The sequence below is a fragment of the Balaenoptera musculus genome, chromosome 3, assembly GCF_009873245.2.
Source record: "Balaenoptera musculus isolate JJ_BM4_2016_0621 chromosome 3, mBalMus1.pri.v3, whole genome shotgun sequence".
Taxonomy (NCBI): domain Eukaryota; kingdom Metazoa; phylum Chordata; class Mammalia; order Artiodactyla; family Balaenopteridae; genus Balaenoptera; species Balaenoptera musculus.
This window is the reverse complement of record NC_045787.1, coordinates 591,984-724,325: the sequence shown is the minus strand read 5'-3', so window position 1 is coordinate 724,325 and position 132,342 is coordinate 591,984. Positions and strand designations below refer to the sequence as shown.

The following is a 132,342-nucleotide window of genomic DNA, read 5'->3' as shown; positions in this document are numbered from 1 at the left end:
CTGAGCACTTTCCTGGGGGCTGGGGGTCTCGCTCCTAGAGAACTGCCGCCGGGGCTGGGCCGCATCCACAGTGAGAGGCGGTCACTGAGCCTGGGACAGGGCGGGGCGGCTGCCTCCTCCCTGGCGGGGCCAAGTGGAGTGGGGTCCCTGGGGGAAAGGGTGGAGGGACACAGCAGAGCAGACCCTGCCCGTGGGGGGCTCCCCCAGTGCAGCCAGCTGCACCCAGAGGGAGGCCCTGTGGCCCACGTGAGCAGGCCCGAGAATGGCAGGTCCTCTGCCACGTGGAAGCCCCCGCCCTCCCCCGCCGCAGGGGGTGGGGTGGGCTGGCTTCCGCTCCCCTCAGGGCCACCAGCGCCCTCCTCGGTCGGCCGCCCTGGCTGGGGGCTCCTTTGGATCTGCGGCTGGAGGGGAAGAGGGTCCCCCGAAAGAGGGGGCAGTTCTCAGAGGAAGGGAGATGGTCCCAGGCCACCTGCGCTGGACCGCGAGCTCCCTCCATCGGGTGCTAAGGCCGCTGGTCCCCAGTTCCTTTCGGAGTGACATTCCCACAGTTCACTGTCAGCGTGAACATCGACGAAGCAGACAAAACTACACTTCTCTGCGCAGCCTGTCGGGCGCCAAGACCCCCTGCCCTTTAACAGCCCAGGAAGCACCAGGGTTTCGGTTAATTCCAAGCACCACCCCTGATGAATACAGCCTATTCAGGCTGCCCTGTGTCTTCACTGTGATGACCTTCCCCACCCAGGAGGGACCCAGCGATCGCCTTCCAAATCTGGATGCGGTGCTGGGATGAAGTGGGCAGCCGGGGGCAGGGGTGGGCAGAGCGTGGGCGAGAGCCCAGCCTCCCTCAGTCCCAGTCGCCTCTCTCAGGTACACGGGAGGCTAGCTTAAGGCCCTGGGTGGGGGACAGGGCGGGGGGTGGGCGAGGGTCACTCCCAGACAAGTCTGTCCTGGCTGGACCAGGTCACACACTCAGGACGCGCCGCTGACAGTAATGTCTGGATCGGCCAGCAGGGGGCACAAACACTCAGAGAAACGGAGAGACGCACACTGCATGCGCATGCAGAGGGACACAGGCACACACGTGCACACACAAACACACACACGCACACTAGCAGGGCCCCCGAGACTCCCCTGAGATTAAGGTTTGCAAATCAGCTGCTGAAAGCCCTACAGATGGGAGGTGAAGACGTAATCCACGCCACCGTCCATCCCTAGCCCCCCCGCTTCGTGGGACCCGTGGGAGTGAAGCTGTCTGGAAACGGGCACTTACCAGGCTCTGTCTGCCCCGAGCTCACAGCCCCGAGAACAGCCGCGTGGAGGCTGAGACAGTGGGCAGGAGGACCAGCCCCTCGAGGGTCACTTTGCTGCATGTTCCTTGGCCACCCTGGGGCTTTCACACAACTTCTCAGTGCCGCTCCTCCGGGGAAAGAGAAAAGGCTTAGGCAGAAGTTCCAAAGTCTCATTCAAGTTGAAAACATGTTCATTCTTTAGCAAGTAGCACTGGAGATCATCCTGAAATGACATCCAGCTTCTGTCTGTCTGTCTGTCTTTCAGACCCACTGCCGGGAAGGAACTGGGGGCGCTCCAGGGGCGGGACAGTTGCCCAGCAGAGGGAAGGGTCACAGCAGAGGGCCCTGGGAGGCAGGAGGAGGAAGGACACCCCCGAGGGCCTGAGTCAGGAGGCGGTGGGCTCTGCAGCTGCGGGGCGGGAATGGCCAGAAGAGCGGTATATGGCGCCCGGCCTGGCCCAACCTCTCAGGCGGGATGGCTCAGACCCATGCGGGGTCGGCATGTGCCAGCCTGGGGGCAGTGGGCCGAGGCCCCTCCCAGGCAGGCTGAGCCCCTGACAGGTCCGTGCGCGCCCCGCACAGACAGACCCTGTGTCCCCAGGCCTGGAAGCAACGGCCTGACTTTGGATTTTAACAGTTGAGCTGAGTCGGCATTTGTGGACGTCCCCTCCTGCAGGGCCTTGAGGCCGGTTGAGACCTGCTCCTGTCCTGGCTGCCCCTGAGGCCGGGGCGCGGCTGTGCCGGGCATCGGGGTCCACGGTCACACGGGGTCCTCCAGGCAGCCGTTTGGGCCGGTCCTCGGTCTGTGGCCCGTGGCCTCCCGCACATGCCTGCAGGCTCCTTCCCACGCTGCATGCTCCTGCTCTCAGGGGCGGGACATTGGGGCCTCTGCCACGCAGGCCCTGCGGGCCGTTTCTGCTCTGGGCTCACTCTGCCTGGAATTTGCCTGAGATCAGCGCCAGCGCCCATGCGGGCCCGTGAGAACCCCGGGAGCCGCCTCAGTCGGTGGCTGGGGAGGCCCTGCTGCCCCCGCCCTCATTCTGAGAGGCCCCAGCTCCTGGGTGGGGCTCCAGGGCAGATCCGCCAGTGCCTCCCTCTCCGTGCCCCCCCGCCCCAAGGCAAAGGCCCTCCTGCTCTGTGTCTGGGCAGGGCCCAGGCTGGGGGGCAGTTGGAAGGGGCCGGTGGGCCCTGCAGTAGCACTCAGGACCAGGAGGCGGCGGGGGTGGTGGTGAGCAGGAGGGGCCCTGGCCCCGGGGCGGGGGGCGGGGGGAATGGGGAAGCTGGGCAGGGGCTCTGGGCACAGGCGGGGGAGGGGCTGACAGTGGCGGGACACTGCCTTCACTCTGAGAAACTTGGGGTGCATGTGGCCGTCTACTTGAATGCATATGTGAGACACTGAAGATGCAGACAACGGCCAGACCAGCCGTGAAAGCAGAGCTCGGCCCCGCGGCCTGCGGCGGCCGCCCTGGAAGCCACCCACCACCTACGACGAGCCCAGCGTCCCTGATTCTACCGTCTCCAGCTCAGGACCAGCCCCAGGGGGCCAGGCGCTCCCCTCACCAACCTCGTGGGACGCCCCCTTCCAGCCCCACCCCCCGGCCTCCCCGGGCCGCAGCCCCTGTCAGGGCACCTGCACCCCTCTCTGCTGGGACGCTCTCCCCCACCGCCCGCCTGGGAGTGACGTGGCAGGGCCAACCCCCTGCCCCGCGAGCTCGGAGGGCAAGCCACCCACTGTCTGCTGGGTGGTCTGCACTTGAGTCCACGGTCAGCCTCGTGCCACTTTGGAAGGTGACCCTGCTGACGGGGGCTCTGGGCTCACACAGGTTTTCTCGTCCCTGGGGAGGTCTGTTCCCTCCACACAGAGGCATGGTCTCCAGGGAAAGGCCGGGGGAAGCTGAGCCGCGGAGAGGGGCTTCCAGGGCCCCCCGTCCTCTGCAGATGCGGTCCTGCCGGGGGTCCAGCTGGGTGGACCTCAAGGAGCGGGCCTCCCTCCCAGCCCCGCAGGAGCGCCCCCTCACTCGGCTGGCTCTGCAGCTCTGGAACTGGGTGAGGGTTACCTGGCGCCAAAGCACTCCTCCCCTCGTGCTTTCAATGCCTTCTTCTCGCAGTCTCTGCCCACCCCGGCTGCTTCGAGGGCCGCGGGTGGGGCTCGGAGTCATGGTCGCCGGCTGGATGCACCTCCATCACGCACCTTTGCCACCCGGGTGGCATCCTTGGCATCTGGCCGCAGCCTCCCGAGTTTGCACCTCTGCTCCTGTGCCCATGGGCTGGCCTCCAGGTCCGTGACGGCCGCCAAGCTCACCAAGAGTCCCTCGGGGGTGGGGGACACAAGTGGCCGCCCTGGCCTCCCAGACCCTCAGGCAGGGCCGTTTGGGGGACCACAGCCTCTCACCCACACGCGCGTGGGCTTCTGGTCAGTGCTGGCCTCCTCGCCCCGCCTCCTGCAACCCCAGTGCTCACGGGCCCCTCGGCGTGACAGTCACAGCGCAGAGCACCCCCCCCCCAAAGAAGAAGCTGAGCCCGTCTCCCGAGAGCGTCCGAAGCGTCTGCGAAGCCTGCTGCCCGCCTGATGTTGGAGGGCAGGCGTCAGCTCCTGAGGGACAGACAGACCGTGGCCGCTGACAAGCTGGGGGGCGCGGGGAGCCAGGTGGACAGCCGCAGCATGCAGTGGACCGTGGGTGCATCGGCAACAAGCGTGGGTGACGGTGAGGCCAGGGGACCCCACCAGCCCTGGGTGTGCAGGGAGCAGGGGAGGTGGCCTCAGTGGGTGATGGGCTGGGGCCAGACGCCAGCAGGGATATGGGGACAGGAGTGCCGGGGCCCTGGCCATGGTGATGAGATGGCCGCCCATGCTGCAGGGACCCCCATGGAGCCCCCGGGGGACAGGACATGCTGGTGCCCGCTCAGCCCCGCCTACCTGCCCTATCAGCCTTGAGAACACAGGGCACGGGGGGCCCTGCCTTCCTTGAGTCTCTCCTGGTCAGCAAGCCCTTCCAAGCCCTCTGGCCCTGGCCTCCTGAGCATGCCCCCCGCCCTGGCACCACCCAGGCCAGCACCCCAGTGAGCTCCAGGGCTGAGTTCTCGCCCGGGGTCCGGCAGGCATCTCGCACCCAGCAGCTCAGCCCTGCACCTCCCCCGGCTTTCGAAGGCCCTGCCCCCTCGGAGGCTTTCCAGAACAAAGCAGGAGCCAGCCCAGGCCACGCGCGAAGACGGCGCTCCTGCCTGCGGGGGCCTCGCCCGTCACACAGTCGTGAGGACCTCCGTCCTCCAGCCCTGGCGTTGGGCGGGGATGCCTGGCCGCCTGTCGGAGAGTGAGTCCTCCTGAGAACCAGGAACCACCGTCCAGCAAACCTGCGGCCCCATCTCGCAACGGTGACCCCTGCCCCACGAGACCAAGGGAACCACACCAGCCAGCTGGTCTGTGCCGGGTCGGCTGGCCAGGGCCCCGGCCAGGCCACAGGGTGGGGCGCCTGGGCTCCGCCGGCTGGTGAAGCCACGTGGAGACTGGGGGTTACTTGCAGGCACCTCCTCTGCCCACACAGGCTCTGCTCTCCCGCTGACGCCCGCCGTTCTGTCCCCGAGACTGTGACTTTCCCTTAAAGCTCCGTGCAGCTGACTGTCTTGGGCGTCTCCCCTCTCCGGAACCTTCTGGAGGGTCAGCTGGCTCTTCTCAAAGGCCCTTTAAAATTGAAACACATTCTACCTTCAACCATTTAGTCTCTGCTTTTTTTTTTTTTTTTTTTTTTTTTTTTTTTTTTTTAGTCTCTGCTTTTGTCAACATCCCACACGGCTCAGAAAAGATTTCGAAGAAGAAAGAAGATTTCAAAGAACAATTCTTCTCAGGTGGCTTCCAAAGAGTTACCCACCAGGGCCCCCGAGTTCATAGAAACGTCCCAGGGGACCAGCGGAGGTCTACATCTGCGGCCAAGTGGGAGCGTCTACAGCTGCCATGCCACGTCCACAGGGATGGCCTGGGACACTTGAAATGGCCAGTGGCTTTTATAGCCCTCTCTGTTCACAGATGGATTCGAGGTGACAAACAGATACACACCAGATACAATTTAAAGATTGGGGCAGAACATGACAGAAAGCCAACTATTTTGAACACAGTATGATTTTGGTTCTTATTTCTGTTTCAAATGTGACCTAGTTCCCTTAAGTTTAAAAAATCAGCAAACGTAAAGCCACATTCACAAAAGTGTCATTTATCTACCAATGATGTCACCAGAAAATGCACCCACGGTGAGTTAATGAGCAGCAGGCCTCAGAGAGGCTGCGAAGTGGCCCGTCCCCCGTAGGGTGGTCTTTCAGGCGCGCCGCCTGGCCCCCTCCTGCTCGGCTGCGCCCCGCGGTTGCAGGCTCCGGCTGACCTCAGTGGTCACGGTGCCGGGACCCTTGATGGGATGACAAGCGTGGCTCTGTAACCTCACAACCACCCGGCGCTCTAGAATTTGGAGGAAGCTGGGCACCCGCTGCCTCTGGCCGGTGCGGATTTAGGCCCAGGAGGCCTGGCTCTGGAGCGCCTGCCGCAGGCGCTGCGTGCTGGAATGGCTGCTTGATGAGTGGACGGAGGGATGGGTGGGAGAAGCAGGCTGAGAGCACCGGCTGTGTTCTGTCTCAGACCTTCTCCGGGAGCAGGCTGGCCGCGGCGTGGGGACACTCTGAGGCTCAGACCGTCCATCTGCGGGCAGCGCCCAGGCCACCCAGCGTGGGAGGCGGAGCCACCGGCGTCTGAAGTCCCTTGAGGCTTGAGGATCACAGGCTCCAAAGCACCACGTGACCCCCAAGCTACGGGAGGCGCCCCGGGGAGGCTCAGGGCCAGGGTCACCCCGGGTCCCCCTCGCTCCAGCGGGCTGAGACGCCCAGCCCAGGAAACCTGACCTCCCAAGGGACCGAGGGGCTGGAGGAGCCCAAGGGATCCAGTCACCATGCTGGGCCAGGCGGTGGGTCAGGTGGCCCAAGTTTCCGTGTCTGCACATCCAAAGTGGGGCAGGTCTTGTTGCAGGGAGGGGCCCACAGCCGAGGGCTGACCCGGAGACCTGGGAGCAACGTGGCCACGGTGGACTGGGGTTTCCGGAGGGGGAGGCCAAACAGGTCCACCAGGGGGGTTCTGAGCACACTGACCCTGGGGTCCCCCGAGACCGATCCTAGAGCCAGGACAGGCCCAGTTGAGGCTGACCGGACCCTGCGGCTGAATGAACCCAGGTAGGGACCAGGGCCATCTCCCATTGTACTGGTTGCAGAGTAGCAAGCAGGCGGACCCCACACCCAGGCACGGGGTCCCCCATACCCCTACCCCACAGCTCACTGGCCAGACCCTCATCACCTAAACCAGCAGAAGCAAGGGGGTGGGGCTATAGAGATGGACTCAGAGCCCCGGCACCTGCTGGAGTCCTTCCAGAGGGACGGGTGCCTGGGCAAACCCGGGCTTCCCCAGCAGGGCAGGGTGACGGGAGGGGACGGCCGTGGAGACGGAGGGCAAGGAGGCCGCCCCCACTGCCACAACCTGCCCCTCCTGTGTGGTCTCCCCACCCCTGGATTTGGCTCCCATCAAGCCCCGCTCAGTGACAACGCCAGCAGCCTCAGGGCCAGCCCAGCACCCCTTGGACCAGTCCTGGCATCTCCCCCCGTGGACACCTGGGCCACAGTCCTCCTCTTGTGCGCCCGGCTCCTTACCTTCCTCTCCCTCCCTGTTCTCATCTAAACTCCTCAAGGGCGGTCACACTACCCTCCCTCAGCACACGATTCAAGGCAGAGATGTGGAACTTAAGCCAAACAGCCATGAGGGTCCAGGGCAAACAACAGCCATTTTGACACTTTCCAGAAGAAAAGAAGAATGAAAATTAACATTTACTGAGTGCCAGTTGCACTATAAGGGGGAGTTCCAGGCATTTATTCTTGTATCCATCATCCCTCCACCCACCATCCATCTACCATCTATCCCTCCATCCATCCACCATCCATCATCCATCACCCATCATCCACCCATCCACCGTCCGTCATCCATCCATCCACCCATCCACCGTCCATCATCCGTCCTTCCATCCTTCATCCCTCGCTCCATCCATCCATCCATCATCCATCCACCCCTTCACCCCACCACCCATCATCCCTGCATCCGCTCATCCCTCCATTCATCCACTATCCATCCACTCATCATTCCACATTCGTTTCTGAATGTCAGAGGCACTGCACACCATCCTGGGAGCTGGAGCAAAGCAGGAAATAATACAGAAGTGTCTACGGGGAGAACCAAAGGCCATAGGCAGCTGCGTCGTCCAAGAGGGGTGTGGTGGGCTGGTGGGTACCATCCAGTGGGTACTGGGATGGTGCAGAGCCTAAGGAGGACATTCTAAAAGTCGGGAGGGTGAAACCGAAAAAAAACCAACTCCCCCGTGGGTTGTCATACGGACCCTGGGGGGCACCTGCTGTGGCCCTGCATGTATGGGGTCCACCTCTGCTTACCCAGAAAGGCTGGGGCACCCCTTCTTGGCACAGTGAGGACCCTCCAGCCAGGAATCATCTTTCAGAGGCAGGGGGGGCGGCTTTCCTGACCCCTCCTGAGGCCCCCATCAACCCCTCAGTCTTTAGCATGAATCACTTCCAGTTGGTGTCAGAGCCCAGCACCCTCCATCACACCCACACCCCAGCCTCACCCCTAACCCCCTCACTGCACCCCTCCCTTGGGCTCCTGATGGCCAGCCACAGAGGGCTGGGCTGGGCAGCTGGGACAGAAAGCGGCCCCTGTGCTCCAGGGCCCCGGGGAGCGTCCCAAACTCCAGGGCTGGGATGGGGTGGCCGCTGTGGGTCTCTGCGCTCCCTGCTGAGGGGAAGGGAGTGCTGAGGCTGGATGGGCTGCTCAGCAGATGTCCCTGCCCGGGGCTGGGGACACCAAGCCCCCCCAAGTAGGGGCTTTGTGTCCTGCAGCCGGCCGGGCCCCCATTTCCCGAGGGCAGTGCCGTCCCCATAACACACCCAACCCTGAACCCGTCCCCCTCCAGGAAATGTCTCAGAGCTGCTAACGGGGGCCAAGCCTTCCACCGAATCACAGGCAGCAGTGGGCCCAATGGGTGCTTCATCTTCTGCAGACAAGGTGGGCGTGGCCCTCGCAGCCTGGAGCCCTAAAGGAAGCCTGTCTCCATCTGAAACCAAAACCGGGAGGCGTGAGGGAGTGACCGTGACGCGTCCACCTTGGGGGAGCGGGTCTTCCTCACAACAGCACACTCGACAGCTTGGGACACGCAAACCCCGGCTCTGAGCCCAGAGCGTCACACGACACTCTACAGAGTTAGGACACACCAGGCGGCCTGACATCTCACCTGGTCCTGGCGGCCTGTAAGGTGACCCCGTTCACTGGAAGCTCGCTGCGCCGTGCAGTTAATTCCCAGGACCTGAGTCACCTCACCCTCGAGCCAGCCCTGAGGGCGAGGCCTCACTGTTATCCCCCCTCGTGAGCCAGGAAGCCAAGGCTTTGAGAGCGTACGCGCTCCTTAGCTGCCGCCCAAAACTACGACTGTCACCTTCCCCCACGCGTCACCGTCTGCTGGCTCATCTGGCCGTGGCGCCAGGCTGCAGGTGCGTCCAGAACTGCTCCCGGCTCTCCTCCTCCAGGGCCAGCGGGCCGGCCAGGCACGTTCCCGTCATGGTGACACCGGGAAACAAGCCAGCCTGGCCAACACAGCACCACTGGGGCAGGAAGCCCCCCACCGTGAGGGGCCGTCATCTGAAAGCTCCCAGGGAGCCCGTGACAGAGCGGGATGGAAATCAGCCACTCCGGCCACAGAGCGGGCAGGACAGTGGGGGGACCCAGCCCAGACTGGCCGCCTGGCTCTGCCTGGAGCACCAGGGCGCCTCGGCCCGCAGTTCCAGGCGGCCCTGAAGGAGCCCCTCCTGGCGTCCTGTCCAGAGCAAACGGGAGTGTCCCCTTGCGGCCTGAGGAGGGAGGCGGGTGTCCCTGTGGGAGCCGCACTGCGCGGTCCCTTACCAGTGTCTTCGGGCTGGGCCCCCTGCCAGGCCCAGGAAGGCCACGCCCCCTCAGGCCCTCGCAGGGCTGCAGAACGAGAGCCTCAGGCTGGAGCAGGGCCCAGCGCGCGCCTTCCTTCCCGCTCACATGGGGGCTGCGCGTGACCCGCCTGGCAGGGGCCTCGGTCCTGGATGGGGAGACCCTGCCTTGGGCCGGTGGGGGGCCTGGCACGTGAGGCCTGGACGTCACGCCTGTGCCCCCAGCCCCTCCTGGCGGTCGTTGCCTGCCCCACTCACTTGACTTTTTTAACTTGCAGACTTTATTTTTTAGAGCAGTTTTAGGGTTACAGACAAATTTGTTGGAAAGGACAGAGGCTGCAGCTCCCCACCGGGATTTCGGAGCGTCGTCCGTTAGTTCATTACACTTGACAGCCGACCTTGACTCATTATTGGCGCGGCCGTCATAATGCAATCTTCACTCCCTTGTGAACTTGCCTGAGCGTTCACGAGAGCAGAAGAGGCTCCCAGATCTGGGCTCAGACAGCAGGACGGAGGGGCCGCTGTGCGGACGGGGGCGGTGGGAGGGCCCGCGGCCTCGCTGCCCCCCCAGGGCCTGGGCCCCAGCGTGCGGGGCGCGCGATAGAAAGACGGCCGAGGAGCAGAGAGAGCGCCCACTTCAGGGGACCCAGCAGCAGAGCAGGAGGACCAGGCGCCCCGTCCTCTCCCCGCCCTCACGGGGGGACCGTGCGCCCCACAGAGGTGGGTCGGTCCGGTCTGAGCCCCGGGAAGCTCCGCCTTCAGCGGGTGTGAGAGAGCATCCGGCTTGTGTCCACGGAGGGAGGGGCTTGGGCCTGTTAAATGAAAGGGTCCCTCGCAGGTGAGACCCTCTGACGACTGGGTTTTGTTCCCGACGACACAGGTGGGCTGGACCGCGTGGCGCTCGGGGCCGAGCCAGGGCGGGGCGGGCGTCGGGTCAAGCCGCCTGCCTCCGCAGGCTCAGACCCCCCGCAGTAAAGAGCTGCAGGGGACTGCCTGCGACGGCCCAGCTCCCGCGGGGGCGCCGGGTCCACGCACAGAGCCCCGGCCGCGAGGCCTCCTCGCCGCCGCCACGGGGGGACCGGCCCGGGGTTGCGACCGCAGGGCTCAGACCCTGGACGTGGGGCCTGGGCCCCAGCAGCCTCTGCGGCCCCGTCTGACCTCACGGCTGCCTGTGGGGTCAGGTGCAGGTCCACGCTGAAGGCTTCCCACACCCCAGACTCGCGCTGCCTGGGGGGCTCGGGGCTGCTCCTGGGCCCAGGCGGCAGGTCTGCTGTCAGCCTCCAGGCGGCTGGGGCCCCAGCAGGCGCCAGCTCACAGGGCCTTCCCCCTCGTGTTTAACAGGCACTGTCACAGGTGAAACAAAATTGAAAGCCGGGGTCGCTGGTGAGATGACGAGATACACGTGGGCGGAGGTCGTCTGAGCCCCAGACCTCAGAAGCCGCCACACCCCCGCCCGCCCTCCAAGCGGCGTCTCCTGGGGAGGCTCAGCCCGAGCTCCAGCCGGTCCCTGCCGTGCCCACGGGCTGCCCGGGGGCTAAGGGGGCTGGCCTCACACACCGAGGGGCGATCCCCCCCCGACGGCGCTGTACACCCCTCGCCTCCTCTCTCCCCGTCCCTGTCCTCTCTTCACCTCTGAAGGAAAGTCAGCCCCACGAGGGCCCAGAGGGGTCCCAAGGCCTAAGCACGCCCTGTGCTGTACAGGCTAGGAGGGCATCGGTCACGCAGGGCCCGCCCGGCTCAGGGGACAGCGGGAGGGCCAGCAGGCCCTGCCCCTCCCCGTCTGTCTCTGTCTCTGTCTCTCCATCTGTTTCCCTCCTCGGTGTCTGTGTCTGTCTCTTCCTCCTCTGCCCCGCCCCTGGGGTCCAACCTCTGCTCACTCCCCCACTCTCTGCCCGGGAGCCTGCTCCTGGGGTGGGGGGGGGGATGTTACCTGGGGACACTCACCTTCCTGAGGTCCTCCAGGACCTGCTGACGGCGGGGGTCGGGGTGCGGTGCAGCCTCCAGGTTTGTGATGAGCCCCGCAGGGTCTCCCAGCAGGCGGCCTGCTGAGTGAGGTAGCGGAGCCCAGACCCCTGTAGTAGCTGCTCAGGCCTCTGACCGTGGGCCTCCCTAAGCTGCCTGGAGGAGCTCCCTGGACACGGAATGAAGCCCCGAGGCGCCCCGTGTGTGTGCGTGTGCGTGTGTGCGTGTGCACGCACACGCGTGTAGTGGGGTAGTCCTCCCTGGGAGGCTGACAGAGGGCCCTGGGCTGTCCGCACCCGCTAGAGACAGTCCTGCCGTCACCCGAGCTGTCGGCTCCTCTGCTCTGGTCACAGCGGTCCAGGACAGCCCAGGACAGCCACTGCTATCAGAGGGGTCTGTGCGGTCCGAGCCCCTGGAGTGACCGCCAGGTGGTCAGGCCAGCAGCAGGGGCAGAGGGGGCTCCTGTTTGGACGACTGGTGGCACACTGACCCTCACGGACGCCCAGAGCCCCTCCACACACACGCACGCAGTCCCACGCAGACATGCCTGCCGCTCACCATCTTCTGTGCGCAAACGACTCTGAAGCTGTGTGTTTTGGGTCCCCCTGAAGAGCCCGTGCTTTGCCATGACTGCAGCCTGGAGGCCTGGCTTCTGGAAGTTAGACTGTGTGCGTACAAGTGCTTCCCTAAGATGCTTTTACGGCCAGGATGGGCACTTCTAATGTCTGCTTTGCAATTTTCCATTTCCATTTTCCTGCTGGTCCCATTCCTCAGAACCTGGGGAACTCCGCCAGGAAATGGTGAATCGTACTGCCTATACGTTAGACCTCAGTTAGTAAATCAATGAATACACACAGACATAAAAAACAAATTTTTAAAATTAGAGGCTATAAACTGGTTGTTAGCTGATGAGATTAAAATTATAATTATAGTTTACGTATAAAACAGTGACATTGAGAGGATGCCCAGAAAAGATCGACCTCAGCAATGAGGCCAAAGCTATTTTCAGAGGAAAATTCTAGTCTTCAATGTTCTCTTTATTTGCCAAGACACAATGCAGATCAGGTTTCTTAAACTGAGTATTCGGACCAAGACGGCAGAAGGAAAGTGTGCAAAGGCAGAGGTGATGAGAACGGCAGCAGGATGTCGTGCACTGGACGAGGGGCAGGCAGGGTGATGGCCAGTTGGTCCCATCTGTACATGCTCCATCCCCGGTCACTCCGCCCTCCAGCCTTCACCTCTCCACTCACCACGCACAAGAGAACTTCCGTGGACCAGGCTGCATTTCTCTGTTTTGAACATTTTAAAGAAGAAACAGATATTTTCCATCTCCCCTCTCTCGCTGCTGTAGAGCCGGGATCTGGAGCCACGTGGGCTTCCACGGGTCAGGTCCCAGCCACGCCACAGGACAGGCAGGACCCGCCCACATGGTGCCGAGGACCTGGGGGATGCAGTGAGCCCGTTCGCCTGAGGTCCACTAGCCGAGGTCGGCGTGGCCTGAGTCTTCCGGATTTCCAGCCACGCACTGAAGGACTGGGTGGGCGGAGAGGGAGCCTGTCTGGACCAAGCAACTTTGGGCGTCGTGGACGGAAGTCTGGGGATGCAGGCTGTCCTCGGGCAGAGGCCGGGAGGGCCCCTCACCTGATGCGCCCTGGACAGAGGGAAGAGAAGGCAGCTTCGTTCCAGGCCTCCACATTCCAGCCTGTCCAGGATGCCTCCGGTCTTAGGGGTGGTGTCCCGGGGCTGAGCGGAGCTCAGTGGTCCTTTCCCAGATCGGGGGGCTTCTGATGACTGGTGATGACCACCAGTGCTCTTCCCATTTCAGTTCTGACCAGACAAGGAGCTCTAGCGAGCATGTTATTTATTTCCCTGGAATTTCTAGAAAATTCCAAAACAAGGACAAAAGGGGGGAAGAAAACAGAAGAGGTAAAAGCAATGAAGAAAGACAAAGCTATCATTCTTTACAGGTAAAAAGATTCCCAGCAAAACCACAGAGGAAACTAGAAAAACAAGTGAATAATAGAATTCAGAGCTCTGGGAGATAGCAGGCTACAAAATAAATACACAACGGCCAATAATGTTTGTCTTGTTTCTGTTTTTACTAATAGATTTCAGCATAGTTGCAAGATCCATTACAGTAGCAACAAAAAATGTGAATACATATGACTTAAATTTATGAGAAGGATGTGTAGAACCTGGGTAGAAAGGTTAGACACCATGAAGACAGTTCTCAGCAAATTTATTTTTAGACTAAATGCCTTTTCAACCAAAACATGAAGGTACTTGGGGGAAAACTTTCCACAATGATTCAAACATTCATGTTGGGGGAAAAAGAAAAAATCAATGGGCAAAAATGGCCTAGAAAATACTGATGAACGGGGTGGGGGAGGGGCAGGACCGCCCTCCCGTGAATCACGGAAAACCTGGGGTCTGTGGGGGCCCCCCTCCTGCCAGGAGGGCTCCAGAGCACCCACAAGAGCCCAAGAAGGTTGTGCAGGAATGAGATCGGGGTGGCCAGGTGTGCCTGCCGTTGGGAGAGCTTGGGGCCTGGTCATCCCCTCTGCTGCCACGTGAATGGGTACAAGAAAGGAGGCGTCACCGTCCACTGCCCTCGGTCTCTCCTCCTGTGCTCCAGGTGCCTCTAACCCTAACCTCTCATCCTTCCTTGTTAGCAGAGCCCCAAACATTGGCAGGTACATGTCCCAGTCTTCCTAATGGGCAGCTGTGGCCACATGACTACGTTCCGGATAACGGGTTAAGCAAAGGTGCTGTGTGCGACTTCTGGGTCATGCTCTTGGGAAGGGTGCTAGTTGCCCTTCCACTGTTTCCTCCCCCCATTGCTGGAATACAAGTGTGATGGCTGGACCGGGAGCAGCCATCATGGATCATGAGGTGAGTGAGTAGAAGCCATACACAGCTGACCACCGACCTCCTTCAAGTCATTGCTTGAATGTCACCTCCTCCTGGTGCCACCCCAGACACCCCATTTAAAATTTCATCCCCCAGACCCCTTCTTTGTTTGCCTCTTAATCAGAGCTCTTATTGCTGCCTCTCCTCTAGAATGCAGGCTTCAAAGAAGCAGGGATTCCTGCCTCCTTATGGCACTGCTAGGCACCAATACATATTCGCTGAATGAATGAATGAATGAATGAATGAATTGCTACCAAGTAAGTGTGAGGTGGTGGCAGACTAACCTGAGACGTGGAGGGAAAGCAAACTGGAGCACCCCTGGGGCCTCCTGCAGGCGTCCGCGAGCAGAGGGGCTGGTTCCCGCCCGGGGCCTTCCTGGCTCCCCAGCCCCACCTCCGCCCTCCCGGGGGCTTCTACCAGGTAGAATTCTGAGGGAGGCCATCGGCCTGATGTCCTGGGACTGAATGGCTGGACCCTGGTGGTCAAGAGGCCAGAGGTCGGGGGTGGAAATGCCCACCAAATGTCCAGGGCTCCCTCCCTCGGGACCCTCCCTGTGGGAGGCCTCCACCCTCACTCACCCCTGGAATCTTGGGTCCTGGCCTTCAGTGGGCATCCTCAGTGGTCCCCAGGCCACTGCCTGGCGCTGGGGTGGTCAACCTTCCCAGACCAAAGCTAGATCTCCTATATCCCTGGCCTGTCCCTCCCCAGACCAGGCCCTGGTGCGCTGAGCCCTGGCGCCTGGGGTGGGGTCTCCAAGGTCTTGTAAGGAGACCCCGAGGCTGCGCTCTTCTGAAGGGACCATTGTGGCTCCCGGATCAAGGTTTCCGTGTCTCACGGCGGGCAGGGGACCTCGGCGAAGGTGGGCACCGCCTCCGCCCGCTGCCCGACGGCTTTCCCTGGTGCCCTCGCCCCCGCCGCGCTCCCTGCTGCCCCGCCCGGCCCCCGGCGCCCCCAGGGCCCACACCGCCCCCGCCCACCCCCGGGTCCCTGACGGCTCAGGGTCCATCCGGCCTCCTCCCGCGGCGCCCGCCCAGCCCCGCCCCGCCCGGCCCCGCCCCCCACCCGGGGCCCCGCCCGCGTCCCCGCCCGCGTCCCCGCCCGCGTCCCCGCCCGCGTCCCCGCAGGCTTCGCCGCGCCCGGACCCGGAGGCTGGGGCTGGCGCTGGGGCCACCATGTCCCAGCGCTTCGTGGTGACCCCTGCGGCGGGCGGGGCGGGGGACGCGGGGCCCAGACCCGGGGGCGGCGGCAGCCGGAGCTCCAGCTCCTGCCGGGGGCCTGACTCGCACCCCGCAGCCTCCCCGGAGCCGCCGGGGATGGACGCGCTGCCCATCCTGCGCTACAGCCGCGAGCCGAGCCGCTACGGTAGGTGCGGGCGGTCCCCTCGGGGCGCGGCGTCCTCCGCGTCGGGCGGCGGGTGGGTCTCAGGCGGTGGCCGGTGGTCGGGCGGCAGGGCTGCCCAGGCGCTGGCCTTGGGGTCGCCGCGGGTCGCTGCGTGGTGTCGAGCTGGGGTCCACCTGGTGTTGATCTGTACCGCACGTCCTCCGCGCTCTCCCCGGGGACCTTGGTGTTAACGCACCCCATCAGCGGTCTCCTTGTCGTGGGGCTTGGAAAGGAATTTGAGTCCTGGGCCGTTGTCTGCGGGGACTGGCTGGTGACAGCCCCTGGCGCCCTCTGACCTCATTGCTCCTGGAGCTCAGGGCCCAGGTCAAGTCACATTCCGGTGTGTGTGGGGAGGGGGCTTGGAGACCACCGAGGAAATGGCCGGTTCCTCCTGTCTGGTCGATGTGCTTGTGTGACTGCACAGCCCTCCCGTCAGCCCCTCGCTGTGTCCTTCCCCGGTGCCCCCACCCCTGCCTTTAACCACTGAACTTCTACCTGAGACTCACCTTCGGTCCCAGGACCCTGAGGAGGGTGATGGGCGTGGGGCACATGCCTCCATCTGACCTGCTCCGCGCTCTAGGTCAGGGCGGACTGGACACTAGTCACCGCCGCTGGTTCTCAGGTCACCCTCTTGGCCCCGGGAGCCATTTCTTGGGCTCCAGGAGGGGTGCGCGTGGCACCTGATGAGTGAGCTGTGGTCTCAACCCCGGAACCGCAGTGGACCCTCCCCACGGCACCCCTCAAACAGCCGCCACGGAGGGCGCGCCCCAGACGGGCTGGGCTGTCCCGCTCCGGCGGACCCAGGCGCCCTGTGAGCGGGGCAGCGTGAGTCAGAGCCCTGCGTTACTTCTGGGGTGCCTGCGGCATGCGGTCTGTGCTGAGGGAAGTAAGTGCCTCGACAAAGGGAGCGCGAGTCCCGGCGAGAGTGGCCGGCAGCCGTGAGAGGCGCCAGGTCTCCTGGACCCTGAGGGGGCCGGTCCAGGCTCCCCCAGGACCCCCCAGCCTGGGCTTACTGGCCCCCCACCCTCCTCCCCACAGGAGCCAGGACCTCCGCGGGCCGCAGCCTTGCCTCTTGGCTGGACTCCCGGCGGGCACCGCCCTGCTTGGGGCTGCTCTCCCCGCCAGCAGGGCCTGGCTCAGGCCGACCCTCCAGCCCTCCTCGCACCTCATTGCCCTTTCTGGCCCCGCTGCTTTGCCCGCCCTCGGTGCCCGGTGCCCTGGCCTGAGCCCCCGGGACGCCCTCCGCCGGGCTCCTGCTGTCTTCATCCTCACGCTGACGTGTACGGAGGGCATCACCCCGAGTCCTTGACGTTGCAGGTGGGAGAAAGGGGAGCCCCCCACCCTAGGACTCCCCCCACACCCACACACCTCTTCTCCTGGGGCGGCTGTCGGAGCTCAGGCTTCCCTCCCCCCTGCCCCTCCCTCCCCTGCTCACGCTCAGGGCTGGGGGACCCAGGCAGGGTCTGGGCCACCCCACCCGCTCCCCGGTCCGGCCCTCGGGTGTGGACACTGTGCTGAGCCCGCGGCCACTGCCCGGCTGCCCGGCCAAGGACAGCTGGGCCCCAGTGCTGCAGGAGTTACAGGGCACAGTGCCAGCCGAGGACCAATCAAGTGATTTTCTGTCGTTCCCACTATGTGAGAACAAAGGACCTATTATTTGACGCTGCTATTAAGACAACGTGGGCTAAGTTTAAAAAAGCGAATGCGGGTTGTTGGCACACCTTGGGCCAGAGCCCGGAAGTGGAGTGGAGGCACCTGTCCTGAACTGCCCTTCACCTGCAGGTGTGTGATGGGTGACGGGGCGGGGGGTTTCTCACCCTCGGGAGACACCCAGCCCCTCGGCGCGCAGGCTGAGGCTGTGTCAGTAGCCCTCCCCGGCCTCTTGGCCTCTCAGGACCCGGAGGGGGCCTCCAGCGGGTCTGGTCACCAACTCGGCCGAGCGCGCAGGGCTGGAGGGGGGTGGGCAGGTGAGGTGACCGCACAGCCTCACCCCAGGAGCGGCCCAGCCTCGGGGGATGAGCAGTGTCACGAATGGTCTGGGAGGACCTGGGAGCGAGTGTGGGGAACCCGTCCGCCCCCTTCCCGGGGAAGGGGTGCTGGGCAGAGACGCCAGTGCAGTTCCTTCGGTGGGATCGACAGGGGTTCCAGATCCCCCTCCCTTCTCCCATGTGCCCCCACCCGGAGGGCCACACCTCCCAGAGGTCAGCTTGGCTCCCCAGGAGCCAGATTCCCCTCGGCCACCTCCAGGTCTGTGTGGCCTGGGGCAGGCCGCACCTGAAACAGACTCTGAGTGGAAGGCTCTGGAAGCGAGGGCCGAGGCCCCGCGCTGTGGCTCAGAGCCAGTGGACAGCAGCGCGCCTCTTCCTGGGGGCCGTCTGGGCGGGGGTCTCTGCCTGGGCTGAGCGGGCCTGCGGGAGGCTGTCTGCGCCGCACTGGCCAAGGGGACACGAGGACCAGCAAGCCTGTCCCTCTGGGCGGCAGGCGCTGAGGCACCCGGTCTGGTCAGGCGCCGCCCTCGCCCGTCAGCCCACAGCTGCCCAGGGAGGAGGGCGGTGTGGACGCAGCAGGCCCTCCGCCAGGGCTCCCAGCAGTGTCCGCGGCCTGGGCACGGGCCTTAGGAGCCTCTGTCCGGCCGGGTCCGGGCCCCACGTCCCAGTCCCAATGTCAGCAGGGCAGGTCTGCAGGCCTGGGGTGGGGGGTGGACCGGGGCCTGAGGCTGAGGGGCTCCAGGGAGCTCAGCCGCTGCCTCCTCACCCTCTGTGGGCCTGCCCTGCATCTGGGCTCTTGGAGAGGTGGGGTGAGGGGTTGCTGGCCAGGGGCCCTCCCCCGCCCCCACCCGGCGTCTCCCACCCCCATCCTGCCCTGGTACAGGCCGGTTTCCACCGGATCGGATTTGGGTTGGCCCCTCTGGTCCTTCTGAAGCCGGGGCTGTTATGCTGGTGGGGCCGGAGTCCTGCAGACCCGCAGGGTTATGCCTGGAGGACTGGAGTGCAGGCCTCTCGCTCTGAACTGGAGGGAGTGTGCTTCGTGGTGTCTTTGTGTGTCTGTGTGTGCGTACTGTCTGTGTGTCTGTATGTGTGTCCTTGTGTGTCTGTGTGTGTGTGTATGTTTGGCTGTTCGTTGATCAGGGGGTGAAGAGTTGACCCCTGAGCCTTGGGAACTGCTCCGGCTGGAGAACAACTGAGGACCTGACGCCTCCAGCGCAGGGCCCAAACTTGGAGGGTAAAGCTCCTTCATGAGTTGGGACCCGGGGGACCCGGTGACATGAAGGGGACGAGGCCCAGAGCCGACCTCAGGCTCCGCCCGCTGTCCCCCCTCTGCCAGGCGCCAGAAGGGAGGCCCTGGCCCCGACACTTCTGTCCGTGGGGAGCTGCTGCCCTGTCACCCTCTGTGACGGGCCCTGTGCCGGGCGTGGACCCGGGGAGAGCCCACCTCCCACCCTGACGGTGCGTGTGTGCCTTCACACGGCTGCACGTGTGGGCCACGCCTTCATCCAGGGCGTCGGCCGTAGTCTCTGCTCGAGGTGCGTTTCAGGGACGCGTCCTGTTTCTCTGGCTGCGTCGGAGCTTCCCTTCGGGAGCCAGGCTTGTGAGCTGCTGCCGGGAGCCGTCTGGGCGGTGGCGGCCCAGCCCCGCCAGGCACGCTCCATCCCCCGTGGCTTCAGTGTTTCCGGGAGCGTGGCCGCGTTAATGTGTAAGCGCCGACGCCCAGGGGCAGCGCTGCCCGGAGCAGAAGCAGGGCTCGCGGGCTTGTGGCTCAGCGGCTGAAGGGCTCCCGCCCAGGGATCCCTACCGTGGTTTAAACCACCCCAAGGCGCGCCCCTCACTTCTCTTCTTGGCTACCCAACGTTCAGCTCAGGTCTCTTCTGGGGAGGAGGGGGTGAGGCGTCATGGGTTTTGAGGCACCAGCTCCCTTTACGCATCAAACTTTTCTTTAAATAGAAGCTTTAACACCCAAATGAGAGAGTCAGGGCCCAGTGTCACAGGCAGCGGGGCAGGGCCTCGGCCCCTGACGCCTGGGTGAGCCTGGCTCCCAGCATCCACACTGCCCGTCCTGCACGTGGCCAGTGCACACCGGAAACAAACCGAGGGTGTCGTGTTCGGGCGGCTACCGCAATGTCCTTCACCCACCGGAGGCTGCGAGGACAGGCCAGCTCCACAGAGGGGGGCCCCTGCAGCTGCCCCGCTGCCAGGACTGCCTTCCTGCTGCCCTGCTGCCCTGTGCTACCCGCCTGGCCCCAGCTGCCCTGCCCTCGCCTCCTCCCACCCGGCCTCTGTCCCCATGAGCAGGGCTGTGCCTGCAAACATGGGCTCAGGCTGGCGTTCTGGATGTGTGTCCACAGTGCTGGCTACCGGACCAATATGTTGGGGGTGGGGGGTGGACGGTAAAAAGGTAACTACAAACACAGGGTTGAAAAATGCAACTGTCAAAAGACAGCCCACACTTGGGAGGAAACATTTGTAACTCACGTGTCTGATAAGGGATTAGTATCCAGAATATATAAAGAGCTCCCACAACTCAACAACAACAAATCCAACTGGTTAGAAAATGGGCAAAGGTCTCGAATAGACGTTTCTCCACAGAAGATATACGAATGGCCAGTAAGCATGTGGAGAGATGCTCGACATCACTGGTCACCAGGGAAACACAAATGAAAACCACAACCAGATGCCACTTTTTACCCATTTGAATGGCTGTTATAAAAAAATAGAAAATAGCAAGCGTTGCCGAGGATGTGGAGAAATAGCAACGCTTGTGCGCTGCGGATGGGAATAGAAGATGATGCAGCCCCTGTGGAGAACAATTTGGCGATTCCTCCAAAAATTAAACATAGGATTACCACCTGACTTAGAGGCTCCACTCCTGGGGATGCACCCAAAGGAACCGAAAGCGGGGGCTTGGACAGACACCTGTACACCGTGTTCACAGCAGCCCTGTGGAAACAGCCCAGGTGTCTGTCGATGGATGCGTGCGTGCATCCACAGAATGCGGTCTCTACGTGCGGTGGGATGTGGTTCAGCCTTAAACAGGAGGGACATTCTGACGCCTGCTACAACATGGGTGAACCTTGAGGACATTATGCTCAGTGAAATAAGCCAGACTCAAAAGGACAGATCCTGTAGGCTTTTGCGTAGGTGAGGTCCCCCGAGCAGCCAAATCCGTAGAGACAGAGAGTAGGATGGTGGGGGCCAGGGGCTGGGGCAGAGGGAGCGGGAGTCAGTGTTTAATGAGGACAGAGGGTCTGTTTGGGAAGATGAGAAAGTTCTAGAGATGATGGTGGTGATGGTTGCACGACCACGTGAATGTACTTACTGCCGCTGAGCTGTGTGCTTTTAAATGGCTGAAAATGTTGTTTTATGCCATATATATTTTACCACAATACAAAAAAATACCCAAAAAATGCAAACAGGAGAGAAGGGCTGGGCTGAGAGGACAACTAAATTCTCCCCCAGGCCCTGTTCCTCCCACAGAACCCTGGTCTCTTGTCTTCCGGGAGAGGCCAGATTGATTAAATCAATTCACACCATGCAGGCTCTCCCAGGAGTGGTCCTTTTTAATCTAAGTAACTCTCTGCAGGGTGCGAGTTCAGGCCTCTTACCAGCGTGTGTTTGTCCAGGGACCTTCCTGTTTCAAGTGACCTCCTGTGTGGCCCTTCCTGGTCCTGGCAGGGGAGGGGGGCGGCAGGTCAGGACGACCCGGGCCACACTGCCACCCCTGACCGGCTCCCCGTGGGCCTCGGTCACCCAGCGGGACCGGGAGGGCGTCCCGTCAGGCGCCTCCCCCCACCCACCCCGGATGCCCGGGGGTCTCTGCAGACTGGCCCCCGTTAGCCCCAGGGCCGCCCTCAGCAGGCGGCACAGACCGGAGTCCCTCCTCCCTCTCCTGCTGGCCGCTCCCAACCACAGACAGGGCCGGCGGCCAGATCCCCGGTCGAGGGAAGGGCGGGTGCTGGGGGCTGGGGGCTCTGGGGCTCTCGGCCTCTGGGTGCTTTCTCGCGGCCTCAGCTGTTGTCGGTCCTCTGCTCAGCGACGGGGAGGCGCTGCTGCCCGCTCGGGGTGCAGGGAACCTCCCCGCTCAGAGTCGGCCTGGGGGGCTCCGGTCCCAGCTTCGTGCCCTGGAGGGGCCTGTGCGCCACACGCGAGGTGAGACCCAGCAGGCGGGCGGTGCCCTGGGTTGACTTGTGTGCTGTCTTGACCACGGGCAGGGAGCGTGCATGCGTGCGCACGTGTGTCTGTGTGCTCCTGTGTCTCTGTGTGCACGAGTGTCCGTGTGTGCACGTGTGTGTGTGGCGGCGAGGCCCCTGCGAGGGGCTCAGAGCCCATTGGTCCAGGCAGCCTTCCCCTCCCGCCATCCAGCCGCCCTCCGACCTCTGTGGGGCTGGCCGGTCCTTTCGGGCGGCCTCTGAGGGAGGCAGGTGTGTGGCGCCGGCCTCCCTGCCTCCCTGCCTGCAGCTCAGGGAGCCGGCGGGGCCCTCGGGTGGGAGAGCGGGGCGGGACCCCAGAAGAGGCGGGGGGTTTCACACTCCACACGGCTCAGAGCACCTCCAGCTTTTTTGGGGAGGGACGCTTGGGGCGTCCCGGAGCTCTGTGGATGGGCTCACCTCCGGGGCTGTGGGGACGGCCGCCTTCCAGGGGGGCTGCCGGGGGTGCTGGAGGCTCCTGGGGCAGGCGGGTCACACACCAGGCCTCCCTCGGGGGAACTGGCGTCTCCTGATGCACAGGACCGCACCCTCCTCGGCCCCTGCTGGCCTCCCCCTGCGCTCAGGGCCCGGCACCCACGCTGCGGTGGGGACAGGTGGGTAAAGTCCGTTTTCTTCTCTGGTTGTCCAGCTGCGTTTGTCTGCCCTGAGCTCCACACACGCTGCCCAGAGAGCGGGGGCCCCCAGGAGAGTGGGGGGGTGTGGAGGGATGGGCCCCGTGGGGTGGCACCACATGGCCAGTGGTCCGGGGCGGGTCAGCGGGCAGCTCACTGCCAGGTTTTCTGGGCAGTAAGTTCAGCCTGGAGGAGGGGGGCAGAGAGAGAGACAGAGACAGAGAGATGCAGACGGAGAAGGAGGGGGTTGGGGAGAAGGGGGGAGGGGAGGGAGGGGGGAGAGCACGCCTTCCTCCTCCGTTAGGAAGGTCACCGGGGTTTGCAGCCCTGGGCCGCTCCGGCCCGTGGAGCGTGTAGGGACCGGTCAGTCCAGGTCTGTGTGGGGTGGCCCCGTCCACCGGGAGGGTGGCCGGCCCCGCAGGGCCCAGAGGCTGAGCAGCATGACTGTGGCCGAGTGTGGCTGGGGTGAGGCTCAGCCCCGAGGCCCCGGGACCACGACAGAGGCCGTGCCCAGCTCCCGGGTCTGCAGGGCGTGGCCGTCGCTCCAGGTAGTGACCACAGCCCTTGACCCCCGAGAGCTTCCGACTCACCTCACGGGATGGGACTTGGGTCTCCGAGTTACAGTGACTTCGACACAGTGAACGTTCGTTTTTCTCTCACCGCGTGGCGCGGGAGGCCATGCTGGCGTGCATTCGTCCGTTCATCCCTGTGAGCCCTGTACCCTGGGCGGAGGTGTCCTACAGAACGTCTGTGCTGTCCCTACGGCGGCCATTGGCCACAGGTGCCCCTTGACCGCTTGAAATGCGGCCAGTGCAACCCAGGAGCTGGATTTAACTTTTTAAATGTTTAATTAATTTAAATTTAAGCTTAACTGACCACGTGTGCTTAGCGGCTGCTGAGTCGGACAGCCCAGGAGCTGGGCACACAGCAAAGGAGAAAACAGAAGCCCGGGGCCTCGGGGCTTTCGTCCAGGAGATGACAGGTGGTGGACCAGGGGCAGCTGTGACACCGTGACATCGTGACACTGTGATGCTGTGACACCGTGACGACCGTGCTGCGGACTGGCTTGCGTCCCCAACGTTCTTCTCTTGGAGCCCCGACCCCCAGGACCTCAGAATGTGACTGTCTTTGGAGACGGGCCTTTAAACAGGCAATTAAGGTAGATGAGGTCACTAGAGTGGCCCTCGTCGCGCCTGTCCCTACAAGAAGAGGAGCTCAGGACACAGACACGCACAGACGGACGACCACGTGAGGGCACAGGTGCTTGTTGCAGCCTCCGTCCCCGTCAGGCGGGCCCCTCTCGGCTCAGCCTCCTCGCCGACCCTGCTCTGTGCCCCCGGCTCTGCTCTGCCCTGAGCCCCCCGCCGGCCACCTGAGCCCTCCCCCGGGCCGGGCTCCTGTTCTCGTTGCCTGGAAACCCGAGCGCTCCTTCCCCCTGGATTAGACTGAGCAGAGCAGGCGGTACCGCGCTCACGAGCAAAGGCCGTGCCGGGCACACTGGGCAGCCGCTGAGCCCTCGTCCCCTGTTACCAGAGGCCACCTCCCTGGGGGGGGGCGGGACGGGCCGTGAAGCCGGCGGGTGAGGCCAGCGGCCCACCCCCATCCCGCCCACCTGTGTCCGCTGGCCTGGGGTGTTGGTGCGCCGAGGGGCCAGACACAGATGTTCCCGTGTTCAGAGAGCGGTCAGCGTTTGCCCCCGGGACCTCAGGGGCCGCTGGGCCACAGCACGGGCCGCGGCTCCCCTACCTGGGCAGGGGCTGCGGGTGCTGAGCGCCTGGTGCTGCGCCCGAGCAGACGGTGCAAGGCGAGACCCCGCCTCCCGTGCACAAGGTCCCTGTGGTGGCCTGCAGGGCGCGGGCACCTGCTGCACTGCACGCCCTCCGCGGGGTCCCGACCTTCACACCTGCCGGCTCCTCGCCGCCCTGCAGGGTTTCGCCGTCCGACGCGCGTAGTGCCTGCAGGCCCTCACGGCCGCCCCTGGCGAGAGCAGTGTTGCCACGGGCCTGCTGAGGGGGGCTGCCTCGGGGCGCCGACCGCTGCAGGGAAGCCCCGATCACCTCGGGCTGAAACGCTGGGCGGGAGGGGTCTGTGCCCGCCGCCTACGATGAATTGAGACGAGGATGCGCCGGGGGCCGGGGCGCGTCTGTGGCCAGAGGTCTTAGCTGCGCACTTCCTGGGCCTGGTGGCCGGAGGCGTGGGCGTTCAGGGGGTCCTGGAAACGCGCTTTAGGGGCAGATTGTGAGGGCCTCAGAACGTGGGGGGCTGGGACGACGGGGAGGGGCGCTCATGGATGCACGTAAGACAAGCAGACCCGCGGTGGGGGACTCAGGTCGCAGATGCGGAGTCTGGCTGCCCAGGGGTCCAGCGCGGCCTCTCCGCCCGTCTGGGACCACGTGTCAGAGCAACCTTGTCTGCTGGGCGGGCCAGGCCTCACTGTCCCAAGTCTCTGCCGGGCTGTGCCCCCCACGGGGGCGGCCGGGGGCTAAGGGTGCTGCCTTGTGCATTGCCCACCCTGCGTGTACAGCCCTCGGCTCCTGCTCTGGGCGTGTGTTTGGGGTCCGGTTCTGAGGCTATTAGTGGGCCGAATGGTGGTCCCAAAAGATGTGTCCTTGCCCTGACCCCTGGTACCTGTGATGGGACCTTACCGGGAAAAGGGTCTTTGCAGGTATGATTAAGGGTCTGGAGATGAGGTCATCCTGGGTTACCCGAGGGCCCTGAATCCAAGACACGTGTCCTTAAGAGACACAGAGGGGAAGAGACAGGCCCCTAGAAGAGAGGCCACGTGAAGACGGAGGCAGAGGCTGGAGGGACGCGGCCACGAGCCCAGGACTGCCTGGAGCCTCAGAAGCTGGGCGAGGCTGGAAGGACCCTCCCCCAGAGCCTCCGGAGGGCGCGGCCGGCGACACCTCGCCATCACACTTCCAGCCCCAGAGCCGGGAGCGGACGTTTCTGAGTTAAGCCACCGGCTCGTGGTTCCAGGTCACAGCAGCTGCAGGACCCTCACACGGGCTCTTAGTGGTGCCAACGGGGGCCAGGTGGGTTTGCCTCAAGGTGTCTCGAGCTCCCTGGGCCCTGGGGAGGGGGTGGGTGCAGAGGAGACGAGGCACAATGCCCGCGCCTGCCTCGCCAGACTTGCGAGGGCGTCCCCGTCGTGTGGCATCGTTGTGGCCACCATCCGGGGGTCTTGCGTGTGCTGCTGCTCTGGGCACCTGGTTTGGCCTGGGGGCAGCACCACCGTCTGCATCTACAGAGCTGGAGGGGGAGCCAGGGGCAGCAGGGCCCAGCCTGGACCCGCAGCCCGTCCTGGAGCGCCCACCCTGCAGCCCAGGAGCCCTGCACGTCCTCCCCGAGAACCACGGACCCGCCTTCCCTAGGGCTCACAGGGCTTCCTGAGGCAGCCCCAGTGTTACCCCAAAACTGGGTCCGCCTCTTGGTGGGTGTTGAGCCAAAAGGCACAACCAAGCCAGAGAGCGGGAGAGGAAGGATGTGTTACTACTTGGGGCAAGTAAGGAGAACTCCCGGGATCTTCCCCAAAGCAGCGTCTCCCCGAAAAGCAAGATTGGGGAAGGTTTAAGTGAACGGTACACGCATATCCAGGAAGGGGCTTGAGCAGAGGAGAGGTCAGCACAGAATTGGGGCAGGTGGACGGAGTCCGAGCTTTAGGTGACTGCAGTCGGGAGGGTCAGCGTCATGACTGTGTCCTCCCCCTGGGCGGGGGCCTTAGTTCCTGCAGGACCACTCAGAGACCGGAGCAGATTGTGGCGTACGTCCCTCGAGGAGCAACTAGGGATGAACTGAACTGTCGTTTCCTGAACTCTTGTTCTTGACTGCTTTTCCTTTGTTCCTACGTTCCTTCACTTCCCTAAAGATCACTGATTACCGAGACCTGCCCAAGGGCAGGCACTGTGGCCAGGCTTCAGTGACAAAGTGGCTTAGGCCAAAAAACGGCTTCTCTGATGTCAAGGAAGCCGTGCCTGGTTCTCTGTCTTCAGGGACCCCCACACTGTCTGCTTACACCAGGAGGAGGGGGCTGGACCCTGCTCCCAAGCGGCCCTGGAACCAGTGGGAGGGGATCGTTGTGTCCTGGAGCCGGTGAGCTGGACGGTGAGAGAGCGAGACTGAGGGGTGACCCGAGGAGGTCACAGAGGCTGCGACCTGGCGAGGGGCGGGGTGCCCTTCAGCCTCGCCACCCCCAGTGCCACTCGGTGATCAACAGCCTTCAAAGCAGCCCTGCAGGAGGGACCCCCACCAACTCCCCGTGACCAAAGCCCCCTCCCACGCAGACCCTTGTTCAGACCCAGGGGTCCATCCCCAGCACCTCGGCTGAGCGCCCCTCATGGTGTCCACGGGGACATGGCACTGAGCACAGGCCGTGAGCGTTCTCGCATCAGCTGCTGCGTTTGCAGGGACAAAGTTGTCCCCTTGAATTCAGCGGGGCCATGTCCATCCCTGGGCCGCCTGTGTCCTGTCACCGCGGGCCCTCCTGTCACCGCGGTGACCGCGGGCCCTCCTGTCACCGCGGTGACCGCGGGCTGCGTGAAGTTGGCTCACATTTGGCAACAGACTCGCTTTGCCCGGAAGCTGGTCGTGACCCAGAACCTGTGGGGCGAGTGTCTAACCCGCCCGCTGCTGGGGCAGCACGGGGCGGCTCCAGGGTTGCCAGTGATGATGTCAGGAGCAGACGGGACGACGGTCCTGGGGATGCGGGCGGCGCCTGCCCCAGGCTGAGGCCACCGCAGCGGCCTCGGGCGCGGAGCGCATGCGTGTGAGGAGCTGGGGAAGGACCCGCAGGGCCGGCCGTCTGCCCAAGCGGGGAGGTGGTGCATGGGTGGCCAGTGGGTGCCTCGTTCTCACTCACTTTCGTTTGAAGGCAAAGGGTGCTCGCGGGGCTTGCTGATGGTAGTTCCACCACGTGCGGTGGTGCCGACTGGCGCCTCTCGTGGGTGACGGGCTGCTTGTGGGCGAGCCCTCCCCACCGGAAGGCCCTCGAATCGGTGCAACCCCCCAGAGGGAGCGGCCCCGCCGCCAGCAGCTTCCAGTCCTCGGAGGGGCCCTGCGTTGTCCAGGTAAAGCCTGGTTGACCCCGGGGGGCACCTTCACTGGCTTCAGAGGCCGGGAGGGTGTGGGGCCCGGCAGAGGCCACTGAAGGCCCGAGGGGGCCGGGCAGGACTGGGTGACCCGAGCACAGGGGCTGAGGGTGGCAGGAGGACCTCGGGCTGGCTGAGGCCCCAGAGCCGCCCAGCACCGTGGGGTTGCCCCGTGGAGAACAGCGCCGTGGCTTCTCCCCGGAGCGGCGTCTGCCCGGCTTCGTAAGCTTCAACCTGGTGATTATCCCCAACCTGAAGGCAGGTCGCGAAGTGGGGGTGGGAAACGTCCCTGATCTCGGAAACGGGGCCGGGGGGATGGATTGCCTACCGTGTGCGGGGCGCTGATCTGGGTGCCGGGGGCACAGCTCAGATGTCGGTGCCCGGCCCTCTCCCCGCTCCGCCGTCCTGACTGTGGGTCCCAATGGTGCTCTGGAGTGAGAAGGGGGCCTCGGCTGCAAGGGCCACTTCCAGGAAGATGTGCCCTAGGCTGCCGAGTGCAAAGGCCCTGGGGCAGTGCCGGCTCCAGGACGGGGCTGCGGATGTGAGTGAAGACCTCCTGCTGAGCTTGCGGGGTGAGGGGGTCGGCCCCGCCAATCACTTGTTTGGCAGAAAATCCCAGGCGGGCGAGGGGGGAGAGCGTCCCAGCCGAGAGCGGGACAGGTGCCCTGACAGGGGCCATGGCCCAGGGAGGCCGAGGGGGGCTAGAAGGGGGCGTCCCACGAGGTTGGTGAGGGGAGCGCTGACCCTCTGTGGTTGGTCCTGAGCTGGCAGGAGACGACGCTGACTGGTCCTGACCATCGGGGCCCATCGCTGCTGAGGCTGCGGTTTGGCTTCTGGGCTGGCGGCTGCAGAGGTCGTGGGCCGAGGAACCGTGGTCACCTGTGGTCTGGCTGCTGTGCACTCGGTGTCTCCGGGGCAGGTGACGGGGCTGCCTGCGGAGCGGGACTCGAATGTTTCGGTTGTTGGCACGTGTTTAGGTTTCCAGCGGGGAACACGTGGCCCCGCCTGTGTGGGGTGGACAGCCCTGCAGTACAGGTAGAGTGAGCTCAAGGGGGGACCCAGGGGAGATGGAACCTCGTGATGACCAGGGGAGAGTTGCCAGCCGGGCGGTGGGGCTCACCGAGAGGCACTTAGTCCAGAGCAAAGTCCCTGCAGCTGCAGGCACCCGGGCGTGACTTGAAGGGTGAGGCCTGGGCCTGGGGACGCGGGTATCAGCCTCCGCGGCAGACCCGCCAAACAGCAACGGGAGAGAGCCAGGCTGGCCGCCAGCTTGGAGAATTCGCACCGCCCGACCCGTGAGCTGGCCAGGAGGCCCATGTCGACCGCTTTCTCTTTCACTCTCTGGGCCTTGATCGCCTCTCTCCCAGATCCCTGGCCTCCTTGCGATTGGAGGGTGCGATTCTGTTCTGAGGAAAAGTCCCCACGGATGCTGAGTCATGAGTCACCCGTGGCGTAAGCGGCAGAGCAGCTCGGTCCCCAGACAGGCCCCTGGGAGGGTGTGAGGAGCTGCTTTCACCCGGCCAGGCGCGGTCACAGCCCCGGCCACAGCTGCGGTCACGGCCGCGGTCACAGCCAAGACCGCGGTCACGGCCGCGGTCACAGCCACACAGCCAGGCCCTCGGCGTCTCGGGGAGGCCTGCGGGTCTGGAGAGGGATTCTTCCTTTTCCCCTGCAGGTTCGCCGAGGTGGTGGAAACACACCCCAGACACAGGTGCCCTTTGCCCTCGTCCTCCCTCCAGTCCTGGGGCTGGGCAGGGCGGGCACTGGAGGCCGTCCAGCTCTGCCGGTGCCCATTCTGTTGTCCAGACCCCGCTGTTCCTCTCTCCAGGCCCCCCTCCTGGCCGCCCCCGGCTCACCGCTGCCCCAGGGGTCCCACACCTGCCCCAGGGGCACAACCCCACACCCTGATGTCCAGCTGTGATGCTTGGCCTGCCTTCCCCACCCCCTCAGGGACCCACTCTTCTCCTGGCTCTGGGCAGCAGTGCACGTCCAGCGGGGCCAGGAGGGACGCCTGCGGTGAGCGGGAGACCAGGCCAGTGCTGGCACTCCTGTTGAGCACATTCACATTGTTGTGCAGCCATCACCACCATCCTCTCCAGAACTTTCTCATCTTCCTAAACCAATACTGTGCACCCGTTAAACACTAACTCCCCCTCCCCCTCCCCCGGCCCCTGGCCCCCACCATCCTCCTCCTGTCTCCAGGAATCTGACTCCTCTGGGTTCCTTACGTGAGTGGAATCCTACAGGATTTGTCCTTTTGTGACTGGTGTATCTCACTGAGCACAATGTCCTCAGGGCCCATCCATGTTGGAGCCTGTGTCGGAATTTCCTTCCTTTTTAAGGCTGAATAACGTTCCATTGTATGAATGGACCACCTTGTGTTTATCCTTCATCTGCTGATGGACACTTGGGCTGCTTCCCCCTCTTGGCTATTGTGAATATGCTGCTGTGAACATGGGTGGACATACATCTCCTCGAGACCCTGCTTTCAGTTCTTTTGGATCGGTACCCAGGAGTGGAATTGCTGGGCCACACGGTAGCTCTCTGTTTAATTTTTGGAGGAACCTCCATTCTGTTTTCCACGGCGGCTGCACCATTTCATGTTCCCTCCAGGAGTGTGCAAGGGCTCCCATTTCTCAACATCCTCGCCTGTTAGTCTGTTTGCTTGATAATAGCCACCCTAACGGGCGTTGAGGTTTTCTAACACGCTGGGAACGTGTGCTGCCCCAGATCAGGGAGCTGGGGCTGCCTGGGGACCAGCGCTGTGGTTCGCTCAGAGCAGCGGCACCCGCACGTTCGGCTGGCTCTGGCGGGCTGTCCGGAGAACAGCCGCGGTGCCCAGCCGAGCCGCTCTCCCTGCTGCGCACGCGCACCTGAAGTGGGGGGAGGGGCGACTGCCTCCGCCTGCCTGTCACGTGGTCGCTGCCTCGCGGTCTGGACGTAGCTCGGCTCACCGGGGGTACCCGGGGAGGTGACTAGGGTGGCAGCCGAGCCCCCAGTCTCTGACTTCTTTGAGGCTCCACCAAAGAGGAAGCCTGACAGCCCAATCGGAAGCAGGAGCCTCTCCAGGAGGTCCTTCTAGCCTCCTGCCCGCCCCCGCTCTCTGGGGGATGCCACTGTGTAGACACTGGTCAGCGATGACCCCCGGCGCAGCTGGGACTTCCTGCCTGTGCTCTGCTCCCAGGAGGCACTTACTGGTCCGCCCCCCGACCCTGCCCTCGCCCCCGACCCCCACCCACGGCCCCCGGCCCCACCCCCCCTCCCGACCTCGACCCCCGACCCCCGACCCCCAACCCCGGCTGCAAGGTCCCGTCCCCTACGAAAGAGATGAAAATACGCCCCTAACTGCTGGACTCCTCTGGCCTAATCGTCCCCCCAGGGGGCCTGCGGGCCAAGTCCCCAGGCTACTGGAGAATCTTCCACTCAGGTCTGAAGAGCTGGAGGCCGAGGCCGCCACACCTCAGGGGCAGGGCCAGCTTTGTCCATCTGCACCTCCACCCTCACCCGGGCAGGGCGGGCAGGCCGGGCAGGCCCAGCCCGTGGCACGGGCACTGTTACGTTCAAGCTCCAGACACGCACAAATAATTCTTAGGGCGAGCAACGTGTGGGACACACGTACCAAAAAACCAGTATTGACTGGAAATTTGAATTTGACCGAGCGCTGTGTGTTTACTGGCAACCCCCATCGGTGCCCTGTGACCATGGACGTCGTCCTAGAGCGATTCAGAGAGGGCTGCAGCCACCCCTGACCCCGCCTCCCCAGGAGACCCTCCGAGACCCGCAGGTTGGTCAGGCCCGGTGCGCACGAGGCCCGGGTGCGCCCTGCGCGAGCGGACTCTCTGTGTCTCCCAGTTCCGTGCAGCTCCTGTGCTCAAGCCCTGCCGGCGTCACAGCCAAATGCTCGGGGGCTCCTCCTCCCGATACCAGACCCCGGGCCGGGGAGCCTGACGTGGGGCTGGGAGCTCTCACTCCTGTGGGAGCACCTCTGCGGCGTAATTATTCTCCAGTTTGCAGGTCCCCCTGCCCTGGGGTATGGGATCTGGTCATATCGCTAGTGCGCCCTTTCCGCCGTCTCACTGGGTTTCTTCCTTACGTCCTTGGATGTGGAGTATCGTTTTGGGTAGACCCAATCTTCTTTACTGACGTTGTTCAGCGGTCAGTTGTGATTTTGGTGTGCTCGTAGCTTGGGTTCTTCCGCTGCACCATCTTGTCTCTGACCCTAGAGTGATTTTAGGACATGTGGTGCCCCCAGGCCCTGGCGGGAAGGAGGCTGGGACCTCGCGGGAGGGGCCTGAATGGGCGGAGGAGCCGCGCAGGGGTGGGGGCGTCGGGACAACCTCAGGGAGTGGGGAGATGCCCGAGGGGTAGTCCGGAGAGTGGACCGCGTCTCTGGGAAGAGATGGGAAAGAGGAGAAATCAGGTCGGCGCAGCAGGCTGAGTGGACGGTGCTGGCACACCATTCGTCCCTAAATCTCCACGGCGAGGTGAGAGAGGGCAGGGACGGTCCCCGACCCGGAGCAGGAGCGGAGACCCTGGGCTGGCCGCCTCTGCTGTCCTCAGGGCCCAGGGTGACCACCGACGAGCGGGTTGGCCATCTGGGGCTGTGTGTGTCCCGAGGCTGGCGAAAGGGGTCGTGAGTTTCCAGAACCTTCCACGTGTGGAGCCGACACTGGCCTCCTCCTCAGCCCTGCAGCAGGGCTCCAGCGCTGAGGGCGGCGTCCAGGCCCCGGGCATGCAGGTGACCATTGGGCGGGTAACGGGACAGCCGGTAAGGGTCGGGGAGGACCGCGTGGACAGGGGCTCCGAGTCACACCTGGTCCTGCTGCCCCAGCCTGTTTCCGTGGGAGCTGCCTTGTCCTCGGGTCTCCCTGGGCTGCTGTCCTCCATGCCAGGCCCTGCTGGTCACCCCTGGCTCCTCTCAGATCCTGCCAAGAGGCCGGGGGTCTGGGGAGGAGTTCCAGAAGGCCGCAGTCCCACCTCCCATCCTTACTTACTCCTGGTCCCTCCCCTTCCCGCCGACCCCCCAGCTCGTCTCAGGGTGTCTCCCCCCGACACCCCGGCCCCCAGACCACCCTCCCTGGACAGATGCCTGCCAGGCCCCTGGCCCCCGCCATCTGGCTCCCTGGCCTGCACCCCTCAGACTGGCCTGGGGGTTCCCCTTGGTGAGAGGAAGCAGTGACCAGGGCCCTTCTGAGCTCCGCCTCCCCCATGCCAGGCTGGGCCGTGTCCCCTCCTGGCCCCCTCCCCTGTCGCCCCTGGTGGCCCTCGTCCTCTGCCTCCCCCCCTCCCCAGGCGGCCTGGAAGCCCAGGGTTCTCTACTGGTGCCCGTCCAGGTGTGTCCGAGGCTGCAGGTCCAGGGACGGGCAGAAGCCTCTCCCCTTCTTCCTGCTGTCAACGCGAGGGCACCAGGCAGAAGTCTGGGCAGGTTTGGGGGGGTGGGAGCCCTGAGCCGAGCCCCTCCCTCCCTCACTTCCCGCCAACCTCCGCTATCCTGCCCCTTGAAGTTTCCCCTGACGCCACAGAGGTCCCTCAGACCGGCGCTCACTGAGGGGGCACCTCCTCGCGGCCAGCCTCCCCCGGGGGCCCCGCGGGTCTCCTGGCGGGAGCAAGTGCCGTGGCCTCTGGAGGGTTCTGGAGCTGCCAAAGCTGGCCACCTTGATGGGGCAGCAGAAGGTCACCAGACTAGACGTGTGTAGACCAAACAGGTGCAATTTTCGGTGATTTTCACCCTATTTTCTGAACCACATCGAGAAATAAAGTCATGGAGGTAACATCAAAGGCTTCCTGGGCTTTTTAACTTTCCTCTTCAGGGGAAAATAGCATCGGGTGCCCTGGACTGCCCTGGCGTGGACGTCCCTCCCACGTGGGCTGACCCCCGCCTGCAGGCTCGCGGCCCAGGAGTCGGGTGACAGGGAGCAGCACAGATTCCCAGCCTCTGACGACAGCCAGACGTCTTTTCCTTCTGAATCACCTGGTTTCGGGGCAGAGGAATAATGCAGCGCCGTGGAAGCGGGGCTGTCTGGCATTTGTGAATGTAATCCCAGCCGGGATCTTTTATTTCCTTCCAATTTAATCATGTCACTTACACCCCACCAGAGTCAGGCTGTAACTTTCCCCCAAGACAATGACTCCTGGGTGCTCTCATGTTTATTCCGTGGCAGTTTTGGAGGCCCTGGCCCGGCCCTGGATCGAGGCCAGTGGCATTTGGGGCGGAGGCGGCCAATGCCGGCGGGCACCTGGAGGCCACCCCCTCCCCACCGCTGGGGACCCTGGAGGTGAATCCATAATGTCTCCTTACCATCCGTATCAAATTCTTAAAACTACTGCAACAAATGATACAAACTGGTAGCTTAAAGCAATACAAATGTGCCCTCGCACAGTCTGGAAGCTACGAGTCCTAAATCAAGGTGTGCGCTCCCTCCGGAGACTCCGGGAGGACCTTTCCCGCCTGGTCCAGCTCCCAGGGCTCCAGGTGTCTCTGGCTTGTGGCTGCATCTCTCTGCCCTCTGCCTCTGTTGACGCTTGACCTCCTGCCCTGTACCTCTCCTCTGGTGTCTTCACATCTCTCTTACAGCCACCAATTGTGCTGGATTAGGGCCACCCTAACCCCTACCACCTAACCTTAACTCACTTGCCTCTTCAATGACCCTATTCCCAATATGGCCAAGTTCACAGATGTTGGGTGTTAGGGCATCAGCGCATCTTTGGGGGACCCAGTTGGACCCACCACACTGCCTTTGTCATTTTTGCAGGCTCTGCCGTGCTGACCACCTTTTCTCACACGTTTTGCTAGGCTGTATTTTCATTATCATTTAATTCAAGATATTATCTGCTTCAACTGTGGCTTCTTCTCCAGCACATGGGTTTCTTGGAATGAGTTGCTGAGCTGCAGGCACCTGGGGGTCCCCATTACTTCTCAGGCTGATTTTCTGCACGTGCCTCTGGGGTCCAAGATGCGGCTCTGTTATTTCACTCTTTGAAATCAGTTGAGATTTGCTCTGTGGTGCAGACCATGATCCGTTTTGCTTACTGTTTTAGTGAATTTGGGGAGAATGGGGGTCTGCGGTTGCTGGGTGCGTGTTCTGGAATCTGTCAGTTAGGTCAGTCTTGTTACCTGCGTGGTTCAAATCTTTATCTCTACAGCTTTGGGAGTTTTTTTGGTCCACTTGTCCCATCGTTAGAGAGGCATCTCAGGCTCTCTGTCGGAGTGAAGTGTCTCCTCGTTTCCTCTGTCACCCTGCCGTGTGGGGCTCTGTCACGAGTGCAGGGGTCGGGGGTTCCCCTCCCAGTGGGTCTCCCTCCACCGCCTTCTTTGGTGTCAAGTACGTAGTTTTTACTCCTGTGCTGTCTCCCGTTAGCTGGTCAGTCACACGTCCTCCCGTTCTCGGTGGTGTTGCTTGTTCGGGGAAATTAGCACTTTGCACACGGCCCAGGAACCCAGGACTCCCCCCACCTCTTGGGCGCCATTGCTTGTGTTTAACCCACCGATGTATTGAAGGTTTTGCGCGTTTAAGCACTGACCCCATGGCCATTGCTGGCTTCTGCGGTCTACGTTCTGGCCCATTTCCCTATGTCCTTATGCTTCGGTTATCCTGTGTTTTCTGTGCTTCTGTTGAGAACCTTATTCTAGCTGCCTTCAGCTTGGGAAGAACTCTCTGAGGTTTTGCTTGTCTGGAGATGTCTTTATTTTGCCTTCCTTTTTTAAAATTGAAGTATAGCTGATTTACAATGTTGTGTTAGTTTCAGGTGTACAGCTCACCCACATGTGAACACACACACACACACACACACACACATATATATTTTCTTTTTCAGATTCTTTTCCCTTGTGGGTTATTACAAAATACTGAGTATAGTTCCCTGTGTTGTACAGTAGGTCCTTGTCATTTATCTATTTGCTATATAGTAGTGAGTACATGTTAAATCCCAAACTCCTAATTTATCCCTCTCCCCCCTTCCCCTTTGGTAACCATAAGTTTGTTTTCTGTGTCTGGGGGTCTGTTTCTGCTTTGTAAATAAGTTCATTTGTATCTTTTTTTTTTAGATTCCACATATAAGCAATATCATATGATATTTTTCTTTCTCTGACTTACTTCAGTTAGTATGACAATCTCTAGGTCTATCCATGTTGCTACAAATGGCATTATTTCACTCTTTTTTATGGCTGAGTAGTATTCCATTGTGTATATGTGCCACATCTCCTTTATCCACTCCTCTGTCGATGGACACTTAGGCTGCTTCCATGTCCTGGCCATTGTAATTAGTGCTGCAGTGAACATTGGGGTGCAGGCATCTTTCCTTCTCAACTACTGCATTTGCTGGCATGGGCACCTGGCGGGCAGCTGCTTTCCCTGGGCACCTTAAACACTCTTCCTGTCCCCTCTGGCCTCGTCCCTCCTCTGACTGCCTCCCAAGCTGAAGTTGCACGTCTTTTCTGGTTCTGCTTTTTTGACGTGCATCCCCTTTCTCCTCGGGAGCCAAGTGTAGCTGTCAGACGGTCTCATCCCTGATGTTATTTTTCCTCTGTGCTCAGCACTCCTTTGTATCACACAGTTTGGCCCCTGGACTTTGGGAGGATCGTGCTCTTGCATTGGGCACAGGTTGACTTGGCGGATTCTGAGTGACCTTGGTCTTCAGTGGCAATCAGAGCTTATTTTTAAAACGTATTTTTAACTCATTGCCCTGAGAAAATAGAAATTAGTGGCTTGCAGCATTTACACACAAAAAGCTGTTCTCTGTAAATGCGGGATGTAAGTTATTCTTATTAGCGCAGCCCTCTCTGCTCTCACAGATTCAAGCCAAATATTTAAGGTTTAAATGAGGTAAACTGAGAGATAGTTATCTAACTCAGAAACTGTTAATCAAACATACTTGCCTTCTCCATGTCCTGGCTACTGTAAATAGTGCTGCAATGAACATTGTGGTACATGTCTCTTTTTGAATTACGGTTTTCTCAGGGTATAGGCCCAGTAGTAGGATTGCTGGGTCATATGGTAATTCTATTTTTAGTTTTTTGAGGAACCTCCATACTGTTCTCCATAGTGGCTGTATCAATTTACATTCCCACCGACAGTGCAAGAGGGTTCCCTTTTCTCCACACCCTCTCCAGCATTTGTTTGTAGATATTTTGATGATGGCCATTCTGACCAGCATGAGGTGATCCCTCATTGTAGTTTTGATTTGCATTTCTCTAGTAATTAGTGATGTTGAGCATCTTTTCATGTGCCTCTTGACCTTCTGTATGTCTTCCTTGGTGAAATGTCTATTTAGGTCTTCCGCCCATTTTTTAACTGGATTGTTTGTTTTTTTGGTATTGAGCTCCATGAGCTGTTTGTATATTTTGGAGATTAATCCTATGTCTGTTGTTTCATTTGCAAATATTTTCTCCCATTCTGAGGGTTGTCTTTTTGTCTTGTTTATGGTTTCCTTTGCTGTCCATCGACAGATGAATGGATAAAGAAGATGTGGCACATATATACAATGGAATATTACTCAGCCATAAAAAGAAACTAAATTGAGTTATTTGTAATGAGGTGGATGGACCTAGAGACTGTCAATACAGAGTGAAGTAAGTCAGAAAGAGAAAAACAAATACTGTATGCTAACGCATATATATGGAATGTAAAAAAAAAAAAAAAGGACTGATGAACCTAGTTGCAGGGCAGGAATAAACAGGTAGACATAGACAATGGACTTGAAGACAGGGGATGGGAGGGGAAGCAGGGGCGAAGTGAGAGTAGCATGGACATATGTACACTACCGCATGTAAAATGGTTAGCTGGTGGGAAGCAGCCGCATAGCACAGGGAGATCAGCTCGGTGCTTTGTGACCACCTAGAGGGGTGGGATAGGGAGGGTGGGAAGGAGACGCAAGAGGGAGGGGATATGGGGACATGTGTATGCATATGGCCGATTTGCTTTGTTGTGCAACAGAAACTAACACAGTATTGTGAAGCAACTATACTCCAACAAAGATCTATTAAAAAAACAAAAGACACACTTCCCTTCTCTCTCTCTCTTCATGGAGCAGAAGAAAGCCAAGAAAAGGAGGTGGATTTGGTTCAGTTTGCCAAGCAGATTTGAAGTTTAAAGCCTGGGGTGGCGGTTCAGCCTGCTTGGGAAACGGTTGGCAGAATCGGCTGCAGCCAGGTCTGTGTGTCCGCGGCCCCCAGACACGCACACGCGCGTCCCTCAGAGGCTCCTGTGCGGAGGTCTCAGCCCAGAGCCATGCGGGGCCCCAGCCTGTGGGCGGCAGGTCCTCTCCCTGGGCCTCAGGACCGTTGGTGTGACCTTGGGACAGGTCCCGGTCACTTTATCTGTGCTGTGGGTAATAATAGGATAGAAATCACTGCCCTGGGCGCTGGAGGGTGACCTGCTTATCTCTGGGCTTCAGCAGCTGTTTAATTTAAAAGATTGTAAAGTATTTTTGTCTCAGTGAGTCTGGCGCATGCCACCAAATGTGGCAGGTCCAGGGAAGCACCCAGCAGAGGGTCAGCCCTTCCCCTCCAGCCATGGAGGTGCCGCCTGTCTCCTCCCGGGGCCGGGGCGGCGGGGGTGGTGTGCATGTGTGTGCACCTCTGTGTGATTCCTTACACAAAGGGGAACATAGTTCAGATGCTCGTGTTTCTTACTTAGATACATACCCCGGGCAGTGTTCCCCACCACTCTATGCAGGGGAAAGCATGCACTAAAGCAGATAGTCAAGAGGTGGAAGCAACCCAGGTGTCCATCGATGGATGATGGACAAACACAATGTGGTCCATTCAGACCATGGACTACGCTTCCGCCTTCAGAGGAAGGACATTCGGACGCAAGCTGCAATGGGAAGAACCGTGAGGGCTCTGCTGAGCTGGCCGGGAAGGGACGGGCACCACGCCTGTCCCCTGTATAAGGACCAGGGGGAATCAGGTCCAGAGAGACGGAGACCAGGGTGGCGGGTCCCTGGGGCTGGGGAGGGGGCGGGGAGCTAGGGTTTAATGAGTTTCGGTTTTGCAAGATGATGAAAAAGTCCCAGAGACGGAGGCGGTGATGGCCGCACACCCACGTGGTGGAAGGTGGAACCGAGGCACAGAGCTTATGTGAGTGAGCACGGATCTGAATCTGGCCGGGTGTTTGTGCGGGCCCCAGCCGCTAGGAATGGGGGGCTTTTGTGGAGACAACGGGGCGACCTGATGGGCCTCAGCCTGGGTGTGGCTCCTTGGGGAGCCCCCTCTCCGGGACGGTGGCTCTGTGTGACGGGGGCTCTCGCGCTTGCTGCTCTGACTCTGGCTGGGCTTCTGTTTGACGTTTAGGCCACCAGGGCACCAGAGTGACCCCACGTAGTGGCCTACGGGATTAATTATGGTTGCCAGTGTGAGTGTTCCTGATGCCACTGGGCTGTCACTCAATTACAGTTAAAATGGTTAACTTTATGTTATGGGTATTTTACCGCAATTAAACAAAATTCATTTTTTTAAAAAGGGAAAGAAAAACTGAAAGGAGTAGACGGTTTGATGCGTTTCTGGGCCTGCTGTTAAAGGCAGGCCTGGCAGCAGCCGTGGCCTGGGCCACAGCCCGAGGTCCCCGCTGACCTAGGGTGACGCTTGGCGGGTTCGAGGCTGCGCCCCAAAACCTCGGCTGGTCCTTACCAGGCCTGCGCGGGGGTCAGAGGTGGACGCTGTGTCTGCCCGGTGACGGACTCCAGGCTGACCCAGTGGCCCAGTGGCCCTCCCCCATGGGGGCTCGGGGAGAGGGGAGCCACGTGGCTGCCGTTCCTGAGAGACAGAGTAGGGACGCTGGGACCAGAGGAGCCAGGACGGCGCAGCCCCACCCCGGCCACAGGGCTGTAGTGCCCGACGCTCAGCCTTCCTGAGACCCCTCAGGAGCTTGTAGGAGTGGGGCGCGAGGTGGGGGCCCCGCCCAGGACTGCCGCGGGGACCCAGAGGGTGTCCCCCGCTGAGCACGGTGAGCCCAGAAAGGGTGGGAAATAACGGAGGCTGCGGCTGGGCTGGGGTGGCAGGGGTCTCACCTCTGAGACAGCACCAGGCAGGGCAGTCCCCTGAGGAGGCTTAGAGGCCCTACTCAGCTGCCCCGGGGTTGGGAGTCTGGGGCACAGACCCCCCAGGTGACCAGCGACATGCCTCGAGCAGACGCTGGCCAGAGGAAGGCAGACGTCCCCCCAGCCCGCGTCTTCCGTTTTCCCCGTCCACACAGCGCTCAGCGCAGCCGGCGGCCTCCTGTGCAGCCCCCAGGCCACAGCCCGTCCGGGGAGATGCCTGCAGTCTGCTCCCCTCGGGCCTGGGCCCCAAGCTGGCACCACAGGGCCTCCCCACGCCGCTGCCCCCTCCATCCGCCTGCTGCCCGGGGCCTCCTTCCCCCAGGGACCACTCCTCGTGCCCTGTGCTTGGTCCACCTCCGTCCTCCAGCCTGGGGACTCGCCTCCCAGACCAGATGGACCTGCTGGTTCGCGCTGTGTGTCCAGCCTCGGCTGCAGTGCTGGGGGATGGAGCGTTGAGCTGATGAGGGAACTGGTCAGTGACGGAGCCCACGCTTCCCCCAGAGCCTTGTGACCCCCACCCTCTCACGGCCCCCGTCAGGGACACCGCTGCCCCGGCCCCTCCCAGGCTGCGTGTGCACGTAGCTGTCCTTCCCTAGGAGAGCTTGCACTGGCTTCCGAGGACACCCGTGGATGTGCGGCAGGGTTCACCCCTCGGGGCCAGGCGAGGTCCTGACGGCAGCGGGCTCACGTCCAGGGAAGGCACAGCCCCGTCCCAGCCCCCGTAGGCTGTGTGACATCTAGCAAGTCACACAGCCTCTCTGGGCCCCACAGAACGAGTGTCTTTATTGTGCCCGCGGTTGGTTGTCTTTTTTCTTTCTCCGTGATTAGTTGAGGTCACCCGCACGAAGACTCAGAGCAGCCCCTGACCCAATGAGTATCAGGGAAAAGCCCTGCTGGGGGCTTGTGGGCCCTTGGGGCCTGGACGCCGGCCTCCACCCTCCCCAGGAGGCTGTGAGCTACTTGAGGGGAACAGGCGCCGTGCTCTGACTGTTTTGGTGAACTCGGCGCCCGCCCCCGTCAGGGCCTCCTGCCGGCTGGGCTAAGCAGACCGTCGTCTGGGGACCGAGGCACCTCTGCTGGGGGTGTGCCAGCCAGACGGGGCTCCGACGCCGGGCAGACGGCTGTGATTTAGCAGGTGTTTGCTTGCTGCTCTTTCCTTGTTGACAGGAGGTCGGGACAGAAGGTGCCGGAAGATGAGGGATGCGGACCTGCCGTGATGCAGGGGTGTGGTGACAGCACTCCAGGAGGGTGGCAGCCGCGTTCTTCCCTGCGAGTTGCAGACGGGGCTGGATGCCACGGGTCGGTTTGAGCCTGATTCTGACTCAGAACACCCCTCGGAGCCCTTCTGTCTTTCTCCTGTGAGGGATGCACCCAGCATGCCACGCCCTGAGCGTTCTGTGCCCAGGGATGCCCGCGCAGCCCCATCCAGGTCAGAGCGGGGCCCGGTCTGCACTCCAGATGCGCCTGCCTGCCTGGGAGCTGCCATTCTGGCACCTGGCCATGCGCTGGTCTTCCTGCCCTGGAGCGCCTGGTGGGCAGGGTGGTGCGGCCTCCTCTCGTCCCAAGGCCGCGCGCATCCCACCCGATGCACGCGCCCTCCCGTTTGCCCGTCGCTGTTGATGGGCATGTGCGTTGTTCACAGCAGGGCCGACCCGATGGTGCTGCTGGGACCGTCCTGGGGTGTCTCTGGTGCACACACGTTGCTGGCTGGTGACGGAGCCGGTTTTACATGCCCGGCGTGTCAGGAAGTCCCCCCGTCCCGCCCTGGCCCACACCGGGCCTTCCTGCGGTGGTGGGTGGACCCTGTCCCTGGAGGGGCTGCCTCACCTCCACTGTGGAGTCCACGCCCCCTCTTCTTTTCTCAGTGGTCCTTATACTGTCCGGACAGGCCTGGGTCGGTAACACGGCTGGCAGCTGCCTTGGGCTCTGGGGCCCACTTTCCTGCCCCTGATGGCGTCCCTGAGGAGCAGTGGCTGACGCTGGTGAAGACCACGTCGCTTCCTTTCATGGAGCGTTCCAGGCCACGAAGGAGTCCCCAGCCATCACCTTTGTGTACTTCTGTGTTCACGAAGGAGTCCCCAGCCACCACCTTTGTGTACTTCTGTGTTCACGAAGGAGTCCCCAGCCATCACTTCTGTGTACTTCTGTGTTCACGAAGGAGTCCCCAGCCACCACCTTTGTGTACTTCTGTGGTCACGAAGGAGTCCCCAGCCACCACCTTTGTGTACTTCTGTGTTCACGAAGGAGTCCCCTGCCATCACTTCTGTGTACTTCTGTGGTCACGAAGGAGTCCCCAGCCACCACCTTTGTGTACTTCTGTGTTTCGCAGCCCTGACTTCAGGCTGTGCTGCTGCAGGCCTCGGGCCTCCCCGATGGCCTCACGGGATGACCAGCCCAGGGGCCGCCCCACAGGGAGCCCTGAGAGCCAGCCAGGTGGCCAGGCTCCCTGCAGCCCCAGAGAGACGCACGGCACTCTGAGGGGTGAAAGGGGAGCCTGGCCACCACATCAGCAGAAAGGGCCCACGTCGACCCCAGTGCCACGTGGTGGAACCTGACGGCTTTCAGTGGGACCGCAAGGCTGGGAACCACCTGCACGTGTGCCAGGCTGGGGTGGACAGGATTTTGGAGGGAAGACGGAGCAGCAAAGGGGAGCCATTGGGCCTGAAGGGAGGTCAGAAGCATTAGAGCTTGAAGCTGGAAGCTCCCGTCCCCGCAGCCCCTGCCCCGTCCTGGCACAGGAAGCCGGGGCCGGCCCATCCTGCCCATCCTGGAAGTCCCTGGGGAAGTCCAGAGGGGGTGGCTGTGTCCCTTCCCTGCACCCTGAGATGTGGCCTCCTGGGGAAGGGTGGGAGGACCCCTGCCGGCGCCCTGAGCCATCTCGGGCCTGGGGGTGTGTGGCAGGGGAGCCCAGGGGGCTGGGGGCTGGCGCGGAGATGGCAGGGTGGGTGAGATACGCGGCCTGGACCCCTGATGCCCTGAGAGTCCCGGCTGTTCCTGAGGCTGGGACTGGCTGCCGGGGCCCTGGCGCACTTGACCATGGGTGAGACGGGCAGCGTGGTAGCTGTACGTGGACAGGAGTGGACGGGAGACAGTTTCACACGCGCGCATTGCCAAGCAGAGGCGTGCGCCTGCTCCCAGCGTTTCCGTGGAGCTGACGGCCCTCGGGGGTTCTGGGGAGCACCGTGGGGTGCTGGCGAGGGCCCTGGGCGTCTGGGCTCCGGCTGTGGCCCCCAGGACAGGGTTGGGGAAGGCGGCGGCGGTGACCGTGGGTCTGGCCTTTGCATCCCCGGATCCCAGTTGCTTGAAAAACGCTGTGCTGTCAGTGGTGCTTCCTTCAGCCTCCCTGGTGAGACTTAAAATGTCCTGCGAATCAGAGAACGAGTTCTTGAAGCTCGCCTAGAAGGCCTTCGCCTCCAGCACGTATGGTCTCAGGTGAGGAGGAGCATTTGTACTTTCCCAGGTTGAATTTTCACATGCCAGACTTTGGTTGCACAAAAACGGGTCAGGGCCCTCCTTGCTGGACCAGGTATAAAATGCGGCTGCACCCTCTTCCGGACCGTCCAGCAGGCAGGAAGGTCCGCCGCGCTCTTCTCTGACAACGGGGAGCCACCACTTCCTTTCTTCGAGAATTAAAACAATAGGGGCTCTGAGCACCGAGGCTGCAGGGTTCCCGGGAGCTGGGCCTGCCTCTCTCCCTGCCCCTCCCACGACTGATCGGACCCCGACTCTCTTCCCTGTAAACCAGGCCGAGGCTCGCCAGCTGCCCAGCCGCACCGGGAAGAACCCCCAGAAATGGTCGGCGTCTTCGGGGTTTCAGCTCAGTTCATTCTGAGTGCTGTTGTCTGGGGTCAACCTGTAGCCGGCGACTCACCCAAGTCCTCTCTGGCCTGTCCTGGGCCGTGTCCCACCTCCTCCCAGACCTGCTCTCTCTTTCCTGGTGGGAAGACCCCAGTCTCCGGCAGGAGACTCCCCGAGACCAGTCATGCCCAGAGCGGCCTTCTTTGGCCCTGGCTGGTGATCGAGTTTGTCCGGTTGTCTGCACATTCCATGGGGTGACTGCCGAGAGTCCTGCTGGGTCCGGCCGGGTCGGCTTGCTGTTTCGCTTAGCTGGCCTGCTCTCCTTCCCTGCGGTTTTTGGAAAGCTCTTTGCAAAATCCTCAGGTTACAGGGAAAGGTTTCTCAGGGTGGGGGCTTCTCTCTTTTGTCAAGGGGCTCTGGGTCCTCCTGGTGGAACTCGGGCAGGAACCGGCTTCCCAGAGCTGTGCCCCCCAACCCCTACCCCCCCACCCCACCCATCCCCCACGCCCATCCCCCATCCCCTACCCCACCCCCATCCCCCATCCCCCACCCCTACCCCACCCATCCCCCCCACCCCATCCCCCATCCCCCTACCCCCCATCCCCCACCCATCCCCTACCCCCATCCCCCACTCCATCCCCCTACCCCACCCCATCCCCCATCCCCCACCCCTACCCCACCCATTCCCCTACCCCATCCCCCACTCCATTCCTCTACCCCACCCCCATCCCCTCATGCCCCCATCCCCCTACCCCACCCCCATCCCCCCATCCCCCTACCCCACCCCATCCCCCATCCCCCTACCTCACCCCTATGAGATGCCCCAGACGGCCCGGTGGGGTCTCCCAGAGGGTGGGCCTTACGACTGGATCCCTGCCCTCTAGTGCTCAGGCCCTGTGCTTTCTGAACTGTGTATTCTCTTAACGTCACTTCCTTTCCTCCGCCCAGCAAGGTCTCTGGGGGGGAGGGGAGTTTGCTGGTGGGGGTCCCACCCGCATGTCTTCAGATGCCACCCGACAGGGACTTTTCGGGGAGGTGCTGCCCGCTCCTGTGTGTGCACCCCGATCCCGGAGGCAGAGGGGCAGGGTGGGCGAGCCTGGGGCATCCTGGCACCAAGAGTGGGCCACCCAGCCACCAGGCACATGACGTCCTGAGCTGGGGACAGGCAGAGCGGGGCCAGCTGGTGGCAGGAGGACATGCAGGGTGTGGAGACCGAGTTTCAAGATACGGCTGCGTGTCACTTAGAAACAAGGAGCTTCTGTTTGTTTGTTTTGTTGTTTTAATTGAAGTCCAGTTGATTTACAGACTTGTGTGAACTTCAGGTGTACAGCAAAGTGATTCAGTTACACATATCTATATTCTTTTTCAGATTCTTTTCCATTAAAGTTTATTACAAGATATTGAGTGTATTTCCTTGTGCTATACAGTAGGTCCTTGTCATTTATCTATTTTACGTGTAGTGAAAGAAGGAACTTTATTTACCTAGAATTATAAAATTATTTTATTTTGAAAAATTCCAAACCTACAGAAAAGCACAAGAATAGTGCGAGAACCCGCACTCACCCCAGTGATGTCCTTGACATCTGCCCTTGCCTTCCTGTCCACCCCTTCAGCCCTTTCACCTGCTGAGGGCTGGGTTTCGTTTGCTTCTCAGGTGACAATGACGTGATTCAGGAGCCAGGCCATTGTTATGCAGAACCCAGAGCCAGTTAGGTCCTGGGTAGGCGGCCTGGCCGCAGAGCCGCAGGGCTTCTGCGTGGGTGGGCCTTGGGTAAGCACTGCCAGAGCCCGGGGTCGGGGGCCTGGACTTGGGGCCACAGAGGGGGTCACAGTGGGGAGCTGGATGCAGGGTCACCTACAAAGGCTTCTGCAAGCTCAGCGCTGACTGCCACCCCAAGTTACTGCCACCTGTGGGGGGCAGTGGGGGTTGAGGTTTCATCGGCAGAGCCCCGAGGGCAGGGGGGCTGCCAGCCTCCTCACAGACCGGGGGTCTCAGCTCCGTCCAGCTGTGTTGGTGACCACGGGAGCGCATCAGCAAGTCCAGCCCCTTCGTTTTGCAGATGAGGAGACCGAGGCCAGAGGCCAAGGGTCGTCGGCAGGGGCTGGGAGGGCATCTCCTTTCCTGTTCAGAGCCTGGGTTTGGTCCTCCGACTTCGCCGCCCAAGGTTCAGCTGCAGCCTCGTCTTTCCGGGCTGGGCCTTGCTGTCCGGGAGGGTGTGCGGGCCCGGGTCGCGTGCGCAGAGGGCCCCACGTCCAGGGAAGAGGCCACAGCCCCGCTCTGAGCCACCGCATGGGGGGCAGACACGGGGTCCTTGTGGGTGACGTCAGGGAGAGGGTCTGTGCTCCGCCACCCCCTTCAGCACCACATCCGTCGTGTTGCCGGGCGACACTCCCATCTTCCCCAGGGAGCTGGTCCCTCCCGGGAAGGACATCTGGAAACGCTCCTGTCCTTTGGGGGCGGCCCTTTCCCCACCTTCCACGCTGCTGACCTGGAGAGCCGCTGACGCCACCCAGCACCATCGCAGCGCTGATCTCTGCCGTCTGACACTGCTGCCCCTTCCACGGGCCTGCAGATCTCCCCTCAGCCCAAGGGGGTCTGTGACTGTGGCCCAGGCCAGGGGCACCCCGGCCTCAGGAGGCTGGTGCTGCTGCTGCTGGGTGGGGCTGTTGACAGGGGAGCATTCCCGGGGGTCCCAGGCCCTCCTTCTGCCAGGAGCCCGGGACAGAGGTGGGAGCCTGGGCCACCCTGCCTGCTTCTCTTGTCTTCTCTTGGAAGTGGCTTTTCGGATTTTGGTTTTCTGTGCGTTGGTTGTTGACGAGAACACAGTGCAGGGGAATGCGGATCCCTGCGATCCCTGCCCAGAGATATGCGTGGCCTCCCCTGCCTTCAGGCCCATAGAAACTCACATGCACTTTCAAACAGGATCAGAGTGTCTGATTATTCTGCTGCAGTATGTCGTGACCATTTTTGCCCACACCACCTATATTTATGCCTTATTTTTGTAAAACTGTTTTGGGGTGATTCATTGCACCTAAATGCTACAACTTTTTGGGCTAATTTCTCTTTGATGGACGTTTGGACACAGATTTCCTGTGTCTTTAAGAAACTACCAGGTGATGGCAGGTTACAAGGCAGGTGGCATCCTGGTGAGTGCCTAGCTCGGGTCTGGAGTCCCACCTTGTGCCTTCCCTGATCTGGCCTGCAAGCTTCCCTTCCCCGGGGGCCTCCCCAGACAGAACCTAGTGGGGTGGGGGCAGGGGAGGTCTCCCCCGAGCCGGCAGGGATGGGCCTGGGGTCCCCGGTGGGCGGGGTCCTGTCGCAGAGCCCTGGTGACTTGTGGCTACACGGTTGTGTCCGTTGTGGACCGGGCGCCCTGCTAACCGTGGCTCCCTTCAGCTGGAAGCGCTTCCCTAAACGAAGCGCTCGGTGAGCCTCAGTCAGGCAAGGGGGAGGGGAGACCAGACCTCAGGCGGGGTGGACAGTCCCACTCTCGGGGTGAGGGGGACAGTGAGGGCGGAGGGGGGTACAGTTGCGGGCAGGGGGATGGCCGTAAGGGCGGGAGCAAGGGGGACAGACCGGCCAGAGGCCTGCTTGGGGCAGTGGGGGAGCGGGCCGTGCAGGAACCGAAAGCCAGCCGCTGTGGGCGGGGCGGCACTGGGGGTCTGGGGGCGCGGGCAGCGCCCGGGCGCAGGCTGGGGGAGCGTCCTCAGCGGAAGCAGCCCCGCCCCGGCCCATGGAGCGCAAACTTTTCCAGGGCTCGCGGGGAAAGCCAGGTGCGGTCACGTGGGGCGGGGCGGGGCGGGGGCGGACCGCGCTGACCCCGCCCCTGCGCCCTAGTCCGGCCTCGTCGGCGGGAGCGGGCGGAGCTGCGCCGGGGCGTTCGGAGTGGCCGGGGCGCGCGGAGTGGCCGGAGCGCCAGGCGAGCCATGCCCACCAACTTCACCGTGGTGCCTGTGGAGGCGCGGGCGGACGGCGGCCAGGATGAGGGTCCCGAACAGACCGAGGCGCCGGGCCCCCCCGAGGGCGGTGAGCCCAACTGCCCGAGCCCGGGTGAGGGCGGCCGCACCTGCCCGCGGGACAAAGGCGGAGGCCGGGCTGCGCGGGGCTGGCGGCCGGGGGGAAGGAGAGGGGAGGGGAGGGGAGGGAGGGGAGGAGGGGGCGGCCCTGGAGGGAGGGGGTGGGAGGCCGCGGCGGAGGGGGTGGCACGGGTGGCAGGGAGGGGAGGGCGACCCGGACCGGGACGTCGCCCGAGGAAGGGGTGTGGGGCTGCTCTCCGCTCCTCCTCCCCCTGATTCCCGGCCCGCGCCTTCCTCTCACTCCGCACTAGTTTCCACCGCTTTGCCTGCTTCTGTGTGTGGTTCCCGTCTCACCGCCCCCCACCCCTGCCTGACGAGCCCCCTCTCCGAGCTTAGTGGTGGAGGCACTGGGCGAGGGTTTCAGGGGCGGTGGGCCCTCCTCTGCTGCGCCCCCATGGTCCCCCCCCCCCCGGGGCCTAGGAAGCACCTTTCTCCCACTTGGGGTGGGCCCCTGGGGAGGTGTGAGACGCCCTGGGTAGCTATGGAGACCGAGGAGGGGCTCTTCCTCCGAGAGTTCCCAGGCCCCCCAGGCCCGGTGACCCGGTGGGGTCCCCACCCGTGGTAAGGCTCCTGGGGCAGGAGCGCCTGGCTCCTTCCTTCCCAGCCACCTCTGCTTTGCTCGTCTCCGCTCTTGCGCGGTGGGGTAAAGGGCCGCCAGTCACATAAGCCCGGCTGACCCGGGACAGGCCCACGCTCTGTGGGGTCTTGAGCAGGAAGGAGTGCAGGTCCCTGCCGGGGCGGAGGAGGGGAGCTGTACTCAGGCTGAGGGTCCTCCTTGCCCACTTCGCTTCTGGAATCAGGTCTCTGGCACTTTCACTTTCTCTTGGTGCGGGGGCATCCCCAGGCCTGTTCCTCCATTATCTGGGCTCTAGGCCCGGGCTTCTCTGCAGCTGATAGGTTGGTCACCCTGAGTCCGCTGCTTCATCTGGGGCTCAGCGCCCCTCTAGAAATGGAGGGTCACTCTGCAGCGTTGGGGAAGAGGTGTCCTGCTCCAGGCAGGAAAGAGGGCGAGGTCAGTGGAGGCCACAGGTCCTGGCGCCTGGAGGCCGGGCACCCCTTGGGGGCAGCACGCTGTCCTAGTGGGCAGGGGTGGGTCGGCAGGGTCCCGCCCCGTCCCTCGGGTGCCCGCCAGCTTTCCTCTGCACGTGGGTGTGGGTGTGGGACTGGGCACGGCTGCCGACGGCTTGGAGGCTGAAACCAGGCCGGACTTGAAGGCAGAGTCCGTAAGCCCAGCCTTTCTCTCACTGCGGCTCTGACTAGCGCACCCCGGTGTGGCCTTTCTGGGTGAGCGGCGTTTCACCGGCCACCAGGAGCCATCGTGTCCTCGGGGACCCTCAGCCTTTCCGGGTGTGCGGCCCCCTGCCTGCTGGCTCCTTCTCGGACGGGCCTCAGTGGCTCTGTAAGCTAGGTGCCCCTGGGCCTGTGCTCAGGGCTGCCAGGAGGGCCGTGGTGTCGCCTGCCCGGCTGACCTCGAGCCCCCAGCCCGCCCTCAGTCCAAGGCTCTTGCTTTCTCAGCCGTAATCCCACTTCATTCCCTCTCCCGGCTCGTCTAGAACCCCCTTTGCCTGTGTGCTCTCAGAGGCAGGAGCACAGGCAAATGCTAAGTGTGGGCGTCCTGCATGCTTTTCAACAAACCCTCTAGGGTCTGAGCTGCACCTGTGACGCTTAGATGAGTTGGCACAGAACTTCACCCTGGGAACCCCGTGTTCTTCCCTCGTCCTCATGTTCCCTTAGAGGGACAGCCGCAGAAGACCGTGGGGAACTGGGCGGAGCCCCCTATGGGGTCACAGGCAGGCGTGCTGTTGCCTTTCGGGGTCTGCTCGGCTAGGTTCTGAGTTTTAACGCAAGCCGTCAGACCAGTCGGTGCCCAGAGAGGCCCTGTGATGGGCACCGCGTCGCCAGCGTGACGGGGGAGCCTGGGAAGCAGCCTCACGCGCTGCCCAGTGGTGGGACAGTCCTACGGGAGCCGGAACCGCTGGCCGGAGACCCTTTGAAGACCCGCGTGCGGGGCCCTTGCCCTGTGGTCCAGCTTGTGGCCACACCTGCTCGTCGCAGAGTCACTGAAGTTCCTTCCTGACTCTGTGGCTGGCCTTTGAACCTCCAGGGGGGCACCTGGCTTTCTGGGTGGGCCTCCCGGTGGTGCTGGTGAAGCAGGTTTGGGGATACCCTCCCGAGGTGTACCCGGGGCTGTCGTGGAAATAGGGAGCGTGGGACGCCAGGGCGAGGGTGGGAGGGAGGTGAGGAGGGGCCAGCGCTCACGTCTGCAGGCCCACCTGGCTGACCCAGAGCTTGGTGGGGCCAGCCTTGGTTGTGCCCGGCCTGAGGCTGAGGGCCTAGTCGGTGAGCCTGTGACACGGGGCGGCCGCCTGGGCTGCCTCTGGTCCCTGCGTCCAGGCTGGGCCTGCCGGGGAGCCCTGTTGTCAGCCTGTGAAGCCGGGGCCCGTTTCCTGGCCGTCGGAGGCTCTGGGCCTTCATCAGGGTGCGGTGGCCGATACCAAGTGTTGACCTTGAACTGCCCCTGCTGTTTTGACCTTGGCTGTGTCCGGTCGGCAGGCCCACAGTTGGTGCTTTAGAGCCGGGAAGGTGGCCTGCGGGCGGTGAGGTGGGGGTGTCCACGTGCACCCCCAGAGGGGTGGCGCCGACCCCACTGCCCTCCACCGCAGGGCCCGTGGGCTGGGCCCTGGAGGTCCACTGTCCCTGCCGGTCTCCTGCCCGTTCCTCCCCGGGAGCTGCCCTCAGCTCCGCTGGGGCTTCCTCTTCCTTTCTTGTTCCTCTTTTTGGATTCCTTTCCCGTGATTTCATGCTCTGCTGCTCAGGTCCTGTGGGTCACGCGGGGGTCTGCTCTTGCCCCCTGTGAAGGGGACCCGCGCCCCCAGCCACTGACCCACGCAGCTCTGGGAGCGTCACCTTTGTCCTGCGGGGCTCGGGGTCACAGGGAGCAGGCTGTGTGCCGATGCGTGTGCCCGCTGCCCTCGAGGGGCTGCTGCCGCTGGGGTGGCCAGAGCACAGGGCCGGGGCCCTGGGCGTTGGGACGTGAGCGCGGCCGGAGAGTGGGCCCAAGACAAAGCCTTGAGGTTCTGTCCTGCTGGGCCGAGGCCGCGGAGCATTGCTCCGTCACTGGGTCCAGGAAGGAAGGGATGCGTCATGCTGGCGCGGGGGACGTCTGAGCAGGAAGGGCAGGCGGTGCAGGCTGTCCGAAGGGCTGACCCCTGAAAATCGGTTGAACCTCATCCACTGAGGGAAGAGTGGACGGTGCTGTGTGTCTCCTGGTCCCCTGGGGCCCCAGGGGTAGAAGGGGGTCCTCCGTTCTCCAGCAGCGCACAGGGCATCACCAACCAGCGGGCCCCGCCAAGTGCTGGAGCAGCAGGGAATTCCACTGCCCCCCAGCCCCCAAGAGGCGCCGGGCAGAGAGGCAGTTAACACGCCCCAGGACGCTCGGCGCAGTGGCGCCCCCACACGCAAGCCCTGCTGGCCTCTGGGGCCCTCTCCTTGCCTAGCAGAGAGCCCAGCCAAGCCCACGGCTCCCCTCTGCCAGGGGCCGCCCAGGACACACACACCGGGCAGTCCTCCCGCCACCCCCAGACACACGCGCACGCACACACACACACAACAGGACAGCCCCACCCCAGCCGGCTCCGTGCCGCCCTTCTGTGGAATCCCCCTGGGCCAGCTCAGCACCCCATGGCGTCAGACCCTGACTCATTGCCCCGAGGCGCCTGTCTCAGGCCGGGCTCCCCCCATCCCATCCCGGGGGCTGCATTTGAGGGAGCTGAATTTCTGGGGACAGGCTGCTGCTGGTCCTTGTTACCATCGGACAGCCTGCATCCCGCCGGTCCCCTCGTGCGGCCAAGCCCAACACAACCCAGGGACAGCCTCGGGCCCGAGTGCCCACGTCACTGGCGGTGGCGACACAAGCAGAGGGTCTGTCTGCAGGGCCTGCCACTCCGCGCTTGAGGCCACAGCCACCTTCTGAACGGAGGCAGGTGGGTTCACCTGGGCAGAGCAGCTCCCCGTGACGGGGCCCCCACCGCACAGAGAGCGTGCAGCGCAGAGGCCCTCCTGGCTGGGCGGTCACACGGCCAGGGCATCAGAACCAGACGGCCCCGCAGCCCATGGTCTCCGCGTGGACCCCGTTATTTTCAAATAATTGATCCCACATGTCCCCTGCTTAGAGGTGGGCAGTGGGCTTACTCTCCGCTTGGTGGGGGGGGGGAATTCTCGCGGGGTCGTTGGAGGGGGGGGTGTGCCTAGAGAGGGTGAGGGGCCTTGTGTGGGCCCAGAGCCAGTCAGGGCCAAGGTCACCCAGGGTCTTGATTTCCTGCAGCTCAGGGCATCACGGACCGAGCAGGGGGCAGCCGGGATGGCCAGAGGCGTCTGCCAGGTCGGAGCCAGTAGGCGAGGGGGCTGCCCTCACTTGCCTGCCCCCGGGGAACTGGGCCGTGGAGGGAGGCTCTGCCCAGCAGGCCTGCGGCCACGGCCCTGAGCAGACCTGAGCAGGTCCTGGCACCTGACCGGGTGGCTGCTGGGTTGGCCCGGGCTCCTGCCCTGGGCGATGGGTGGCCTTGGGCCGGGGGTTCCTTCCCAGGGCCAGTGTCCTCGGGGCACAGCAGCGGGACTGTGGTTGGGCTCGGGGCGGAAATTGGAGGCACAGGCGGGTGGGAGGATGGTGCCGCTGGCTGGTCTCTGGGGGTCTCCCGTTCCCCCCGGAAGGGCCACGCGTTGCTGGGCACGTGAGGCTGGAGGGCGGAGGCTGCCGTTTGGCCTAAGTGTTAACTGCCGTGCGCGCAGCCAGGTGCTTTTGGGGGCGCCCCTCTCGTAGTCAACTTTGCAGCAGTGCTGCTTGCGGGGAGCAGGCGTGTGCAAGCCGCTCTGGGAGCGTGAGGCCGGCCAGCGTGGCGGTCTGGGGCCGTCCGGGCTCCCTTCTGGGGGACCCTGGGGCAGTGCCGCCCGGCACAGAGAGCAGAGCACAAAGGGTTACACCTTTCCTTTATGAGAAAGAGGGAACTCCCTCTTCAGAGCAGAGGTCTGGTCTGTGCAGATAAGCCGGCAGCTTCAGCAGGGCCAGCCGAAGAATGAGGCGCCCTGGCCCCCGGATCCATGGCCGCTCCCCCATCTGTGGCCCCTGGCGCCGTGTCGGCCCTGGAGCCCCGTGCCGGGAGCGCTGGTGAGGGGCCCCGTCCAGGTGCCCCTGTGGCTGGGGGTGGGGGTTTGCGGGGCCGTGCTCCTGGCGGGAAGGGGGTGAACTGTCGGTGCCAGGTCTTGCCTGGGGCCTTGTGCGTCTGCGTGGCCTCGCTGCCCGCGCCTCTGGCAAGGCCCTGGGGCCCTGGCCTGGGTTTGTTTCCTCTTTCTTTCCTCGGGCGGTTTCTCCTTGAGAACACAATCGGGGAGGAGGTGGGAATTCTGTTTCTGAGCTTCGCGAGGCTTGGGTGGGCCCTGTGACCAGCTGCGAGTTTCCCGGGCTCAGGGTTGCTCTCGGGCAGAATCCCTGGCCCCATGTGCCCGTGGCGCTGGGGTCTCTGCTGGGTGTTGGGCTCCTGGGCCTGCGTTTACTGCTCGCAGCGAGAGCTGCTTCCCGTCTGCCCAGCCTGCAGCCGGCCTGCAGCTGAGCCTGTCTGGGCGTCCGCGTGGTCAGCAGGTGCCTGTGGCCTGGCGCCGTCTGCGAGGCGGGGGCACCCCACGAGTCCACGTGAGCGAGATGTCCCCCCAGGGAGATGGGGAGGCCTCGTGCGGGCCCCGCGCCGTCCTGGGGGTTCTCCTTGTGCCCGTCTCCCTCTCCTGGAGCCGGCCTGTCCCAGAGGCGGCTGTGTCCTGGGCCCCGTCTGGTCACAGCCCACGGGTCAGGCCTGGGTTCTCACGGAGGCTCTCGGGACGGTCACTGGGGAGGGATCGTGTGGAGCCGAAATCAGAGTAGAGAAGCGCCAGATGGTTCTTGGGTTTCCTCTTCCCTCGGATGGAGGGTCTTGACCACAGCCAGACAGGAGCCTGCGTCGGTAACGGGAGCCGCCCCGGGAGGCTGGTGGGGCTCCCGGCCGCCCACCTCCCGCCTTTGCCCCCGGCTGGGCCGGCCCTGCCGTCCTGAGCCCCTCCCCCCACCCCCAGGCTGGGGTCACGACCGCCAGTCCCCGAGAAGGGAGAGGTCGCATCAGCGGCAGACACCGGGGGGTGGCGGGGAGCCGGGTCCCCGAGCCCACCAGAGGCCCGCGCTGCCCAGGAGGGAGCACGTCCAGCCTGGGAGGGCAGGTCCTTTGGACGGACGGGAAGTCCCTGAAACACTCACTCTTCTGGAGAAGCAGCTCGCAGAGCTGTGGTCCCCAGCTGTGCCCCGTGTGCCTGTGTGTGCCTGCACACGTGTGTTAACCTGTGTGTCTGGCTGGTTCCTCTGTGTTCGTGCCTCTTAGTAGCCGAGAATCCCGGTACTTTCCTTGTTGTCTCGACTGTGCGAGCGTCAGGTTTAAGGAGAAGGTGCCAGAGGTGGTGTCTTTGGCCCGACTGCTGGGCCGAGGCCCTTGGTTGGAGCAGTGAACGCCGGGGCGGTGGCCGTGGCCTTGGTCCGGGTTGAAGGGCGGCTGTGTCCCTCCAGTGCCCCGAGCCTTCCTGAGTCCTTGTCTGTGAGCGCCCCGGTCCTCGGTGTCGCCCGGGAGAACCCTCACCTCGGGCTGCTTGGTGGTGGGGGCAGGGGGCACACCTGGGCCAGGGAGGCTCTTTCCCCTCGGCTGCACTGCCCGCTGCTGGTTTCGGCTTGGACCTGGTGTCACGGGGGGCACTGGGGGCAGGGTGCTCCCAGAAGTGAGGGCTGTGTCGTTTCAGGAAGGCCTCGCAGAGGTGCTGTGACCCGGCCCTGCCCACCTCTCCAAGCGGACACCCGCCACGCCCCGCCAGGTGCTGGGTTCCAGGTGCCAGGCGCACGTGCACAGCGGGTAGGGTAGGAGCCGGCCTGCCGCCGCCCGCGTGCCCGTGGTCCGTGGGCCTGGACGGTGCTGCTTCTGGCCCCAGGCAGCGGGGTTTGTGCTTGGTGGGGGCAGCTGGGGGCCGGGCGCACAGGGTCACCTGGCGAGGCCCTTGGGAAGTAGCATCTCTGGGCGTCTGGGCCTCCAGCCGGCAAGGTGCCCCCGCAGGCCACGCGTGAGGGCCGGGCAGGGGCGCATCCACCTCCTGCCCTCTCGGCTCTCGCCTGTGGGCAGGCGCTTCTCGCTCCAGAGGCCTGGGTGGGGGGCCAGGCAGCCCTCCGGGAGAGGACGCTGGGAGGTGCCCCGGCAAGGGGCCGCGTCCAGCTGGCCGGGCTGTGGGTGGCTTCTGTCCTGTCAGTGTTTCCTCTGTCTTCGCCAGAGAACGGGTTTCTGTTTTAGCCAGAAACTTGCTGTGAAAGCACGGGAGTTCTCGGCCTCAAGCATTTCCTTTTTTTCTGGCTTGAACGCAGAACAGTTTCTTCTCAGGCTGTGCCCCTCGGGGAGTCCGCTGGCCCAGGTGGCCAGGCCGCTGGATTTCAGATCCAGCATTGATCCTGGCTGCAAAGCACGGAGGGCAGGGGGCAAAGGCCAGAAGGCATTAGTTAACCCTGAGGGTCGTGGAACCTAAAAACTCCGTTCCAACGCTGAACCCCTTGGAAGAGGATCCAGCCTCGGTGCGGCCTGGCCCAGCGGACCCTCGGGAACGCCCCTGGCTCTGAGCCTCAGAGGTCGCTCTCCACTCCTCCCCTGGGAGCTCTTCCGGAAGAGAAAGAGACGGTGGTAGAAATCCCAAACACCGGCCCGGGGGCGGGGTGGGGGGGAGGAGAGTGCTGGTGCACTGGGAAGGGGAGGGCTTGTGCACAGAGGCTGCAGCGGGGCTGGCGGAGGCTGTGACCGCAGACGGAGGACGCTGCACTCGGGACCCTCAGCAGGGATGGGGCTCTGACCCGGTATCCACAGCAGACCACTGGGTCCGGGCCTGCCGGGCTCCACTTTGCCCCTGAGCTGGCGCCCCCGTCCCGCCTGCCTCTCTGGCCTGGGCCGTCCCCTCCCGCCCCGAAGGCCCTGCTGCCCTGCTGCGTTCGCTCCTCTCCTGGTGGCTTCCTGTTCCCGCCCCCTCGTCCAGAGCACCGGATCCCACGCTGTCCCTGGTGACCACCACGTTTACTCAGGTCCGGGCTAAGTTTGCATTTCGTGGAGCCGGAAACCAGGCATCAAAACGGCTGTGGGAGAAGCAGGTCGAGGACGGGTGGGAAGAGCAGAGGCCGCCTCGGCGGGGGCCCTGTGTCTCCGAGGGCCGGGCGCGCGGGCTGGTGGAGGCTGCTGTGCTCTGAGCCGCGTCAGGCCTGCACCGGACGGGGAGGGTCCGCTTGGAGGTGTGGCCGGCGCTTGCGGGCGCGGGGGCTTCTCAGGACGCCCGTGATGACACAAGTCACACGGCCTCATGCGAAGCTCGCTGCTGTCTCCCCTCACGGGGAGGCGGAGGGATGCCCTGCCCGCTTCGCCCCTTCCTGGCCGCGGTTGCTCCCCGGGCCTTGGGCTCTCACTGCCAGGCACCCGCTGTCCCGCCCGTTTCTGGGAGGGCTCCTCGGTGGTCTTGGGCCGAGGCTGGTCCGCAGCTCTGGGTCCTGGTCCGGTCCGGTCCGGTCCGGCCTTGCTGGACGGTCATCCTGGGAGCCCCGGCCAGGCTGCCGCCCCGGCCTCTGGGGGCGGTGGGCTTGGTGTGCCGTGTTCAGATGGTGCTGCAGGTTCCTGGAACTTTCTTTAGAAGCTGGAGGGAGACCAGCAGGTGGGTGGACACTAGGGCCTGGCTGGGCCGCACCAGGAGTCACCCCTGAAGCGCTGGCTTCCTCGGGCTCCTCGGGCCTGGCGGGCGCGGGGGGCGCCAGGAGCACGGGAGGGGCTTTAAACAGGCCACGCCTAGGCTGCGACGGTGCCTCAGAGCTTCCTGGTTTTTGTGACCTGGACAGTTCTGAGGGGTGCTGGCCAGGTGTGTTGCAGGTACCCTCGACTGGCATCCGTCCGATGGTTTTCTCGCGGCTCGGCGGGGTGTGGGTTTAACGGGAGGCCCCGGAGGGGGCGTGAATTCTCACCAGCGCGCAAGGTGCCACCGTCACCGGGGCTCAGCACTGGGGTATCCGTCAGGTTCTGCCGTGAAGCCCCTCTTTTCCGCTTTCCGTACTTCGTCTGTGGGAAACGAGTCGTCAGGTGCCGCAACCCTTCCCCAGCCTTTAGAACGAGTGGATCCTGGCTTTATGGGCGCCTCCTTTTCAGCCAGCGCCCAGGTACCGCTCTGTCCTCCTACTCAGCCTGCCCCGACTTGGGGGGCAGGGGGATGGAGGGGTTTCCCGCACTGCAGTGGGGGCCAGTAGATACACATTTTAAAGGCTTAAAAAGGTTAGTTATAGCACATGGCTGCCGTGTCCTAGAAAAGCAAAACGAGTGTGAGTGCATGTCGGCAGTCCAGAGCTGGTGGTGCAGCCAGAGGCCAAGGGGCCTGCGCTCGGGCCATGTGATGCCTGCCCGCGGCTCCCGGGGTGTTTGAACTCACCAGCTGTGAGCGGGGTGGGGGGTCGTCTGTCCCAGGCTCCAGACTCTCTGACGGGCAGCTCTGCGCGCATACAGGCGCCCGCCCTCCCGATGCCGGTGTGTGGGGCGGTGCTGTGGGCGTGTCCTGCGTGTTCGTCAGCTGTTTCTGTGCGGCCCCCCCAGTTCCCTCCTGTCCCCTCGGGTCCCGGGCACCTTCGGCCCTTCTTTCCTGGTGCTGCGTCCACAGCGTGGCCGTTCTCGGGCGTCCCCAGCACGTGGGCACCCCTGCCAGTTGGACGTGTCCCGGCCACGGTGTCCCGTGGTGAGGAGTGTGATGAGATTCTGAGCCTTGTTGGTTCCGCGTGGGTTTACTGGCCGAAGGATCCTTGTTTTAAAACCAAATCAGTCCCCTTCCTCGGTGACGAGAGGGGTGAGTCACGTGCAAGGTGGCTGGGCTCTGAGGGACCTCCCGGCCTGCAGGGCCTCCCCACCCACTGCGCCCGCCCGGCTGGACACTAGGGGTCCAGGGGTCCCGGGCTTGCGGGGGCTGTGACCTTGGACCACGTCAGGCTGTGATCTCTGCGCGGTGAGCCCACCGGCGGCCCCTGCCGTGTGAAACGAGCAGGCCAAAAGCCCCGTCTGTGCGCGAGGCGGGGAGCCCTGGTGAGGGTGGGGTGGTGTTAAATCGCGTGGGCTCCAGGCCGTTTCTGTGACTACACATCTGACGGCCCAGACCGGCCGTCCGTTAGAGCAGGTGAACGGGGCCCCGAGCGCTCCTGCCCGGAGACAGCAGGTGTGGGTCCTGCCCTCCCGGCTGGCGTGGCCCAGGACACCTGACCGTCGGAGGGACCCCTCCCACACGGCCCGGCAGCCACCGCTGCGCAGCGAGGGCACCCGGTGACCTCGGGGGACCCGCCCCAGGAGGACGGAGGCGGTGGGGCCGGTGAGGCGGGCCCTGCGCCCCGGGATCCCCTCTGCTCGGGCTTGTCCTGGGTCCTCACTGTCGTGAACAAGCAGAGTCCGCAGCGGGCGCAAGCCCAGACGAGGGGCCTCGTCCCCGAAACATGGGGGGAGGGTCTCAGCCAGAGGAGGACCCCTGTCCTCCAGAGCCGCGACCGGGCCTGGCAGGGTCGTGCCGGGTGCCATCAGAGTCCCGGTGGAGGCGGGAGGGGTGTCCACCCAGAGCCTGAGGCCTTCAGAGCCCCCAGCGTGTACCAAGGGCTCAGGCCCCGGGGGTGTGTGTACCAGTTTCCTTTGTGAAGACTTGAGTTGTAACCTGCCCCTCCCTTGAAAAATAAAAACTGAGATTTGAGTGTTCTCCAGCGCTGAAAGCAATTAAGGGAATTTTAAGGCTCACCCGGGTAGCTTGTGATGGTTTTGCATTTTGTGGGATGGGATTGCAGGTGTGTCCCTCAGGTAGAAGCGTTTGATTTTTAACCAAGAATCTTGGCTCCAGCAGGTCGAGGAGGAGATGGCTGCCCGAGGCTCCTACGTGAGCCTCTTCCTTCCGCTGGGTGCCCCAGGGCTTTGGAAAGCTCTCCAGAGGGCTGCCTTCTCAGAAACGAAGGGAAACGTGTTCTCGTTAAAGGATTAGCGATTAAGACGCTGGTTTACGATGGATAAGGAGACTCACTGTTGGCCGTAACCTCTGGTGTGGGCGGTGCAGCCCCCAAACCAGGGAGGTCGGGGGGTGGGGGGGTACCTACGGAGATGCTGGGGTGTGTGCTGTTCCTCCTGTGCGTTTTGTGTGCGTTCCCCCGTTCTCTGTGCTCGCTCTCTGTGTTAATTCTGGTTATAAGCAGCGAGATGGAAGACCAGAGCCTCACAGCCTGACAGCCCAGTCCTGGGCGTCCCCGGGCTCCTGTGCACACGTGCCCAGCACACGTGTCCCCACGGGGCGGGCCATCCTGGCCTTTGTGGGGCGTTCACGGCACCGTTTCCCACTCCCCGGTCTCCGCGGTCGTCCTGTGTGTAAATAAGCCGCTAACGTCCACCTGCCTCGAATCAGTTGATCCTGGTGGTCTCCCCGGGCCCCCTCGCCCAGGCACTTCTCGCCCACTCTGCTCCTTTCCAATCCTCAGTTCCGGGCCACCCCCAGCCCCCGTCATGGCGGATGGGCCAGCTGCCTCAGCTCCTGTTTGAGGTCGTGGTCTCACTTTCCCAGCCACCAGGAGCATCAGATGCTCCAAGAAAGATGTCGTCTCTGTGGATGGAACGCGGTTGCAGGTGCCCATCCGCCCCGTGCCTGGTGGGCATTCAGACAGACCCTCCAGAGCCCCCTGGACCAGGCTGTGCTTCCCGGGCGGGGGCGGCAGGGGCACCTGGGCAGCTGGGCCTGAGCTGAGTGGAGGCTCTGTCCATGGTGGCCGCCTCTCCCTGGACGAGAAACATGAGACCCGGGAGCCACGAATTTGTCCAAGGTTGGGGCAGAGGGAGAACCCAACACCCCTCCCGGGGTGGCCGGCACCCTGGCCTGCGTGGCTGAAACCTGTTGACCGGGACAGGGCCGGCCTGCGTGTCCTCCAGAGTCTGGTCTGCAGAGCTCTTCGCAGCTTCCGTTTACGCCAGAAACCCAGTCGGAAACGCTTGTGTCTCACCAGAAGCAGGATTGTCACCACCAGAAAAATGCAGTCATTATTCCCAGGAAGAGGACGCTGAGCAGGAGCCCGCCTGAGGCCGGAAGTGGGGAGAGAGGCCGGCGCTCTCCTGAGGCCGGAAGGAGGGAGAGAGGCCGGCGCTCTCCTGGAGACACCTGCGGAGCCGGGGGAGGGCGCTCAGGAGTGATTCCTCGTCTAATTGGATGTGGTGGTATTTTTTAAGCTTTGTTTTGACCCAGCTTCAGAACTCTGACTTCAGAAAACTTTCAAGGGCACAGGATCACGCGTCATCTGCCTGAGCATTGGTCCCACCTGCCTTATGCCTCTCCCCACCCCGCTCCCCCTTTTCACACGTTCCTTCCTGATTTGCTGAGAACAGGCAGCGGGTGCGATGCCCTTTGTGTGTTTCCTAAAACAAGCACATTTTCTCTCATGATCCCTGTAGTACGGTCACCAAAATCAGGACGTTTTCATTGACTGAAGTCTTATTCAGATTTCACCGTCAGCCCAATAACGTCCTTTATGGAAAGAATCGGGCTGCTTCCATCTTCTTCCTCTTTCCAGAACGTTCTGGAGCTGGCCCGTGTCCTCCGAGGCCTCTGAAGAGGGCTGGTCCCTCCTTTGGTTTGCTTCAAGCTCCTCGTGCTGGAATCCGGGGACCCAGGCAGTCATGTCCTCTCCTGGGTGTTGGTCAGCCTGTGACCCTCGTGTTCACCTTGACCCTTGGTTCGGTGGGTGGTCGGCTCTTCCTGGCACTGCCCCTGCCCCATGGTGCTGAGCAGGTGGCTCGTGGGGCCGTGGTGGGGGGGGGGTCCTTGCCCCGTCCCCTCCAGGTGTCGCCCCTGGTCCCGGCATCTGCTGGTGGTTCCTGCACCAAGCGGTTCCCCGGCCACTGGCTTCCTCGGGCCTTCTGCTGCCCCCGAGCTGGTCACTGGGGCTCGGCAGTGAGGGGCACAGGGTCCATCCGGCAGGAGGGCAGGGCTCTGCCTGCCATGCGGCTTCCGCGGGCTGGACCCTGGGAACCTTCCGGGGAGGGGTCTGGGAGGCCTTGGTGGATGTGCGTGGAGCTGAGTGGGGTCTGTGGATTTCGGGGGACTGGACAGCTGAGTGGGGGGTGAGGGGCGATGCCTGGACCCCGGCGGCTCCCGAATTTGTGTCCATCGTGAGGGGCAGGCGCGTAAGTTCACGGGGGATGGACTGTGGGCCCCCTTCCCTGTGCGTCTGGGCTTTGGTTTCCTTCTGGGGCTTTGGGGGATTCCATCAGGAAGTCGGGTGTCACCCCTGACGGGACCTGGTGAGCAGGTGATTCCCCGCTAAGGTCATGCTCAGGGTTGGCCCAGGGCCCCTGGGGGCCTGCAAAAAGCCAGTTTGGAGCGCCTTTTCCTGGTGTCCTCACTCGGTCCTTCTGATACAGGGTCACATCACCTGTGGAAGGCCTGTGGGTGGGGCTGACGTGCAGGTGGGCCCAGGTAGGGGTGCCGGTGTCTCCGAGCTCACCCCATGTCCCTGCTGGCGGCTTCTGGGATGGCATTGCTCCTGATCCGGTGGGATGGGGCAGGGCTGGGAATCAGAGCGATGCCATCAGGGTTTTTCTCTCTGCTTTGAATTGGGAGCACGTGGTAAGGCTCACATTTCAGGATCTGGGAGGAGCTCCCAGGGTGAGTCGGGGCTGACCCTTCGCTCCTCTGCGGCCTGGCCACGCCCAGGACCTTGATACACTCTAGCTGGGGACGGCGGGTCAGGGCTTCCTGACAGAAACAGCCGTGGAGACAGCAGGGCCGCGATGGGCCACCTGCCGGCCGTGCGCCTACGTGTAGGCTCCGTGACACTCCCCGTGGGGACTGTGCTCTGAGCTAATGGGGTCACCGGTGAGGCCGCCGTAATCCACCGGGATTGGGGGAATTGGAAACCTGAAGCTGCTGTCGGAACAAAGCAGCGAACCTCTGCGCCACCTGGTACAAGTGCCGGTCCCCACCCTGTCCCCGCCGTGGATGGTCACAGGCCAGCCTGTCCGGAGCTGCTGGTCTTGAGCTGTTTGTCCTGTGGGACCCAAAAGGGCCGGGGTGGGACTTGAGGTTCCTGGACCCAGCGCCACCTTTGGCGTTCTCTCCACCTGGTCCCTCGCCCCCCGACAGATAACTTAGAAAAGTCCGAGGCACGCAGAGAAGCGCCTGGGGGGGCCCCCTCCTCCAGCTCCCTCGTGGCCGCCTTTAATTCCTTTCACGTCTGACCGAGCCCTTCCCCACAGGAGATGGAAACCCTGGGGAAAGCAGCCCGTTCATCGGCAGCGTGGAGGTGGGCGGAGAGACAGCCTTCGAAAGGAAGAGCATGGCGCTCTTCGAGGCAGGTGACCCCCACCCACTCTCCCCTTCAGAGCGGAGGCGGCGGCGCCCGCGGGAGCAGACCCCAGCCTCACGGTGCCCTGAGGTCCGGGCAGAGGCCTCGGGGAGCCCCGCGGAGGGGCTGGGTCTGGGCCGTCCGGGGAGCCCCGGGGCCCTGAGCCCTGACCGTTGGCCCGCTGGGCACGTGGAGCGGGAGCCCTGCTGGGAGGTCGGGCTGGTCGGTCTGGGGCGTCTCGGGGTGGGGGGGTCACTGACTCCACCTCTCGGCCCCAAACAGGAGGAGATGGACAGTAATCCCATGGTGTCCTCGCTGCTCAACAAGCTGGCCAACTACACCAACCTGAGCCAGGGCGCGGCGGAGCACGAGGAGGCCGAGGACAGCCGGCGGCGCCAGGCCAAGGTGCCCCCACGCAGCCCCGGCCCCGCGCCAGGGCCTCCCCTCCCCCCCGGATCCCCCGGACCCTCCCCCTCCAGATCCCCCGGACCCTCCCCCCCCCGGATCCCCCGGGCCCTCCCCCACCAGGATCCCCCGGACCCTCCCCGCCCCGGATCCCCCGGACCCTCCCCCCCGCCCCCCGCTTCGTTTCTCAGTCACGGGACTTGTCCCGCTGCCACCTTCCTGGGAGCCTTATTTCTGAGGGTTTGTCTCTGGGGGCCCCCTCCTAAGATGAGCCCAGCCCTCTGAGGATTCTGTGCAGAGACCTCGGGGAGGGTCTGTAAGCCCAGCCTGCGGAGCTGCGCGCAGCGCCTAGGACAGATCGGGACCCGGGCAGGCAGCTCCTGGCCTCTGTCCCCAGGGGACCCGGGAGCCGGTGCCAGAGGCTGACGCAGGCCACCCGTGACCCTCAGCATAACCGTTGTGTGGCCAGGTGGGCGGGTTTGGCAGGATGACCCGGCCGCCCCACCCCCGAGCACGGCTCCCCGGGGGACGGTGGCAGCGGCCCTTGTTGTCCCTCTGACCAAGGGGCACAGAGATGGGGGGTCGGTCCCCCAAAAGTGCCTTCTCCAGGGTCTGGACGCCTCTAGTATCTTGGGCCTCATAACCGGTCAGGTTGACCCTTCGAAGCTGCCTTTTATGGGAGTGCTGGGGGCCCCGTCACGGCCTTTCAGGACAACTCAGGGTCATCTCGCCGCTGCACAGGGACAGGGGCCGGGCCTGAGGCTGGGCCAGGTGGCTGGGGGCCCCGCGCCCGTGAGACTGGAGGGTTTGCTTCTGGTGTTTCACGGTCCGTGAGGCCAAAGGCAGGGGCCGGAGCTGCTCTCAGCTTGTGTTGACCTCCTCATCCTTCACCGTCCTGCGTCCGGGGTCAGGAACCCTCACGCTTTCATCATCCACAAACAGGACACGGGTCCGCGGGGGGCGGGCTGCCCCGGACGCTGGCGCTCAGGGCCCAGGCGTGACAAGCCAGCCGCCCGGTGCTGTTCAGGCCTCAGGCCGAGTCTGCCCGAGGCTTCCGACCCACCTCCCCGCTCCCCGGGCGCCCCCTTGGGTTACTTCCCCGGGGTCTCTGCTCCGTGCCAGCCCCATGCCAGCTCTCTCGGTGCGGGCGTTCCTGTGTGTCGACCTTCCATTCTCACGCTGAGAAGCCCCCCGGCTTCCTTTGAGGGGGTCCGTCCTTCAGCCCAGCGAGCGGGCTGGCCCACGTCTCCCCAGCCTCCACGGGACGCCTCGTTTCAGGCAGCCTGGCCCCTTTCACAGGAAGCGTTTTCAAAGCAGATCTTTCCAGCTTTTTTTCCTTTTATTCACCTAAGTTTAAGCAGCTTCCCCCATTAAACGTCCTCTTGTCTTTTTAGCCAGGTGTCCTCAAATCCCGACTGTGTCGCCTGACGCTGCTGTCACGCTGGCCGGCGGGCAGGGCGGGCTGGCCCCCGGCCTTGTCCCCGAGCTTTCCTCCGGGCAGGTTTGCTCGGCTGTAGTCTGTCTGGGGTTACGGAAGGCGTTTCTGTCAGGCACCCTCCTGCAGTTACCCCACGGCGGGGCGACCCTCTCCCAGGCCGCCCCTGGTCGGCCGTGCTGCGGGGCCTTCAGGAAGGGGGTGACTCACAGGTGGCACGTCCTCTCTGAACCCTCGCTGGGTCCCCTCCCCTTGCTGGCCACTTTTTCCAGGTGGGTCAAGACACGGCAGATTTCTGTCTGGACTTGGTGCTTCTGCGCCCTTTGTAGCTTAGGGAATGGTGGCCGGTCCCTAACCCTTCCTTCTGGCCTCTCATTTCCCCTCACTTCGTGGTCTCCTGAGGACCTGGGCTGCAGTCGCTTCGGACAGAGCCCAGATCAGCTTGCTCCCCGTCTTTTCTCTAACTTCCCCCCCTTCCCGCTGTGCCCCTGATGGAGGAGGGGGCCGAGCCCTTCTCTCCCCTCTCTGCCCCGGGGCAGTGACGTGGTTTTTGCCCCCACCCACTTACTCCTGGGCAGTGAGGGTGTTGCCAAAATCTTGGTCTCTGTACACCAGTGCTGAATAGAAATACGGAGGCAGAGTTTTGGAGGAAAGAGAAAGGATGGCTTTATTTCTTTGCCAGGCAAAGAGGGAACACAGCAGGCTAGCGCCTCAGAAACTGTGCCCACCCTGCAGGGGGTAGTGAGGAGTCGTATAGTGGTCAAGGAGCAGGGCGTGGCCAGCTCGTGGACAGTTCTCGGATTGGTTGGCATCAAGGTGAAGTTTCAAGCATCGTCAACCTTCTGGTTTCAGCCGGTCTGGGGTCTGTGTGCTTGTGGTCAGCAGGTTCCGTCTGGTGGGTGTCTGCTTCCTGCAGAAACAACTTAGGAAGGTGTGTCAGGCCTTTACCTGTATGTTTCAGGGAACTGGGAGTTCGTGATTCTGCGATGCGGCAGAATTATAGTCTGAATTACTACCAGTTCCCCAGGCCAACAGCTATTCTCTGTTTCTGTTGATACATCTTCACGTTTCCCAATCGTTCACTCTTGAGTCAGCATGTTACTTCCAAAGACAAGGACGCAGGGGCTTGCACACAGTTTCAGGGGGTCCTGCTCTGGGTTCTGTCCAAGCCCTGGCCCCGCTTCAGCTGTTTTCCACGTAACTGAAGCTGTGGCCTCTGCTGGGCTTCCTTTGTCTTCCTGCCCCCTGACCTCTTCACAGTGTCTGGGACCCACAGTGTGGACTCAGCTCCCAGCGGGGGCGGGGGGCTCTGGGGGAGGCGCTGCCGGCCCTGGAACCTGCTCCGCTCTCTTCCAGAGCCCCCGCATGGGCACCTTCATCGGCGTCTACCTGCCCTGCCTGCAGAACATCCTGGGCGTCATCCTCTTCCTGCGCCTGACGTGGATCGTGGGGGCGGCCGGCGTCCTGGAGTCCTTCCTCATCGTGTCCGTGTGCTGCACCTGCGTGAGTGGGGCGGTGGCGGCTGGACGGCAGGGCTTTCCGGGGTCTCCGGCCCCAAGGGCACCCCTCACCTGCGCTGGTGTGAGCGCAGGTCAGCACCCGGCTGCTGACGGGCCGGGGGGAGTCTCGTGGGCCCACCTCCGCAGAAGCCAGGGGTCAGCGTCCCCTGGCGGCCACCACTCACAGCCATCCCGTCCTGCATTTAGGCCAGGTCCCCTGCCCACTGGTGACACGTTCAGCCCTGCACCCGGCTCACCAGGCCCTCCTCCACATGGCCTCCGCACCCACGTCCCCATCTGCCTTAGCGGCCCAGGAGCCTTTTCTTGCGACAGCTTGTCGTGCCTGGTTCAGCCCCTCAGTGGCCCTCAGCACCTGCCCGCCTGCCTCCCTCCTCACCTTTCTCCACTGCTGTTACGAGGAGGGTGATTCAGCTGCTCTCACCCCCCCCCAAGTGCCACCTGCCTGAAAGAATCAAACGATGCAGATGAGCCAGGGTTCCCTCGACCCCAGCCCCCCACCCTGCCTGTCCCCCAGGCGCGTCCCCCGGCCGCCCCGGGCCTCCCCTGTGTCACGGCCTTCCCGGTCCTGTGGTGTCGTGCTTAAAGGTCGTGCTTGAAGGTTCTTGCTGTTCTGCATGTGCTGCTTTCACTTAATGAGCCTGGAAGTATCTTTGGAGTAATCACCCCGCCCCCCCCGCAATAAAAACCGATGAAAAGCAGGATACAGAGCAGGGCCTTCGTTTAGCTAGAAATGTCCCTGGCAGGAAGCAGTCAGGTGCTCACTGAGGCTGCACGCTTGCCGGGGACTGTTTCTTCCCGTCCTCGGGTTGTGAAGTCATTGCTCCCCAACCCACAGGTGTGGCCGCTTTCCTGAGCAGCGGGTGAGGAGGCCCGCCCTGGACAGGCTCTGGCAGTCCTCCAGCCCCGTGGGGTGGGTGGCCCGGGGGGCACCTAGGTGGGGGCCTACGGGGGGTCCCCCTGCATCCCATCAGGAAGTGGGCGCCCGCTGGAAGCAGGAGGTGGCCCTGAGTCGGGTGTTTCCTGGGGGGCCCACAGGAGCTCAGCTTTGGGGGTTAAGTGGGAGAGAGCAGGGCTGTGGTCCTGAGCGTTCTGGCGCCCGGTTACTCAGCAGCCCTCTGAGGCCAGGAGCCGGGAGTTGGCAGGCGGGCGCTGCCCCAGGCCTGGTGCCGTCCGCCTCCCAGGGTGGCTCTTGCAAATGCTCTTTCTTCTAAAAGGCCCCCGTCTTTCTGCAGACGATGCTGACCGCAATCTCCATGAGTGCGATCGCGACCAATGGCGTGGTCCCAGGTAAGGGTGCCGCGGGGAGCTGGGAATGGCGGGGAGTGACCAGCGGGCTCTGCTGTGGACGGTGGTGCACGTGCCACATCGTGTGACGTTCACCCTTCACCCCGGGTGGCCTCAGGGGCGGCAGAAGGCGGGTCCCAGTGCGGACACGCCCTCACCCGCCTGCAGCATGGATCCCCACACCTGGAGGGGCGGACATCCCCGCGGCGTGGCCAGGCCCTTCCCTTCCAGAGGCCCCGTCGGCAGTGACCCTGCCGTTGGGCAGCGGAACTCGTGCGGCTCCCGGCCCCCACCTGCACGTGACGCTTCCCCCGGCGTGCCCCCCCCACTGAGGGCACAGTGGGGCTTTTCTAAGGCCAGGGTGGGGTGCCCCCCTGCGGCTCATCCCCCAGAGCCTGCCCGTGCACTTGGGATCCCTGAGAAACTGGGGTTCTCCTCGGGGAATCTACGTAAATGCCTCCAGGGATTTTCTTGTCACGTCTACGTTGTCCACTGCTTGCTCTTCAGGAGGGGGCTGCACCCTGAGATGTCCTCCAGGTGCCCAGTGTCACGCATGGTCCCTGGTCAGTGTCCCAGTGGGGTCTCAGCCAACCGACAGGACGACCAGGGACGGGCTGGCGAGGCCGTGGGTGTCACTGTATCTATGGGTGTGACACACAAAGGATGACTAAGGAGCCCTTGGTTTTTTAAACCTTCTTGGGCGAAAGTTGAGTCGAGGTTTCGGGTGTGATGTCAGCCGCAGACTTTCTACGGGCACGGCCGTTGGGGTCCAGGCCACTGACTGTGGCTCGACCTCGACCTCATTTAGTCACGGCTTCCAAAGACAGCTGCCAGCGGGGGGAGGGTGCCTGCGGACGCAGGCGCGTGTCCCCACCCTTGCGGCCAGGTTCCCCGTTGCGTGGACGAGCCCGTCTGCCCCGGGAGGTCTGTGTTCACGGCCAGCGGCAGGTCCGTAACCCGCTGCCTCCCATCTGGCGTATTTGCAGCGGGCGGTTCCTACTACATGATATCGCGGTCTCTGGGGCCGGAGTTCGGGGGGGCCGTGGGCCTCTGCTTCTACCTGGGCACCACGTTCGCGGGGGCCATGTACATTCTGGGGACCATTGAGATTTTTTTGGTAAGTGCTATGTCTCGGGCGGGTTCCCTTGTCCAGGCCGCAGACGTGCGGCCTGAGGGTCTGTCCCAGGGCGTCTGCTGGTGTGGAGGCTCACGGGGAAGGGGGGCCCAGCGCCGAGCCCCCCAGAGAGGGCCCTTTGGGAGGCGCAGGGGCGCGCCTGGCCCCGCGCTCCCGTGTGGTCATCTTGGGGAGGGGCGGGTGGCCCTTCTTGACCTCGCTTTGCCCTGCAGACCTACATCTCCCCCAGCGCGGCCATCGTGCAGGCTGAGGGGGCGGGCGGCGAGGCCACGGCCCTGCTGCACAACATGCGCATATACGGGACCTGCGCTCTGGCCCTCATGGTCATGGTGGTCTTTGTGGGCGTCAAGTACGTCAACAAGCTGGCCCTGGTGTTCCTGGCCTGCGTCGTGCTGTCCATCCTTGCCATCTACGCTGGCGTCATCAAGACCGCCTTCGACCCACCTGACATCCCGTGAGTCCTCCACCAGGCTCCGGGCTGGCTTCCTGGCCCAGTCTGCGGCTCGGGCCTTAACCACTGACCACGTTGGCCGGGCTGGGGATGGCGCCCTGTGTCCACAGACGTCCCCACTCTGGCCGGGTCGAGGGTGAGCGGGTCACGGTGCTCTCGTGGCCATGCTGTCTGCAAGGACAGGACGGGCCTGGTGACATCCAGCAGCGCCGAGCTCCTCCCGGCTGTGGCCCTGTCCTCACTGAAGCCCCTGAGCAGGGTCTTCTCTTGTCCCCTTTCGGGTGAGGGTCGTGGAAAGGGGTAGCCCCGGGTCACAGAGCGAGCGCGCGAGCCCCCGTGCGGCCCCACCGGGCTGGGCCAGGAGGAGCCGGCGGGGGGGGGGGGGCGGCCGCTATGCACACGTGGACGCGCCACGCGGGCCACTCGCTGCGCGTCAGGTGCCCCAGAGCGGAGGGCGGCAGGACAGACCGGGGCCCGGTGCTGCCGGAACCCTGCTGCGGGCCGGTCCCTCATGCGAATGCTCTTGTCACCCTGAGTGGAGGGGGTCCGAAGTCCCACATGAGGGACCGGCGAACTCCACTTGGTTACGGAGAAGAGCAGTGGGTGAGGCGTGTCACCACCTGCTCCCGCCCAGGATCTGTCTGCTGGGGAACCGCACGCTGTCCCGACGCAGCTTCGACATCTGTGCCAAAGTCCACGCTGCCGACAACGGCTCAGCGGCCACTGCGCTCTGGGGCCTCTTCTGCAACGGCTCCACAGCCAGCACCTCCTGCGACCCGTACTTTGCCCAGAACAACGTCACGGAGATCCAGGGCATCCCCGGTGTGGTTAGCGGCGCCCTCCTGGGTGAGCGTCCGGCGGGTCTGCCGGGGCCGGGCCTTCCGAGCTTAGTCCCTTGGGTCCTGTCCTTCTGCCCAGCCTGTGGCCACCTCACCCCATCCCCAGCTGCTGGCCCACTGGGGTCCCTCTGGGCTGATTTTCCCCAGAGCCGTGGACGCCAGGTGAATTGTGCAGGCAGCAGGTCAGGGCTTCAAAGTTGGTCCTTTATCTTTAGAATTGCAAAGCGGCAGGCACTGGGGATTAGGATGTTGATAAGGGAAGTAATTAATGGGTGGGGGTCCCTCAGGCAGCTCGTCAGGGGTAGATTGTTGTACAAGGTAAGTTTTTTCATCAAACTTGACTTAAGGACCAAAACCTTTCACTCAGAGATTAGGAGAGAATAGCTTTCTTAGAGGTCAACTTCTCCTAGTCAGTCGTCCTTGTCCTGGTGTGAAGTTGGAGTCTGGGGTGGGGATGGTCACCCGATGGCGGAGCCCTGATGGCAGGTGTGGAGTCTCATGGCCCGTCTGTTCCGCCCACAGATAACCTGTGGAGCGCGTACGCAGACAAGGGGGTGTTTGTGGAGAAGAAGGGCGTGCCCTCAGTGCCCGTGCCGGAGGAGAGCAGAGCCGGCGGGCTGCCCTACGTGCTCACTGACATCATGACCTACTTCACCATGCTGGTCGGCATCTACTTCCCCTCCGTGACCGGTGAGGCCTCGGCGCTCCCGGCGGGTCCGGGCCCCCTCAGCTCTAACACGCCCACCCCCGCCCCCTCTTTCTTCTCCTTTTGGCTCAGAGATGAGCTTAAGGGTCTCCGTTCCCCATATGTCTGAGCGGGGGGCTCAGGAGCTTTTGGCGTCAAGGAGCCTGTCCGTGTTATTGTGAGAGGCCCAGGTTATTCAGAGTGGCCCTGCAACCTTGGCCCTTAGCAGTGGACCCGAGGGCCGTCTGAGGCCGGGAACTGCAGCGTCCGTGTCCTTACGAGAGAGTCTGCTGACCTCCCGCAGGGCCCTGGTGCACAGTCCCCCACACGTGCACACGCACACGCTGGCCCGCACGCTCACACACGCACCCGTGGGCGCACACCTGCTCCTGGGTGCCCCTCAGCCTGGCCCAGCCCAGTGGAGCCCCGGCCCCCCCGGCTGGCGCTGGCCGACCGAGGGGCCCGGCGCCATCCTCGCGCCTGTCCCTCCTGCTCCTGGCCCCCACTCAGGCCTGTCCGCACGCTCCGGGAGGCTGGCCTGCCAGGGGCTGCTCGCCCCGCTCCGAACTTCACCTCCGCCTTCCCCGAGGCCCGGAGCTGGGGGAGGTAGCCTCCCCGCGAAGGTGGGGTCACGGTGCCACTTGGACGGGCGTGGGGGGTTGTGGATCCGGCCCCTGGGGGGTCTTTCTCCTGTACTCCTGTCCCCCCCGCTGTCAGTGATCAGGGCGGGGAGACCTCCTCTGTGGACGTGGGTCTTTCCACGCCCCATGGCATGCCCATGGGCTCTGTGCTGGCGTGTCAGGCCACGCCTGAGGTAGGGTCACAGGTGTCGAACGAACCTGCCACCACCTGGATTTTCTTTGATCCCAGTAGGAATCACTTACACTTTATGTGGCAAATGGAGTGACCGGTGCGGGGTGGGGGGCGCGGCGGAGGCGGTGGCCAGTCACCATGTGGGAAGGAGGAGGGCTCAGGCCAGCGGGGTGTCTGCTGAGGCTGAGCTACGCTCTGACCCAGGCCTGGCCCCGGAAGTGAGTCAGCATTTGGCTTCACTCTCCAGGGAGTTTCTCACTCCCGGCCACAGGGATCAACCAAGATCACAGTGGGGATGAGGTCGGAGGGGATGCACACGGAGGCCAGGTCTGGTTTTGACGTCCGTGGCGGGTGTCTGGGATGAGCCGTGCCCTAGTCTCCACCGTGACTTCGTTCACAGCTGGGCTGGCTGTCCCCATGGAGAGCGTGGGGGACATTTGGGCACCTGCCCACGTGTCCTGCAACAGCCTACCCAAGATGTGAAGAGAGGTCCAGCCTGGCTCTGTGAGGCCCGACGTGCAGGCTGGGGGTCTCTCCTTTGCGTTGTGAGGAAGTCCCAGGCCCATTCTGACTCTGCCCCAGATGGGCCAGGGTGGGCGGGCAGGTGGGCAGGTGGGTGGATCTCCTAGGTGCCATCAGTCCCTGTGACCCATCAGTTCTCCCTCCATCTCCGTAGGCATCATGGCGGGCTCTAACCGGTCCGGGGACCTCAAGGACGCCCAGAAGTCCATCCCCACTGGAACCATTCTGGCCATCGTGACCACGTCTTTCATTTGTATCCTTGGGGGATCGAACGTGGGGGCCAGGTGCTGAGGGCGGGACGGCTCTGTGCCCTTCTCCACTCACTGCCGGGCCCTCTGTGCCTCCGGGCGGGCCTCCCTGCCTTGGGCAGTTCTGGCCACACATCCGTTCTCAGAGGGGGCTGGGCTGGCGTTGACCTGACTTAGGAAAATAAACACAGACTCCTGGACGCCAGCCTAGGTTGGTGGTAGAACGTGGCTTTGTCCGAGAACAACCGCGTGTAGTAAGCACACTGTGACGTGACGTGTTACTAACATGTAGCCACGTGTGTGCTCATGTCACGGTCTTGTCAGGTGGGCTCACTGGCTTTGCGGTGCCAGTGGAGCCTTTCTCACTGAGCTCATCCTTTTCCAGCCGGCGAGGTCTCCAGCCCGGTACCTGTGGTGGTCACCCTGCAGGCCAGGCCCTTCGTGACTGACCTGAGGTCCGCATAGCAAGGAAACGGCACGGGGCCCAGGGCGGGGTGGGCAGGGTGTGGGGTCGGTCCAGGGCTGGCTTCAGCTACTGCATCATGCCCACCGTGTCCTTGACCCAAGCCGCAGACCTTTCCTGCATTGTGCTTTTTGGGGCTTGCATCGAAGGCGTGATCTTACGAGATAAGTACGTTTCATTTATGGCTTCTGGGAACTTCTGGGGCCAGGGCTGGTTTTCTCGAAGGTGATTTTAGCTTTGAGATTGAGAATCCCAGGATTTCTAGCTTTGTGTGTAGCAGGTGGCCCTGTGGCCCGCGTGTTGGAGTCTGACCTGTGCATCCGTCTCCTACTCAAGCCTGGAGCTGGGGTCCCGCACAGTGACCTCAGACCCTGGTAGAGCTGGGGTGCAGGGGCTCCCGGGAGGGGCCGTTCGCACTCAGCAGGTGGGAGAAGGTTTCAGTCTCCGCCCGCGTCTGAAAGCTCGCCGCCCCTCCAGGTTCGGGGAGGCCCTGCGGGGGAACCTCGTCATTGGCATGCTGGCCTGGCCGTCCCCCTGGGTCATCGTCATTGGCTCCTTCTTCTCCACCTGTGGGGCTGGCCTGCAGAGCCTGACGGGGGCCCCACGCCTGCTGCAGGCCATCGCCCGGGACGGCATCGTCCCTTTCCTTCAGGTGAGCCCGCTCCTGAGAGCAGGGAATCCCCCGGAAGGAGCGCGGCAGGAGGGGCCAGAGATCCTGCCCCGGAGCGTGGCCTTTACGGTTGAAGACGGTGGGACCCACCTCGGTCCCCGCCTCCAGACTGGCAGCCCACCCCGAGGCCTGCATTTCTTGTCCTGCCCTGTGTCTGCCACGTGTCCTGAATTTCCCTTCTCAGGACTAGCGCGCGGGAGGAAGGCTGGTGGGAAAGCCTCCTCCCGAGCCCTGCCCTCCCGCAGGGCTGTGCTCGAGGACCCAGGGCCTGCAGCAGGGCCCTCACAGAACTCTCCCAGCGGGTGTGTGCCGTGGGGAGAGCCCCGTCCAGTGCTCGAGGGTCTCGCCCCCTGGCCTGCGCTCGATGAGGGCATCTGGGGTCTGACGGTACCTGGGCCGCCGTCTGCCCTCTGGGTGTCGGGTTTGCTTCCTGGACGTGGCTGGGTGAGGTCCAGGCCACGTCGTGAAAAGTCCATTTCTGCTTCTGCCGCAACTCTGAGACCTCTTTTGGGTTGGCCCGGACTAGCTCGGCTTCTCGCCCGAACATGAGCTTTTTTTCCTGCGTCCTCCCCCCTGCCGCGGCCACCCCCCCTGCGGCCCCCAGCCCACCTGCCTTTCTCCTGGCAGGTGTTTGGCCACGGGAAGGCCAACGGGGAGCCCACATGGGCCCTGCTGCTCACGGCCCTCATCTGCGAGACTGGCATCCTCATTGCCTCTCTGGATGGTGTGGCCCCCATCCTCTCCATGTGAGTGGCCGCTGGCCCCCTTGGCAGTCACCCTGGGGACGTGAGGCCCCTGCTCAGGGGACGGCAGACGGGAGGGCATAGGGCAGAGCAGGGGGCCAGGCGGTGGATGACGGGGCAGGCGGACCCCACGGGAGGGGACCGCGATGTGGGCAAGGGGGCTCCCGGGGGAGGTGGCGGCGGCTCAGGCAGCCCGGCGGGACCTGGCCCGCCCCTCACGCCACTGATCGTGTCCCCAGGTTTTTCCTCATGTGCTACATGTTCGTGAACCTGGCCTGCGCCCTGCAGACCCTGTTGCGCACGCCCAACTGGCGCCCGCGCTTCAAGTATTACCACTGGTGAGCGGCCATGGGGAGCCCGGTCCCCTCCCTTCTCTGGGGCACGCGGTGCGTCTTGGGGGCCAGCTGCCACCTGGGTCCCTGGCTGCCCTTCGTGGGACCAGCCCGGTCTCCGAGCCGGGTCTCTTGTGGGCGCCTTGGGGCCGTTTCAGCCCTTGGGATGGTCCGGGTGCAGGAGCCGGCCACGGCATCCTTGCTGTGCTCTGGATGAAACCAGAACAAGGGTTTCTGCTGGGCTCCAAGGCAGCTGCTCAGGTGCCGGTCTGGGGGTCCGGGCGGTGAGGTGTGGGCCCCCTCTGAGCTGCCTGTCCCCCAGGACCCTCTCCTTCCTGGGCATGAGCCTGTGCTTCGCCCTGATGTTCATCTGCTCCTGGTACTACGCCCTCTGCGCCATGCTCATTGCCGGCTGCATCTACAAGTACATCGAGTACCGTGGGTGAGCTGCCGCTGGCCCCTCTCCCGGGCTGGATGCTCAGGGACCTCTAGCAGCCGAGGGGTCAAAGCCCATCCTACCTGCTGGGGGCTGCATGGGTTTCTGCCTGTGAGCTCCCATCAGGTGGATAACCACGTTTGCTCTTTCTAATTGATTCCACGTTTGTTACGATGTTTCATTAGGTTTATCTATGTGTATCTATGTGTAAGTATGCTGTACTTTTTTAGCAGTGCTGTTTGTAAACTTTGAAATTTATTTAACGATAGCACTGATGTGCAGTGGATTTTCAGAAATAGACATTTCTGAAAGGTACACTGTAAAAAACCGAAACGGTGGGCAGGTTAAGTGCATCTCAGAGCCCCTGGTCCATCACTGGGGCATTTCCCCTGGACGCCCTGGCCCCCTCCAGGGGGCGAGGCCCTGGGGAGGTGGGACCTAGGGGGGCTTCTCAGGGCACGGGGGGTGGGAGGGCCTCCAGGGACACTGCCTGAAGTCCCCTCCCAGCTCTTCCAGGGTGGCTTGGAAGGAGGGTCTGGGGGCCGTGACCCCTCCTGCTGGGGAGTCGGGCCACGGCCTGTGAGTCAGAGACCCCTCCCCGCGCCCTCTCCTTCCTCTGCCCCATCGATGGCCCCGACTCGGAGATCCTACGTGGGTGCCAGTGCCGCCTCCACCCTCCCCGTCCCACCAGGTGCCCCTCGCCATGTCCTGCTGCTTCCTACTCCCGCCCGTTCTCAGAAGCCCCCTCCTCTGTCACAGAAGCGCTGAGAGGCCCTGAGTGGCCACCTGGGTGCGCTGTGGGTGGGGCCTCACCACTGCCCCCCCACCCCCGTCCCGCAGGGCCGAGAAGGAGTGGGGCGACGGCATCCGGGGGCTGTCGCTGAATGCCGCCCGCTACGCCCTGCTGCACGTGGAGCATGGCCCCCTCCACACCAAGAACTGGAGGTGAGTGTCCTCATGCCCTGTAACCCCACGGATGCCCGTTCCTAAAAGCAGGCTGCAGAGAGAAGACGGTACCCACCCACCCCCGTCAGGAGACGGTTGTCAAGGAAGCTTTTAGCACCTTTGTCCCTGTACGTCAGCCTGGGCTGGTCAGCTCGGGTCCGATCGCCCGGTGGAGATGCATCGGGGATGGAGGGGGAGGAGGGAGGCGAGCTGACCCATTCGGGGGGCCTGCCGTGGCTGGAGGGCGTTTGACAGTCTTCCCGCCTCTGGGAGGAGGGTGGGGAGGCTGGCCCTGCAGAACCCGAGTTTTGTCTGCGCCGAGAGCCCGCTGCCCAGCGGGGAGCCTGGGGCGCGTGGCCCGGGAGGTGTCTCACCCAGCTCCCCAGCTCGCCTGCGGGGAGGGTGGTGGCGAGTTGCCGTGGTAACAGCTCCCCGCCCCGCCCCCCACGCCCCCGGCAGGCCGCAGGTGCTGGTGATGCTGAACCTGGACGCGGAACAGCACGTGAAGCACCCCCGCCTGCTGTCCTTCACCTCGCAGCTCAAGGCCGGCAAGGGCCTGACCATCGTGGGCTCCGTGCTAGAGGGGACCTTCCTGGACAAGCACGTGGAGGCCCGGCGGGCCGAGGAGGTGGGCCAGGCGCCAGGGAGGGGGTGAAGGGGCCGCGCCGGGTTCGAGCCGTTGGGTTTCCACCTGTGCGCCCGACTGCCGTCCTGTGTGTCGTGCTGCGTCCTGTCTCCAACTGGACGGCAGTTTTTGAGTTTGAAACGAGCAGGAGGGAGACCCGTGGAGGAGAGTCTGACGTGCGCGGCCCCAAGGCCTCAGACGGCGGGGGGCGCTCGGGGCCGTCGAGAGCAGCCTCGGGGCAGGCCTCCCGACGGGCGGGCCCGGCGCCCGGGGCATCTCGTCTGCTCCCACGACGGGGCCTGTGCTGCCGGGTCTGCCCGTCCAGAGGCTCCACGGACCAGGGAGGGGACGGCGGGTCAAGGGCACCCAGGCCAGGCCTCCGTCATCCTGACTCGGACGCTCAGCTGGTGCCACCGCGACCTCTGGTCTCGGTCCGGGGCAGCCCCGATGCCTGAGCTTCAAACCCCGTCTCACGGGCAGTTTCAAGCATACGTAGCAACAGTAGATGGTACCACATGGCCGTCCCAGCGTGGCCCACGTCCTGTCACCTTGCCTGCCCGCCCCACCCCGGGAGTGTCGGCACCGATCCACCGCTCACTGTCTTTTCACCCCAGACCCCGCGCGTCTGTCTCTGAAACAGGAGGCGATTCTCACAGCAGCCCCACCACGCCCGTCCACAGGCCGCGTCCAGCCTGCCTGCTCTCCACCCCGGCTGTTGGGCTCGGGCGGCTTCCCGTCTGGCCGGGGCATCTGAGTCTTACTCTCGGGTGGGTCCTTCGTCAGCCGTCCCCACGTCTGGGTTGGCCGCTGTGCCCGGGCGTCCGGGTCAGCCCTGCTGTCCAGGTGTCTGTAAACCGGGCTGCGCCCAGAGTTCTCCGGAGCACGCGGGGGAGGCACGGCTGCTTGGAGGGGGTCGTGGCCTGTGTAGCCCGAGGCATCGACACCCGCTTCCTTGGTTGGCTGGACAGCCGGCCCCCGGGGACCCGCCCTGGCAGCCAGCGGCTCTGGTGCAGCTTGTTCAGGGGACTTGCTGGGTCCCCTTCCTCATCTCTCCAGAGGCACCAGCCATTCTCTCAGCATCGTCGTGACCCAGGGGTTTCACGGGGTAGTTGTTGGTGTTGGCTGTGGGTGTAGACGCCGGGGTTGTGGCCGTGATCCTGGCTGTAGACGCTGGGGTCATGGCTGTGACCCTGGGTGTAGATGCCAGGGTTTTGGTTGTGAGCCATGGGTGTAGATGCCAGGGTTGTCTGAGAATTGTATCCTCCCTGTCTGGTATTCCAGTTTCATTCATTCTTGGACTCCTTTTCCCCTGCCCAACTGTTAGTGGGTAGAGTTCCCTGGGTGATCTCACACATTTTCCTTGGTGACCTTGGCCATCTGTGAGCCATGGGTGTAGACACCAGGGTTGTGGCCGTGATCCTGGGTTTAGACACTGGGGTTACGTCTGTGACCCTGGGTGTAGACGCTGGGGTCGTGGCCGTGATGTCGGTGTAGACACCAGGGCCATGGCTGTGACCCCGGCTGTAGACCCTGGGGTTGTGGCTGTGATCCCGCGTATAGACGCCGGGGTCGTGGCCATGATCCTGGGTGCAGACGTGGTGTGTCCTCCTCGCTGGTGGGGCAGCCTCCTTGTGCTGGTGCCTCGGCCTTCTCGACAGCTCCCTGCGTCGGTGTGAAGAAGCTCCAGACCCATGTCCGAGGGTGGGAAGGTCCCAGCTCTCGTGTGCGACATTGCGCAGGCGCTGACGGAGCGTCTTCCCTCTCTTACACTCGCAGGTCCTTTTGTCCTCCCAGCATCTCTGGGGACGGGCAGGGGGCAGAGCGGGGCTGGGGGGGGTGGGCTCCAGCCCTGAGTAGGGGGTCTAAGGCTCCGGGCCCCTGCCCGAAATGGCACCGACTCGGCTGGATTCACAGCCCTCCTTCCAGACGCTAACATCATAACCTGATACGTGTCCTTTTGTACTTTCTCCTGTTGGTTTTTTTTAAACAGACGATCCTGCAGAAATACCACTTAACACACTTATTTCGCTTTGAACTTTTGCTTTTCCAATCGGCCGGGCGCTTGTTTTGTTTAGGACAGCTGCACAGTGTTTGTTTCGTGGAGGTGCTCTGAGTTTTATTCCGTGAAGTTGCTGTCCTGGGGATGGAGGTGGCTCCCAGTGCTTTGGTGTCAGGAAGTGTGGTGTAAGCAGCGCTTAGATGTGTCGCCGTCCACGGGGGATTGCTCCTAGGATGGATTCTTGGAGTTAGAGCCTCCCTCCCTGGTGCCGTGCCCCTGAGGCTCCGAGCCAAGTTCCAGTTCTGGTCTGCCTGGTAGTTTACGTAAAGGCCGGTCCGTGTGGCCGGTGGGGAACAGGGGGACCTCAGGCCTCTCTCTGCCGTCTCTTACTGGGAGGGCTGTGTCCCGTTGCTGCCGTGGGAAAAGGAAGGCACAGCTGGGTTTCGCCCCACATGTCCGGCACGGATGGCGCTCAGAGCCCAGTGTGTTCCCGAGGGGAGGGGCTGGGTGGAGGCGCTCACGGGGTCTCAGGGTGCGGATCCCAGGGGTGCTGCAGTCGGGTGCAGCCAGTTTTGCTGTGCAGCCCACAGCATCTCACCCGCTGGAGGGGCGCTGGGCACCCACCCGGCTTTGTAGGTCGAAGACTGGGCAGTGCACTTGGACCTGCCTCGATTTTTTCAGCGTGTGTCCCGCCGGCGGAAGCAGAGGCCTCGTGAGGGAAGGGCCCTGTTGGTTCCTGCTGGGTTAGGGGGATTGAGCAGCTCACGTCCGACGGTTCAGCAGCTGAGACGTGCTGGCCGGGACGTGGGAAAGGCTGTGCTCCCCTTCCTGGGAGCGTGAACAAGGCTGGTCTTCTGCGGGGCAGGGAAGGGCTCACACGTTGACTTTGGGTCCCACGGGGCGTGGTCCTCAGGGCCCCAGGAGCTGGGTGTGGAGGTGGTGCCCGAGGCCCTGGAGGTACCGCTGGTCTGTCCCTCAAAGTTCCCACGAGGCCAGGGTAGTGGGGGCCCCGAAACCTCACAAGGCAGCGAAGTGGGCTTCCCAGCAGTGGGACAGAAGAACCACAAAACCCCGCTGTGTCTCCTTGAAGCCGTAGCATCAGGTCAGCATTTCCACCAGTGACCTGAGAAGCTGTTGGTCTCAAAGCTGGAATGTGTGGCCTTTAAGCCCCTTGAGTGACTGTCCTGATGGGGCCGAGCCCCTGGCCTCTGGTCTCCAGGAAGTGTGCGTCCAGGGAGCCCTGAACTGCACTGCGGCTGCACCAAGGCGGCCCTGGGTCACATCCAAGCACCTGTTTGGACTCTTCCTTCTTGAGCCAGCAGCCCTTCGACGTGGTGGCTCAAGTCCGGGTGGTCGAGGGGGGACGTGGCTCCGACCCTTCATATGAGGTCCTGGGGCGTCCGTCACAAGTACCGGCAACAGGGGCTTAGAACAACCAAGATTCACTCTGTCTCAGCTCTGAGGCGAAAAGTCACACATCGAGGTGCCCCAGGGCCAAGCTCCCTCCTGAGCTCCAGGCGAGGGTCCTTCCTGCCTCGTCAGCTCCCGGGGCTCCAGGTGTCCCTGGGCTCCTGGCCACGTCCCTTCAGTCTCCACCTCTGTCTTTACATGGCTTCTCTGTGTCTGTCTTCTCTCCTGTCCCTGACATTGGATTTGGGGCCACCTGGATAATCCAGGATGGTTTCACGTCAAGACCCTTAACTTAATTACATTAGCAAAGACTTTTTTCCAATAAGGCCACATTCACAGGTTCTCAGGATTAGGAAGTGGGTGTATCTTTTGGGGGCCACCGTCAATTAACCCACTGTGGTCTGTCCTCTGGCCCCCAAAATGCACACCTGCCTGATGTGCGAAGTACGTTTATCTCATCACTGCATCCTCCCAAGTCTCAACCCCTTACAATGTCAACTAAGTGCAGAATCTCGTGTAAGTGCCAGCAGCTCAAGGTCCCAAATCTCGTCTTCTAAATCACCTGACTCAGGTGGGGGTGAGATTCTGAGTGGAGGCCACCCCGGGGCAGAATCCCTCTGCCCACAGCCTGCGCGACTCGGAGACAAACAGTCCGCGTTCCAAAGTGCACTGCGGGACCTGCACGGGGGACGCGTCCCAGCCGGGGAGACACAGATTGGAGGAGCCGGGGGGTTTGGACTCCAGCGGGGCAGTTCCGTGTGGTGTCGGGCCGGCAGTGCTTCCCTGTGGCTTGAGGCCCCACCCCCAAGCCAGGCCACCGAGGGCCAGTCGGCATGGCCGGCAGAGGACCCGCTGCACAGGTGGCGCTACCTCAAGAGAAGGCCTGCCGTGGTCGCGGTGTGCCGGGCTGCGCTGTGACGTGGAGCTGCCCCCGTCGGGTGCCTGGCATGTGGCCGCGGGAGCAGCCCTGCACCCGCCGGGCATTTCACTCCCGCACCACCGCCTTCTGGGAAAAGCTGTTCGGTTTGACGCGTCCTGACCGAGGTTCCCACAAGCCAGGAGTGAGGGCCAGGGTGTCCCTGTGCAGTAGGGGGTGGTCTGTGACCCCGCAGGTCCCAGCGTGCCCGCAGCGGTGCCCTTCACCCCCACTGTCCTGTGGGCACGCACACGCGCGTGTACTCGTGCTCGTGTGCACACGCAGGCAGTGCCCGAGGGTACCGGGCCCGGCCTTGACTCCAGGTACCAAGGGGCGCCCCCTGAGCCTCTGGCCTCTGCGCGTGAGGCTGTGAGTCTGCGTGGGGCCTGTCCGGCCCCTTGTGGTAGGTGGGTGTGTGCTGGCGCCTGCTGCCCCCGCCCGCCCCTCACCCCAAACCCGGCCCGCCTGTGTCTGCAGAACATCCGGGCCCTGATGGGCACCGAGAAGGCCAAGGGCTTCTGCCAGCTGGTGGTGTCGTCCAGCCTTCGGGACGGCATGTCCCACCTGATCCAGTCGGCCGGCCTGGGGGGCATGAAGCACAACACCGTGCTCATGGCCTGGCCCGAGGCCTGGAAGCGGGAGGACAGTCCCTTCTCCTGGAAGAACTTTGTTGGTGGGTCGGGCCATTTGGAAGCGTTGCGACGGGAGCCCCTTCCCCTGGTCTTGCCCCCGTTTGGCGGTTCCCGCGGGCGCCCCGGCTGGGCCGCAGAGTGCTGGGGGGCAAGGGCCGTGCCCCGCAAGGGGCTTCGTGGGGACCCCGGGCTCCCCTGCCCCCGTCCCGCTGGTGAGTCCAGGCTGCTTGGTTCTGCTGGGTGGGCCTGTGACCCCGTGACCTCTCCACAGACACCGTCCGTGACACCACGGCGGCACAGCAGGCCCTGCTGGTGGCCAAGAACGTGGATCTGTTTCCGCAAAACCAGGAGCGCTTCAGCGACGGCTACATCGACGTGTGGTGGGTCGTGCACGACGGCGGTCTGCTCATGCTGCTGCCCTTCCTGCTGCGGCAGCACAAGGTGGGGGCGGGGTCACGTGGGGGCGGGGTCACGGGGGTCACGGGGGAGGGGGTGGACAGCGGGCAGGAATGACCGCCCCCCCGACCCCCGCCCCGCAGGTGTGGAGGAGGTGCCAGATGCGCATCTTCACGGTGGCCCAGGTGCACGACAACAGCATCCAGATGAAGAAGGACTTGCAGACATTCCTGTACCACCTCCGGATCAGCGCCGAGGTGGAGGTGGTGGAGATGGTGAGCGAGCGCGGGCACCGGGCGGACACAGCTCTGATCTGCAGGGTCCCCACGGCCCTTACAGCCCAGGGCCGGCCTGCTTGGCCTGTCCGCGACATCCTTCTCTGTCCTCTGGCTGTGACGGCATCTCGGGTTCCTTCCTTCCTTTTCCGTGACCTCGACAGCTTCGAGGAGGGTCAGGCGACTTGTCATGAGTCCCTCGGTTTAGGTTTGCCTGATGCTTTTCTCGTGGCTGGGCTGGGTCACGGGCTCATGGGAGGGGGACCCGGCTGCACCGAGCCTGACCACGGGACTGGCCGCCTCCCGGGGGATCTGAGCTCCAGGGCCAGCGGGAGGGTCACGGTCGGTCCTGTGGGGCGCGTGTGGGCCGGCCTGTGTCCGGAGCCCACGGTTGTGGTGCCTCCTCCTCGTGGGTGTCTCGTGTGTCAGTGAACGTGGGTCCCGGGGCGGGTGGAGGGCTTTCAGTCGTGACCTGCACGCTCACACGTAGGGGTGGGGACGCCGGGGCCGGGGCTGTGAGCCCCAGAGGGCGGCCCGGGGGCCCCCAGGCGCCCAGCACGCTCGCTGGGGGACGGGGGGCGAGTGGTGATCAGCGTGTGCTCGCATCTGCTTCCGTGCTTCGGGACCTGTAGGTCGAGAACGACATCTCGGCCTTCACCTACGAGCGGACGCTGGTGATGGAGCAGAGATCCCAGATGCTGAAGCAGATGCAGCTGTCCAAGACAGAGCAGGAGCGGGAGGTGCGTGGGGCACACGGGGGTCCTGCTGGGCCCCTGCACAGAGCGGGGTGTGTCCCCCTGCGCCGCACTGGCCTGTCCTTTCCTGGGCCCCGCGTGACTGTCAGGACAGGGCCCTTGAGGCCTCCTCGAGCTGTTGTCCCCACACCTGGTTTTGTGAACAGCCGGTGGCGTGGCTTCTGCCCCCGCCTGCCCTCGCCACGCGGCTCGAGGTCATGCCCTCACAGGCCCCCGGGGCCGGGCCCGTGTCTGCCCGGCCGTCCTGCTGGTGCGCGGCCCCGCCTCCCCTCACCATGCGGCTCGAGGTCGTGCCCTCACAGGCCCCCGCGGCCGGGCCCGTGTCTGCCCGGCCGTCCTGCTGGTGCACGGCCCCGCCTCTCTTACGTCATATCCCGACCGGCCACCTCCTCCTGTCCCTCCCTCCTCAAACCAGCAGCCGCCAACTCGTTACACCCCTCCCAGCCTTGTCCCAGCTCACGTGTCTCCACGGCCCTGCACGGCCTGACCCTGTCCCTGCCTGAGTGACCTTCGCTCTCGCCACACAGGCCGCTGCGGTTTCCTGGGGGCCCCGACCCCTCACCCCCACAGGCCTCCTCCAGCTCCTTCTGGCTGTCGTCAGTGCCTTCTTTGGACACAGCTCCCCGGGCACCTTGTGTGACATGGGAGCTCCTTCCTCCTGCACCTGCCCTTCCCCAGACTCCATGGCACTGACGGCCCCGCCCCAAGGACGTGGGCTCCCTGACAGCCCCTCTGCTGTTGATGAGTGAGAGGGTGGATGGATGGGTGAGGGGAAGGATGGATGGATGGAAGGATGGACGGATGGAAGGATGGATGCATGGATGGATGGATGGATGCATGGATGGATGGATGGATGGATGGATGGATGGATGGAAGGATAGATGGATGGATGGATGGATGGATGGATGGATGGATGGATGGATGGATGGGTGGGTGGGTGGATGGAAGGATAGATGGATGGATGGATGGATGGGTGGGTGGGTGGGTGGGTGGATGGATGGAAGGATAGATGGATGGTTGGATGGAAGGATGGATGGACAGATGGATCGATGGAAGGATGAGCAAGTGAACGGGCGGATGAGCAGGTCAAGGCAGGGCCTGTGTGTGCAGGGCTGTGTCCAGTGCAGAGATGTGCACGTCAACATCTCGTGTCAACAAGTCTGGAAAGGTCCTTTCTCAGGGGCTTTCAGAGCTGGGACAGGAGGAGACAGAAATGTAGCGATGGGTTTGGTCTGGAGCCCAGGAGGAGGGGTCTGGCCAGGTGGGGCTGGGAGGGCCGGCCCAGACGTCCCCAGGCCCCGTGGGTTGTGCTCTGTCTCGGGTCCGGGGCCGGCCGGCTTCTCTCCCTGTGCACGTCCCCTCCCCGCGGGATGGGTTCCTGCTGTCACGGTGCGGCTGCTGAGTGTCCTGCTGTCCCACCAGGCGCAGCTAATCCACGACAGGAACACCATCTCCCACTCGGCCATGGCCGCCAGGACCCAGGCCCCGTCCACGCTGGACAAGGTGCAGATGACCTGGACGAAGGAGAAGCTGGTCGCCGAGAAGCACCGGAATAAGGACGCCAGCGTGTCCGGGTTCAGGGATCTCTTCAGCCTGAAGCCGTGAGTGTCCACCTGCACCAGCCCGCAGCCACGAGGGGCCCCTTTGCCGCCGTGCGGAGCGGCAGGCACACCCAGCCTCTGAGAGGGCGGAGCCGGCCCAGGGCCGCAGTCTCCTTCCAGGACCAGTTAGCGGGGACGCGGGTGGTGAGTTGGCGGCGATGCCACCGTCAGTGTTCCTGGTGGGTGTCCCAGCACCTAGAGGTCAGGCCTGAACCCCCACGGTGACCTCCAGGCTGCCCGTCGGGCCAGGGCCCATCCCCCTCCTTGGCTCTTGGCTGTGGTGTTGAGCTGAGGGCCCCCAGGGCTGGCACAGGTGCCAGTTGGTGGCGTGGCTGGACCTGGGGAGGGGTCCCGAGTGGGAGACTAGGACAGTATCTCCCGGGTCTTCGGTGGCGGAGCAGAGCTCTGGAGCCCTGAGTCATCGGCGGGGCCCGAGGGGTCAGTCCGCTTGAGGAGGACCACAGTCAGCTGAGAAAGGGCAGCCTGGGGTGAGCCCAGTAGTTGTGCAAAGCGTGTGTCGTGTTTCCTCTTAAAGTAACGTGCTCTCTGTTTTCTCTTCCATGTAGAGAATGGGGAAACCTGTAAGTCACTCCCTTTACGCGGGACCTCGTAGACGTGGTTGCCTGGCATGCGCTGCACGCACAGCCCCCGTGAACCGCGTGTGCGTGTCCGAGTGTGTGCACAGCCCTGTGTGTGTGCAGGGCCCCGTGTGTGGGTGTGCCCGTGAGTACATGTGTGTGCAGAGCCCTGTGTGTGTGTGCACGCCCCAGTGTGCGTGCATGGCCTTGTGTGTGCATGTGTCCATGCATACGTGCTCAGCCCTGTGTGCGGGTGTGCCCGTGTACGTGTGTGCCGAGTTCTGTGTGTGCATGCACGTCCCAGTGTGTGTGCTCAGCCAGGTGTGTACGCGTGTCCGTGTATGTGTGCCTCGGCCGTGTGCGCATGTCTGTGTGTGTGTGCGTGTCCATGTATACGTGCCTGGGCCGTGTGTACGTGTCCGGGTGTGTGTGCATGTCCTTGTATATGTGTCTGGCCCGTGTGTGCGTGTCCGTGTATATGTGCCTGGGCCACGTGCGCATGTCCGTGTGCAGGTGGCGCTCACCCACTGTGGCTTTCAGTAATTTCCTGTTTAGTTTGCTCACTCCGTTCGGAGCGGCTCAGGGCACACACCCGAAATCCCTTCTCTGGGTAGCGCGTGAGGACTGAGGTTGGAGGGCGGTTGGTCCCGAGCGGCTCTACAGCGGAGCAGAGCGTGTGCTGTGCCCGTAGCTGGTAGCGATCGTTCACCCACATCCCTTGGGGCTGGGGGTTCGGACCTCATCTCAGCTCGTCCAGGACGGCGTTTCCTCCCGTCTGCCCGGCACCGGGTGCCTTTTTGCCCCGTAGGAAGCTGCCACCTTTAGTCTCGTGAGAAGGGATGTGGATGAACCTCTGCATGGCCGGCCCCTGGAGGCTTAGGGCCAGGGCTCCAGGGCCCGCCTGGGGTTGCTGTCTCTCTGTGCATCTGTCCACCCCTGGTTCCCCCATGATTTTCGGGCTGTTTTCCCTCCCGTGGGAGCCCGGCCAGCGTGCTCCGTGGAGCCTTAGGACTTGGGGTGCACTTCCTGTTCCAGCCCCTAAACCCGAGTGCATCGCACACTGAGGGAGCAAAACGTGCAGATGAGTCGGGAAACGCTGGGCCGAGTACTGCACCTCCTGCCGTGTTTTCACGACCTTGTAGAGCCCTACGAGTACAGCCTCCTAATTAAAAAGACAAAAACAAGCCCGTGGACACAGGCGTGCGTGTCCCCCCCACAAAAGGCGCGGTGAGCCGTGGGCCCGTGCCCCGCGTGCGCCTGGCAGGGGTCAGCAGGATGCGAGCGGGGGACGGGACCTCACTCCCGTCTGGCTTCTCCTCGGGGTGGGCTGGAGGGGCTCCCGGAAGGTTGGAGGTCGGCCCACAGGTGGCACGTGCCCAACTAAAGGTCGCCGCGGTGGGCGCCCTGCGGGGGGCTTGCTGGCCCCCAGGCGTGTGGGCGCCTCTGTCTCGCCGGCCGCCTCCGTGTCTCCGTCAGGAGCCAAGGGCCTGGGTTTCCAGTCTTGCCCCCCACGGAGACTTCCTCCGCCCCGGGCGGCCCCCGCCCCACGTGCAGTTCCCAGCCTCAGAGGACCCCGTGAGGGAAGCCCTTCTCAGGCTCAGCAATGGCCACGTGTTTCCATTTGGTGGCCTCGTGGCCGGTTGTGGAGGCAGTGCAGGTTTCCGTTAACTTCCTGGACACACGGGCTGCCCAGCCCCACGTCCGCGCCTCTCTCGCCTCCACGGGGCCTGTCATCTTGGAGCTGCGGGTCTGTGCAGACCCAAACTCCTGATTTTAAGATTATATGTGTTTTCAGACTGTTAACCTTGAGAGGCCCTTCAGTGTCCCACACGCATTCCTGGGATCGCCTTGTCCCCAAACGCACTGGTAATTGTGGCCCATCCTGGCAACTGATTCACGGTTCTTGTAACGAAAGACCCCCGACTGCTGTGGACAGAGACCCAACCTGTAATTTTACCAGATAAAATTGGAGAGAGGAAAGCAAGGGCTCCATCTCCCTGTCTCCCTCCTGGTAATTGGAGGCTGTGATTGGATTTACTTGGCTTAAGGGTTGCGTTGATCAAAGGTTGTGGCCCGGAATGCATCCTGGGGGCCTTTCCCTGACCCCTTGTGTGGCGGCCTCTGTGTGTATGTCTGCCCGTCTGCCCGTCCCTCTCATGTCCGAGGCACGGGTGACCTTTGAGCTACGTATCCTGTGTGCGGCCCCAGAGTTGGCGGCGGTGCTGGAGCGCCCAGCGCAGAGGGGGTGCTGGTGCAGCGAGGCGGGTCTTCCCAGCCGGGGGGTCTGCCGCCTGCTTCTTGGAACCCAGCTCACGGGGGAGGGGCCTGGGGAGGGGGAGGGCCAGCACGCAGGTGCCTGAGCGCCTGGTGTCCCCAGTCTTGCTTCCCCGGGGATGCTCCCTTGGGGACCGCTGCCAGGCCTGGTTGCCCGGGACCCCTCGAGAACCACGGGTGCACGGTGGGTGGTGCGCCCGCTTCGAGGAGTGTGGGGACCGGGCAGGCAGTGAGCGTACGGGCACGGGGTCCGGGTCACCAAGGGCGGGGCTCTCGTCCTTCAGCCGTCGGCCAGCTGGACGAAGAGCCGGGGGTGGGCCTCATGGCGGCCGCACTCTCGGCCGGAATCTCCGGCTCTGTTCCAGGACCTCGGGCCTCCGGAGCGGGTGGAGGGCTGGGCCCTTCCTCGCTCAGCCTCTCTGCAGCCCCCTGGACCCCAGCCTGCGTTGGAAGGAGCGAGGGGCAGCGTTTAGGGCAGGCTCAGCTGCAGGGCAGGGTCTCCGCGGGAGACGCTCCGTGACCTAGAGGTGCACGCTGTGCCGTCGAAGGGGCTGCTCCCGCCCGAGGGGCAGTGCTTGGGAGCAGAAGCTGATTCGCCCGGCTGTCATCTTGGCCTCCGCGTGGAATCGCCGTGCCGGGGGTTCTCCGGGTGGCGGGTCTGATCTGTTTTCACCCGCCCTTTCGGACGGAAGTGGAGCGGGCAGGGTGGGGCCTGAGCCCGGCACCCAGGACCTCGGCTGGAGGTGCCGAGTGACCGTCTTCCTCCCACAGGGACCAGTCCAACGTCCGGAGGATGCACACCGCCGTGAAGCTCAATGGCGTTGTCCTTGACAAGTCCCAGGATGCCCAGCTGGTCCTGCTGAACATGCCGGGCCCCCCCAGAAACCGGCAGGGGGACGAGAACTGTATCCTTTCCCGGATGCTGTCCCCGTGTCGGGGCGCCGCTGCCGCGGCAGGATAACACCTCTCTCCTCTCCTGCTCAGTGGAGACGCCCGGGGCAGGGATCGGGAGCTGCGGGGCCCTCGACGTCGGGGGCGGGGGGGGGCGGCCAGCCCGGGTGGCCCGGAGCAGAGCCGCTTCGCCATGGGCCGCCCGCGGGGCCGTGGGCAGGCGGATGCAGAGGCTGTGAGCCGGCGGCTCCTGCCAGCTGCCTGGTCCCCACGTGGCCGGCAGGGGGCCGGGAGCCAGCGGGCGAGTGTGCGTCTCCTCCCCACGTTTTAGCTGCTGGGGCCCCAGGGCAGCCGGGCGGGGGAGCCCCAGGAGTCGCCCCTGCTTGACTCGGGCGTGAGCACCGGGGCCGAGGGGGCAGTGTGGCCACGTGACTGAGGAGGTGGCCTTCCCGGGGCCTCCGTGGAGATCACAGTGGCCCCCTGGGTCAGGGTGGCGAGTGAGGAGCATGTGGGCTCAGAGACCGAACACCCGGCGGGGGGGGTCGCCGCATCACCGACCCCGACCCCTCCTGCTGCAGCTCCGGCTCTGGGTCCTCGTCGGCGCTGGGCTCTGAGCTCCCGCCCGGCCGGATCCCTTCCCGCCCGTCTCTAGGACGTGGCAGAGCCGTGGCTCCACCCCCAAGCCCTTCCCGGCACCAGGTACCCTGAAGCCCCCCGCCGGCTGGAGCCCTCGTGGGCCAGCTGCGGGGCACGAGGCTGTCGTCCTGGCCTCGGGGTCACAGGTCGGCCCCCCGGGGGCGGGAGGAGGTGGGAGGAGGTAAGCAGCCTTGTTCCCGGGTTTTAAGCCTCAGGCTGACCACACGCTTCAGGAGTCTGTGCCTCGTGCTGACCGGGACTCCCCGGCCTATCCAGGGTCTTGGCGAGTGGACAGGTCCCTCCTTGGCAGGGTCAGTGCCCCTCTTTCCCTCACACTGGTCCCTCCTCCCCTACCCCCCACCCCAAGTCTCCTCCCCTGAAGGCCCCGGATCCTGGCCTTCCCTGTCCCGTCCTCGCCTCTTTCTCCAGCCGAGCCCTAACCGGACATGGGCTCTTGGGTGGTTAAAGGCGCTCCGTTCACCCTTGCAGCCACGCACCTGGAGGGGTTGGCTTTGTCCTTGACTCGGTGCCCCCAGACATGGAGTTCCTCGAGGTCCTGACCGAGGGGCTGAACAGGGCCCTCCTGGTTAGGGGCAGCGGCCGGGAGGTGGTCACCATCTACTCCTAACGTCCGGCCGCTCGGGGCTGTGCCCGGCGGGTGTGCGGATGGCGCCGCGATGCCTGCCGACCAGCACCTGCATGCCTCCAGGGGCTCTCCTGTCCGGGCCAAGAGCCGGCACCTGACTCAAGATTTCCTCGCGGCCGAGGGAGGCGCGAAGCCCTCGTGCCCCCCTTCCCCCCACCCGCCCCGGCGAGGCTGGCCGTGACCTGCGACATGGCCGGCCGTCTCGTGGTGACAGAGGAGGTGGGAAGCCCCTTGGATTCTAGAATCGATTTCCCTGGGTTGGATCTTTGGGCTGTCGTGCAGTTACGGTCACTCAGATCCCCCCCACCCCAGGGTGCCTGCGAGAAGCCCACAGACAGGTTGATCCTCTGCAGCTGAGGGCTCGGTGCAGGCCCTTCAGGCGGCCCGGGCTCAGGCACCGGCTCTTCCCAGCTGGGCGTCCGCCTGCGTTTATGCTCCGGGAACCTGCAGGCAGCAGCAGGGGAGCCTTCGGGGCTGGGAGCGCCACACACTTGAGCGTCCGACGTGCACCCGCCCCTGTGATCTCAGTTTCCACACTTCATGCTGGAGAAAGGGGACGAGGCTGCAGCCGCGGGAGGGCCTGTGGCGTCAGCAGTCACGGCACCCGGCTGTCAGCTGAGCCTGTGTGTCCCCTCCCACCGGCACCGACGGTCCCAGCTGTGTTTAGGGCGCTGACAGGTGGTCCCAGCCACATGGAGGGCACTGACGGGTGGTCCCAGCGACATCGAGGGCGCTGACACGATACCTTCCAATGATCCGGGACTGTTTGCACTTTACACGCGTGATCACGTCCACTGTATATTGTCGCAGTAATTTGTGCCTCACTTTCCCGATGGCTTATTTATTTATTTAAACACCTGGGGGAGTTTGAGTGATAAAAGTTGACCATAAGGAGATAGCCTCTGTGAAAGGGGCTCCAAACAGACCAGCCATTGGCCTTCTCTGGCTTCCGTGGGCTCCCGAGGGAATCGGCCTGGTGCATGGATTTCAGGTCAGGCAGGGGCTAAGCGTGTGCTTCCAGACGCTTCTGCAGGGTGGCCGGGCAGCATTCGGCGGCCACAACATGTGCCAAATGCCACAGCTGGGCTGGGGAGTGGGGGGTCTTGGTTCAGTGCTGAGTTAGGCAGTGAAACCCACCTCAGTGGCTTCCAGACCCCTCGCGCGTCTGGGGAGGGGCCGCCAGTCCCTGTCCTAAGTCACATGACCCCAGCTCACGTGGAACGGAGGTGCCTGGGCCTCCCACCTGCCTCCTGCTGTGTCTGTCTACACTGGGCATCCTTTCCATACTGTCAGCTGTGTAACCGTAACTGCAGCCATTTTAAAGTTGACTTCATGTTTTCCTTTTTTAGGCTCTTTGTATGATTTTGTTAGTAGAAGAATAAAATTGTATAAAATCTGAGTATGTTGAAGAATCTCCTGTGACTCGTTCAGCATAGAAATTAAACATTTGGGGATGCTCCCCTCCCTTTCTTTTCTTGGAGGAGTTTTATTTCAGGTCTGATCAGCCAAAGCACACTCAGATGGCGAAAGAATCATCATGTGAATTGGTTGAAAGAAGTAAAAACCAAACGAGAACAACCAAAGCTGTTGGACAGCAACAGGGAGCTGTCCCGTGTCCCCCCATGGTGCGTGTGCAGCACAGCAGTGAAATCCTGCTGTCGGCTGAGATGACTCCACCTGTCGTCTCTATCAGGGTGGAATCGGCAGAGAATCTGTCACGAGGGGCCCTGTGTCCTGACACGGGCTCGTGGCGAGACAGCCCTTCCCGCCTGCGAGGATGTAGGCGTGACCACAGAAAGGAGACTGACGAGTGTTGCCTGGACGTAGAGAAACTGTGGGGACAGAGTTGCAGCTCCTAAATGTGTTAAACCAGGAGACCCAGCAGCTCCACTCCTGGACGTAAAAGCCAGGAGAAACGGATGCCCGAGCAGCCGTGAAAGCGCCTGTTCCAGCACTCACGGCCGCCCCGCTGCGGAACAGCCCACGTGTCAGCTGATGCACGTGGACGAGCACAGCGTGTGCACGTTTGATGGTGTGTGACTCAGTCCTGAGACGGACCAAGTGCTGACGCTGCCACACAGGTGAGCCCCGAGAGCGTTCTGCTGTGAGAAAGATGCCGGGCACGACCGTCAGGTTCCCGTTACGTGTCCAGAGTGGGCAGAGCCACAGACGGACCGGCTGACGGTACACACGGGGGCCGGGGTGGAGAGTGGGAGCCCCTGGCGGGCACGGGGTCTCTGTTTAGGGCGAAGAGAAGTGTTCTAAGGAGGTGGTGAATCCTCAGCCTCCCCGGCCGCTGCCCCCGTTGGCTGCCTCCCCGGTTTCCCTGGCAACGTCTGACCCCTGCTCCCTCCCAGCGCCCCCCTTGTGCTGCCCCCTCGCCGTGGACGCCAGCAGCGGCTCTAACCCTGGCCGCCCAGCTGTGTCTCCGACCTGCTGTTTGCAGAGTCTGGGGAGGCACGGAGCGGTCGAGGCCCTCCCCGCGGTGCGCGTGGACCCTCAACCTGGAGCTGCCTGGGGTCGCCTTGGGGATGCAGCCCCGCCGGACTCAGCGCCAGGCGCTTCGGAGGGCGAAGAGGCAGCTGGGGCCGCGGGCTTGTCCATGGTTGGCTCCCCCCTGGGGCAGCGACCCCCCAGCCACCCCCCAGCCCTGACGGAGGCGCCGTGGGTGTGTGTACGGTGGGAGCAAGTAGCTCGCGAAGCCCGTGGGAGGCCCCGGGTCCCACTTCTTGGACGATGGCCAGTGGCGGGCACCGCCCTCCCGGTCCTTCCAGGCTCAGACTGGGCGGCGGCTGTCCTGTGTCTGGTGGTGGCGGGCGGCGTCCACTCACTCCCTCACTCCCTCACTCACCCTCCGTGCTCGCTGGGCTCCCATGAAGAGCCTGGGCCCAGGACAAGCTGTGGGTGCCCCAGGAGCAGACGGGAACGGGCCCCACAGGCAGCAGGCACAGGCGAGGCCGGCCCGGCACGCGGGGTTGGGGCACGGGGCTCATCTCAGGCGCAGAGACGCATGAGGGCTGCAGGCAGAAGTGAGGGAATGAGGCAGAGAGTGGCCTTGGGAGCAGGAGTGGGGCCCGGGGTGGGGGCCCTGGCAGGCTGTCTCCTCCCACGTCCCACACCAGGTGCCACGAGTGCAGAGACATAACTGACCACGCCGTGTCTGCTCAGAGGGACACGGAGGAGAGAGGCTCCCGGGCTCGGGGGGGCAGGCAGGGGCCAGTGGCCTGCGTGGTGTGGCACCGGGAAGCCGGGCTGCTTGCTCTCTGGATTCACCTTTGGGCCGAGCAGACAGGGACCGCACGCACGAGCGGAGCGGCCGAGAGCACAGGCCCGGGAAGGGGGCGAGAGGGGGGCCGGTGTGTGGACAGGGGACCAGGAGGTGGGGTGGCCAAGCTGACAGCCCTGCGATCAGCCGAGGACCAGAGGCCATGCCCCCGAGTATCGCAAAGACCTTCGCTCACTCGTACCAGGGGTATCGGGCAACACGCTCACCGGGAGGGCCTTCTTAGGAAGGAAGACACAGGTTGGGCCAGTTTCGGGATCGTCCAGTAGCCAAATCTACACTTAACAACAAATAAGTAACGAGGCGCTTTGCTTCTGTTACAGAAGGCATCTCTCTGCACTTGACCAGTCACCACGCAGCTTTCCTGGTGGACCCGGCGCTGGGGCCTCTGGCTCCTCCCTGCCCCACCCCCCCGCCCAGGCCCAGCGGGCAGGAGCTGCCCCCAAAGCAGGCTGGACACAGCTCCGCTGACCCCGCCCACCTCTGTCTCACAGCCTTTCTCCCAGGAGGGCATCTGCTTCCCCTGGCCCATGTGGTCCCGGGGCCCCGCCCCAGGTCAAGCCGCTGCATCCACGGGAGACAAGCTGTTCTCCACGTGTGGACGTTTAGTTAATGTGTCCGCGGCCGCCCAGGGCCCTTTGTGTGCTCGTAAGTCATCTTCCTCGTCGCTGCTCTCAAACGGCGCTCTGTCCCTTTCAGCCGTCCTGGACCCACGGTGGCGGCAGGGAGGGTGGGCCTCTCTCCTCCACGGATCCACAGGCAGCAGACACACACACTCAGCTTCTGGTCCGTTTGATGGCATTTCACTTACATTTTGTCTTTAAAACCGGCGTCTGGACTCGGGCTGACGTTGAGGCCTCAGCACACTCCCGGTCGGCCAGCTAGCTCCGCCTGAGGGTGGCGTGGGCGGTGGCAGGGCTGGACGGGTCTGCTGGGACTGAAAGTCCCCTCATGGGGGACCGGGTGCAGGAGCTCTGCACACACAGGAAGGGACCGGGGTCGGGGCCAACATTTGGTGCCGAGGGGCAGGTGACATGGAGCTGGGTTCACGACAACAGAATGGAACGTGGACTCATCCACGCGGGGCCACACCTGGCCGCTGGCCTCTGGGCCACCCGGGCCCGGCCTGCGTCTGCTCCTGAGATCCCCGGAGCCCTGAGATGTGGGACACCTGCTCCTCCAAGCACGCGGGGTGCAGCTCACAGTGACGCCAGCCACTCGGAAGCCCAGAGGGTTTTTAAAGCAGCCACGAGCACGGCACCTAGAAGCGGGCAGGAGGAGACGGAGGCGAGGTGCATCCGCAAAGAGCCAGCGTCTCCACGTAAGCCTCGGCCCACGCAGCCCCAGACAGAGGTGTGAAGTGTGCCCATAGCATGAGCCCAGTTTTAGGCTTAGGGGTTTTTTTGTTTTGGTTTTTTTAGAGCAGTAAAGTGGGGGAAGAGTTATGCATGAATGCGGAGCTCTGTGTGCCTGCACGTGCGTTAATTTTACTTCTACAAACGTACAAACAGCGACGGACATGCTCTCTCCGAGCACCGTGGGCCCGTCCCAGCTGAGCGGCCAGCTGTCTGCACCCGTGGCCACACGCTGGTGCAGCGGGACAGACCGATTCGATTGAAAACTCACTTTAAAACAAGGTGTGACATGTTACAAAATGCACGTATTTTTATTATGACTGGGGAAGAACTCAATCACAGGTCAACCACCAATTTGCTTTATCCTTAAACACAGTGCCAAGGAGGCAAATACAAAACCAGCTGCACCAATTCACAAGTTGCCCGTCTCAGACGGAGCCGCGGCACGTCCTGCCTCAGGGGATCCGCGGGCCACCCAGACTTCCTGCTCGCCTGCAGCCCTCTTCCCAGCCTCCCAAAGGGAATCGCGCTTTTCCAAAGCTGAAGCTGTGTCCGGCGCTCAATGGTTTACGCCCGCCTCCTGTCCGGCTGTCCGTGTGTGTCTCGGGGGCGCCGGGGGCGCCCCCACTTCCCTGGCCCCGCTGGCCACCTCTGTGTCCTCTGGGGATGCTGGTGGCACCGCCTGTGGCCCTGCCTGGCCGCCCCTCCTCTTGGCTTTCACCTCCGCCTTTCTGGACTCCGGCCACTCCCCTGGCCCCCCGCGTGGCCACCCTTCTCCCCCATGATCCGTGCCGGCCTCGCACGCTGGAACTCGCCACCGCACACGTGGCCCCGAGCCGCCCCTCCCGGCTTCAGCATGGACGAGCCACAGGAGCCACAAAGCCCCCGGCCACCCGGGGCCGGTGACCAGCCTCGCGCCCCCTGCCGCACAGGAGACGCACCCAGCGGGGCTCCGAGAGGAGAACACGCCGAGGCCGTCCGAGCAGAGTCCCTTCGAGCCCGCGGGCCTCGCCGTGGTACCGTGACAGAAGCAGGTGCAGGCGGCTAAGCGTACGAGTGTGTTCAGGATGACACAGGAAGCTTCGGGGTGGGGTGCCGCGGCGTGAGAGGCCCCTCCGCGTGGGTCCCCGGCGCATCGGGCCGCTAGGCCGGGTGGTGGTGGTGGTGGTGGTGGTGGTGGTGCTCGTGGTGGTGGTGGTGCTCGTGGCGCTGGACCGCCGGCACCGCGTAGGCCTCGCCCGGCAGCGCGGGGGGCAGCTCCCGCACCGCCTCGTGCTCCAGCGCAGCGGGCTGGCCCGGCGCGGCCTTGAGCGGCGAGTGGCCCTCCCGGCCCCTCTGCCGGCACCGCCTGTGGCCGTAGGGTGGGGGCAGGGACTGCGGGACATGGTGACCGTCCTGGGGCGGGGCCTGGGCTTGGGGGGCCGGCGGGTGGAAGCTGAAGGCTCTCCCGGGCCTGCCCGCGCCGGGGGCCCCAGGCGGCCGCCCTGAGCCCTGGGGGGACCTCAAGAACGGCCTCTCCGGCCCCTTCGGCCGGGGCGGCAGGTCCAGGGCCCGGGGCACGGGCTCAGCGGCCAGCAGGGCGGGCTCAGCCAGCCCCAGGCAGCGGCGATGGTGCGCGGCGTGCGCGTCCGACTCCTGGGAGCGGGACCGGCCCTGCGGGTGTGCGGCCCTGGCCGGGGGCTCCTGCCTGGCCTGCGCCGGGGGGGACCCTGCAGACACGGCACCCGTGAGACCCTTGGCGGGGCCTGGGACATCCCACCCGGACCCAGTCCTGCCCGCACACCTGAATGGCCCACTCTGGGACTCGGGGCCCCAGCTGGGTCGCCGCAGGGACCCGGAGCCCTCAGGCCTGGCGCCAGGGGCCCGGTCTCCAGGACCCACCTGGTCCGAACTTAGACGCGTAGTTCTCGATTCCCGCCAGGTCCAGGTAGTGGTTTCTCCGCTCCGTGTTCTCGTCCACGCAGTACGGCCCCCGCTCGGAGCAGGGGTGGGGGTCGGCGGTGGGCCTCCTGGTGCAGCATGGGGGGCAGGGTTTGCTCTGAACAGCACGCCCGCCCAGAAGGGGCGGGTGCTAGGACAAGCAGGGGCCAAGGGGACCCCAGGACCACGGTCCCACCCAGTGTCCTCCGCTGTCTTTGCGTCACCTAGGACGCCGGCTAGGGCTCCGTGGCTGCTGCCCCAGTGAGTGGAGCCATAGGGCACGGGAGCAGCTGGGCTGAGGGTCTGGAGGCCGAACCCCTGCTGCCCTTCAAGCCCCACGGCCTCTCAGACGACGAGCGCCCAGCTCCAGCCCGAGTGCCGGCCACCCACCCGATGGCAGGGAGTGACCGGGGCTCCCTGGCCGCATGCAGGCCTTTGTGCCCAGGTGCCCATCCTGGCGGGCCACCCCAAGGGGACAGCCCCGGAGGCCTGTGGGACGCAGGAGTGTGGCTGGGCCGCTCGCGTCTGAGGAGGGCAGAGCTGGACGCCAGCCCCTCACCTGATGTGCGTGGACAGCCTCTTGTCGGCCACCCTGGGGTCCTCGGGGAGCTCCGCCTCCATCCTGCATCGAGTGGGCTCCCGGTCTGAAAGAGGCAGGTGGGCACTCGTTCACTCACCCACTCGTTCACTCATTCACTCATTCAATCACCCACTCGTTCACTCATTCATTCAATCACCCACTTGTTCACTCATTCATTTGCTCACTCATTCACTCACTCACTCATTCACCCACTCGTTCGCTCACTCATTCACCCACTCGTTCGCTCACTCATTCACTCACTCACTCATTCACCCACTCGTTCGCTCACTCATTCACCCACTCGTTCGCTCACTCATTCACTCACTCAAGCACCCACGCACTCATTCCTTCACTGAACAAGCAGCTTCGAGCCCTCGCCAGGTGCCAGGCCCCGCTTTCCACGCTCAGGAAGCCACAGAGATTTTTTCTGTGATGGGGGCACTGAACAGTAGACACAGTTAACACCCCCCGGCAGGGTGAGTGGGAGCTCTGGGGAGATGCAGTTCGGGGGCAGGGGGTGCAGGAAGCCTGCCCGCAAGGAGGGGTGGGCTGACGTTTAAAGCAGGGTCTTCAGGGCACCTGAGCAGGGAGCTGCTGCAGCCCAGGAGCCCAGGACCTCACCCTGGCCGGCGGGGGGACCTTCCTTCCTCTTGCTGGAGGGCTCAGGGCTGACAGTCAGCTTCACTCGGAGGGTCCTGCTGCTGCCCGAGGAGTGGCTGACCGAGGCACCGACAGCCTCGTAGATGGTGTGCATCAGACTGGACATGTCCTGAGGGCGGGCATGGACGTCGTGGACACAGGCAGACCGGGGGAGGACCGCCCCACCCACGCTGCCTGCTCCCGCCTCCAGGCTGCAGGCCTGACTGATTCACTCGGCACCCCAGCAGAGCCCAGCTAAAGGAGACAGCTTATCTGAGACGCCCTTCCTCAGTCCTGTGAATGCACCACGCGGCCTGAGCCAGCAGCCCTGCTGGAGTCACATCTTTCCGACCTTTTAAATTTCAAACCGAATCTATGTTCAAAAGACTTAGCAATCAGATGAACTATCAGATTTTGCTTTTAACTCAAACACACTTATTTTCACTCATCCTACGTGTCTGCTTCCTTTCAAGAGGCACTTTGCCCCTCCTGGAAACGCAAGCCAGCAGAGTGCCGGGGGCACCCCTGGGGCCCTCACCGCCCTGCGGAGGGGAGGGGCTGCTGGCCGGGGCAGAGACAGGCGTGCGGGGCTCTGCCAGGAACCGCACAGACAGCAGCCGGGCACGGGAGCGGACACGGACTCCAGCCGGCTCTGCCGGTGACCCGGGTCCCGCGGTGGCTCCCCTCCCGCCCCCCGCAAGCCTGTCCCATGGAGGGCGCCAGCCTCTCCTGCCACCCTGGAGGGGCTCAGCCTGTCCCAGCGTGGAGGCGCGGGCATGGTTGCCTGTCTGCTGCCAGCGCCCCTCCAGGGGCCGTCTGACGCAGACACAGCGTGTCACCTCTCGGGTGGCCTTGCCACTGTTGTCGAAGCCGTAGAGCGTGAACGTCCACTCCTGCCGGTTGTCCTCCTCCACGGAGACGTCACACTGGAGTGCCTGCAGGGGTGCGCGGGGACAGGCGGGGCCATCCTCACCCTCGCGCCGGGACCCCGACCCCCCGACCCCCGCCCTGCCCTCCAGGAAACGGGCCCCTCCCTCCCGGGCGGGCGGGGAGGTGAGAGGTCGGTACGGTCGACTGCTGGATCATTTCCGTGGTGCTGGCACTGGCGCTGGGGAAGTGCCTTGAATTACTTGGGGCCACACTGGCCAGCTCTGGCCGAGTGCACGGCGGCACCTCCACCCAGCACAGCCTGCCGCGTGGAGCTGCAGGGCGCAGGGACCCCGTGTCAGCGCAGTACGTGCCCCCCCCCCCAGGCGCCTGGCCGCCTGCAGGAGCGGGAGCAGGGCAAAGACCTACGTCCACGTTCAGGCGCCGCCTGCCCAGCCCGCGGGGGCCCTCGCGGCTCGCTGCCCTTTCTCCATCGTCTGTGCCGAAGAGCTGTCCCGGGCCCTCTCGGCCCTCGGCCTTCTCCGGCGGCAGGGCCACTGCAGGGACGAGAGGGGTGGCGCGGGTCCGTCTCCCCTGGCCCGGCCCGGGGGCTGACGCAGGGCTGGGGAAGGGGTGTGGCCCCGGGGCCACCGAGTCCTCGCCGGGCCTGAGACCCTCTCCAGACGGGTCTGGGCTGAGGGCCTGGGCTTCCGGAACACGCGGCGTCGAGGGACCTGAGCGGAGGCCAGGGCGGCCCTCCCCGGGGTGAGCCGTGGCCGGACGCGCGCCCCTGCCTCTGCCTGCCTGGCTGCAGTGGTTCCGAAGCCTGGGGCGGGAGCGGGTGCCCTGCAGGCCCACAGGCAGGCAGCCCGGCCCGAGGGGCCTCCAGGAGGGTTGCTGCACTTGCTGTCTGGCTTCCCCTCCCCAGCGACACGGTCCGGTCTCCCAACAGCCCGCGACTCCAGAGCCTGGGAAGCTGCCTGTGCGCCGGGCAGCCCCCTCCCCGACCTCCGGGCCCGACGCACAAGGAGCGCTCTCGTCTCCGGGCTCACTCACTCCCCAGGACAGGAGCCGGGCGTGTCTGGGAGACACACCGCTGCCAGGAGACACCCGGGGCCCGAGCTCCTGACCAGGGCTCGCGGAGCCCCTCCGAAGACAGCCCTGCCGGTTGCCCTCCCCGCCCACGTAATGCTGAGAACACTCACCCGGAACCTGACCCTCGGACAAGCCCGGTGGTCACCTGTCACACTCCGCAGGTGGACCTGCTCCACGCAGATGCACACGTGTGGCGGTGACTAGGGCGGTCATGCTTCACACGCAGACCATTTTGGGCAGCCTTACACTAATGCGGCACATCACACCCACGGGTGACCCGTGGATTCACCGAAACGCCCATGTGCGGAACCTGTTCTCCGGCCCACGGGCTCGCGGGTCTCCAGGGACGTGGACAGGCAGAAGCCCTGAGATTCGCCTTTTGCTTCTCCAACCCCCAGACCGAAGTCCGTGTCGTCTCCACGTGACAGAGCCCACGTGAGATGTGTTTCTAAGCACATCTAAGAACAATTTGCTTTTAAGACTGGGGAACCCGGCTTGCACCTGCCAACGGCCACCGGTGGGGACCCGCGACCAGCCAGGGCTGGCCTGGGTGTGGTGGGATAGGTCGGGGAGCGTGGGGCGTGGGTGGTCCCCATTGTCAGGGTGTCCTGGGGGCAGGTGCCTGGGGTACGGTGTGGCGTCCGTGAGGTCTGGAGAGCAGGACTTACCCTCTAGGGGACACGGGTCGTCCCGGAAAGGTCCTTCCTTGGGGTCCCCGCCGGGCAGCTCCTGCAGGGAGAAAGGACAGGGCAGACGGTGTGCACCCCAACACGAGCTCCGGGTACCGGAACCGGACCCCACCTCCTGGGGCGTCAAGAGTTCTTGGTCTAGAAATACCAACCTCTCCACACTCACTAAGCCTCAGATTTTTGAAAGTAAAACACACGCACATCCCTGGATGTTGTCTGGTTCCACGAGAAGCGTCTCCAGGACGAGACATGGTGCCCGTGAGAGCGCCAGGGCTTCAACAGGAGCCCCGCACAAGGGATATGGTCTTTGCCCGAGGGCGCAGCCACAGTGAGAACAAAGCTCCGGCCTGGCCTTTGCTGCGAGAGGTGGGCACAGACCAGAACCCTGGGCTGCGGACAGGAGAAGCCGCCTGTCCTCTGCTCCCTGGCCCGCACGCAGCATCTCCTGTCACAGCCGGGCAAGAACCCGAGTGACCTGCCCCCGAAACACCCACAAACCCAGGGGCCGGGCTGCAGGGGGACAGCATCTCCTCCAGGGCGGCCAGGCCAAGGGCACAGACAGAAGCCCCCCGGCTTCCACAGCCGATCCCAAGACCAGTTACGGAAAAACGGGACAAGACTTCCGACGTATCCAAAGGGTGTTTCAGCCAGGAAGCTACAGAACAGAAGTTCACGTGGCCCGTGGAGACAGCCCACAAAAGTCAGAGCACAGAGACGGGAAGATGGGCGACGTGGCCAGGGAAGCTGCCTCAGACCCTGGCTCCATCTAGTGTCCCAGTGGCGGGTCACACGGTGCCGCCCCCAGGACCTGGGCGTTTCCCCCGGTGACTCCTGGGCAGACGGACGTCTCTGTCCCCCATGTTTCCGTTCTGACTCCGAAGCCACAGAGCTGTTGAGAGCCCGGCCAAGGATGCAACGTTCAGACGTGTGTGTGGACACGGCCCCCCAGGCTGCTTGGCTACACGGCCCTCTTGGGCCCCAAGGCTCTATCAGACCTCCTGACGCAGCATCTCCAGATCACTTGGGGCCCCTCATCTCTCCCAGGGGCTCAGGCCCAGGCTGGAGTCAACTCGGCAGGAGGCCCAGCGGGGTTGCCCCGCCAGGTCACCTGACACCCCACAAGCTCGGGGTCCCGCGGGGGATGGTGGAGGGTTCCGACCGCTGCCCCTCAGGCTGCGGGCAGTGGCGGGGGACCAGCCCTGACCTGTCCACAAACAGGCCTGACGTCATCTCCACGTGCCGGTATTGTTGGGTCAGATTGTCCCGCTGCCACCTTGTCACGCAGACGGACCTGGGGTGGGAAGCACTGTCACCACGCCGGTGCCTCAGAGGGCGCTGATCAGGCCCGGCCGGGAGGGACCACGTGCGGGACCAACTGGGTGGCAGGGAGATGGGGCCGCGCTCTCAGGAGCGGGGGCCGCCTGGCGGCATCCTCGCCCTGGCCGGTGACTGCAGGAGCCTCTGCCGGCCCGAGGTGCCCCGGTCACCACCAGAACAGCAGAAGGCCCGGTGCCGGCTCGGCCCACGTGGCTGTGACACTGGTCCCTGCTCTCAGGTTCCCCATCTAGGTGCCTGACGCCACCAGCCAGACCCAGCCCCTCGCGCCAGGCCCACCAGTGCCCTCGGGATGGCCGTGTCCGTCGGCAGGAGGGGAGGGGACATGGGCCATCCGCAAACACAGCTCTGCATGTCTAGCTTGTTCTTTCTGAGAGCAAACAAATCAAAACAAAAACCACGAAAAATACCTAGAATGCTTTTACCCAGATTTTCAAACTGATTATTTTGAAGAAGGCCTTGATGACAAACACAAACCACAAACACGCCCTAAGATACTTGGGTCCACGGGAACGAGGAGACAAACGCACACCTCCTATTCTGGGCACGCGCTGCCCTGGGTGAATTCAGTGAGGACCGGCCCGGACGTCCCGCTCTGCATGGGGAAGGGAACCCCCCCCCCAGGCCCTGGGGTCTCCCCAGGAACGCGGGTGCAGCAGGGCGGGGCCGAGGGACACAGCGTGGGCTCCTCTGGGTGAGATGCCGGCTGTGCTGGGGGCCCCTACGCACGTGACGTCAGGGAACCTGGCCTGGGGCTCTGACGGCCGTGGGCGCCACAGGAGCACCTGGACGGTGCAGGGACCATCGCTGCCCAGACGGAGCCTCGAGGAAGATGCGGGGTGGAGCCGGTGTCGCTGGGCCCAGGAAGGAGGGGGACCCCTGCCGTCTGTCTCCAGAGCCTCCACAGGTGCCCCTGGCATCTTCTTCTCTCCTAATCCCCTGCCCTAACCCCCTCCATGTCACACCCTTCAGAATAAGGCTACTTCCGTAGTTCTCTCAGCACACCAGGTGGGCAGTGAACTTGTTTTAATAAGAAATAAAGACACCCGATTATTAAGACGCCACTCCCTCCACCACCCAGCCTGCTGGCATCGAAAGCACCCGCTTCACCTCGCTCCAAGAGTCCTTGGGGTCCTGTGACCGCCCTGCACACGCAGCGCCCGGGCTCACAAGGTCCTCTCCCGCTCAAAGACAGGGCTGAGCTCTCTCCCGGGTGGACGTTAAGATAACTTCCAGTCACTTCTAAAAACCTGATTTTTGGTTAAATTTTTTTCTGTAAAATCAAAATAAGCCATGCAGCTGAGGTCCCAGGCATTTGTGGGGAGCAGCGGTTAGCTCCCGGACCAGGTGCCAGAGGCTTGCGGGTCAGCTGGCAACAGAGCACAGCATTTCTTGCTAGAAGGGCCAGTCTCGGGGTGAAACGGCTGAGGCCCCGAGACCCACTTCTGGGAAAGGGCCGGTGGCTGGCCCGGAGGACTCGGCCACCAGGAGCCAGAGCGACAGGCAGGAAGCCAGGGTTTCCACATCGCTCGCCTGGCTCGGCTGAGAGGTCAAAGGGAAAACAAGACCCACCCAGGCCCTCTACGTGTGAGCTTAAAAACGTTGGAAGTTCAAAAATTCACCCCATTTTTTTGTTTTAAAATAATTTGAGCACTTGCTTTTGGCGTATTGTGTTGGTTACAGAGAAGGTGATAAATGCTTTGGGCTGGGGGAAGGTCAAGACAGACACGGTCTGCACAGACCCTTGGTTGGACCCTGAGATGTTCCCCTACGATCGCAAACACAGTAAGGACACAACGGGCCAGGACGGTACCTAATCAGCCACGGATACGACAGCCGTCATGACCTCCTTCCCTAGTAGAGCTGGACGTTCAGAACATTTGAAGGAACGTTCATCCACGTACACCCCGATGTTAGAACACGCAGTGTTTAAGACCTGAGTCAACAACGACCTCTGTGATGCAGAGCAATCAAGGGAAAGAAAGAGCGTTGCAGGGAAAGTAACCGTGCTCCCTGTGACTGGTGATTTCAAATCCGTCCAGGTTACACAAAAATGCCCTTTAATCTTCACTGCTTTGGCTCAATAGGAGGGCCAAGAGCTTTAACTGCAACATATAAAACCTCCCGCAGGGCTGCTGACCAGATGTGCGGCCACTCCCCGCAGAGTGACCTCCTAAGTGACCCGAAAACCAGGGCCCTCGAGCACGACCGGGGTGCAGACAGACACCCCATCTCTGATGGCCCTGCTCAAGGGCCCCGCTTCCGCCGCAGCGCCTTCCCCAGGGCGGTCCAGCCCCACGCCTCCTGGGATGCCCCTCCCAGGCTGGCGTGCACCCCCCTTGCTCTGAGCCCCGGCTGCAGACCCTCCCCAGCATCAACCTCCCCCCTCGCTCCCCTTTGCCCCCCCAGAGGAGCCCCGGCCTCCTGCATACAGAACCCTCCAACCTCACCTCGCCTCCCGGTCTGGCCCCCGCCTTCCCGCTTCCCCGCCTGCCCGGATGGTCCTCGGCACCAACCACCTCCTGACTCTCCTGGTGACGGGCTCCATCCCCATGCGGCCCCGGGACCCCCATGTCAGCCAGCAGGGCCTGCGAGATCGCCACGCTCTACGATCCACGTGGGGCCTGAGCTCCTGCCGACCCACTGCAGCTCCCCCCTCGCTCCTGCAGCATCTGCGTTCACTCTCCGGCATCCGCCGGGCCCTCCTTTTGCCAGGCGCTCTGCTGGCCCCCTGGGACGGCACCAGGGCCCACGTATCCTGATGCTTTATTCTCCCTGTCCTTCTTTGGACGTCAACGTCAGGTGGCCGCGGCCTTCGCTGCAGGGTCCCCATGGTCCCATCCCCGCCCCTCTCACCCGCAGGGGCTCTTGGGGGAGCCCACCAGGCCCATGGGCCACGGCCCCCAGAGGCCACGCACCCTGCTGTGCCTCTGTCCTGAGCTCAGACTCCCGAGGACGTCTGCTCCATGAGCCACGGCACAAAACTGAATTCCTGGTCCTTCCCAGCAAGCGGCCCTTGGCCTGGCCAGGTCCTGCTGAAAGGCCCAGGACGGCCCATCTGCCCAGGTGAGGCCTACAGGCACAGAGGTGTTGGGACGTACCACCTAAAAGCTCAGGCCCTGGCCTCCCGTGAAAAGCCAAGAGGTCTAGCCGCACATTCCCACGGCCAGGGTGCCCCCTCCATCCACCAGAGCTGTTGACGCTGGGCCGTCCACCCCTCGTGCGAGCCTGGTTGAGGGGCAGGAGACGGGCTCCTGTTTAAGGCCAGGTGGGTGTGGGGAGGTCTGGGTGACTGGAAAGGAGAAACCTTCGGTGACGTAAACGATCACCTCCTGAACGCCGTCCGCTTTCCAAACGTCAACATTCACATATCCCTTCAAAATTCAGTGCCTCTGCGACCTTAGGAAACATGTTCCCGGGTTTTCGGGGCCGCCCGTTTTCCTTGGAAACCCCACACGCTTGAAGGAGCAGAGGCTCTCCGCCCCCCGACTCCCGGGAAGAGCCCTGAGGGAAACGGTGTGGCCGGAGTTTCTGCTCTTCCCACGGAGCCGTGAACCGGGCGGGGCATGTGAAAAGATGGCCTTTATAAACCTGCTTCCTCATCGGCCTGTTAAAGGGTCTGGTTAGAAACTGCTGCTGACAAACATGCTGGGCATCCTGGAAGGATCTTACAGACCGCTGCAAACTTGAGACCCCAGGGGGATCCTGCAGCCCAGCTCCCCGGCCGCTCGGGCCCGGTCGCCCCTTCCTGTGGCCGCCCACCTGCATGGGAGTCTGCTTCCCCGCAGAGGCGGCCGTGAGGGGTGCCCGGCCTCCACCAGGCTGCTTGGCTCCTGAACCCGGGTCCACCCGGGGTCCTGGCGTGGACGCGGGTCTGTGGCGAGTCCTCGGCAGCTGACAAGCCTTGGGGCGGGTGGGGGCTCACATCCCGGCCTTCCGCCACCACCCCCCGCAGATGCTGCCGGGAAAACTCAAGGCCCTTCCAGGCAGCAGCCCTTGGGGTTAGTTCAGGCCTTGTTTTGCTCCAGGAAGGGCAGGCATCTCCTCTTTTCCAAACAGATAAACCTGCACTGTGTTTCCTTCAAAAATCCAGGTTGATTCAACCCAGATTCTTCACCAGGGCTTAGTGCGGGGGTCTGCGGGATTTGGGCTTCAACAAACAGGAGCTGTCAAGGGTCACAGGGCCTGGAGGACAGTGTGTCAGTGTCCTGGGGCGGCCGTAACAAATGGCCACCAGCTGGGTGGCTTAAAACAAAGAAATGTATCCTTTCCCAGTTCTGGGGACAGTTCTGGGGCCAGAAGTCAGAAACCACGGTGTGGCAGGGAGCTCCCCCGGAGGCCCCAGCGAGGGTCCCTCCTGCCTCTCCCAGCTCCTGGGGGCCCCAGGGTTCATGGCCGCATCCCGCCAACCTCTGCTCTGTGGCCACGCGGCCTCTCCTGGGTGCATCTTCCATTGTGGGTCAGCCCCCCGCCCCCCGCCTTCCTCTTACAGAGATACACCTGGTGGCAGTTTGGGCCACCAGGACCATCTCTCATCTCTAGATCCTGCGTTTAATGACATCTGCAGAGACCCGTTTTCCATATAAGGTAACAGTCGTGGGCTCTGGGACGAGAACGAGCCCAGCACCATCCGGAAGCCGAAAGGCGGTTGAGAACCCTGAACCGGCCGCCGACCGTGCGGCCTCGGCTGTCCTCCCAGTGACGCGAGGCCGGGGTGCAGAGTGACTGCCCACGCACACGCTCACAGGGCCTTCTCCGGAAACGGGGGACAGACAGGGAAGCACACTGGCCAGAAACCCAGCTGCGACCAGGCCCCTCCTCCGGCCGCAGGGGTGGGGAGACCGCAGCCCTGCTCCAAAGCCAGGGTCACAGCGCAAACCGCGAGGGCAGACTGGGAGCCGCGTCTGCTCCCACAGTGGATTCTTTAGACTCCGAGGAGGCCCCAGGCCTGAGTTTCTGAGAACTAGTTTTCCCCAGAGGACGGAAAACTAGCTCTGTGTGTTGAGTCCAATTTCCTTTCTGTGCAGGATCCAAGGACACGCTGCTGTCTCAAGAATCCAGAGGGTCCCCCTGGGAGAGCCGGGCTGCATGCACCCACCCCCAGGAACTGCCCTGGCCCCACCGCTGATCTTGGAACAGGAAAAATATGGGGTTATCCCCTCAGAGGAGTTTGCAGCCCCCTTGCAGCTCAGGAGCTAAAGCCCATAGAGCATCTTGGGGTCTGGAAATACAGCCCCATGGGATGTAAGTTCAAGGCCGCTTCTGAGAGCCTGGACTGGGTGAATTCCGGAGTCCCGAGATGAGATGTCTGCAGGCGGGGGCAGGAGGGCCCAGTGTGGATGGGAGCCCAAGCAGGGGGAAGAGAAGAACACAGGAAGTCAGAGAGAGGAGGAGAGATGGGGGAGGGGAAAGGAGAGGGGGAGGGGAGGGGGAGGGGCTCCCCTGGGGGAGCACCGGGAGGGGTGCGGGGGGAGGAGGACCTAGCACGCCAGCTGGGGGCATCCTCCAGAGCGAATGGCTCCTGGTAGAACAGACCCTCGGTGCTCCCCAGCTCCCTCAGGAGAGGGCGGCCTCAATGCCAGGAGGACGCTTGGGGTCCGGGGCCCACGGCGCCCACGCCCAGGGTCACGGGTACTATCGCGAAGGTGCTGTTCACCACGCGTTCCCACCTGTTCGGAAGCCAGATGGATCGCGCCTGCTGCGCCCGTCACCCCAGCACGCCTCTCCCAGGGGCGCAGAGCACCCTCTGGCCACACCCCCCGGCTGCCCCTGGGCTCTCCTCACACCAGCCCCCCTCGCGGGCTGTCGGCCGTCGTGGAATGTTGATCAGTCCAGCAGGGCTTCTGATCATCAGAGACAGAGCCAGGCCTTACCTCCCCGCCATGGACAGGTGACGCCCTGGGCAGGTAAAGCAGGTAGGACCGAAGCGGCACGTGGGGAGGGCCTTGGGAACGGCTGGAAGGGGCCGTTGGAACCACCCTGATTCCGGCTCTGCGGTCAGCACGGCCAGGGAACTAGCTCCCCAGAGGCCACGAGGACAGCCGCCACCCCCCCGGACGGCAGCTCCACCCGCGGTTACTCCTGCAAACGACAGCCCCGGGTGCCGGGCGGCCCGCTGGGGACCAGGATGGGGACCCGGGTGTGGCAGAGGGTGGAGATGCGGGGCTGGAGTGAGCACCCCAGGCAGCCAGGGGCTCGCGGGGCTCAGGGAGGAGGCCGGGGTCCTCAGGGGACGCGCCCAGCGGGCTTGTGCTACTTCAGTGCCCAAGGTGACCAAGGCTACTTCGGGGCAGTTTGGGAGGAGCCTGGGGCCGGGCAAGGGGCGGGGGTGATGGGAGATCTAGGCAAGGGCGACCTGGGCCAAGTGGGGGGGCCGGAGAGGAAGCTGGGCTCCTGCTCGGGGCTGTCAGGACGCCGGACGCGGCGGGATTGGTGTGGGGTGAGAGGTGGGCAGGCCTGGGCTCACCATGCACTGGACAGAACTGGGCCACGCGGGAGAAGGCAAAGGCAGGGCTCAAGAAACCCCAAGGGCTGGGGCACTGGGGAGAGACGCCCCAGAGTCAAAGGTCAGGGGTGCAGCAGAGTGGACAGGGAAGGAGGTGGGGTGGGGCAGCGGGAGGAGGGGGGACGGTGGCCTCAGGCGGGAGAGAACGGAGGGCAGAGGGGGTCTGCCCACGCCGCTGCCTGAAGGCCTGGTGGGCACACATCTCAGAAACACCCGCAAGGGAAACTGAGGCAGCCTGGGCAGAACTGACTGGAAGGTGCCGGGCCAGCGCGTCTGTCTGGAAACGCCAGGTGGTGGGAGTCTCGGCTTCAGCGGCGGAACAGTTTCAGGTGTGACGACACAGTTCTGGGGCTTAATAATTCCTACTCAGGTGCGGCAACGCCACGGAGGGTCTCCACTCGAGGGGCCACAGCGGCTGTGGCTGTGAGCTCCTGATTTCAAAGCGAAAGTTAAGGACAGCGAGGCCTCGGGGGAGGGGCGGTGCGGGGCTTGCCCGCAACCACAGAGGCCTTCGGCGTCTTGCTTCCCTAGCTACAACCGCACTTCAGGAGCCGAGGGGCATTTCTAGATTTGCCCATTGGTGCCCCTGCATTAGCGCCGCTTAACCAGGCTGGGAAATAACCGAATTTGGAACTGAAGGTCTAGAAGCTCAGTCGTTTGAGGACCAAAGGGTCTCCTAAGATAAACGCCTACAGACCTCACGTGCCAGCACAGGCCGTAACCTGCTTCCTGGGTGAGGCCACCATACCCCACCAGAGCATGGCTGGCACGCGCGTGGCAGGAAGGCCTGAAAACACGCACCACGGGGGACTCAGCCCACGGCTGTGAATAAGTTACAGGGGGGCGGGAAGGGCACCCAGGCCACCTGCTGGGGAAATAACTCCACCCTAAGACACGTGCAAGGAAAACATAATAAGAGGAGGGTCAGTGAGAAGCCATATATATATATACACACACACACACACTCCCTACATATGTATACACATGTATACACGTGCGTGTACACACATACACATATGCATGAAAACACATATACATGCGCGTGTACACACACACACATGCACACGTACCTTCACATATATATATATACACGTAGGCACACACATGCCCACACACACCCACACACATAATCTCTACCCCAGATAATTGAGAAGTGGCCATAAAGTATGCCGAAAATGTCTTCAGTGATTTCAATTCTCAGCACCCTGGAATTGCGTTTTTTGTTTAACACTAAATCATTCTGCAACAAATCTGCAGACCGAATTTTCTCCCTGTCGTGCCTGCTCCTGTTTCCGTCTTCAGAGCTAACAACGAGTAACTTCACAGAACACGGAACATCGCGGGCGATCATCCTTCCAGCGCCTACAGCTGCCCTCCAAGCTTCCTGGCCACAGAGGTCACGACACGCAACATACCAACAAGACCCTCGTCCCCCACATGCCTGAACCGCCGTGCCCTCCACCGCTCCCGTTCAGACGAGGTTTAATGCCCCTGGGTTTGAGCTGCAGACCCAGATTCACCTTCCTCTATCTGACTTCTTCCTCTGGAAAAACCACTGGACTCTTCGTCTCTTTCATTCATATTAAAGCCTCATGTTTCCTATTTCAAAGGAAGATCAGCTCCAAAGTGGAAGAGAACCCCATGCATTTGTGTTTTTAGTTCAGAAGGCCCCGCGTGTCCACGAGTGACGTCAGTGCCCACAGCAGAGAGAAACAGGCTGGAGACGCTAAAGGCTTATACCTGGTCGCGGCTCCGGAGCCCGAGGGCCGGGCACTCTGAGGAGAGTCATCAGGGTTTTCCTCTCTTTGGCAGCACCTGTGTGGCGTCAGGTGGAAACACCGCCTCGTGGCTCTGAGGCTGCTTCCGGCCCCCGTGCGTCAGAGCGGACGGAGCCCAGCGCCCCCTCCCCAACTCTACACACAGGAACCTAAACCCACCCTTCAAGCAACGGGGTTGAGACCCCACCCGTGAAAAACATAAAGTGTTTTGAGGAGACCTGCACTTGCCTTGTCTAACCCTTTTGCCCTCCTTCACCCATTCCTCCCACCCTCACCCCCAGCCCCGGCAATCAGCGCTCTCGTCTCTGTACATGTGAGTTTGGTTTATACACATATTTGCATGTTTCTGGTCCTCATACGAGAGAGATCATACGGCGTTCGTCTTTCTCTGCCTGACTTACTTCACTTAGCATAATGCTCTCAAGGTCCATCCATGTTTTGGGCAAGATTTTTTTCTTTATTGCTGAATAATACTCCATTGTATAGATACATCACATCTTCTTTATCCATTCATCCATCAACGGACATTTAGGTGGCTTCCGTGTCTTGGCTATCGTGAATAGTGCTGCAGTGAACGTGGGGCTGCATATTATCTTTTTGGGTTAGTGTTTTTGCTTTCTTTGGATACATACCCAGGAATGGGATTGCTGGATCATGTGGTAGTTCTATTTTTAACTTCTTGAGGAATCCCCATACTGTTCTCCACAGGGGCTGCACCAATTTTCATTCCCACCAGCAGTGCACGAGGGTTCCCTTTTCTCCACACCTTCGTCAACACTTGTTATCTCGTCTTTTTGATGATGGCCATCCTGACAGGTGGGAGGTGACACCTCGTGGTTTTGATCTGCATTTCCCTGATGATTAGCGCCACTGAGCACCTTTTCGTGTGCCTGTTGACCATCTGCATTTCTTCCTTTGAAAAGCCTCTTTGTTAAACGATGATGATCTCGTCTCAGAAGCGTCGCCAGGCCCAGGGCAGCCTCGTGGTTTGGGAAAGTCTGGGGAGCATGGGAAGAACCCCGAGTGCAGGAGACCCGCTCCTGCCTCACAGCCCTTCTCCAGGTTTTCCTTAAGAAGCCTCGAAGGAGGCGCAGGTGTCCCGGGCTCATGGGTGGGCATGGGGTCCTCCATCCCAGGGCACTGCAGTCCCCCTGGAGGGGCTGTCCCCACCACGTAGACACCCCAGCACCCTCTGCTCGCCCTTTAGTCACCTGGGATCTCCGTGTGACTCAGAAAAACCCAGACGAACACCAGCTGCAGACGCAGGGTGCGCTGTCCCACGGAGGAGCCCTGAGCCTGCTGCCCGGGAGGGTTCCGTGTACTCAATAGCCGTGGACGCTGATGCCAGTGGAGTCTGGACCCCAGACTTTCTCTTCCAAGATATCCTTTCACTGTCCTCCTTCCTCACCCACAAACTCCAGCACCTCTGACTCCGTGGGTATGTTTACATGAGGGTGTGGGAAGAGCCGTGACACAGACGATCAGCTGCACGGCCGTGCCCGCCCGTGTTCTCTCCCGTGGGCCCTTGGGCAGCTCCACCGTGGATTATAAAGCAGGGCCCTCGGCAGTGTCCCCGCCAATTAATTTAATTTGTGGTGTGAGATGGATTCCTCACCGCTTCTGCTGCTCTGCTGACACCCCTTTGGGGAGAGGGTTCTGTGGGTTGGAAGCAGACCGCGGTGTATCATCTGGATCTGGGACCACCAAGGACAGCCTTCACCCTTCTCACGGCCCCAGCGAGGGACGGAGGGGAGTCAATGTTCCTGAACTTAAGTTTATCCTCCTTTCCGAGCCAAAGTGTGTGTCTCCGATGGTCCTCTCTCCTATTTGTGTGTTTGTACATTTAGGTGCATTACATGCTTGCCAAACAAAAACTACTGAACCCCTGGTGCTAATGATCTGCTTTGCTTTCTTGCATCTAAAAGGATTCCGGCCAATTTTAAAACCCAAACCTCCAGCATGGTCAAAAATGAGCAGGGATTTGCCTATGCCTGCAGACACTGGCCGTTGACGGTTCCTTGAAATACATGAGACCCGCCAAGCTCGCTGGGGCTCTGCACTTTCCAAACTGCAGCTGCAGGGGGAGGGGCCCCGGGGCTTAGCAGACATCAAATGGAGCTTTCTGGAGCTGTGCTGTCCACGTGGCAGCCACAGCCACATGTGGCTACTTACGTTTAAATTTATGAATGAAACCACATTAGAAATCCAGGTCTCCTGTCACTCGCCACACTCCGGGCACCAGCGTGGCCGGCAGTGACCGCTGTGGGCGGTGTGGATACAGACCACATCCAGCGCCGGTCGGGAGCACCCAAATCCCACCCCCACCCACAGGTGGAGACGTGGTGATCGGCCGAGGTCACAGAGGTCGCCAGCTGGACTCTGGCCCCCCAGCGGGGCTTCCCCAGCCCGGGACCCTTGGGACCTCAGTGACCCAGCTCCGGCTGGCCGGTGTTGGGAAGATGACTCAGTCGGGCAGGTAGGAGGGCAGGGGTCTGAAACAGGCAAGGTGGACAGTCCTGGTGGGCAGCCTGAGGCCCCCCAGACAGGCCAGACGTCCACGGCAGGGCTCGGGCCAAGGAGTGAGCAAAAATCCCAGGGGCCGGCGCAACACGTGAAACCCGGCAGAGCGGACAGGGGGTGGCCGGGAGGCAGGCGGGAGTCAGTCGGCACAGGCTCCAAGGGCCAGCAGGCGGCTCTGGGAGGAGGAACGTGCCTACCTGGCCGCGTGTGGACACTTGGCCAGCGCAGAGGCCCAGCAGGCGGCCCACATGGGCACTTCTCGACTCCAGGCCAACCGGGGGGCTGGCAGATCTGCTGAGCGATGGGGGTGCCAGAGACCGAGGGCCCGGGGACCACGGGGCTGTCCCAAGCAGGCCAGGCTGTGGACGCAGGCCCAGGGGTACATCGGGAGTTCTGTCCAGGCTGTGGGGAGTGGACGTCCCAGCGGCAGCCGGACAGGCGCTCCCGGGCCGGGGAGAGGCCAACGGAGACGTTTGACCTGTAGCTGCCAAAGGGCCAGAGGGGCGCGTGCCGAGGAGGGAAGGGTGCCAGACCGTGAGCCCTGGACACAGAAACCAGGTGCCCAGGACGGGCCTGCGGGCCACGAGGTGCAGGGCCTCTTCCCGACCAGCTCGCGGAAAGAAACTGCCGGAATCCCTTTCGCACCCAAGTGGAAATCCGCGGCGTTAGACTACATTCTCACGGGCCTGGAGCCCCCAGAAGCTGGAAGAGGCAGGGAGGACCCCCCCGCAGGGCCTCCAGAGGGAGCGCAGCCCTGGGACAGCTCAGTGTCAGAGGTCCGACCTCTCTAACACACTCTAGAAAGAGTAAACGTCTGTCATTTTAGGCCGGCCAGTTGGTGGCACTTTGTCACGGCCACCCTAGGAGACCAACGAAGGGAGCCCAAGGCTGCTCTTTTACATAACTATTTTAAAATATTTAACTTTAAGGCATTCCCAACGTGTGCTTTTAGCCATCAAAGACCTAGAACTCCAGAAAGATCCACGGTCAAATGCCCCAGTGCCTGCTGACCACAGGTAAGATCACGGGTCCAGCCTCCCTCAGGAAGAATTCCCAACGCCTCCCGGTGGGGTCTGGGGTCTGCCCAACCCTCACCTGAGGATCCAGGGACCCCAGGGCAGTGGGCCAGCACCTCGTGGGTTTAGGGTGTACACGTGGGCATCTGCAACTCCCCAGGCAGGGACGGCCCCGTCTTCCTGGGGGAGAAAGATCTGAGAAGATGGCCTTCAGGCCAGAAGGATGCAACGTGCCCCAGGATGTCAGGGTGCACTGGCCTCTGGATGGGGTCACCAACCTCCTACAGCCCAAAGAAGTGGGGGAGGGCGGGGAGGGGGAAAGGGGAGAAGGGAGGGGGGAGGGGGGCTTCCCTTCTCTTCTGAGAAGAGATTGGAGGGGGTGAGACTGGGAGCTGCAGACACACCCCCACGGGCAAGGCTTAGACCCGTGGGTTGTGAGGGCCCGGTCCTCCTAGAGATTCTTTGCCTTCTGGTCGCAGGGAAAGGAAATTAGTGCTCAGAGAGGGAGGTGCGTTTCAAGGGTTTCTTCTCCAGAGAACAGAGGAGGCTCTTTTACAAAAGCTGTTACAGGGAGGCCGTGGAACCAGCGTAGAAATATCCACCCTCTTCCAAGCACAACAACCGGAGGATTACAGACCTCAGCTCTGGAGGCAGGAACCAGAAACGCAGGCATGCGGTCCCCTCCCCCAGGCCCCGCTTCCCCAGAAGCCCTCCCAGGGGGACCCGGGGCTGCAGGGGACCCTGGCCCGGAGCAGCAACGCCCGTGCAGCTCCCAGCTGGGGTGCAAAGGCGGCCGCCGCATGGGGGCGGAGGAGCGTTCGGTCAGCGTGGCCACGGGAGCCGCCCCTGTGCGAGGCCCAGGCCCCCCTCGGGCCTCTCTCCCCAGGAGACCCCGACCCGGAAATGCACCAGCTCAGGGACTCGAGCCGCAGGCCTGGTTGGGACGGCAGAGCCCAGAAAGCTGGCTGAGTGTCGGCTGTCAGAGCAGCGGCGGGGCCTGCACGGGGTGGACGTGGAGGGTGGACATGCAGGGGACAGAGCCGGTCCTGAGCCGAGGAAAGCCTCACAGCCCATCAGGGCCGCACTGCACCCCAATTCCCGAGAAGGTGACCATGTGCGGAGGTGGGGTCACCGCGGAGGCCCTCTGGTAAGATGAGGTCACCGGGGCGGACCCTGATCCCACAGCCTGTGTCCTGACGAAGAGACCGTCACATCTCAGGGGGGTGACCCTGGGAGGACACAGGAGGGGCGGTGCCTCCAGGCAGGGGAGCGAGGCCCTGGTGGGAAGTGGCCTGTGGACACCTGGACCCTCCACCTCCAGGACGGAGACAAGCAGTCCGTCGTTTAAGCCGCCCCGTCCGCCCGCCTGTCCGTCTGTCCATGGGGCTTTGTTATGGCTGCCCCAGGAAACCCACACTCGGCCCATCGCCGAGGCCACCTCTCCCTGTGAGGGCCGGGCACCCTCCTCCTCTCCCAGCAGCCAGGGTTCCCGCTGCGATGCTGTCAGCCCCTCGCTCCACACACGTAATTGTCCAGAAGGCACCTTGCTGGGTAGAAAGGGCAGCAGGCGTCCGGGCCCCGTGGAGAGAGCAGGTCCGCCGCGCACTCCTGGGGGCTGGTCACCGACCCGGCGGCCCCGCGGTGACCCGCACGCCAGGCCTGCTTCCGGCCGCGGCATCCTCCTCAAGAGCTTCCATTCGACACAGGCTTTTTCTTCCAAACCCAGCGACTGTCTGATGCAGGGTCAACCTGGGAGAGGCCCCACTTCACGCCCAGGAGGGGCCAAGGCCCGGGGGCAGCGACGTGCAGCAACCCAGCAGGCGGCTTCCCTTGAACCCCAGCGCAGGGCAAACTCAGGAGATGGGCCGTGCCTGGCCGGGCCCGAACCGCTGCTCCGAAGCCGAGCCTCCGCTCCGGGGACCGGGAACTGGGGACGGCAGCCGCAGGCCTGCCCTCTTCAGGGAGAAGGAGAGGAAGGGGCCACCGTGACCCCCCGCCTGCCAGGCCCGCCTGGAGCACCCAGCCTCTCGGGGGGCTGTGACCTGCGGGCGCAGCTCACAGGGCCCTGGGGTGAAAGCCAGGAAGCTCGGGCCCATCACGCTTACTGCCCACGGGTGGGCTGCCATCCACCACCGCCCCTGCGGGCAGTGAGGACGGAGACCGGCCCCGCGGCACTGGCGCCCGCTCCCGTTCTGCTCTCCGCACGCCCCTCGCTTCACCCCTCCTCGTAGGACCCCAGCGGAGGCTGTGGCCCAGAGGCTTGAGAGCAAGTGACCGGCGGGCAGCACCGGGCCCAGAGCGGGCTCTGGGTGGCCATGAGGCCACCACGCAGGCCGCCTCCCGCGAACAAGGGGAGAGAGGACGGCTTTGCGGGGTGGGGGGAGCCGCCCCCATTTCAAAGGGGCCACATCACGGGGCTCCCGGTCGTTACCTGTGGGCAGTATTTCTTTGACAGCCTTGCTGGGGCTGCCCGGGTGGCTGCCCCCGGCCATATGGCGGGAGTGAGAACAGGGGACGTGCGTGGCCTCAGTGTCTCACCTCCGGAGAAAGCGACGGCCTAACCCAGCGGTCCCCAACCTTTCTGGCCTCAGGGGCTGCTGGGCGCAAGACAATTTTTCCACAGACGAGAGGTGGGGGTGGCTCAGGCGGTAGCGCGAGCGACGGGGGGCGACGGGGGGTGGGGGTGGCTCAGGCGGTAGCGCGAGCGACGGGGGGCGACGGGGGGTGGGGGGGGCTCAGGCGGTAGCGCGAGCGACGGGGGGCGACGGGGGGAGGGGGTGGCTCAGGCGGTAGCGCGAGCGACGGGGGGCGACGGGGGGTGGGGGTGGCTCAGGCGGTAGCGCGAGCGACGGGGGGCGACGGGGGGTGGGGGTGGCGCAGGCGGTAGCGCGAGCGACGGGGGCGACGGGGGGTGGGGGTGGCTCAGGCGGTAGCGCGAGCGACGGGGGGCGACGGGGGGTGGGGGTGGCTCAGGCGGTAGCGCGAGCGACGGGGGGCGACGGGGGGTGGGGGTGGCTCAGGCGGTAGCGCGAGCGACGGGGGGCGACGGGGGGGTGGGGGTGGCTCAGGCGGTAGCGCGAGCGACGGGGGGCGACGGGGGGTGGGGGTGGCTCAGGCGGTAGCGCGAGCGACGGGGGGCGGCGGGGGGGTGGGGGTGGCTCAGGAGCGGTAAGCGCGAGCGACGGGGGGCGACGGGGGGTGGGGGTGGCTCAGGCGTAGCGCGAGCGAACGGGGGGCCGACGGGGGTGGGGGTGGCTCAGGCGGTAGCGGCGAGCGACGGGGGGCGACGGGGGGTGGGGGTGGCTCAGGCGGTAGCGCGAGCGACGGGGGGCGACGGGGGGTGGGGGTGGCTCAGGCGGTAGCGCGAGCGACGGGGGGCGGCAGGTGAAGCTTCGCTGGCTCGCCCGCTGCTCCCCTCCTGCTGTGCAGCCCGGTTCCGCGGCCCGGGGACTGGGGACCCCTGACCTAACTCCTGACCCCCAGAGAGGCGGGTCAGAGGGGCGGGGCAGCCCCGTCCACCTCCTCCCCACCCAGGGAGGGTCTGCGGACTGGCTCAGCCACGGCCGTGCTGCCCTGCCGGCAAGCTCTGGTCGAGCACTGGCCGCCCAGGTGACGGCGGCTGAAGAACAGGTGCTGCCAACAAGGGAGATGGAACTAAAATATAGATCTTGTCGGTCACTCTGTTGCTCAAATGAGAGACTAGTCTGTTTCGGCACACACGGCGGGGTCTCAGTGCCCAGGAAGATCGCTCCGGAGGCCAGGAGCCGTGTGTGCACGGCGGGGTCTCAGTGCCCAGGAAGATCGCTCCGGAGGCCAGGAGCCGTGTGTGCACGGCGGGGTCTCAGTGCCCAGGAAGATCGCTCCGGAGGCCAGGAGTCGTGTGTGCACAGCGGGGTCTCAGTTCCCAGGACAGAACCTACTCACTGACACTCATCACCCTAAGCTCACCTCGAACCCCACAGTGTCAGGGCTGTAAGGACCCGGCTCACTCCTCACCAGGGCTCTGAGTCGGTCGCGCAGCATTGCTGGGCCAGGGGCCGGGGCCACACCGACACTCTGGATTACCACTGCATCTGGGTCTGTGCTCACACCCCCTTTAAAAGCTGGCAGTTCGGCCAGACAGCTACCAGGGCTGAGGGCTGACTTCTGAAGACTGCGAACTGGCATGGATTTTTAAAGAAAAGATAACAGGCAAGACTTCAACAAAACCCCTCTAGGTCATTCACTTAACTACTTCTCCACAGAGGAAAATGAAGGCGAGATAAGGAACAGGTGCTGCTTGGATGTGGCACCAGGTTCTCCCACGGTGGCCAGTCACGTCCTGAGCAGAGCAGGGTGACAGCAGGCCTCTTCTTCTACTGCTGTAAAGTTGATGTTTCCGCCCACCCAGCAGCCAACTGGGCTGCTCCAGGCCCCCCGCCGTCCTGCAGGCCCCTCCTCTCAGCACAGTGACCCCGAGCGGGGGCGCTCCATGAACTTCCCCGTCCTCCGCCCGAGCACCGACCCTGGTCTGCACGTGGGGCTTCTCTGCGGCTGCCCCCAAGGGCACACGTGAGAGTGGTGGCTCAGTGTCACGTGCCAACGTGTCCCCAGGGCAGGCAGAAGCTGGGGGCTTCTCAAGAGACCAGCACCCCGAGGGCGGTGCCTCCGTCCACCACTGTCCTGCCCTGGGGCACAGCCTTTGCCCGCCTCCAGCCCTGCCACGGCTAACTCCACCCACCACCCGGGCCCTGAGGTCGGGGCGCCGGCCGCAGCCTCGCCGGGTCCACATCCCAGAGTCCTTGCCACCCACACGAGGATGCCAGAGCACGTGCGAGGCAGGCCCACGCTCTGCCCTCACGCCCGCCCTGGGCACCTGGTTGGGGCGGGTGCCACGTGCATGGCGTCTGGCCCGCCCGCGTGCCCTCAGCGCCTCCTGGTCGTCAGATGCCATTGGCTGCAGGCCCACAAACGACCCCAACCTCCTGCACTCCCCGCCCCGGGGACAGCCAGGCGGGCGCGGTGGCTCCCCCCCCCACCACCGGGAGGCCCACCTGCAGACAGCAGCCACCCAGGTTTCCCGGTGAGGAAGAGGCACCCGTTGGCCACTCGCGCCCGGACACACTCAGAGCAGCCGGCTCCCTCCCGGGGTCCTCAGGCCACCCCGTCTCCCCCGCCCCCTCCAGGCATTTCCCGCAAAGCGGCCTTGCAGTTCCAGGGTCCCCAGCCCAGCGGCTCCCCAGAGGCGGATCAGTCAGGACCACCTGGCTCATCCGTAGGCCAAGCGGGGTCCAGGGGGGCCATCTGCAGTTCTGCAAGCTTGGGCGGGGTGAGGGACACTGACACCGCCCGACCTTGGGGGGATTCCCTGCCGACCTGTGAGGTCTGGGCCCTCGGGCCTGTGGTTGCTGCCCCCAAATCCACAGGAGCCCCCAGGCTTGCGTGCGCACCTGTGCTGGCCTCACACACGGCCAGGCCACATCCAAGGGCAGAAACAGGGCCCTGGGTGCGCAGCGGGCCCCTGAGAGAAAGCCAAGCCCCCCTGGCTGGTCCTGGAGTGGGGCCCGGACGCCCCACGCAGGCCAGGACTCCACAGATCACGCGTCCCCAGAGCGCGGGTCACGGAAGGCCAGGGGTCAGCCTGTGGAGCTGCACGGTGGCTACGGCGCCACCACCTGTCCTGCTGGAAGCCACCCAGGCCACTCCTTCCCCGTGGCTGCGGCTCGACAGCTGAGGAGGAGCCCTGGCATCCACAGGACAGGACACAGCCCCGTAACGTGTGGTTTACGCCGCACACCACGGCTCCACGGTGACTGGGGACGGGGGCGGGGGACAGGGGGGCATCCAGAAGCCACGGGGCGCCTCCCACGCCTCTGGAGCCGGCTGGAATTCCCTTTCTTGGGCTTACTCAATAGACATCTGTGTTTGAGTCACAACAAAGTTTCAGTTGTTAGTGGTGATTCTTGTCTTCTGGACTCTTCCCGCCCCGCAGGGAGCATGGAGAAATCAGACGGGCAGATGGCGAGTGAGCGCGTGCCCGGGAGGGGCAGCCGTATCCCCACAGGGCCTCGCCCTGGCCTCCGCCGGCCCCACCTTTGGAACAGCACGGTCAGGCGCTGACGCTGTGACCGCCGTCTCTCCTCCCGACTGTAACGCACGTGCAGCCTCAGTCACTCCCTGCTGCATCCTCTGTGCCGCTCTTGCCAATGTCCCGCGTCACCGGCCGGCAGCTGCACAACCCCAGGCCCCTGGGGCCCCTTGGCAATGAAGCGAGGCAGCGTCTCTCAGAATCAATGAGGAGGACCACTCTAGATCGTGAAGCGGGCATCTATCTGCCCGAAAACACTCACAGTTATCGGAGACCTTATTAGACGTGCACTAAGTAGGCACCAGGAGCCAGCATGACTCACTAACTAGTGGGCAAAATCAACCTCATTTCCTTTATTTTGCGGGGGGGCGATGGTGAGTGAGGGCAGGTGAGAGTTAGATGGTGGGCATGCACTTAATTTCCACGAGGTCATTTGGGACAGTTCTTGTGGCAACATGGCGCACCAGGACTGACCTGCGTGGAAGCACAGGAGGGCGGCCTTCAGAAAAGGAGGACGTGTCCCCTCGCTGACCCCAGTCAGGTGTCCTGGGGGCACTGCACAGTCAGGCTGGCCTTCCTTGGGACATCGCCTGGGAGGGCAGGGACGGTGACGGGGCTCCGGACACCACACGAGGGGAAGGACCGGAAACAGGAGGAACGTAGGACCTGACACCCCAATGTCCCCCGACAGAGCAACTTCCGGGCAGAGGCAGGAGTGGAGGTGCCCGGCGAGGGGGGTCAGCGGTGCGGCAGCGAGACACCTGAGCACCTGGGCCGGGGGGGTCTAAACTCCCAGCATGGCTCACAGCCCCGTGGCCAAATGAGGAAAAGATGGGAAAAGGAGAGGAAAGATAAAATGTATTACATTTAAAGGCCCATCCCTTATTCTGAGATTTTTCCTTTCTACGTCGTGGTGTCATGAAATGAGGCTGTCGCATGACATTCAGGCTGCGGCAACAACACACCACAGACCAGTGGCTTATAAACAACAGAAATTCATCGTTCACGGCCCTGGAGGCTGGACGTCCAGGACCGAGGGGCCGGCAGACCTGGCCTTCTGCCTGTAATGCCGCGCGGTGCTCTGGGGCTCTCATGTGGGCACTGACCCCATCGTGAGGACTCTGCCCTCAGGGCCGAATCACCCCCAAAAGGCCATCCTCTGCATCTATCACACGGGGCACTAGGTTTCAACACATGAATTCTGGGGGGGACACAAACATTCAGACCACAGCTGAGAACAAAATAACAAGGGAACAACCCAAGCCAAACCCCACACTGTTCTTTCAAGAACGTCCCGAGAGCATGGAGTCCACTGGCCTAAGAAACCATCGTAACCTGGCACTATAGCCCGCGGCCACAGCGGAAGCATTCTGTTTTCCGTCTCCGTAGCCCGCAGCCCGGGACGAACACCGCCTGCGTGTGGGACCTGCTCTGCTGTACTGTCCGCGTCCTGAGCTAACGACGGCCCCGCCCGAGAGCTCCAAGGCCCACCGTGCCCACGCCCAGGAGAACGCCCCCAGGCGGGTGGCTGGCAGGACAGGGTCAGGTGGTGGACATGCCCTCGACCGCTCTGGGTTACCTGCCGCCTCCTACACACAGGAGGACCAAGCGGGAAGGAAACACCATCCCGTTACCAACACCCACCTGCCCAGGCAAACAGAATCAGCCCAAAGGAGGGACAGAGACCAGCTGGGGCGGCCCCTGGTACCGAGGAGCAAATGTCCATGCAACCTTACTATGAAGTACCCAGCAAATACTGTAAAATGGAGTTCCTACCTTCACAGGTATGGGAGTAAAATTTCACCCCCAGAAAGCAGGAAGCGTAACTCTAGTGTGTGTTTGATTTCAGGGCGTATCTGGGCCCCTTCTCAGGACGAGGCCACACAAGTGTTTACAAATACACTCAGAACTTTCCATTTATCAACCGGCCAGAAAAGCGTCTTTCCAAAAGGAGAGCTGACGTGCCCGTGAGCTGCTGCACTCTGTCTGCAGGGGGCTCTGAGGGGAGCAAGCCATGGTCGAGGAGGGGGTCTCAGTCATCTGGCATGGCCACCTACCCAACTCCAGTCCACACTAATGCCCGCGACCGTCCACCGGCCTCTTTCTCCTCCCTGGCGAATGTGCGCAGTCTGGTTTGCCCAAGGCCCCTCTGGTGCCCCAGGCCTGGATGGAACACCTTCCAAATCCACTCTCAGGGGCGCTGGGTCCTGAGTGGGACCCCTGCAGCCCCTGACAGCACCTGCAGCCCGGGTGGCCCTGGCTGTCCCTCTGAAGCCTGGCTTTCCCGTGAGCATCCCCGCAGGCCAGCGGTCACCCACACGGCAGATGGGCAGCACGGCGGCCTTCAACTCTGGCCGCCACTGCTGTGCGGAACACTGAGCCCAAAGCAGGTCATTCCCCAGCCCTGCCCCCACTCCTCCAGCCTGGGAGAGTGAGGCCTCGCGCCACATCCCCCCTCCCGCAGAGGGAGGGGCCGTCTGGCCCAGCCCGAGTCACTCTGGGCCGTCGGGGCCCTCGCCTTCTCTGCCCTGGGGTCCTGGGTCCGGGTCAGAGGGCACAACGCTGCTACTCAGGTCCCCTGGCCCCAGCGGGGCCGCCGGGCCCACCACGCCTACCTGCTTGTCCCTTGTGCCGTGCTCCACGCAGCCCCGCCGCTCCGCCTCCTCCGTGCCTCTGCGGCCACCCAGGTACGCAGACACCACGAAGCTGTCCCCTGCGGCCCCGTGGGCGGACGCGCGGGAAACGGGGCACCGAGGAGGGAAGGAGACGCCCGGTAAGCCCGCGGGAGCTGCGCCTGGACGACGCCCCGTCGCCCGGCGCGCCCACCCCTCGCCGCGCGGCCTGGGGCGCGGGGCTCCGGCGGGGGGCCGGGGTCGCGGTCTGGGGCGGGGAAACCTGTGCGCTCCCGGAGGCCCCAAGGCCAGGTTCCCCGCCCCCCAGGCCTCGAAGGCAGAAAGCGCGTCGCGCTCTGTGCTCGGGTCCCAGCCCCGGTGGCAGTCGCGCGCCCCGGCCGCCGCCCCGCGCGCTCACCTTCGGGGCTCTCTCTCCGCTTGAAGGCTGCAGCGGCTGCGGCGCGGCCGGAGGGCGCGGGGAGAGGGAAGGGACAGTGAGTGGCCGGCGCCCGCCCGCCCGCCTGCCTGCCCGCCTGCCCGCCGCCCCGCCTGCCCGCCGCCCCGCATCTCACCGTGCTTGGACTGGAATTTCCCCATGTCGCCCCCGGCCCGCCCGCCCGCGCGCGCTCCCGGCGCCGAGCCCAGGTGCCGGGCTGGGGTCCGGTGCGGGGTCCGGCGTCCGCGGGGGCCGCAGGGACCCGGCGACCGGGTTCCGGTCAGCCGCGGGGAGCAGGGGCGGCTGCGGCGGCTGCGGCGCGGCTCCCTCTGAGCGCGCGCCCCCGTGCCCGGCCTTTAACCGCGGCCCCCGCAGCGCCCCTCGCGGCCGCCGCCCGCAGCGCACCGGCCCCCGGGACTCCCGCCCGCCTCCCGCTGGGGCGGGAGCCAAACCAGGGGCGTAGGCGGGTGGCGCCAGCCGGCGACGAGGACCCGGGGCAGGCGGCCTCTTAGGGTGTCGAGGGTGCAGTAGACCTCGCGGTTCTGCGCGGGGCCCTTGGGGGACAGCTCCCTACCCTACCTCTCACCCCGTGTCCCCACATCCCCCATTCTAGAGGTGCCCGAGAGGCCCTTCCACTTGCAGGAGAGGACCCTGGGGCACCACCCAGGACTTTAGAGGCAACCTGCTTCCCTGTCTGGTGGTAGCCTGGGTCTGGGAGAGACCGTGGGGGGATCCGAGTGGACAGGAGGCCCCTGGGGAGGGTCCTTTGGAGGGACAGGAGGCGGAGGAGGAGTCTCTGGGAAAAGCCAACTGCAGGTCCTGGCCTGGCTGGTGGGGACCCGCTGGCCTCTTTCTGCCTCGGGTTCATCAAGGACAGGGAAGGACTGGGGTGGGGCCCCAGGGCTGCTTTCGCCCTGCACCCTATCCCCTTGGCCTTGGCTGGACTCCTGGGCAGTGGGCAGGGGGTCTCCTGCGCTTGGCCCCCTCCACGTCGCCCAGCCCCTGGGCGCTCTCCCTGATCTTCCCCTGCAACCCCTGCCCTGCATCGGCCCCTACCCACTTGCCTTCGGAGACTGCCCTGCCTCACCTCCTGCTTGGGCCTCCGCTTGCCTCTCCCCTCGATTCAGTTGAACCCCCCCGAACACCCGCGAAGCACCTGAATCTCCTGCAGCGGCCTCAGCTCAGCAGGTGCCCGTCACTCTGTGTCACTGCCGTATCTCCAGTCTCCGTGGTGACCCCACATAGCCCAGGCTGGCACCAAGCCCTGGAGGTGGGCTGCCGTGGGTGGCTGAGGTTGCCCCTCAATGGAGCTGGGCCTCCCCAGCTCGCCGCTGCAGCCCTCACAGCTGCCCGGCCCCCAGCGCTCACCCCCGCATAACACGCATTGACGAGCTACCGTCCGGCAGCCCGGGGGCGGTTCACACGCACCATCTGGTCCAGGTTTCGGGCTGTGTGGTTTCTGGTGCTGGCGTCCCCCGTTTTACAGCGGCCCACAGTGCCCCGTGGTGCCCGCCGGCGCACAGCTGGTCAGCGACAGGATGGGAGGCTGAAGTGGGGTGCTGCTCCTGACGCGGGCCGACCCTCAGCCTGGAACCAAGCTGCTCTCGGGGGCTGTGAACACAGGCGTGAGCAGTGCTGTGGCAGCCTGGCCCTTGAGCCGTTCCCTTCGCCCCGTCTAAAGGCCCAGCCGCAGAGTGGGCCACTCCGTGCAAGCAGACGTCCCCAGTCCTGGGGGACAGGTCTCCGCCGGACCTGCAGGCGGCCCAGGCTCTGACCCTGCTGACGGCCGCCTTCCACGGGGCACCCGGCTCCAGGCCGGGGTCTGAGCCTCTCTCAGCAGTGCTCCAGGCTCCTCCAGCCCTCCCTCTCTGTCTCCACCATCCATATGGCCTTTGACCGCAACTGAGAATATAATGGCTCATCATCTTGTGGTTTCATGTGTCTCGTTAATGTTTTTGTGACAACAATAATGATAATGCTATTGTGCGTTATGCCAAGTGACCGCTTGGGGATTGCAGCCTTTCCAAAGGCATCGTGTTTATGTCCACGTGAGGCGGCAGCTCAGGGATGGGCGTGCAACGCCGTGTGCGGACCCGCTCCTGGATGGGGCTGTGCGTGACACCTGTGTGCTCACGGGTGCAGCGGCTGCAAAGCGGGACTCCCCATGCTCCACGGAGGGGTGCTGGCTGGGAGCCCGGCCTGGTGTGGTGGCAGAGACCACTGAGCCGCATTCTTTCTGGCAGAGGCTCTGGTTCTTGTTCCGTGCAGATGTCACGAGGTCTGGAGAAGGCCCAGAGGGAGAGCGAGGGTCCTGGGAAGGCGGGTGGCATGAGGCTGGGGCTGCCTGGTGCCTGTCCTCACGGCTGCCTTGTCACACAGCGCGAGGCAGTGGGACCGTAAAGCAGAGACCTCACGCCCGTTCCACCCTGACCTGGGCTCACTGGCGACTGTTTTCTTTAAATTCATTCTTGAGCTGTATTGAGATCTAGTTCACATGCCCCGCAGTTCACCCGCGTGACACGTACAACTCCTGATTCTCAGTATTTTCATAGACGTGCGCAACTGTCGCTGGGAATCGCAGAGCGTCTTTGCCTACCTCAGAGAGAAACTCCACTACCCGCTGTCTTCCCACCACCCCCAGGGAGCCGCACGACCTGTGTTCGTTCTCCATGGGTTGCCCTGTTTTGGACCTTTCATGTGAAGGGAATCACGTGACGTGTGGCCTTGTGTCGGCTTCCTTCACTCAGCATAACGTGTCCAGGGTTCATCCGCGCTGTAGCAGGTCAGTGCTTCATTCCTCTTCGTGCCTGAGTGGCATTCCGTGGCGTGGATGGACCCCGTGTTGTTGGTCTGTTCAGCTGCTGGCGGACACCTGGCTCGTTTCTTCTCTCAGGCGGCTGTGGATGTGCACACACAAGCCTGTGGACAGGTTTCCAGTTCTCTTGGGCTCGCACCTGGGTCACGTGGGGCCTCTGTTTGGCGTCGAGAGGAACGACCCCACTGAGGCCCAGGTGTTCTCCATGTGGACGCCCGCCTCACAGCCTGCCGGCCGTGTGGGAGGCTCCGCCCCTTGCCGTCCTGTGACGTTTGGCTCTGGCTGTCCTGGTGGGTGAGACATGGTGTCTCACATGGTTTTGGTTTGCGTTTCCCTGATGAGTGACGATGTTAGCACCTTTTCATGTGCTTCTCGTCCGTTTGCATATCTTCCTTGGAGAAATGTCTATTAAGTCTTTGTCCTTTTTATCGTTGAGTTGTAAAAGTTCTTTACATATTGTGGTTGCAAGGATCTGCAAATATTTTTTTCCATCCTGTGGGTTGTCTTTTCACTTTCTTAATGGTGTCCTTTTAATTTTGATATTTCCAGTGTATCCATTTCATCTTTTGTTGATCGTGCTTTTGGTGGCATACCTCCAATTTCTCTGAGTCTTCATTTTTGACTTTCTGCCCACGTGGCTGCAGCCAGGGGGCAGGGCACAGCCGGTCATCCTGGGAAGTCCCTCAAGCTTATTGGTGCCGGGAATGCTCGACTGCAAGAAACTCAACTCAGACTCTGAACCCCAAAGAGGGTCACGAGCCAGAGCCACGGACGAGCAGAGGTGGGGCTTGCCTGGGCACTGGACAGGGGACTCAGCCAGCAGGACACTCTGGGGCGTCTCTGCCCGAAGACCCTGGGCTCCCCCGGTGCGTGTAGACATGGCCACGGCAGCTCCAGCAGCCCCGCTCACACCGAAAAACAGGAAGAAGCAAGGACGGTCCCACCAGCTCTGGCTGGGAAGATCCCAAGAAGGGGCCTGTGTGCAGTGGCCGTCAGCCTGCTCAACATCCAGCCCTGTGCTTGGGGGGTGGGGGGGTGATGGCAGAAGGGGGCGGGGCGGGACTGACACGGACCACGGCTGTCACCTCACAGAGCCCCGGCTGAGTGTGGGTCCCGGCCAGGACAGAGGCAATGCGGTGCCCCGCCCGCCCTCTATGAAATCCTGAATCATCTTTGGCTTGGCCGGCCAGAAGTGCTGTCTGTTTGCAATGTCCTGTGTCCTCCACTTGGTCCTGTTCTGGGTGGAGAGTGGCCCATGGCTTCCCAGCCTCACCCAGCAAGGCTGCCAGGTGTTTTGGGTGCAAAAACAGGGCGTGGATTGAAGTTTCCAGAGAATGGCCACTGTCCCCCCACCCCCCTTGCTACCGCAGTGCCCTCAGCTGGACAGGCAGATCGTTGACAGAAGAGCAGACAGCAGACTAGGCTCCAGGCCCCCTCTGCCCTCAGGCCCAGGTCCCAGCAGACCCTTCCCGGCGAGGCCCAGGCAGCAGCTAGGATGGGCTGGGCCCGGCCACAGGCGGTGCTTTGCTCGTGGCTCCTGCGTCCTGGTCACTCGCTGTCTGGTGCCACCATCACCTCAGCTGGCGACCCCCACCTGCTCCTCGGAAAGGCCCCCAGGGCTCCTGTTCCCACCTGTAAAAGCTACTCCGCCCGACTCCATGTGGTCCCTCCTGAGCCTCAGACCAAATGTCTGCCGACTCCGGGGATGAGCACAGGCTCCCTTCTCACCTGGGTCCCTTGTCTGGGGGCGCTGACCTCAGAGATGCCGGAAGGGCCCTCCGGCCCGGGACACCGTGCTTCCCAACCGGGCGAGGCTGCGGCCGCGTCCCTACGGGGCACTCAGCGCCCTCCCCCTGCCGCAGGAGGGACACGAGCCCCGCTCTGCCCGCTCCCTGGGCTCAGGGTGGCATCTGGGTGCCTTGAGGGGCAGGAAGGGCCCGCAGCCCTCCGCAACTCAGCTTCCTGGCCTGGCTGTCAGTGCCCACGGGCGCCTCCCACGCGGGTGGGTCCTGTGCGTGTCCCTCGTCGTCCACACAGGGCCAAGGGTGTCCTGAGTGTCCGGCAAGCCCCCAGGCTCAAGGGGGGCTGGGAGGTGAGGGGAGCCCCTGCTCCCATATTTCGGGGTGCACTCGCCGCTTGAGCTCAGGAAGGAGGGTCTGCAGCGCCGGCTTGGAAAATGCGGGCGTCCGTCCAGCTCTTGGGCTCACCAGCCCAGACTGGGCACATTGGCCTTCGGAGGCCCTTTTCTCCATAAAAAACACTGAAAATTCTATCTTCTAACTGTGCCCACCCCTGTCCTGATGGCATTGCTTCCTCAGCCTCCCCACCAAAGGGCTGAGTCCTGGCCAGCTCAGTGACCAAGCCCACGGGGCTGAGGCTGCGCCCACCATCTGGGCCCCAGGCCACCAGGCCCTTCAGCGGAAGCGGGTTCAGGCTGCCTTCCTTCCATCTTCGGGCTACCCGTGGAGCCCCACACCCCGTGCCGTCCCCCAGCTGGGCTCCCGGTCCTGCAGGCTGCCGCGGGCTCCCGGCCAAGCCTGGGCTCCCGAGAAAGGCCACCTGCCCGCTGACCTTGGCTCCGCCCAGCTGGAGGGCACGGATGCAGGAAAGGCAAGTCCTTCTCTGCTCACAATGATGTAGCAATCGCTTTAGTTCTCAGGAGGAACCTCCAAGTTAAGAATCTGCAGAGAGCTCTTTGCTGAGGCACACTTAGGATCTCAGGCCGAGCGCACACACTTGGCAACAGCGCTGGGAGCCTGACCAGCGCCACCGCGCACAGCTGAACGGAGCGCCTGCCACAGCCCAGACACCATCGCCGCGAAAAAGTGCCCCCCATCTCAAGAGGGACGCAGACAAGAAGCCCTGATAGCGGTCGAGGGGTGGAGCTCTGACCCAGAGCCAGCTCACAGATTCCGCCCCAGGCCCCAGACGGAGCTCACATGCGCCGGCGCCAGGGGAGGGGCCGGATCCCTGGGGGACGGGGCACGGGCACCCCGAGCTGAACCCAGACCTCTCATGCCCACTTTCCACCGGACCCCCAGTCCCCCACCCTGCCGGCAATCCCCGCTCAACGGTGGCCGTGGGACGCCGTGGCTGCCAGCCACTGGCACCTGCTGGACCCTTCCCCGCTCTGACCGTCCCTCCCAGGTAGGGCCAAGCCTAGCTGGGATTCCTGCAGGATGCACCACCAGCTCCAGGGCCCAGCAGAGCTGCTGGCCTGCGCGTTCTTGAGACTCAGGCCTGGAGCCGCTGTGACCGTGCACAGTGCAATGTGGCCGTGCCCTCTTTGTTACTCTGGTCGGCAGGGGTGTGCTTGGTCACCGTCCTTGTCCTGGACCTTCTCTGGGGCGGCCTCTCCTTGTTGTCCACGGGTTCAGCGGGCATCGTGTTTGCGTTGGTGCTATCGCTATGATGTGGCCCCTGCGGGGTTGCCGTCCGTTCTTCCCGCAAGTCTCAGACCAGTGTGGTTTGCGTGTGGCCCCCTCACGTGGCACCGACTGGTGTGTCCTCACCACAGTCCATGTGTGGGACGCCATCCACCTTCTGCCTTCAGGGCGGACACTCTGCCTGGGCCCCCCGTGCCTCCGAGGCCCCTTCCCCTCTGCTGAGCTCTGTCCCTCTGAGCGTCCTGGTCCCCCGGGGATGGGCGGTCTGGGCGGGGACACTTGCAGTGTCCTGTCCTCTGCCGGTGGAGAACCGGGGCGGACCAGGAGCTGAGAGCAGCCCAGGCTCACTCAGAGGCAGCCTTGCCCGCGTCCTGAGCCCCCTTCCAGGCACGGCACCTTCGGGACAGTTCCACTGTTGGTAGAAATCAGTTCGCAGCACTTTCAAAGGGCAGGGCTGTGCCGAAGCCGCGTCTCTAGTCATAAATCTGCGTCCGCACGATCGCATCAGGACCCAGGCGTGTCTCTGAGATGAGGAGACGTGTCTGGAGGTGGGGTGAGCCCGAGGGGGCATGCTCGGCCGCTGTCCTCCCCACGTCCCTCACCCAGCGCATCCGCGGGCAGGTAACGGGGAGAGTTTCCGTTGAGAAGAGCTGCAGGCGATGAGGAGGCCGGATTCAGACCACTTTCAGCTCGGCTGGGGGATTTCCTGCTCTGAAAATGCGTCGCAGCCCTGGGGGGCCTGTGTTCCCAGGATGCCCTGCACGTGGCCTTCGTTGACTTCTGTGAGGGGCTCGGTTGATGGGGGTGGGCCCGTGTGCACAGCGGCCCTACCCCAGCTCAGGATCTGGGACGTTCCTTCCCGCCCAAGGGGTCCCCACCTCCCACGCTGCGGGGCTCGGGGTCACACGCCTGCGTTCCTTTGGGGCCAGGGGAGGGGGTGGTGCGTGGGGTTTCGTGGCTGCTGGGGGACACCCCCCTCCAGTGTGTTTAGTGGACGATCTTGAAAACCTGCATCGACTTCTGGGGAGCACAGTTTGTGGGCCCTACACCTACCCCGAGCCTTCGCCTGGGTGCTGGGACCCCCACCAGGACCCACGTCCATGGACAGGGGCCCACACCCAGCTGGTGGGGGGCAGTGCTGGCCCAGACACCCCGCGCCCCGAGGGAGGCCCGAGCACAGACGTGCAGGAAGCTCACAGGAGCCTCGAGGGGCAGACGGGGGCGGAGCTCAACCTGGGAGGAAGCGCCCCTCAGGCCAGGCTTCTGCTGGGCGTCCTCTTTGCTAAATGAAAATACTTTCCGTCTGACCATGTTAGTAAAGGCTTGGGTCTGTGTGCTGTGATGTGCTTAGCAGTCCTGTAAGGACCCCCAGGACCGGCCACCCCACAGGACGCAGGACGGAGGGCCTGGTCCCTTCCCGGGCAGAAGCACTCGGTTGGGTGGCAGCCGCGAGCTTGCGGGGGCCCCGCTCTGCCGCAGCCGCCCGGGACCTTCCCGGGGAAGCGGCCCGGGAGCCTCCTGCTTATCGTCCTGTGGCGGCTCCAGGTGCCCGGGTCATTCATTTAGGGAACTCGGGCCTCTGTCGATAAGCACCCTCACCTGCTGGGTCCTGAAAGCACCTCCGGCCCAAAGCAGGAGGCCCGGCGAGCACGGCGAGGTCTCGGTCTCTGACCCTCAGACCTCCGATCTCCTCTGTTGTCACCACCGAGTGGGACTGACTCAAGTTATTGCAAATAGAGCCACACTGAATGTTTTCCTCCAGAAAGGATGACACATGTAACTCTGAGGGAGAGGAGAGGACCCGGAGCACATGGAGGTACGGTTCCCACCGCGGATACCCAGTGCATTTGAATCAGCAGAGCTGGGCAGAGCTGGCTATTTCCATTCAAGCCAGGTGGCCGTGACGTGGAGGGTGAAAGTTTTTCCAGTACGGGGTGGCCGGCCCCCCGGGGAGCCAGGCAGGAGCAGGGCCCAGAGCCACCCAGGGTCCCGGCAGTGCCCGAGGGCCAGCGCGTTGGCAGCAGCACCTGGGGTTTCTGAGATCTGCCCGTGTGGATCCAAAAGCTTCATAATATTCACAATATACGGCATACACATTTATGAGAATTGTTTTTTTGTAAAAAGAAAAGGTCCTTACTTGTCTCAATATAAAAGTTCTGGCTGATCATTATAGAACATTTAGAAAACGTAGACAGTAAATATGAAGAAGGAAATAAAACTGTCCCCAGTGCCACCTCCCTGAGATAACCGCTTCATTATCCAGAGTTTTGTTTCTGCTCATTTTACCGAGAACTGTTTCATGGTCACTTTCTTGTACACCTGAATAGTCTTTAAAAGCACACTTTACATTTCTGCCTGATGCTCCACGGCACGACCACAGGACATGTATCACTGGCTCCCTCCTGTCATGATTACAGGTGACACCGTCACACCTGGCCTCCGTCACAAATCATTGTCTCTGTTCTAACTGTCCCCTGAACTGCCTGGCAGAGGTATGGAACCGCTCTTACTTGTGATGTCTAGAGGTACATTGCTTTTCAAAAGCCCTCACCAGTTTATACTTCCACCTATAGGCAAGCCCATCACATTCCAAAACGATGATAAACTGAAAAATGAAGTTTTATTTTTGTTTCAGTATTTCTTTCTTTGGCTGTGATCAAGGTTGGCCTCTGTATTAATGTCTACCGTTACATTTCCATTGCTATTATGGTATTATTTTTATTGATGGGTAAGAGCTTTTTGTATATGAAGGATATGTTTGCCCCATCATTTTGTTGCAAACATTCACCCAGTTTGCTCTTAGACTTGTTTTTTTTGTTTGTTTTTGTTTTTTTTTTAACATCTTTATTGGAATTGAATTGCTTTACAGTAGTGCGTTAGTTCTGCTTTATAACAAAGAGAATCAGCTATACATATACGTATATCCCCATATCTGCTCCCTCTTGCATCTCCCTCCCACCCTCCCTATCCCACCCCTCTAGGTGGTCGCAAAGCACCGAGCTGATCTCCCTGTGCTATGCGGCTGCTTCCCACTAGCTATCTACTTTACATTTGGTAGTGTATATATGTCCATGCCACTCTCTCACTTCGTCCCAGCTTACCCTTCCCCCTCCCCGTGTCCTCAAGTCCATTCTCTACGTCTGCGTCTTTATTCCTGTCCTGCCCCTAGGTTCTTTAGAACCTTTTTTTTTTTTTTAGATTCCATATATATGTGTTAGCATACGGTATTTGTTTTTCTCTTTCTGACTTACTTCACTCTGTATGACAGACTCTAGGTCCATCCACCTCACTACAAAGAACTCAATTTCGTTTCATTTTATGGCTGAGTAATATTCCATTGTATATATGTGCCACATTAGACTTGGTTTTTGTATTTTTTTTTTCTGATTTACAGAAGTTTAACATTTCTACGTAATAAAAAAAAAAAAACCTACATTTTCTCTTCCTATTTAATTGAACAGTGTTTATCCTTGGAGAGTCTTTGCCCGTTGGAGCAGGCTGCTTTACAGTTGGCGTGGACGGTGGCCACCCGGTGGTGTCCCCAAGCCCGTTGTCCACCACTGGAGCACCTGGAGGTCCAGCAGGGCTGACCAGGCCGTCAGCTGCTCCTCTCCCCCCAAACTGGCAGCCTCGGCAGGGTGGGAGAGCGGTGGGGTCGCCCTTTCAGGCTCACCTGCTTCTAGAAACTGACTCATAGCACCAGGGGCCCGGCCGAGTATGTGCTGCAGGGCAAGGGCGAGCTCGGGTCTGGGGTGCCTGAGTGATGGGCATCGTGTCGTCCTGCACGTGTGCCCACAGCTCCAGCCAGCAGGGGCTACGGGGCCGGGCTGTCCCGAGGGAAAGAGCGTCTCCTGCAGTCCCGGTGGTAGAGCTGGCTCAGAGTGGACCCATGACCTGAGCTCAGGACGTCCAGCCAGAGAGGGAGACCCTGGTGGGAGGAACCCTGAGACCCCCGACTCCCAAAAGGCCCCCATCAGAGGAGACATAGAAGCGAGGGTCTTCCGCGCACTCCCCAGTGACCACCTCTCTCCTCCGTGGGCCCAGGCCCACCCCCAGTTTCCTTGAAGGAAGGAAGCCCTGCCGCCTGCCCGGACGCCTGATGTCCTTGGCCAGCTACGGAGGGGCCCAGGTCACGTGACCCCAGGGTGAGGCTCCCCAGGCCCGTCCCGAGGAGTGGGGACCCTTGCTTTTCCTCCCTGAGGGCTGTGGGGAGGTGGCCGAGCCGGGTGCCGCCTGGCCAGGCGGCCACAGCCCCGCTTGTCTGAGTCGCCCTTCCCGGCTCGGGGGGTCCAGTCAGCCCGTGCCCTTGGAGCCGCTGGCAGGAGGTGGGTGGCCTCGGCTCAGGCTGCCTCTCGGTGGGGCCGGAGCAGCGGCCCCGGTGAAGGGGGGCCACACGCAGCGTCCCGCCGCCTGCTCCAGGGGCCTCCTCAGGGCCCTTTGGTCAGGACGCCACCTGCTCCCGGGCCGTCAAGTCGGCTTCCCGGGCCCCAGGCCCGCCTGCTGGCCAGTGCCCTGCGTGCACTCAGTAAGCCCCATAGGGGCCCACATTGCCTTTCTTCAGGCGGCTGGCTGGGAGGGGCCGGGTCCTGCAGGGGCCCACGCGGAGGCCCTCACCGTGTCCCCCCGACGGTCCGGGTGAGCTCGGGGCCGGAAGGCAGAAGGGGATTGTGGGGCGGGCCCTCCTCCCTCCTCCCCCCAGGTGCTCACATGCACACACGTATGTGCACACACCTGTACAAACACGCACACACACGTTCACACGTGTGCTCACAAACACACACATACACGCACGTGGGAACAGGCACCCTCGGTGTTTTCCAGGGCCCCCCACCGTCTGCACTTAGTCCCCGATTCCTGGGCCGCACGCTTGGTTTAACGCTCTGCTGTCGCTGTCTTGACCCCTTAGTGGGATCCTGGCTCTAGTTCCCTCGGGGACCTCGGCCACTTGCCCCACCAGCCCCGTCTCTCCTCCAGGCTGGCAGCAGAGGCAGGGCCAGCACGACCGCAAGCCTCCAAAACTTGGAATCAACCAAGAAACTGAAACGGGTTTGAAGCTGTCACCACCTCTTTCCAGTTGCTTCCTGCTTGCACAAGATTGTTAGGAAATAACCACAAATTCCA

General features: G+C 63.5%; 2 protein-coding genes across 9 annotated transcripts; one reads left to right on the top strand and one right to left on the bottom strand.

Moving 5' to 3' along the window:
• Nucleotides 1-23,308: 23,308 nt before the first annotated feature.
• Nucleotides 23,309-89,722, top strand: SLC12A7 (solute carrier family 12 member 7). Of its 6 annotated transcripts, none has more exons than XM_036846797.1 (25): nucleotides 23,309-23,615; nucleotides 61,675-61,769; nucleotides 62,046-62,168; nucleotides 64,960-65,106; nucleotides 66,356-66,410; nucleotides 67,394-67,524; nucleotides 67,755-67,996; nucleotides 68,628-68,839; nucleotides 69,355-69,522; nucleotides 71,007-71,105; nucleotides 71,674-71,731; nucleotides 72,041-72,215; nucleotides 72,861-72,979; nucleotides 73,216-73,314; nucleotides 73,631-73,750; nucleotides 74,585-74,689; nucleotides 75,149-75,317; nucleotides 80,117-80,312; nucleotides 80,543-80,712; nucleotides 80,811-80,942; nucleotides 81,575-81,682; nucleotides 83,120-83,298; nucleotides 83,865-83,879; nucleotides 86,922-87,055; nucleotides 88,214-89,722. In XM_036846797.1, exons 1-25 carry the CDS (start codon nucleotides 23,519-23,521, stop codon nucleotides 88,303-88,305), a joined length of 3,240 nt encoding a protein of 1,079 aa, XP_036702692.1. In that variant the 5' UTR covers nucleotides 23,309-23,518; the 3' UTR covers nucleotides 88,306-89,722. The 6 variants fall into 6 exon arrangements, with proteins under 6 accessions (XP_036702692.1, XP_036702691.1, XP_036702689.1 ...); XM_036846796.1 differs by lacking the exon at nucleotides 23,309-23,615 and adding an exon at nucleotides 47,143-47,303; XM_036846794.1 differs by lacking the exon at nucleotides 23,309-23,615 and adding an exon at nucleotides 47,143-47,327.
• Nucleotides 89,723-93,246: 3,524 nt separating this feature from the next.
• On the bottom strand, nucleotides 93,247-121,321 carry NKD2 (NKD inhibitor of WNT signaling pathway 2). 3 transcript variants are annotated; one of them, XM_036848625.1, is made up of 10 exons: nucleotides 121,157-121,321; nucleotides 121,003-121,038; nucleotides 120,588-120,685; nucleotides 98,731-98,791; nucleotides 97,397-97,524; nucleotides 96,940-97,035; nucleotides 96,041-96,230; nucleotides 95,441-95,525; nucleotides 94,843-94,970; nucleotides 93,247-94,670 (listed from the first exon to the last, which is right to left on the bottom strand). In XM_036848625.1, exons 1-10 carry the CDS (start codon nucleotides 121,179-121,181, stop codon nucleotides 94,105-94,107), a joined length of 1,413 nt encoding a protein of 470 aa, XP_036704520.1. In that variant the 5' UTR covers nucleotides 121,182-121,321; the 3' UTR covers nucleotides 93,247-94,104. The 3 variants fall into 3 exon arrangements, with proteins under 3 accessions (XP_036704520.1, XP_036704523.1, XP_036704522.1); XM_036848628.1 differs by having other exon boundaries at nucleotides 96,083-96,230; nucleotides 121,157-121,319; XM_036848627.1 differs by lacking the exon at nucleotides 121,003-121,038.
• Between the last annotated feature and the right edge of the window lie 11,021 nt (nucleotides 121,322-132,342).

Coding starts and splice junctions, on each gene's coding strand:
- SLC12A7 (XM_036846794.1), top strand. CDS start 47,204: ATGCCCACCAACTTCACCGTGGTGCCTGTGGAGGCGCGGGCGGACGGC. Junction 73,751..74,584: donor AAGTACATCGAGTACCGTGG/GTGAGCTGCCGC, acceptor CCCGTCCCGCAG/GGCCGAGAAGGAGTGGGGCG. Junction 74,690..75,148: donor CTCCACACCAAGAACTGGAG/GTGAGTGTCCTC, acceptor CGCCCCCGGCAG/GCCGCAGGTGCTGGTGATGC.
- NKD2 (XM_036848625.1), bottom strand. CDS start 121,181: ATGGGGAAATTCCAGTCCAAGCACG. Junction 120,686..121,002: donor GCGGAGAGAGAGCCCCGAAG/GTGAGCGCGCGG, acceptor ACGGGGCCGCAG/GGGACAGCTTCGTGGTGTCT. Junction 98,792..120,587: donor ACGGCACAAGGGACAAGCAG/GTAGGCGTGGTG, acceptor TTCTCCCTGCAG/GAGCTGCCCGGCGGGGACCC.